General features: G+C 38.4%; 3 protein-coding genes across 3 annotated transcripts; 2 read left to right on the forward strand and 1 right to left on the reverse strand.

Annotated features, from left to right (window-relative positions):
- The first annotated feature begins 1,654 nt into the window (after nt 1–1,654).
- Nucleotides 1,655–67,148, forward strand: arid5b (AT-rich interaction domain 5B). Its single transcript, XM_066692825.1, has 10 exons — nt 1,655–1,951; nt 2,307–2,561; nt 9,300–9,534; nt 23,654–23,884; nt 43,304–43,425; nt 44,258–44,459; nt 46,258–46,310; nt 48,532–48,629; nt 59,615–59,816; nt 62,271–67,148. The coding sequence occupies exons 1-10, from the start codon at nt 1,931–1,933 to the stop codon at nt 64,542–64,544; spliced, it is 3,693 nt and encodes a 1,230-aa protein (XP_066548922.1). The 5' UTR covers nt 1,655–1,930; the 3' UTR covers nt 64,545–67,148.
- Nucleotides 67,149–70,727: 3,579 nt separating this feature from the next.
- On the reverse strand, nt 70,728–80,162 carry rtkn2 (rhotekin 2). Its single transcript, XM_066693363.1, has 12 exons — nt 79,779–80,162; nt 77,726–77,925; nt 77,377–77,435; nt 76,915–76,968; nt 76,410–76,527; nt 76,049–76,249; nt 75,443–75,537; nt 74,437–74,543; nt 73,495–73,626; nt 72,845–73,010; nt 72,462–72,569; nt 70,728–72,285 (listed from the first exon to the last, which is right to left on the reverse strand). Exons 1-12 carry the CDS (start codon nt 79,920–79,922, stop codon nt 71,756–71,758), a joined length of 1,914 nt encoding a protein of 637 aa, XP_066549460.1. The 5' UTR covers nt 79,923–80,162; the 3' UTR covers nt 70,728–71,755.
- A 485-nt stretch (nt 80,163–80,647) lies between these two features.
- On the forward strand, nt 80,648–87,115 carry znf365 (zinc finger protein 365). The gene is made up of 5 exons (XM_066693609.1): nt 80,648–80,776; nt 81,821–82,533; nt 83,159–83,330; nt 83,969–84,015; nt 84,475–87,115. Exons 1-5 carry the CDS (start codon nt 80,753–80,755, stop codon nt 84,665–84,667), a joined length of 1,149 nt encoding a protein of 382 aa, XP_066549706.1. The 5' UTR covers nt 80,648–80,752; the 3' UTR covers nt 84,668–87,115.
- Nucleotides 87,116–103,187: the final 16,072 nt, after the last annotated feature.

Here is a 103,187-nt window from a genome sequence, read left to right on the forward strand (position 1 = left end):
TATAATGCATGAGCGGCTCGAAATAATGAGTGTCTTATACATTATTTGGACTCCATTATAACTTCATATTGCTTCACTACAGCATAAAAACCGACTTATTTCTTTGTCTAACCTCTTTCATTTTGTCGTTACGCCTACTCAACTCAATTATAACATTTTAGTCACATTCTCTGCCTGAGCAAAGCATGCTACATCTTGCCGGACTCCCCCCCAGCCCCCTCCCGCTTCCCTCATAAAATCCCCTTTAATCTATATATAATTAATGGCACTCTTATGTTTTGAATGTATACACACTGTTTTAAATGTCACATGACGCTATCATTGATTTCACGGTGAATAAAAACAACACTGGTGTGCCATATTTCCCCTTTCAGGATTTAATCAATTTCTTTGAAACACACTTATTTAATTGAGCACTCAGCACTCCGCGTGACTTCAGATCAAACATTGCATAAGGCATTAAAAATAGCTGGCATCAATGCGCCGCCCTGTCATTTATTAAACATGTTCCAACTTTCATATTGTAAAACACCATTGCAGTTCCTTTAAATGATGGGGGGGAAACAGCCCCCGGGCCACGGCTGGAGTGGCTACACTGTAATCAAATACTAGCTTAACACAAAGACTTTATTAAAACATTATATTTAATTCTCCTCCAGCCTGGGTAGTGTTTACCTCTGTCATTTAACTTTCTTCTCGACACTGATCGCGGTTGGCTTGTTCCTTGTTCTGTAGCTCAGTTTCTAGATGTTTGCATAATCTTGCTTGCCAAACCGTAAAATGCCAGAAGGCTTGGGAACAATAAACACGCATTTAGATAGCGTTATTATCGGCGCATTTTAATATCCATTGATCCCCTCTCTGCGTTCACAAGTTATTCACGGGCTGGGTGCGTTAATTGCGAAAAAAGCAAGCGGCGTGCTTTCAGGCTTATGCAATGAAGAACACGACAACAAATGCATATACATGTTTTAATCATGTGGAATCCGGCGACCCGTCATTCTAGAATGTAGAATGTAGATCGACAGGGTTGATTGGCAGCGTCCTCTGTATGTAATCCTATAGAGACATGTGTTGATCTATTACAGTGTTCATAAACATAATGGCAGCAAATCCAGCGATGTCTGTTGTTTCCATATCCCGTGACGCCTGCCTGTGTGTGTGTGTGTGTATTGCTGAGCCACCCCCCCCCCCCACACGAAACGATGTAGCTATTAATATATATAGCAATCGCTAAACAAACAAACACATACATCTATTATCGATCAACCGTAGACAAAATCAGCTTACTCTGATTTGGTAAACACTTAACACCCCCCCGGCTCGAAAATGCACGCATCCAAACTATTGCACAAAAGTCCAACTCTAATCTAATACAGTAAAAATTGGAAGAAGACAAGAGCGCCCCTGAATCTCTGCAGGAAATGTTCTTTCTATTATACATATACAGACGTCCTCGCCGCAGGTCCTGGAAGGGACATATCTCCACCAGCCCGGCATGAGCAGGGGTAAAGTTCCCCTTTCGCAGCAGATAATAATCACCGAGGCTCACGCTGCTTTACACTCACACACCTCTCCATCAAGAGCAAAAGCGCTTCAGTTGAGACATATTTGGATTTTTAAAAAGCAGCCATCGGTGGGAACACGGCCACCTCGCCGGCGCTGCCTCTGCTGTTTATAATTCACTCGGCGCGACTGTAGGGTCAGCGCACAAAAAAATGACGGTTTTGCCAAATTGACGCCCCCCGCAAATATTAGGACTGGTTTGCGTTCATTTTCAAGCCTCTCCCCCCGCCCGGGCCGCGTTTCATATTGGCCGTGGCGCCGACGCGGAGCCCCGATCTGCTCTCCCCTGCCAGGACCGTTAGCGATCCATTCAAGCCAACAAGTTTGGAGAGAATGTAGAGTTTAATCAATTCAGAGCGTCGAGATGGAGCCCAACTCACTCAAGGTATGATCAGCGACTCTGCTCAGGGCTCATTTTCCGATCATTTCAGCCCCGCAAATATACCCCCCTGTCCCGGGGATTGACGTGCGACTCATCCCCGCACGCCTGAGATGCAGATTGTAAACTTTTAATACAAAACTTTACGTGTAAAGGGATAATATGTGATTTGGAGAGCAAGAGAGGGAGGGAGAGAGAGAGAAATGGGTCAATATCATGTTCATTTTGAGATGTGTCATTTTTCCTTGAATGGGGCTGCGCTAATGTATCCACTTGCATGTGTTTGTGTTCCATGTATCTATTGATCAGCCCCGCGGGTTGCTTTTCGTGGTTGTTTGATGGGCGCTGCTTGTTTCCGCAGTGGGTCGGCTCACCTTGTGGTTTGCACGGACCTTACATCTTCTACAAGGCTTTTAAATTCAACCTTGAAGGCAGACCCCGGATCCTGTCCCTGGGCGACTTTTTCTTGGTGCGCTGCAAGCCGGAGGAGCCCATTTGCATAGCGGAGCTCCAGCTGTTGTGGGAAGAGAGGACGAGCAGGCAACTTTTATCCAGCTCCAAACTTTATTTTCTCCCTGAAGATACTCCCCAGGGACGGACTGTCAGTCACGGGGAGGTGAGTGCACGCTTTTCTGCTGCTAAAAGTTGGGTTCAAGCATTGGCACTAGCTAGATTGAACCCCCCCTACCCCCCCAGCTCGGGTGAATATGACCGATGTGTATCTGTTTTCTATGCGCAGTGACGCCAAGCCAGCATCTTCTCCTTCATTGATTTGGTTTAATTCACGTTTTCATAGACTGTGATCACATGCATTTCAGCCCGATTGTGTTTTTGCATGGGTGGGGGGGGTTGATCAGGACTGGAGGGGAGGGGGTTCAATTGATATTGCAAATGACACCTTTACCGAGCTGCCCCGGTTGTTGCGCTGCAAAGTTGTGGCACCGGGGTTGGTGTGTGTGTGTGTGTGTGTGTGTGTGTTTGCATACTTTAATATCTCTCTGGTGTGTAAAAATAGGGCGGAAATTACGAAATGGAGGCAAAAAGAGAGATCAAAAGCGATCGGGCTGCTGTAGTCGTGCTGAATAAGGTGATAAATGACACGTCGTGCAATAGAATAAATTCAAATCGCCGGCTCCTGTCTGCCAGGGCGTATTTTTACACAGACGTGTAGCTAACTAGCACAAACACGTCCGAGAGTGAGCACAACACTGGCTGCTAATCCATAAAATATGATGTGTCAGGTTTAATTCACAGCTCCGGCTGTGTTTGTGTGCCGTGCAATCATCAAGACAGAGATGACATATCGCCCCAGACAAGAGCTGGTGTAAGCGGACATTTTCTCTATAGGCGATCAACTGCTTTCAATTGATTAATAATAATAATAATAATAGCGAGCCGATCATAACGCAGCCAGATGCGATGCCTTAAAGGGACAGGGTGACATTTATGAAGGTTATTATGTCAAAGCGGTGCATTTTCGGTTTTGGATACTGCTGCTGTGCATGCTTATTTGGACTATAAAGGGGGAACTAAATGTTCATGTGTTGTGTGCATGAGTGGTTAACTCTTTAAGTGCCAGCTTGGGCAATGGATTTCTCTACAAAGCCTACATGGCGTTTTTTTTTTTTTTTTTTTACATTGATATTATTATTCATCCATATGGAGATTAGATAATAGCACAACTGTGGGTTACATATATTTTTAGGCTGAGCAGGTTTTATCTTGTACTGGCAGGGCAGACAGATTAAGCTGCCAGTTTTGTAGAGAAAAACTGCTCTTGTCTTCTGAACTTTTATTGTACTTTTTTTTTTCTTTTTCTGAGGAGTTAAGTATCACATTTCCTTTTCATAATATGCAACAGGTTTTCCATCAGGTAGGAATATCACATTATAAGTGCTTATGTGATGATTGATCTGTGGTTCATTCGAGTAAATACAATGTATCCAGTAAGGGGGGGGGCATTAAAGACCTGACCTCTCATTCTCTCAGATAATCTCTCAAACTTTTCATCTGTTGCCCTCAGGCCCCCCCCACACACACTCCTCCTCCCCCCACACCAGCATTGCGAATTATTTGCTTCTCAAATGTATTACGTTTACATGATTGGTGATGTGGAAAAGAGAGAGGATTGCTTATCCAAGGACAATGCTTAGCAATTATATATACTTAACCTAATTAAGGGGATGATAATTATTCCATGACTCTTTTTATTGATCAAGGTGGTGGGGAATTCTGGCAAAGAATCACATTAAGCTTGAGTCGCCTTACATAACTTATCACCAATTTTACATGGATACTTGTTTTTATGTGTTTGTTTGTTTGTTTGTGTGTTATAGCATGTGCTTCACATTTTGCGGCCCTGCAAATGTGTGGTCTTGATCTGAACTTGTTTTTTTTTTTAATGGTTCTGGAAAATTAGTGGCATATGGTAAATCTGAATAACCACGCGCAGGCCCAGTCGCAGTCCCTCACCTGTGGTAACTTGAAACCCCGAATGTGACTCCGGGCTTGTCGCAAGAGCACTCTGCAAATTGACAAATTGAATGACATTTGCATTAGGACTGAATAATCTAAGCCCTTCTCAACACGGTGAAAGACAATGACGTATGGGGAGGCCTGGCGTGGCAGTAGCATGAAGTTGACTTACCTAGCCCGCTGAATCTGTCTCGGATCAGATTAACCTGTGCGAGAGTCCACTTGCTGCCTACTGCAGTGTGGGGGCAATGTTCATTAGGAATAAAGATCAGTGACAGAAGAACGTTTTCTGAATTGTATTTTCTGACTCCTACTGCTTACGATAACATCTTGTCTTAGCTCTGGTCTTGAAGGACAAAGTTTTCTCTGTCATTTTTCTCTTATGTTAATTATTAGCTTACATTTTATACCTAGACATTCTTCGTCCTAGTATTCAAACAGAAATAAAAAATACAATCCTGTCATAAGGGAGTGTGTAAATCAGGGGAAACGTAACACGTCTTTAATTTGCTAATGTAATGCGCGCGCAATAAACAGTTATGATCACTGTGATAAAAGCAGGTAGTATGTTTCCAGATGCATTTTTTTTTTTTTTTTTTGTACACCCAGGTGATGTCATTTCCCCTCCGGCTTGACTTAGTCATTCATTAGCAGAATAGCAGCAACAGAAACAGCAACAAGTACTCAGTGATCTGGCTCTGGCAGGCAGCCTATAGAATCTAACACTTTGAGTTTGATCCTAGAGAGGGCAACATTACACTCTCATTAAGACATGTGCTGTTTTTACGTTGTTGGAGTGACTGTATCTTCTTTTTGAGGTCAGTGCCTGCCAAAACTCACAAGCATTAAACTACTTACCGCCTGACACAGAAAGCAAATAGACATATACCGTCTTCAAGTTGGCTGACTGCATCCACCTTCACTGTTACTAATATGGATTTATAGTACCAAACTAATACTATTACGTCTGTTGTTGTTGTTGTTGTAATAGTTGGCTAATGTTCTGAACTGATCTTATTGATTAAAAGCTTTACCGCCACAAATGTTTTTAATGGTCTGTAGTGTCTGAATTCAAGGTCAGCACAGAGAGGTTATCTTTAAGATAGGGGGTATTTATTTTATTCATTCTGCTCTAAAATAGGCATCTGTGTAAATAGCTGGAAATAGAAAACAGCTGCCATTAGCAATAATTAGCCAATTACATTTACCTTTCTTTCAAATAGCAAAAACTAAATCCTTTGACTTTTTTATATAACATCTCCAAGATAATTCAATTTATAAATGTCATGATACATTACTGGCATTTTATTTTGATTCAGAAATGACTAACTCTAACCTAAATATGATTAGCCATTTGGTGGATATCACAAGATGTACAAAAGCAAAGTATGTTAGTACTTTAATGATGGATACATTATATAATGAATTTGTGATGATTGGTTTCCATTAACCCTAGTGTATCCTTTATTGAGAGCCAAGAGAGAATGCACTAGGAAAAATAACCCTCATTTAATGTGCAAACCAAAACACTTAAAAGTGATTTGACAGATTATGTTTTCAATCTTGTTTAAGATAGTAATCCTTAAAATAGCTGGATGAAGAACAACACTTGAGCAGTGTCTAATTAGTTTTCTGTTCTCTATTATTTTGAATTACAAAACAGTATGGTTTGAGACTTGAACATTATTATTGCAGAAGAATTCAGTGGCATGGGTCCAGAGATCTGGGCTGTTTGGCAGACTTCCATGCTTGTGTTTTAAAGGTGCTTGGCATATATTTTTAGTTTAAATGAGATAACCTGTTTTTGTTTTTTTTAAAGGTAACATTATAAATGTAATACTCTCAGATCAAGCTGTTACAAACAACCTAAACATAGAGCGCAAGTGCCACATATTCCCGGACTTATCTATTACATATGGGCTATATACATCTCACCACATGACACATGTCTCGAACAATGGCAGGAATTCTAAGGGAAAACAAAACAAAACTGCTCCATGACTCCAGTAAAGCAGTGTGAAAATGGCCCCTAAGCAAATTTCCCTCTTGCAAGAGTGAATGTAAATTATTTACAGATTTTGGAATTTGCCCATATTATCATCACCACACACTTTCATAAGGCTGTTAAACACAATAAATAACAGAATACATATTATAGTTATTTCCTTGAGAATGAAGCAAGTTTCTGTTTTAAAGATACATTTATATAACTATATTAAGCAAAATCTTGGCTTGTGCTCCAAGGTTAAGGGCAATTAGCGTCACTAAAACAAGTGGAAACAAAACCGAAATGAAACATTATTGAGCTGAGAAATACAATGTTGCCTTATATTACGTTCTTTCTGTTTAAGAATATCATGAAGAGTGCCTTTATGTACAAACATATTTATTAGTTACATTTATAGCCATTGTATGTTTCTTCAATGCTAAAAGCAAGCAAACAAACAATTTTACGTCAATTTAGTAAGAGTTGACACGTTTTATGTTTCTAAGTCAATTAACTTAGCTATATGGTCAATTATAAGTTAAGAAAATTATTTATTTAAGTGTGCAACTTTATAAAAAGACTTCCTCTCTTTATGTCAGGCACATTTTTCATGTTACCAGGTCAATAATTCAATAGACATGCAAGCAGGTGTACAAATCTCTGCTGACCTAGGGAATTCTTGCAGTGACCTCTGGAAGCAATGAAGTGAAACATTCTCAGCATGACACAGTTTGTGGGATAGCTGCTTCACTGCAGAGCTTTAGTCAGCTAATACTTAAATTCCCCTTAATGTGTAATAATAAGTTGCAGAATGTTCCTTATAACCCAACTTATAACATTTAAACCTTCATGAATGGCTTCCATTGTCTCGGAAGCTTTTATGAACATCAACAACCCGTTGAACTGACAAGGAAAACACATTAGTGCTAACTGTGTTATAAAACAACAACCAAGACAAAAACAACATTACACATATTCAAATGATACAAGCATGTGGGGTGGGTTTTTAATAGCAGCACAGCACAGTTTACTGCATTGAAATTAGGATTAGCAGCTTTTGACCCACTTATACCAACATGAAAACAGAAGTCTGTGAATTCGATTCAGTGTTGCTTTGAGAGGATGCACTTACATTCACTTGTACATTTTGTTTTTAATGGTGCAAGCTCATGAAAGGGTGAAGGGGCATTCACCAGAATATCTTTCTACTAGCATTGTGGTTTCAGTGGAAAAGAAAAAAAGACTTGCTATAAACAAACGTGTATCTGTGATAAAAAGGATAACTGTTACAGATATGTCCTTTTAACTATGCATATATATCATTATGTAAACACTTATGAAATAACTCCCGTTCTATTCCAATAGTGGGAGTGCTTGTGGATTACAGCTATTTTCCCTAAAGGGCGGTTGCAGGGGTTTGGAGATCTCACTTAATGTTTGTAAATATGATCACCTTTCACTACTTTTCTTCTACCAAAAGGCAAGCAAATGGTTGGACTTTAGAGTCTTTAGTAGAGTTTTGATAACATTTCTCAATACATCAAAGGGGAATTGAAAATTGAAGTACAAAAGCATCTTAAATCTACATCACATATGTTTTGTGTATTAGATTTGCTGCTCTTGTAATTAGAAACACTGAGGGGAAAAAAATAAGGGTGGGGCATGGAACATTTTATTAACTCAGTCATTTCAAACACTGTTGTGAATACAAATGATCCAATCCAGTGATTTCACCTTTAAATGCAAATAATATATTTACAGCACACAATGCGATGTGTACAACGCTGCATTTTGTTAGCATAGGGATCATAAAACACATTTTCTTAATTATAAAATCATGTAACGCATAGTCAATTAATCTTATTGCCATTGTGCTAAAGCCTAAGAGTACTTTTTAATGAGGTAAAATCTTTACTAATGACTAGTAGCACAGTAGTTTTACAACTTTAATTGAGGTTAAGATTTCTGCTGTTGATGATTGCTAAACTGGAAACACACATTATTCAGACATTTCAAATGTAAAAAAAATAAAAATCATAGAGCACTTAAAATAATAAGTTTCAACATCTGTCATCTGTGGAATAGGTCTATTTAGTACCATGATAGCAGATTAAGTGTGAATGTAGTGCATGGTAAGTTTTACTGCATAGTATTTTCATTTTTTTAATATGACACAACAAATATAATAGGGATTATTAAGTGTTCTAAGCTGTACTATACAGAAATTGTGAGCCCGAGACCTGTAATTCTGGTCCTTTAGTTAAACCTTAAACTCTTACACAAACCTCCTTCAGAGTAATGTTAGTATAGGGGGTTATCCCCCATTGATGAAAAGCAAAGAAGGATTAGTATTCACATCAAAGCTGTTGATATGTATATCTGTCGCTCTTTTGACTACTGAAAATTGTATAGTTTGCCTTTAAACATCTGTTCTCCAGAAACATAAGCTTAGCAGGATTTTTTTGTGATTCTAATTTAGCTGACAACAGAGGTTTCTGATTATATCTGTGTTGTTTTGTAAGGAAGCTACTTCAATACTGAAAAAGAAGAGAGGAGAAAAGGATGTTTATGTTTGTGTCGAAAAGAATCTATGAACTATTTAGTAATCCTAAAGTTTTTTTTGTTTTTGAATATGAGACATTATTTATGATGCCATTGGGTGTATTAATTTTTTTCAATTATAATAAGTCATGTGTTCTTCTGAAGTAAGTTCAGGAACATTTGCATCATTCCTAGCCCATTAATCATCAAAATGAATCAACTAAAACCAGAATGCATGTGATTAAAAAGGAAACCAATGCAAGAGATGCTGTCAAACCCCAGTTAAATAAAACCACAGCACCTCCATACACACCTGGAACTAACATGTTTCATTCTGTCTGTTCCTCTTAGGATGAGATTATTGCTGTTTCAGAGAAAGTCATAGTGAAGTTGGACAATCTGGTGAAATGGGCCACTTTGGATTTCTCCGAGTGGACCTGTGGTCTCAAAGCGGTCCAGTTAAAGCCATCCACCCAGAAAGAGCTGGGGAAGAACGGACAGAGGGACGTCTTGCAGAAATACAGAGAGTCAACCCTCAACAGCGGCCTCAACTTCAAAGATGTATTGAAGGAGAAGGCGGAATTGGGTATTTATTTATTTATTCATCTATCTATCTTCTGTCTGTCTGTCTGTCTATCTATCTATTTGTGTGATCCTTGTCAGGCCTGCCAGTGTTTTGCCCTAGAGTTTGACTTTTAAATCAACTATAGGGCCGGATTAAATCAAAACTCTTACCCACCCACTAATAGAAAACTACAGAATTGTACTTAGTTGCGGCTTCATTTTTGACACTATGACACTTTCTTCTAATCTTAAATGTAACCGCTATGATGAACAGTTTGTAGTTTGCTATTAGCGGGTGGGTCAAAGTTTTGATTTAATCTCGCCCATAGTTGACTTGAAACACAGAAATCACTCATCTTTGGTGATTGCGTCTAAAGATGTTATTCCATCGCTTGCTTGAATTTAACTGCAACAAGAAAGCTATTGCAAAGAAATATTGTGTAACTACAGCACGCTTGGTATAGCAGGTGTAGATGCATAGAATTGCAAAACTGTATTGTGTTACCGTAGTTAATATTTAAATTTGTTACTCTCTCTTACAAATTACATTTTAGCATAGTGGTTTAGAGTTGGTAGAAAACAGAGAGGAATGGCGAAAAACCTATTTTAACTTTGATTGCTTATGTAGAAAGGCAAAATAAATGTCGCTGTGAAAGGTTATGGTTATATTTATTTTACTGCAGTTAAGGGTGTAGTTTAAAACTATATAACATGTATTTATACATCTCTTTAACATGCCACAGTTCTTGCAGAGTCCTTCATAGTTCATTATAAAAGCTGCAGTGTAAGTTTTATTGGCTTATAAATATGTCATTTTCTGGACTGCATTTCTGTACAGCAGATATCTGGTTGATGCCAAGAAAATGTTCCTCTACAGGTTGATGTTCAGAACCGTATAACTGTCATCCTGACATTATATCAGCGATGCACAATGAATTTTGTTTTTGGAGCAATGTACACAGTAAAAATGCAAGCGTTCGACTGGGCCCTTTCTTGAACACATATTTGCAATGCTGTGGGATTACGTTTTACACCACATTTAGTGTTTATCATTCGTCATTACCCAAACTATGATCTGTAAGGACAGAACATTATGAAAACATGTGATGTGTTAAGATTCTGAACACCGTGTTCCAATTTAAAGCACTTTGTTTAAGTTGAATGCACCAGAACACACAAACTGCTTTTGAATGCAGTCCAGTCTGAGCACCATAACATTTTATTGTCTTTATGGTTTTTGAATCGTGTGATGTTGGTATTTACAAGACATCTAGCCCTCTTCTATTAAAGAGTACATATGGGAAGACGCACACAAGCATTGCCTATCATATTACCCTCTGTGGATGTTTTTATAATGCTGTCATTGATTAGTCTTTTATTTTTCTTTCCCAGCCATAGCTATTTTGCATACTGCTTTGTTTGAGTTCATGGAACCAAATGTTATATTGCCCTTGAATCAGCTCTTTTATTAGATTCTTATATAGAGATTAGATTTAGAAATCAATAATGAATGTTTTGTCACTTACATAGAACTACAGCTGCATAAAGAATCAATAGCAGAAAAAAAGAGTGTGTTAATGGATTTATTTATTGTCAGACTTGTAACCTTATTATTTATGTATATAGGTTTTTGTAATGTTAATGAGTTGCTCTTTAATGACTATATCAGCCTGTTTGTGTTGTCAGGATACTAAATGCGGTTACTCAAAATGCCTCTGAATTCGCTTGGTAAGCTAAATATTCTGGCTGAGTACCAGAGGCCATCTCTAGCTTAAATTTGCACTTCTTTGTTATGCAGAGAAAGAAAGGGATAATTCAGCAGAGCATTATGCTTTCAATTGCAGAAAGCAGACTTTAAAAGCTGCGTTGCTGAATGAAATGAATCATTAATTGAACAGCTACATGAAATAACCACAGTAACTGTGTTCAGAGAGATGCCTCTTAGCATTGCAGTAAAAGCCAATTCATTATTAAGAGATGTATTAAATTATAATAATTACAAAGTTAAAAGCATACAAATAAACTAATTTGTCATTTAACTTGAATTTTATAACTTTATTTTAAATAATGGAGCATAATCATATAAAAACAACATCTTTTGAAAGTGAAATTGGCAAGTTTTAATATATAGAAGCCCCAACCCAATTTCTTTGGCTTGTGTTCCACTTTATCTGGTTAAATAGGTGCTTTAACAATTCCGTGGGGAAATCTGTTTAGTTGCATGAGAAAAATATCAGATCCCAGATGCTGATGTAAACAGAGTTCAATAATAATTGAGGCAGATTAGAAAAAAATAAAGGAAACGTTCACCTGATGAAATCCAGCATGTTTTAATAATGAAGGGAAACTGTTTTCAGTACATCATCATGTACAAATGCCATGGCCATATGCCAAGGAAAAGAGAAGTGGCGGTTAGCTTAGATGGCTATAAAACATGTTTTCTTCAATTTGTAAGAGCCTAGTGCGGAAGGCATTGTTTTTTTTTTTTTTAATATAAATACAATTTGTGACTCATTATTCGGCCTTAAAAATGTCAATCACACCCGTTGTCATGATCAGAGAGGGGTTGACCCTGAGCCTGTATCTAATCAAAGTTAATAGCCATAACTGTACAGCTTTTATGGTTTGATTCTTTTCTGAATCAGTCTTGTGTGTTTTTTTCCTTTCACTTCCTTGTGTTATATTGCTCTGGTGTTCTCATTCAGATAATATGTGCAGTAATTAGTGCAAGAATGGCCTATCTACCCCCTGTACCCAAGTGATTATTGCACTGAAGCATAGAAATGGTGTTATAATTTAAGCACATCTCAGGAGAGACGGCAGAGCTATAATGATTTTCACACACTAGACTTGGGTCATAATGGAGTGCAAGAGGTAATAATAATATTAAGGGTAACTTTACAGACAGATTTGAAGTTATGCCTTCCCGGCTAAGCACTTGAGCAGAATTTATATTTCTTTCAACACGCAAAACATACATTTGGAATAATTGAAATTAGGTTGGGAATGGCAGTCTATCTTAGGGTTGACTGCTTCTTGGGTCTTTAAAACGTTTGAATTTATGAATATCACAAAGACCTTTAAAATAAAAACATAGGAATCATTGGTTCACATAAATGCTCATATCCCGTGTATTCTGTTGTAAGTGTTCTGGGTCACATTTAATTGTTTTGCAATATAAGGCCAGTCTGTATATTATTTTTGGAAAAATACATTCTCCTTTTTTTTTAGTTTCATCAGATGGAAAATTACTTGAATTCAAAGAATGGAAGAAGTATATTTGAGTTCTGAATATTGGAACAGGAATACTAACTTAATCATCTGAATATGATCTACTTTGATAGGAACAAGGATATGAAACTCATGATTCATTCCTAAATGTAAAATGCCATCTCATTGAGTAGCCCTATTTTAGAGAGGTGATGACTAGGATTGCGCAAGGTTGTTTTTTTCTTGGCTGGAGAATGGTGATGTAATCAAAATTGGATTTTGGCATAAGAGAAAACATACATGCTCAATTGAAACACCAGCATCTCCACAACCGCCTGGAAACTAGAATGGTTAACAGTTTTATACTACAAGTACAGTTACTGTTCTGAACATAGAGGCATCCTCTTTACTAGAAGTCAGAAAAAGGAGATGAACAGCCATGGTTTGCATGCTTTAAAACCACATCGCAGGCCGTCTAGAATAGCATTGGCTTGATTATTTTGCTAATTGAAAGGTCTCTGAGGCACTACTGTTCACAGTGTATTAACATACTTGTGTGTTTGTTTAGTCATCCTGCGCAGTAACCATGAACAAGTGTCATTGTAGTAAACCAGAACGGGTAATTAAAGACGGGAACGGGGGAAAAACACAGGGACTCAGCAAGAAAAAGGAACAGAATCAATATAGAAAATACAGATGATGAATATTTTAGATGTACGAGCCTAGATGGGAAGGGAAACCTTTGAAGTCGTTAAGTGTTTACAAAACTGTGACGGAGAAAAAGGAAGTTTGCGGCCGCCACAATATATGCAAAATATGACAGCTTTAATAAACACAGTGCTTCTTTTAATTCGGTACATATGTTTCAATATGCGCCAAAGGGGGACAGAAATTCGGTGCTACTGAAGTGACAGTGTAAGGAAGGATATAAAATAGTGGACAGATTGAAGTGCAGTATTATGGCTAACTTGCTTGGTCAGGCGTGCACATCCCAGATTATAATGGACTCGAATCTTTTGCTTGAAAGAAACGGTTTCAAAACATGCTAACTCATCATACAATATCTGAGAGCATATATTGCCCATTCTGTTTCATGCCCATGGATTGATGTGATGTGTAGTGGGTGTCCTATTTGCTTGCAGCCAGTTTGTTGTCAAGCAGAAAAGAATGAACAGTGATTTATCTGTTAACTGCGTTTGGCGTGAAGCCCTTTTGGATTTCACTGTTCTAAAGGAACTGTGTTTGGCTCGCTCATTTACAGGCAATGTTCACTGACCCTTCTGTTTAAATGACATAATGCCTAAAATGCCATTGATATCAACGATTTAGAACAAAGATTAATGTGATTTTACTGATGTCTTGGCTTTTTTTTTCTTTTTTCCTCTGAATTGTGGCTTCTACTGAATGTATGTGCTGACACAGGCAAGTAGAGAAATGGAAAAGTAAAAACAGATGACATGTTCGCTGCTCACAGCCCAGGTAATTTATTCTGGTCTAAGTACAAATGATTTCATATTGCCGTGCCCTGATTGTGTGTAGGAAATTGTGTTCCGTTTAAAGGCAAACATAACAAAGGATATTCTTATGCAGATGCTATGAGTTTAAAAGAATATGCCTTAACCACAGCTCTGACACAAACGGTTATTCACTCCAATTTTCATTACTTGCAGATTGCGAAGTAGACCTTTTGCTGATGATCATTCCCCTGCCCAGTCAAATGATATAAACCATGTATTTCTGGAATGCACTTCCTTTAAACTAATTTGGAAGTCCAAACATTCTGAAGTAATTAAATTAATGTTTTATTTAACATTATATTCAGCTACATTCAGTTCAACAGAATTGAGTGGTTTAGTGTGCACTCTGAGCAATTTTTAGACTGCCTCTTTTATAGTCATCATGTCTTGATTATTTGCAGACCTGTTGGAAGTTTACATGAGCTTTTTTCTATTATAACACACTGATCTGCTCATATCATTAGTTCCCTTATGACTAAAGTCTGGATGGACGCCAAGAATTCAAAATCTGTAAGCAGTAAATTGTGTGCTGGAGTGGAATAAACTCTGTTAGTTGCTAAGAAAGTATGAGCAGATTTGAACACGGAGCAAAAAGAAGACGTATGTTTAATCATCTCTTGATTTGTAACATAAACTTTTTTCCCCCCTCTTGTTTTTGTTGCCGATTTACATTATGTTTCTGTAATTTCCAGCTGCTTGTGCTCTTTCGGTTCAATTTGCTGTGGGATAATAGCAATGCTAGTAGACTGTTAAACAATGAGCACGTCTCCAAGGGGTGACCTTTGAGGAAATGAATAGTTTTATTGTCTGTCCATTACTTGGCCTGAAACAACAGTGGAGTTATTAATTTGACTTTTTCCGTAACATGAAAGACCCCAAACAGCCAACAGCTGTGTGACAAAAGACTCACAGAAGTCGTAGTCAAATATTGTATAAACATTGTTGTTTATCTATTTTCTTTATATTCCAGAATGGCATTATGATTTCCTTTTACAAATTTAAACTAAATGTAATTCAGTGTGCTTTATGTAATACTCCCATCCCCCAAATCCCCCAGGCTGCGACACTACCATTATTAATTTTAACCTGAGGGGACATGCTGGGTTTGTGGAAATACAATGTGCCTTTTTGTGATTTCTGTAGCAAAGCTTCATTGACTCACAATGAGTAATGATCTGTTGTAAGTGTGAGCTAATCACTACAGATCAAGATGGGGGTTGGTGCAAATATCAGAAGCCTTTCTTAAATTTCAAACATGGAGGAATCAATAGACTGGCTAAATTTAGCATCTCCCCTATATGTAAGGGTAGAATGTGGAAAATGTCTATTTTGTTGACTTGGAAGAAAGTCAAAAATGTTTAATACCATACCAGCAGGTTTATTTTTTTTTGTAATGGTGCCATACATACAATAATTATATTTCAGTGAATGAATTCAGTTAATGATGAACTAATTCAGACCTAAATACATGCTCTCTTAAATACCGTTTGTCATTTTTAATTCCCTGGAAGATTAATTGTCCTTAAAGTCAACAGTAATAAATACACTGGCTTATCTTCAGGCTAGGCTTTAGTTACAAGTGAGTTGCATTTTCAGTTTGTAAAATAGATTGTTTACATGTTATCAATTTGATTTGTGCAGTTCAATTGCAGATAACTGAAATATGCTGCTAGGGATGAGTATCTGAGACTGGACAAAGCACGGCACGAATGCTTGTAAAATTAATACATTCTGTAAAATCTGTGTGTTGTTGTTTTTTTGTTTTCTGACAGGTCCTGGAATTATAAATGATTTATTCTTTGGACAGTAATTGAAAAAGCCTGTCTAGCAATGACTGCAAATAAAGAAATCAACACAATAGTGCATTGATAATGTACTATCTTGTTATCCCAGCCGCCATCTAATCCGTCCTTTGTGTTCGACTCTAAATACTCTTTAATTGGTTTCATTGAGCATTGCCATTATTCTCTGTCATTCTTCCTGTTCTCAGGCAAATTGTAATCATTTTACCCACTCAGCGGCTGAGGAAAAAAAAAATGGGTGTAACTATTGTTCAGAATGTCTTGTTAGAATTTAATTTTCATTTTAGGAAATAGGCTTATGTTAAGTGCTTTGACGTAAGGGTTTGGATATTGTTGCAGTTGCCATCTTTCTGACACCTACATTGGCGGTTGATAAATATTTAAATTGCTTATTAAAACAAGAAACAATACATATTTTTATTGAGGTGAATGATAAGTTTGTATAATAGGCTGTTCAGACAGACTGTGCTTTTTCTACTCAACAAATTCTGTTCTTGACTTTATGAACAGTACAAACTGGGGGTGCTTCTGTGAGGAACGGAGGGGGGGAAAACTCTGCGTTGCACTTTTAATAATGTCAGGACAGATAAATACTGGTAATTTAATATGAGCAGTGAGACGACTAGAAACGTCAACACTGTAGCAATGAATGGGGGAACTTGCCAGAGTACAAACATGGAAAGGCCTTTACAATGAAGACATTTGATTTATGATACATTTTGTATTGTCACAATATGTCAAATAAACAATAGCAGGGCTGTATTTATCTGGTCAGTAACTGATTAGTTGGTACTTTGTGTTTAAAATAGCTTGTAGTTAGTCTCTGATATGTTTTCAACTTTCTGTGATTAATAGAATGATCTAAAAAAACAACAACAACATGAATACTGCTTTTGTATTTAAACAAGAAAATTTGACCATTGTTTTAAGCTGAGCCACCAATCTGGTGATTTGAGATGTTGAAGGTATAATTACAGGCATATACAATGGAAGGCATTGACAGAGCACTTTATTCGTCTTTCTTATTTTATATTGGAAATTGGGCTGACTCTGGAGGCTTTTTGTTTCTTAATAACAAATATATATATATATATATATATATATATATATATATATGGTATTCTTTCTTTTATAGCAGGCTATGACTATTAAATTAGGTCCTCAGTAATTTCAAATAATTTGTCATTGTTTTTTGCTTGTTGTTGTTATTGTTGTTTTTAACACACAGACAAGGATGTTTAATCAAAAGTCAAATATAATTCCCTTGACCCACTTCTATAGCTTCCAGAATGACACTTTATTTTGTAGTATGCTTAACTGTAAAGTGCATTTTGCTTCTCATTCGATTTTTCTTGCAGATTTTTGTTTTTTCTCCAGCATTAAACATTCTGTGATCAAAATGACCCAGATAGGATTCTGTTTCATAAGACTTCATGACACATTGATGATAACAATATATATCTTTGAGTCTGACAAGATTTAATTTTTGGAATGACATATATCTTAGTTACAGAAATGTGTTTATTTGGAGGAGAGGTGGATCAGGAACCCACTTATGAGTGTCCAAATGCTCCCCACCTGGCTTTCATGTCTGAGGCACCTTCACAAAAACACATATCCTCCTGTGTGTAACCGCTGTCGAGCTGCATTTGAATTGGTTTTAATAGACAAACAATACTATCGGTGTCAGTCTAGGGGATTACACAAAGGAATGATATTAAGCTGTGCTTTGTATAGAGATCTTAGGTCAGCGTTTCTCTTCTGACTCTTGATAAATACCTTTTTTCTATTTTTGCTCACTGTTAGATTAGTTTAAAATAATAATATGTTTTCTGGTGCAGGCATTTACTCGCTCGTTTGGATGGAACAAAAATGCTTGATTGTATTTTAAGTAAAATATGCTTCGTCTAGCACAGCCTAATATATTGGTTCTGTTTTTAACAGCAATCTCTTTGTCAGGCGAATGAACAATTTGGCATGAGGAATTTTGTATAATTCTGTCATGTATTACAGAAGCTATTAAATGCAAACTTTGCAATCTACCAATCAATAACACAGACAGTTAAAACTGGAACGGCGCCAGCTATATAGAAATCAGCGCAGTGCTTTTGCTGGTTGCTAGGGAGCAGCTCTGAAAGCACAGAGCTTAGAGAAAGGAATGTCTAATGTAATAAAATAACACTAGGTAGCATAAATCATCAAGAAAGTGTTTTACATTGACATTTGGGTATATTTTGGAATATGTGGTTTAAGTCAATTTGGATTTTAACAAATAAAGACCCAAGTTATCGTGGCTTTGGGAGAAATACAGAGTGCACTCAGCAATGACTGTTTTCAGTAATTTGGAATACATTAAGCTTAAAGCTTCACATATTACTTTTGGCATCTAAAACACAATCACACAAATGTGATTAAGGTAAATAGCGGGCAAAATGTGGTACAGTTTACAGTTTAGGTAATTATCTGCAGGAACAAACTTGTACAGTATTTTTCCAGGCACATATTTTCAACAAAGTTTCCTTCAGGTTTTTGTAACCTCTGTGAAAATGCGATCCTCTTTGATGACTCTTATACACGCTGTGAAGGAAAAGCTGGTTAGACTCCTAATGGATCTTAATGAACAATTCTGAATTGAAGAGAAAAGTTCTTGTACTCTTGATATAGGGCTTGTGCGAGTCCCAGATACAGAAGGAGAAAGTATTTAAGTAGTGTTGGGAGCTTATTAAATTAATTTAAATATGAAAAGGGTTTATATCTTGTAGCAACGTGAAACTGTTACTGAAGATTGTACATCTTTACATTCTTTCCACATATTTTACTGGCAGCTCCTATTTTTAAAATAAAGACTAACAGCTTGAAGAGCTGCTTGCATGCTGCTAACTGTGTCATGTCTTTTGTTAAAAACTGTGGATGTTGCAGAAAAAAGCTCGATGCAGAGTTGTGTTATACATATGAAAGGGGTCTGGTTAAATGAAAACAGTGCAACCCTGAAATCAATACTAGTAGAACAGCAAATAGTGCCGTACCCTGAATACAAAACAGACTATTTCTGGTTAATTTTTTTCGCTGTATATTTTCTTTGTTTCATTTTCCATACTCTTGCGGTTGGTAACTAAGGTTCTTCTCTGATTTCTTATATGCATATACAAGATGGAAACAATCAATAATATTAATATATGAAATGGCAAGAAATACAATGTTTTTGTTGAATGAATGAGGTTAATTATGTTATTCAAAAAGGGGTTTTGTCGCTGTTGTTGAATAGTCACCTTTGTCTGCAGCTCTTTAAAATGAAAATAGTTTATAACAGACACCAGATAAAAGGCAGTTGTTATCATAATTGAATTTCACCTGTGTAAGATACAAGTTAAAATGGCTTAATTTAATTATCTAGTGCTTTAATTAAGGTAATTAGGTGAAGAAAAACAAACTACATGGGCAGTATCTTCTTAGCATCAGCATTACTACTTAGCTTTGTAACAGCAAGAAAAACAAGTCACAGTGTGCAATTTGTTTGTATTTCAAGTTTTTTTTATCCCACTAGCTAAAATAAACAGCTACTTACCAAGAATGAGGGAAGAGGTGGTTATTTAATATTGTTTTTAGATACTTAGCATAGTAACTTGAAAAAATAAAAAGTGTGCAACATGTCTTATTCTGGGTGTGGCTGAGAAGGAATCTTTATTTCAGGAGCAGTGTTTGTCTTTCAGGGAACAAATGTGTGATTTAGTGAGTATTTGAGGTTTATGCTAAGTCTACAGCAGCAGAGCAGCGACACATTGCAAAATGTTTGCACAAGAATCCAATCACTCAGCTCTGCTGTCCAGAAATATTTCAGGGCTGTTTTGGAACAATTTCTTTTGACTTTATCTCTTAAGATACTGACCAATTTCCTGTTAGTGTGATGGTTATTTTGCTGGAGAGCATTCAAATCTGAATGATACTTATTTAAGAATCTTTGACTTACTCAATTATTTATAAGTACATACAATACATTTCTGAAAGCATATGTATAGGAGCTTGTAAAGATTGTAAATATTGATCTGGTTATCTGGTGAAACTGTAGCTTTGTGGTTGAGAAATGTACAAAGTAGAGTCCACAAAACATTCATATTATCACTTTTATATGTGTAACATTAGACTAAATATTAGGATATGTGGAATAGTTTTCTTTTTAATCACATAAAGCATAACATTTAGCAGAGGACAGGAAAGTGTGCAGATTGTCTATTTTCATACCCATCCAAAGCAGACAGTCTGTGGTCACAGTTCTGTGAACTAATGATTTTCTCATTAAAATATTAACCATAAATATATTTGGACAAGATGTCTAGGCAAAGGATATTAATGTATTATTATAGTCTAAGTTTGCATAGTAAAATATTTTCCTTAGGTTTCCTTTTAACATGTAGACAGTATGTGTATATATATGTATATGTATATGTATATGTATATATATATATATATATATATATATATATATATATATATATATATATATATGTATGTGTATGTATGTATATATGTGTATATATATAATGTATATATATATATATATATATGTATATATGTATGTGTATGTATGTATATATATATATATATGTATGTGTATATATATATATATCTATATATATATAATGTATGTATGTATATATATCTATATATATATATATATAATGTATGTATGTATATATATATATGTATGTATGTGTATATATATCAATTCATCTAAATTTGTGCATATGTATATAACATATATTTTTTAAATTGGATCATTTAAGCAAGCTGAAAGCCATTATGTAAATATTCCCACAGTTGGCTAGACATTCTGCTTGACTACGTGAGCGCTGCGCTGGAGAACATTGACAAAGTTAAGAATCTGAGTCCAGTCTCACTGATCTGATAAGACATGTGAAGCTTAGTCAAGCAGATTTTAGGGTTGATTTTGCAACCAATCGGTGCTTACCTGGGTTCCTCACAAAGGCTTCTTGTCAAGAGTATTAAAAGAAAATTGCATAATGTGATTTTCCTTGCTCTCTAATGATAGTGCAGCCCTAACCAATTAAATTGCTTATATAAAGATAAGAATCCCTTTATTTAAAAGGGTTGATTTTAGGAACAAAAAGGTCTGTGGTTACTGCCTTCTCTGGGCTCATCTTTGCCTACAGGACAACTAATCAGCCAAATATAAGGAAATACATTTATGATTTGCAGTGCTATGCTGCTAGGGGGGAAAAAACTGGACAATTTAAAACAAAGGTTAACTATGTTAATTGCATGTGAAGGCAGAAATGATCTTGTCGTCAGGGGTTTTCGTAGTGAAGAGTTTACATTTCATTGAAGTATTAGTCAATGGAACATCGAACATATTCAAAAGAAATGGTCCCTGTTTTACCCCAGGGTATACAATGTGGAAACCACAATGCGTTGAGGAATCTCAAATGAATGGGTATATTCTCTGGCTTGTAAACAGAACACTTAATCAATGCCATTACAGAACAGCAACCATGTCTTCCACTCTCTTTTCCCTTGAACACTCATCATTCCTGGGAAAATTCGAGGACACACACACATATACACACACACACACACACACACATATATATAAATATACTTGCTGTCTGCAATTGGAAAAAAATACATCTGCTGCATTTGATTCATATATTTTACAGGAAGATTTGGAGGTACAGAGAACAGTGCAGTCGTTGTCAACAACACAATGATGTATAATGAAACATAATTCTTGCTTTTGCTATTCTATCCCACTAATGGAAAACTAGGAAGTTGAACACCGTTTGGTCATTAGCTAAGAATTTGTTAAGAATGCAATACCCGGCCACAGATCCAAGTTTTGAAAAGACTATCACAGTCTCATAACATTGACAGTGAATGAATGGGGAGCTTAGAATTCCTTTGCCAAGGCAAAAGAACCAGTGTTTTCCTGCTGTGCAGTTTTCAGATCTTCAAGGGGGTGCTGATGTATGGCTCTTAGGGGGATACAATACATGCATAAAAGACCAATAAAAGGATAACCACAATAAACAAAAAAAATCATCTTTGCTTTATTCCTCCATCAGATTCAAATTGGAAGTCTTGAAATCCATTTAAATGCATTGTTGTGACAGTCATGCACCATAATGCATAATTGCCTGTGTTATGTAACTGAGCGATTTTGTTTTCTCTTCTTGGAAAGATTTGATGAAGATAATTCAATGGTGTGTATAAAAATATAAAAAACATGACTTCTGCTCTGCTAAATATATATCTTATGATATTGCGGAAAACCACTAACGACCAGTATCCTCTCACTAATGTTCCCAAACATTAAGTATCCTTTTCTCATGAAATTCTAAGTATCCAGCAATGGGAATTTCGCAGATTATTATTTGTTGGATTGTCTCTCTCTCTGTGGAATGCAGTTTGCAATGTAGAGTATTGGCCGAAGTTTTACGAGGGGGATAAGGTTTGACTGTGGACAACAGATGTAAACTTGTTCTGGCTGTATCTGGTGGATTATTTTATGATTCCTTGGCTCCGGTTTTATGCGCGCGAGTGGCCAAAAAAGTGGAGAATGTCATTAAAATCTGAAAGCCCTTACACTGCAGTGTATGGAAATATGAAACCACTTGGTTGCGATACTGTATCTACTTGATGTATATTAACCGAGTGAGTTTTATGTTACTGTTTAATGATGATTCCGTATAAAGCAGGAGGATCTCAATGACTTCACAGCGTATGCCGTTCGACAGCAAATGCCCGTGTCTGTCGCTCCTGTTTGACTATTGAACAACGTGGCCTGTTTCCTGGAAGGTCTTGGACAGACAAACAGGGCACAACGGAGACCTAATTCGAGCAGCTAATTTGTCAGCCAATAAGAACGTGTTACCAAATATCCTAAAAACCTCCACCTGCCACGGGATACACTTGGTCTATTACGCTGATTAGGATGACTCTTTCTGCCTTTCGCCTGGGTTGTTATTCAAGTTTATGTATTGAGATTGGCAGCACACCATTCACTAGTGCCCAGGGGCCAACTTCACAAAAGCCTTCAGGGTGGCAGCCTGCTACAGCCAGTTTAATAGTATTGAAGAAAATCAAACAAGAGGAAAGGTAATACCACACTTCCATCTGTCAACCACTTGAATAGCCAAGCTGATTTCTGAAATAAAAACAAAAACATACACCAGTGGGTCTTGAAATATTGTTGGTGAAATGAAGCCAGTGTTGATATTCCTGCAGGCTCGAGTCCTGCAAGGGCTGCTCTTACACTCTATGGTGAAAGCCAGCGCTGAAGAAAATACTGCCAGGTGAGAAGTGTGCGTTGTGGGCCTCTTTAGCTCATTTAAAGCTCGTCCCACAGCAGCTTGTTGACAATTTAGGAATTGGGCTCCATAATTGGCTCAAATTACACCAGATCCACGACGCACAGACATCTGAAATATGTGGGTCATTGCTCTAATAATTCGCAAAGTTCTGGAACTTGTTTTATTCTCATTACATCTCTATCTATCTATCTAGCTATCGGCAAGCAAACGTCAATGTGTAGGCCTACATGCCTTTGTGTATACAGACACAAAGCTAAAGATGCCCTGTGTTGTGTGTTTGTGTGCAGGTGAGGATGACGAGGAGAGGAAGGTGCTGGTGCTGAGCTACCCTCAGTACTGTCGGTATCGCTCCATGGTGGCGCGGCTGCGGGAGAGACCCTCGGCCCTGCTGACCGACCACGTGGTCCTGGCTCTGGGCGGCATCGCCTCCCTCAACAACAACACCCAGATCCTCTACTGCAGGGACACCTTCGACCACCCCACGCTCATCCGCAACGAGAGCATCTGCGACGAGTTCGGTAAGTCAGTCGCCGGTTAAAATGTTCAGAGCTTTCCGTTTTGGTTTTTTTGTTGCTGTTGCTGTTATTTTTAATTTTGAATAATTTAATAATTTAAATATTGAATAGACTTTAATAATGATCCAGTCCAAGCCGTAGTATAGTTATCTCCTCATGGCCCATCTTCTTGGAGCTCCTTAGACTGTGATCGCTCTGTGGCACTAGAAGCCATGAACCAAAGAAAACATTTAGTTGAAAGTGGTGCAAAAAGCACACATTTCGCACAACCAAATGGAATCTGGGGAAAAACCAAAATTGCTAAGTAAACTAATAGCTTAACATTCATTTACCAGCCTTCATTTTTCCAGTGAATACATTAATTCAGCTTGGAAGTTTGTACAAACCACTGCACTGTCAATAGGGGGTGTAAAAAGGCACTTTCTGTTTTGTGCATCTACATAAATTGTTATAAACTACTGCAACACCTGGTAGCAGAAACCAATACTAGCCGAAGTCATTTGTTTTTTGGAAGATGTTGCTTATTAAGGCCAGGTTTAGAGCAATGATTTCCACATACTGTGTTTATTAGAGAGAGAGATTTTATTTTGGAAGTGAAACCTATGTGAGACGGAAAATACCTTAATGCATTAGTGAAATGACATGTATTTGGCTTCATATTGTAAAAGTAGCCCTGGGTGTTAAATATCCAACTCTTTTGCATTGTACAACACGGCCTCACACTCCCATACCACTGGTGAAAGACATCAGGAGCCGCTGAAGGAAGGCCAGATAGATTATCGAATTTTTCACTTTGGAACATTTAAAAAAAATTGCAAGTCATAGCCTGGCCTTCTTACAAGTGTTTTGAATAATCCTGTGGCGGCCGGCTGCTCGCAGTTAACCAAGGTTTTCTTAGCCTGACGGGAAGTTCTGTGCGGTACTCACTAGGTACTTTGAGCATATTTTCTTTAAAGGAAACAGTCAGTTGTAAAATCCACACTTTAATGGGCGCGCTGCCAGAGTACTAGTAATCGCAATCAGTTATTGGCAAGAAAGGGTACTGTTTACAGTGTTTAGAAGTTCTAACCCTGACCTTTGGAATTCTCCGAGCTCCTTACAAGAGCTCCTGTTATTCGGCTTCATTCCCCTTGGCTTCCACAGATCTCCACTACATTTCCCTTATTAACACCCAGCATTGAACAAACATCGCTGAGATTTGTGCTCTTGCACTCAAGCACAAAACAGTCAATAATTCCCATTCAGAATATTGCAGCAACTGGCTATCTAAAGTAGATGAGAAAAGACTACAAAATGAAGTGAATGGTTATTGCTGCAGTGTAAAGACAGGTTAATCATTGATCTCTCTTTTTTTTATATATATAAACCTAATCTTCACTATCCTTGTTTACACATTCTTCTCGAGTTATTGTTTGTTTCTCCACCGTACAAGCCCCAAATGTTTGTAGATAAAGAAGTCTTTCTTGAGAGGAGTCTGGAGTCAAAATGAATATATATATATATATATATATATATACAAAAATTGAAATGTTAATTTATTGTAGAGTAGGTTTATCCAGTCCAAGGTTCCCTTTACTATTTAAATGTTTTTAGCCTGTGAGTTTATTTTAAGTAGCACTGAAGTATCCTGTTGTCCTTCAGAATTCAGAGATAGGGTGGATAGAAATTGATTATTTTCTATATCATTATGTTTAACCTTGGGTGGGGATGATACTGTACATATTATTCTAATTTAAATTCCACATAACAATACAATATAAATGAATGATTTTGTGTTGCTTAAGGAGAAATTATGCAAAAAGGAAAAAAAAGGCACCAATTGATATTTCAAATAAAGAGGCCTTCAGTTTAAGCTTTTACTTTGAGCAGGGTTAGTAATTTGAATTATTCTAAATCAAATGATATTCAAATCATATTCAGTTTTGCCTTCAACAGTGACTGCTGCTGGAAAAGATCAGAAGGAGCATTTTAGTATGCATTTATTTTTTTAGCTCTTATTATCAAGGCCCTGCAAACTCCCTTTTTTATAGCATAAAACATGGTTATGAAAATGAATGCTCTTCTTTTTTGAGACCTGGACACAAAAAAAAAAAACAGTATTTGTATTAATCATTTCTTAATTATGAGTAGTACTATTGTATTGTGTTGTAATCACAAAGGCTTTCTGTTCCTGTTTTAATGAAGCAGTATGTGCTTACCATAGTAAAATATTTTGAGTACTGCAATCATAGTCTTTAGGGAATTATTCTGCATAATACTAATATCTCCAGGCTGGATCAAAAATATGTTGTGCCGCACAGAAAAAGGCAATATGAATGCTCTTGGACTCTGGGAAGCTATAAGGAAGTGGGCGAGCTATTTTGCAGAGAACATGTGCTTCAAGGAACATTTGAATAATTAGACAATGGGCAAAGATGTATCATTCAGCGTGCGTAAGCATGTGTTTAGAATATTGTGAAACACCAGGCACTTTAATTTACATTGTAGCTCTTTATTTGCAGTGCACTAAATAACAATCTTTCAGAACCTTTTACCCAGTTCCTCTTGCAATCTGATACAATGCAGGCATGTTTCTTAAATAAACAGTGTATTTTTAAATCTGATGGAGTATATAGTTCTGTACATATTTGTAACAGATCTCATATTGATTTCTATTTATAGTGTGCATTTTATGTTGACCACATAGAAACTGTAATTGCCCCAGTTTTCTGTTGATTATTATGGTTTTTTTTTAAAATAGAAGCAGTTTGTTTGTTTGAAACCCTGTTGTTTGTATTTCACAAAACATACGCAGTTACTGAAGTGGGAACATTTTCCAAATTCCGACTGAGACCTTTCTCTTATTTGGCGAGCGCAGATTTAATGCAGGTTATTAATGATATCCAGATGTTCCCGAACAGATCTATTTCTGCCGTGTTGTGAGACTGAGGACATTCCAGAATATGAACGATATAATCATTTAATACACTCAAGAAGGGATTGTATGAGCAGTAAAGTAAACAGAATTTAAAATAATTACTGTTTTCGGTGAGCACACCATGTAATTAGAACTGTGAAAGAATACTATAGACTGATAATTTGCATTATTCTCCAAAATTGAGACAGAGGATTAAGTCCTGGCTTTTTACTGCAGTCACTGGGAAAAGCTGCCCAAATCTGAGATCATATGTATGTTTTCATATACTGTTCTCAGCAGTATGTTGGACGATTTGTGATGTTCAGTTTCTTCCCTTACATCACAATCTGGATTGCATTAACTGCAGATCATACATATTTTAATAGCCATATGCCTTACCCTTATGTTAGATGAAGAATTTGACTAGAGGATAAAATACATATATGATTTTTCAATAACAATACTTTTTGTGGGTAGTTTGACAAAATATGTTTTTATCATTTATTTTGATTTCAGATGTAAATGTTTTTATTGTGGGATTAGAATTTACACAATGATTCATGGAAGTACAACATTACCATAACTGTAAATTGAAACATTTTAATATTTCAGGATCTCAAGCAAACAGCCTTAACATATGACAGTTGGACATGTATGGTATGTTGGCTGGGTCACTGTTTACTCATGTTCACAATAATCAGCTGTAAACCTGTAAGGTTAAATTATGTTCATCTATTAATATGTACAGTTCCTCCAGGTATATATAGGGTTGCAGTGACGAATGCATTAAAATCTACTTTGTTTCAAAATTGACATACCTTGCCAGCCTAGACATAAAGGGAAAAAAAGTTTGTTGCTAGGAACTTGTAAAGACAATAGTTTGTTGATTTAGGGATCAGATTTACTGTAGCCTCCTCCTCCTCCTTTTAGCTCACAGACATGTACACTTTAAGGGATTCAAATTAAGGTTTCTCAGATTTCCAAGTCATTTCAGGACCACCATGTGTGCAATATCTTTAGCCTTGAAAGGGTTTTAAAATCCATCAGCATTTGAACGTTTAAATTCCCACAATCCCTTAGGTGTTCCTTCATTGGTATCCAGAAATTACTGTGAATGTGTACTGTATAGAAATTCAGCCCCGACATTAGCAGCCAGCATTCCTGAGAACAGCACAATGGAAAGAGAATGAGTTTGTGTTAGAACAGGGTCACATAGTTATGAATACATTGGCTTTTGAGAAAAAAAAAAAAAAAAAAATTGCAGCCATGTAATATTTTCCAGTAACTGTTTATCATGCATTACGTCAAATTAAAACCAAATTGCTATTATTTCCCCTAATGCTGCTTGGGGCCTCTGTAGTTCACTGCACTGACAGCTATGAGTTATATGAAATAAGATATAAAAACTGATTGAAACAGTTGTGTAGGAGGAACCGTGTTGTTGAGTACAAAGTCAGAAATTATTTACTTAGTATAGCCTAACCATTTTTCTCTACAGTTTTAAGGTTAAAGTCTCTCTCTCTCTCTCTCTCTCTCTCTCTCTCTCTCTCTCTCTTTACTGCATAGCAATAAGATAAACATCTGTTGGACTGTTTGACTTCATTAAATATAAGCACTGGAAAAAGCCAGATTTCTCAAATTCTCGACATTGATTCTGCCATGTACTTTAATTAGATGAATTCTTGGAAACTATAGCATATTTCTCTTATGTTTTTATGCAGTAACAATAAAACCATTTGCTTGTGGGAAAGCACTATCTGCAAGGTCTGACATTTGAGATTGTGCTGTTATTTTTAGTGTGCTCCTTTGTGATTTGCACTAATTACGCTCCTGGCTAGCTCTTTAGTCAAAAAGCTCATTCTTAGCAATAAATCCTCCAGAGATGGTAAGTCAACGCTTCTTGTTCAAAAGTATTGCTTTACTTTCAGGAAAGAAAACTGCATGTCAACACTTGAATTCCTTTTTTGGTATTATTAAGTAACTTTAGTAATGTACCCGTCATGTGCATTGATTTGGAGTACTGTGCAGAAAAATAAAATATTGAGCTTGATTTTTTAGTCTGTCCTATCCCCAGCTGACTACTTACAGTGCAGATAAATAATTCATGACACAAAAATGGAATCTCACTTCCAGGCCCAGGAATAATTTTTATACCACCAATAAAAACTTCAGGGCTATAGACTTGAGTAAGGAAAAACATGTCACTTAAAGCCTAGTACTGTATGTAATTTTATCTGATCTAACCCTTTGTGAGGTCATACATTAGTTCTGTCTCTGGCATTATTTGCGGCATTCTAGCAGCTAGAGAGCCTCAGTGATTTATTAGCATGCTGACATCCATGTGCGTTTCCCCATCCAAATTTAATGAATGAGTCTAAATATGTGGAGGAAAATTTGTCTTTAAAATCTAAGAATAGGTTTTAGCCATATTGTTTGGAAACAAATAGTGTGTCACTGTGCAAACACGACTTCCCTTTCACGAGTCGGGAGTCTGTTATTTTCCTTCTGTATTTTATTTGTATTTTCTCTCGGCGCCCTGCTATTCATGACTCTGCTCACTGAGGCTTTTAGCAATGTGAGTTTACAATGAAACGGCTCCCCATGCTGCCCCAGGAAGAAGGTGCCTTATTTAGCATGTTCTGGTGGAGGGTTAATAGATGGTGTCATGTTTAAAGAACGGCCAGATACAGTCCATGTGAAATCAGTTGAAATTGTAATTTTATGTAATCTTTGGGGAAGTTAATCCTTTTAGTATGGGCTGTGTGCGCTCTGTAAAAAAATCTCCTGTACAAATTAGTTCCACACCAGCTCCACCCCCTTATAATGATGTGCCAGGAAAAATATTTACCTGTAATATCAGTCTGGTAGCTGGATTTTTGTACTTCTGTACGTGCAGTTACACAAGTGTTGTGTAACAGTTATTAACCTCTAATGAAGAACATACATCAGCGCTGTGCACAGCCACGCCCCCCGGCTGGACACTCAGTTGGACAGAGCTGGAGGGCACTACACAACAATTGAAACGCATGCCAGTGATTTGCTAGAGATAGTATTGGAATTCTCTTATCTAGAAATGTCTACACATTGGAAAAATGACATATTTTCATTGCCTGAAAGATTACTCTTTGATTTTATAATAATATAATAATAATAAATATCTGTTGGTCTGTCAATCGGTCTGTAAGTCTGTCTGTGCAGTATATAAACACAAGGCTTGGTTTAAAGGTGACTGGCTGGCACTCCTGAGCTTTGTTCTTGTGTGAAGCACATTCATAGCCATGTTTATGCTATGTACACTGGGATGTTTGAAGTATTGTAGTTTGATTCCTGTATTATGTAACATTTTTTAATGGAACACAAAGTGCTATATTTAGTGCAACCAAGTGCATTTAACATCAGATTCATCCATAAAAGGCTTTTTTTTTTTACAGTCTAAACAATTGCCAATAAGCATAGGAGCTCTAGCAAATCTGCTTTAAGAAGAGCTCTAACAGCATGTGAAATGCTCAGATGTGTATTTTTAGAGCTGGATACTGATTAATCTTTCTTTCCTCTCCAGAACACCAGAGCTGTAAAACATTTTACTATGGCGGGGGTGGGGTGGGGTTTGGGGGGTGATATGACTAAAAACACAATGGGATTCGGGATTTAAATGAAGGTTGAAGTTATTAGTTTAGAGGTCAAAGTTGTATTAGCAGAACTTCACAATCTGGCAGTGTTTCAAAGCTGCAAGCATTGACTCTGACTGTGATGTGCATTAATGAGTAGTTGTGACACTGAGCAGAGATCATGGGTTCGTCACATGGGTATCCATGCTTCTTAGGTCTGAAGCATTATTACTTTTTTTAGTTGGGCAGTTATAAAATAATGTTATCAAAGTAAATAAATAAATACAGTGCACAAGATATTACATTTGAAATCTTTGACTTCAGTGTTGTTTGGACTTTGAGATATGTTGTCAGTGTCCTTTCTCTTCCATATAAACTGATGTATACACAAAGATCTGAGCCGAATCCTCATTATTACACACCATGTTTTAATTTATAGACAGTCAGACATGTGCCACGGTCTGATCCAGGATTGAGAAATCTGCCAGTCTTTAAATTCAAGTGACTTCTTACATTTAGTATTTAGGTATTATCGAGTGTGTAAACCCTAAATACATTCGGACACCCCTGAACTGCTCTGAGCAGTGGAGTGGCTGCGAGTGTGTGATGCACAGTTCTGCTGCGGACGTGAGGCGGGTACCAACTGTACTGAAGAGAGAGGCTGCAACTCTCTTGGACCCTGAAACAAATAAGGGGATCCAAGGTTTTTTTTATAACACAGGCCTTTGTTGAATGTCCTCTTCTGGGTAAATTCCGCTGGGTTACAAATAGCCTGATGCATTAAATACCTGAAGGTTGTAAAGTCGAACCAGTAAATATATCCCTAATTGTCTGTGTGTACCGTACAGCCTCAAAAATGTGCCTATTGGTTTTAGTAATGGAGCTCAACACCTTAGCATAACAGACAGAGCTGCAGGGCACTCCGGCCTTCAAAGGTTCAAATCTCATTTCTCAACATTGCTTTGAACCACGGATAGTAATTTGCATAAATTGTGGCTCTCTTTGTTTTAATAACTGTATGCATTTGACTTACAGGTGGTCTCTCTAGTATGAATCATTTGCATGGCCTTTCAAAATACTTTATATAGTCATAATCGTGTCCTTTTAGTTCAAATAAAATAAATGTTGTTTCTGTGCGTTTGTTTATGTATTCTGATAACAGCTCTCTTACGGTAATGTCTTATCCACCGGTACACACCTGTATTTTATGGCAGTGACACTGCCCCAGTGCCCTCTGGCATAATTATTTAGTTAATGATGATAAGCACCTTGTAGTTGGACTTGCATGTAACAATTAGAAAATGTATTTTAATGCTACAGCTTTTAAATCAAAATCATTATACAAATCAATATATTACATTTTTGCATGTGAATCACAACATGTGATTGATAGGGTTGTCCTGAATTTAATATCTGTTATCAGTCTCTGCACTTTTTTAGCTTTTATACTAGAATATGATTAAATTATCTCAATTGTTCGCTTACATCATGGTTAAGGTGCAAATTCAGCAGTTGCTGCAGTTGAGGTCTAGGTTCATTTGCATATGATGCATGTGGAAGTTAACATATTGGAAATTCAGGAAACATTTGGCTTGTTTAAACATTGCAAAATACACATAAAAATTCAAACAGTTTCTGTTCCAAGTATCAACACTTCAGCTGTAAATCTCGCTTTATATTGAAATGCCAATCTGCTTTAGTACAACAAACAAAGAAATGATCAATCATGTCATTTTCGAAGGCTTAGAAAAACATTTTCCTGAGAACAAGCAAATCAGCAAGAAAAAAAGCAAATGAGTGAAGTAAACATTTTAACTGCTAGTGACTAAACAAATTAATAATCCTGTTTACAAGAATATGAATGTCTTTTCAACATTTGCTTACTTATATGTGTACATTTATTAGAAAGTTGAGCTTGGCAAACCTAAGCTGTGTGCCCCTGGGGTCGAGCTCCTTTTGGCATCAGATCCCACTGGCTTCAATTGAAACCCTCAGGAGAATTGAGTTGCGCTCCCTCCCCCATTTAAATAAGCAAGTCAACAGGCTACAGCGTATTAAAGCTGGACTACCTGTTGTGCAAAACAGGTTTACCTTGAAAAGACCTATAATTAACAAAAGAAAATGAAAGAGAAAAAATATTAGAAGCAGTAAAGCGATACGCGTAATCGAGTAACAAATAATTTGATACATGACACCTTCATTTTTCAATTTGCATGTTTCATGTATAATATTTTGTTGTTGATTCAATTACATTCAACACATGGAATCGTCAACCGCCCACGTCTGCTTAAAGTGGATATCACACCAAGTGAGTGCAGTATTTTTTTGCATACTGTTTCCACAGAGCTATATTCTTCGGGAAACATTTGCTTAGTTTAGTATTTCACTGTAATTAACTGCCATTTTTAATAGAGCTGTAGGGGCTGCTTAGAAATTCAAATGGCTCTGGGCTGAAGAACATCATAATTTCCCTTTATTTAAAATAATAACAATATCCCTCTATTTATTGTATACATTTCATATTTATAAGAATAACTCATTTAAAGGCTTCTTTTGACCAGGGAGCTGCAATCCATTATGAGTTTGCATAACACAATTGCATTCATGCAGAAATAATAGACTACCATTTTGAAGAGCCGTGCGATGGAAGTCTTAATAGCCCCTTCAGTTCAGTTCAACAATTAGTCCCTGCCTCGTTGTTCCTGGGCCTTTGAAAGCACAAGAATACACGGCCAAATCACACAAAATGAGTGTAGGCATACATATATAAAGAGAAGTACATAAACAATGTCATTAGAGAGCATAATATGTATAATTATGTATGTGGACATGTACAAAATATATATATAGGCCCCTATATATTGTATATATATATATATAATCATACCTCCAATTTAAATGTGGCCTTGGCGCTGGTGCTGGTGTTTGGTGTGACTTGCAGTTTTACATTTGAGCCATTTTTCTGTTCTCTCATTTCTACTTGACACACAGTGTGTTTTTGTATTTTTCTAACTCCTGGCAGCTGGTATGCAATCAGCAGCCAGGAAACATTTGGTAGTATTGTAAAATTGCAAGGCTACATACCTCAAAGGGTCACATATCACAACACACATACTTCTACAAGACTGACAGCAGGTTGTCCTTCTGGGGCATGAAAGCAAACAATGAGAGCTAAGCATTTACTTATTTCTCCTTCCAGAGACAACTGAAAACGAACCGGAGTGATAATCAGTTCTCCATTAGGACAGTGTTATTCTTGGGAAATAAGATTGTGATGTTTTTGCAGGATTTGGCTTGTGTAATGATTGTGCTCTTTTGGAATGCTTGTACGGTGTGCAAGCCTCCTGTATTATGTCTCTTACAAACTATTATTTTACAGCTACGCATACTTAGCCCGTTTGTAAAGGTCAGCAGCATGTTGCGGAATTGTGCAAAGACCTTGTGACATTTCCAGACGCAGGGCTCAGTAAGACACTACACTTTACGTGCAGGTGATCAGGTTTAGTACAACACGACTACATTACAGTGAAGGTATGAAAAACAGGGCCGGATTTTGATTTGTAAGCAGATATAAGTTAAAACATAAATTCTCAACTTGTGTTATGATGATTGTGATTATTGATAAGACTAAAGAGTGGTTGCTTTTTTCATATTCTCCTGCAGTTAATTTCCATTATGAACAAGAGTGCGTAAGAGACTAGTTCATTGTTCTTGATATACTCATCAAACACTGTGTGTCACTTAATTCAGTGACCTAAAGAATTAAATTGAGTGCAGTGGAAAATCTTACTCTCACCATTTTAACTCTACATATTTCAAACGTTATGTCAGTGCTTGACATAAATATTAGCATAACTGCTTTCATGTCATTGGTTTAATAAAATAACTGTTTAATGACACTACAACCGCTGTAGTCTGCGTGCAAGTCAAAAGCTAATTTGTTTGTGAGCAGAAATTGTTTATAAAATAAAGAATAAAGATCTCCGAACAGCAGTTCAATGGCTTCTTCCTGAAGTTTATAACAAATATTTTAGAAAAATAAAGCGCATCTTCTCTTTATTCTGCTTTTTATTACAGTTATTAAAAAAAAATACTGTTACAGCTGGATCGCTTCAGCCATTTCTATTCTTAAATAGCATTCCCATTTATATTGCATTGACTTTAAATTAGGCCATTAAGCTTAATAGGAAGAACATTTTAATCAGAACACTTTCATATTCTGCATTTGCGCTGAAGTGTGAATGGAACGGCAGACAGACGTGTGGCTGGCTCTTACAGGAAGAAAGCCTGTTGAAAATCTGTACCGTTTCTGTGGGTTCCCGGCGTTGACCCCATTTGGAAGGCAAGCACAACTTTGCGATTCAGGCATTAGTAGAGATATTCAGAAGAAATTACAGACTGGCGTGGATGTATATCCTTGCATTGTGAAGGAGAGAGGATGGGTGGGGGGATGAAACAGATTGGTAATTATCCGATTTCCCGCGAGATAAAGATTTGTCATTCCATTTGTTTCTGTGTGTCCATCTGTACTGGTGTCCATGGGCAGACACGGATCTGCCTTCCACCTGTACCTTCGAAGACAGACCGTAACTACAAATGGTTTTAACGAGAAAAACAACTTTTCTGTGAGTGCACTTTTGTCGGTGTGCGCCGGCAACGGGGGTGATGTATGAATCTTTTAAACCACGGTGTTCAGGACAGGGGCTGTGTTTAGCATCGGTGATGAGTGTGGCAGGGACTCTGTCATGCATCCCGGCAGGCTGACGAAATGATTCAGTCTACAATCTTTCTTTTGAAGTGGGACGTGGAAAACGGAAAACAAAAGGGAGAAGGGAAAAAAAAAGACGCGGAAGAAGGATAGGGTTTTGTTTCGTGACCTAATCCTCCGCTCAGATAGAAGCACCTGATCAGATACTGCATGATGTCATCATTTATAAGGCTGATGTTGACGTGTTATGTTATCTGGGGGCCTGTGGGCTGTAGTTTTATCTCCACTAAAAAATAATAGGAGGTGTGAGTGAACATCCACTCGGTGTGCTGTTAATGGATCAGGTAAATCTATCGAGCGAATGGTAACGGCGCACCTCTGGACAGGAGACTCAGATCAAAGATATATTAAGTTTCTTGTAAATATAAGTGCAGTAATCATTGACTGTGGTTTTCCAATCCAGTGATAAAGTCATGGGGTGTCGTGTTACAGGGCCTGCTGTTCGCCATGTAATAGTGATCACCACATAGCCCATGGCCTCGAGTCGAAAATAATACATTAAGATAACAGCAGCTTTATCCTGTTAAAGGCCATCAATCATTCAGATGGTGGATTCTTTGAATTAGTAATACTGACTAAACGCGTTTCAAAGTTCAGGATTAGTGGATTTCAAAAATGTAATTTCTGTGAGTACATGATTATTCATACCCAAGCTCACATGCAGGACATACATAAGATGCATGTACACAACATATGGGCAGACTCGAATGTGCTTTCACTGTTTGGAAAATAATTAGTGGCAAAATGTATAATGAAATGAGGCGCTGTGATGTGGGAAGAGGGCTTATTTATTAAAGCCGAAACAGAGCTGGTCCTCAACTTGATAAAAGACATATGACGCACGGTAATTATATGCACTGGAAATCAAAGTTTGGGAACCAGTAGGAAAGATCTTTAATCTGCTGCTCCATCTTCCTACTAATCCTTCCCAGTGTGGAATTCGCATTATTCTTCGGAGATGTACAAATACGGCCGGTCGTGATGTCAAAGTTTAATTACGATGGCATTTCCCTCTCAAAAGGGCAATACAAAAATACATGTTCAGTCGTTCGCTTCAATCGTTTGAAAATGAAACGGAAAGGACAACACCACAATCTGCTTTATTTATTTATAGTTCATATTTGCATAGGCACAGAGCTTCACGGATGGTTTATATATCAAACTCATCAGCTTTGAAGTTCATCAACTTAAACAGCTTAAAGCCTGAAGATTTAACACATTATAGAAAATGTATTTATAATGGGTCTTGTAGTTGGATGGCGGTAATGTATTACCTTTTTTCTTTCTAACTTGTGTCCAATTGTGTTGAAATGTATGCACCATCACTCTATGACTTTTTTTTCTCTTCTGTATGCAATCACAGATGACTGAGCAAGGCAATCTAAAGGAGTTCATATATTCTGCACTTAGCCTGAATACCATATTGTAAGTTGTTAAAAAAAAAAAAAAACGCACACAAAAAAACAACCACCTCAGAAATCATTACTCCATAAATAAATACTAACATGATGAGCATGTGAAGATAAAAACTGGTCTCTGGTCCAAAAATGCTTAATAAAAGATGTTCTACTCTAATAGAAACAGGAAATACTATTTTTTGTTTTGTCAGTAAACACTGCATAACTGAGCTGATGTTAAAATATCACATGCAGTGTCATCACTAACCTTCTCTTCGGCTGACTGCCTGAAGCTTATTCCTAAACAAGTTTGTCATAGCACAAAGTTAAGATGGAAGAGAGGCCCGGGGAGATGCACAGAGCTGTGTTATATAAGGTCTGAAAGCACATGCATTAGTGAGAACACAAGTACATAGTTTTAATAGCTGTCTGCTGTGCATGCCCCCCTTTTAACATGATTGCATCTATCAGCCTAATTGCACTTGCGCTGCTGTGGCAATAATAGTTGCATCAGCTATTCTGATGTAACTTCTCAATATGTATGACAGTTTCTCCCAATGGATATGTATATCATGCAATTCAAATTAACGAATAAATTATGAATCGCGTGATTATTATCCTGCGTATCTCAGCGCGTGGTGGATTTTAGTATTTGGAGCCGTCCTCGCGGTATATGAAATTCATTTTGTGATTAATGAAGCCATACCTGGGGTTGAAGTGCGTTAATATCTACATTTTGGATCTCCCTAAATCCTTGTTATGTGACATGTCTAAATGAGGTGCATGGAAGACGTACTAAGTAATCGTCTAGTGCGGATATTTAGTTACATGGCATCTGTTGTTCAGTAGAGATGGTTAATTTGTATGTCTATAAATCATCCTTGTAGTGTCCTGTTGCAGGGTTACTGAACCTTGGTCCTGCCAAGACTGACCCCTTTGCCAAGTACTTTCCAAACGTGCATGCTCAGTGCCTGTGAAAGTGCCGGTGCTGTAAACTGAAATAGGATTAATAGAGACCTCAAAGGAGGGTCAGTCTCATTCGTTTTTTTTTTTTTTGTTTGTAGCTGTTAAAGCTGGTTTCCCTTTGCCTTTATTCCTTAAAAATGGGTGTGAGCTGGGAGATAATGCAAGTAAAGAAGAAAGGATCTTTATGCTAATCCTGCTCTGTGGCAGTCAAACAGGCAGAACAATAAGGCACAGAGATCCACCCATGCCCCACATTGCTGGAGTTTGCAATATATACTTCATAATGTGATCAGGGTGAATGCCTACTTAATCACAATCTGAAAGCCTTATGTTGTTTCCCTTCATTATTATATTTATTGATTTATAATCATCTTCATAATCATATTTTTTGCTAGCGTCTTTAAACAGCTTTACATTTTAAACCGTGTGTAATTGGAACAGAGTTTTCCATTTTTTTATGCAAAAAAATTAAAAATACAGAGGGCAAAAAAATAATGCATTGCTATTCTTTGTTCTTATTATTCTGCCATGAAGATGCTCAAGGGAACAAGCAGCTGAAAATTATGTTAAAGGAAATATTTTTTATAGGAAAAGCTGTTTAAATTTGCTTTAAATTACTAGCATTCAAAACAGTAGAAATATATATTGTTTCCTCTGCCCTGCTTTACAGTTACTAAACAGTTAATTAATTTGAAAATATGCAGCTGTTCTTTTTATTCTTAGTTCATTTTTTTTTTTTTCGCAAGAACATCAGATATAATTTATTTATTTTCCATATGTGTATGAGGTCATTGTTGCTTCAATACTTAGCAATACTGTGTGTTGACACTAGAGGGCAACTGATTGTCAATGTACAGAGGTTTCTACCAAGAAGGATATAAATAATTCAGAGAAGTTTTCCAGCTAGCCTGCATTTATTTTCCTGTCATCTTTATATATATATATATATATATATATATATATATATATATATATATATAATTCTACCTCCAAGCTTATAAAATTAAAAATACATTTGCAAGAAGGGTAGTCACAAAGGAAAATACAGTCATCATGAGATTGAAAAGGCATTTTTAACCAAATAAGGATCTCTGTTCGTGTGTGTGTGTGTGTGTGTGTGTGTGTGTGTGTGTAAGAGAGAGAGAGAGAGACAGTAAAGCCTTTTTGCGTTAGATAATGATCAAATGACAGTTGGTCATGAGTTAATAATGCTGGTTGCTGAAATATGCTGCTCACCATGTGGTACAAAGCACTTCTGTGAATAAAGAAAACCACAGGCTAGAATCAGACGTTCATATAATTGGACGAGTCATATTTTTCATTTATTTGAAAATTTAGCACTCTTTGTTCTGCTGTAATTTCCCTCCTTATTATATTTCACAGTTTTACACCTCTCTGAGTTTGTTACCGATGATGCCGGATGACAGATTGCATTGTCTGAGATGCTACGCTGCACCCTGACGGACAAAGCGCTCCATCTTGATAATTAATGTGCCTTTAAGAAAATCCTCGGCTGGAAAACCTCTTATCCTCTTCGCTAGCACTCTGACATCCTGAGACCATGGTGGCAGCAGTTCAGTTCAGAGAAAAGTTTTAATTGATATTAAATTAGATCATGAATGTATCAGTCTAAATATTAGAATACTCCATAAAATATCAAACTTAAGTCAAAGATTTATATTAATGCATGCACATATAATTATATCATATTAATTTGATTTATGGACATATATAAAAGCATTTCAATTAATTCACCTTTGAACCCACTTACAATAAAAATGTAAAAAAGCCAGGAACTAAAAAAAGCTACACGAATCCCCACAAGGTGACACGTTTTACATACCTGCATTGTACTATGACAACATGCTCGCCCTGCTGTGACAGGGGTAACAGATTGACGATGCTGTCAGTTTTTCAGTGCGGTGTTTATTTGTGTGAATACCAGAGCCCTGTTCACGGCTTCTCTATCCCTGCTTCCATCTCTTGTGAATGGAAACACAGCCTTTGAATCGTTTAGCCCGGACTGTTATCTCACTTGTAAAATGTAATCATTTAAACCCCTATTCATTTATACTGTAACATCGTGACAGAGTACAAATGTACCCAGCTTACAGAATAACATTTCTCAGATTGCAAAATGCAGGTCTCTTGATTTAGAGGACACTACATAATTATACATGATTTCTTAAAAAAAAAAAAAAAAAAAAAAAAAAAAATAGAACAGTTGCTATTTTTAATGGGGATTTAGAGGCGTACGGCATTATTTTAATGATGAACGTATCCTTTATTCATCCTGTATGTTTTCTTCCTTCTGTGCTTTGCAGTGCCATCTGCTGTATCCAGCCGTATTAAATCACCAAGTGAGAAAATACAGAGGGATTGATGTTACTTATTCCTATTACAGATGGTGCAGTTTGTACTGTTTAGCCAGACCTGAAAAGACAGGAGTTCTTAAGTAATCGTATCATTAGATCAATATTTATTTTGCTATTTTTCATGAATGTTTTCTATCCTACATATAATAATAATAATAATAATAATAATAATAATAATAATAATAATATTATTATTATTATTATTATTATTATTATTATTATTAATAGGAAGAAGACGACGGTGAAACACGTGGATGTTTTTTCCTTGTTTTTTGCTGATCCTGCTATAGTGGCTGAGCTGTGTGATGGGGTGAAATTGTGCCAGTTGGGGTAATTTAACAGTTGAATTGAAAAACAGCTGCTGGAAGTTGACTGATTGCCCTGTGCAGACATTGTCAGTGCATCATATTTGTTCTGTAAATGTGTTAAATGCAAAGTAAAACAAGCAATTTAGAGAGAAAAAAATCTATATTATTTTATTTGAGACTGTATATGAAACTGTTAAGAACGTACCAAAAAGTGCCTTTTGATACAGGGACGAAACTGACCTCTTATTTTGCACTGGTGTGGAGGTAGTATTATTGCTCAATCTGAAGGCATTGTTGTGAGTATTACAAAATGAGTTGTGAATGTAATCCTGTATGGTTCTTGACTTTTACGCTCTTATCACTAATGAAACAGAAAGGAATGATGTGAAGGGGATAAGCAAGCTTTTCAAACCTTTGAGTGTGAGTTATGTATGTCACTACTATTTCAACATATTTGTTTTCCCCCCTTCATTGTTCAGTATCTGAAAGGCAGTTTGAATTTTTCTCCCAGTGCAGATTACATTTGTGAGATTGTCTATGATTCTGCTTTTTTATTTCAAGTAGAAATATATATATATTTTACATAAGGAAGATGATGGCAAAAAGGAAGCAGGAAATAAAATCAAATTCTTCACATACTGTGTATGACCTGTAAAGCTTTTTCATTTAATTTGATTTCCTTGAGAAACGTTCCTTCCCGGATTCTGGCAGTGTCCGGTGATCCGCTTTAAATACAAGGTATTTCCTCAACAAAACCAGCAAAGGGTAGTGAAAATATTTGTATATGCATTGAGCTGCAGTAATACAGTAATCATTCTTAATAAAGTTCCACAGGCTTGGATACGTAAAGTGCTGTATTGTCTTTAAAATAATATGCCGGCTATCAGGAATGGTGGCATAACTCTGTGGAGCTTTAAGGAGAAAAATCTGAGAAACAATAACTCAGTCATTCTTTACAAAAGCAACAGCAGAGCCAAACAAACTTCATTCAGCTGTTTACATGACTTGGGGCATTATCTCGTAAGTGATTACATTTCCAGTTTGTATTCTTAGAAGGGTTTCAAAACTCTCTAAAAAATGTTCCAGTGCCTAATGTCCCTTTGTTCCCTTTCAGTAGTACAGTGGCATAACTAGGGTATGATTGTGTTTGTTAAACTGTTTCACTGCTCTTATCTGGAGCAAGCTCAATAAGCAGTCCTAGCTAAAGTCAATGAAGTGAAGAAGTGGGGCAGAGGGACCATTGGCAGCCTGGTCGCTAAATTCAGCTGTCTCCCCTCCAAGCCCTTCATCCTTCTATTATTTGCCAGTCACTAATCTGTTTATGTGTGAGTAATGGAGTGCCGAGGAGGGCTAAAAAAAATCATGAACTGGGAGCAAAAAGCCAAAGTGTTCACACAGTTTGAGGCGCCAAGCGCATCAAAAGTTCAGGGCTGCGGGATTGTCACAAGCTGTAACGCCCATATTAGAAAATACAAGTGGACAGCTGATTAATGAAAAGAATGGGTAACATTTTTAATTGTTCTTTAAATAGACTTTGATGTTTTTCTTTTTGCCATATTCAGGGAGGTCAGCCATGTTACACAATGTTGGCAGATGTTTGGTGTCATGTAATCGGTTGTGTTTGTATTATGTCTTTTCAGTCCTTTTTTTTGTTAGCATGTGCTTGTTTATAATGTTGTTGTAAACAGGATACTGGCCTTTGGTATATTTGAGTGATTTTTAAGGTCTGTTTCATAATGTGGAAACTATCTCCTCACATTTATTGCATAGTAAAACAACAATAAAGCTGAATAGAAGTTAATGTATTTCAGTTATCATGACTAATTCATTAGTCATAGGTTTGGAATTTAAATCATTGTAAGACTTTGTGGTGTTTGGGGGGGGGGGGGGGTGGCGACTAGAAAAGTATATTAATCTTTTGGACAAAGAGAACTGATATTTGAGAAAGAAGCTTTTTATTTCCAAATACGTCTTTTTAGCCTTTGTGAGGTCTGCGGTTTTATCTGAGGCCTGAACCAACATGTTTGTTACAGTTCTGTCTGAAAAAATAACCTTGTGGTTGCCAAGGTGATAACATGTAGTAAATGTTTTCTTGGTGAAACTGTTTAATTTTATTTGCCCTTTCTTGCTTCTGGCATGAAAGATCATGGAGTAAAATGTCATTCTGTCACAGTACATTTTACTTTCGGTAATTACTTCATCTCTTATTGTATAAGATGATTATATTTTGATTCAGACTACAATAGAAATATGATTTGCCAATAAAGATATTACCCCGTCGGCTTGCTATAACCTTGCCTGTGATTTAATTGTGGTGTGTTACTTTGAATCTCCCTACTGACGTTATTCGATTTGATTTCTGCCATCCAGGTTTTTGTAAATAGTTTATCTAACTTTCTCTCACGTGGCAAGGCCGTTTGCACAGGTGGCAATTAGTAATTACTCTTCCAAAAAACGTGATTTTACAGATTGTTAAATAACACACGGTGGGCACATAAGTTACTTTACAGACCAATTGCCTCTCCATTTAAGTGGTCTGACAAGTGATTTGTTAGGGATGCATTTCCCTTTTGTTTGAACAAACACATTCAGCTTTGGCAGGCCAACATTTTTTTTTTAAGAAGCTTAAGATCTTATCAGATAATTCAACAAGGGAACATTGTATTGCAGAGTAGGGTGTAACTTTATAATGTGCAATAGCATTTGCTTTAATTGTAATATAATACCAGTGTTAATAGCTCACATTTGTGTTTTAATCACTAATTCATTATACCACAGACAGAATGCACTTTGTTCTCCTTTTTTTACAACCAGAGCAATTACATTTCCAGTGATCAACCTGATGAAGAATCAAAAGCTCTCTCTGGCAGTTGTTGTTGCTGTGTATATGTGGAAGACAGATTTCTCTCCATGTATTCCTTTCTTTACAAACCAAAAAAAACGTGTTTGTGCGCGTTGGGGTGATTCAGAGTTACGGCCCATGTTGTTGTTTTATGTGCCACCGCGAATCGAACCGCGGTATATTGTGCTTGAAAACCTGCTCGGCAGTGAGTAAGTGTTCCCGAGCCTCCCTCGCCTGACCCGGGCCGCTGTTTGTTTTCCAGCGCCGAACCTTAAAGGCCGGCCCCGGAAGAAGAAGCTCTCCACCTCCCAGCGGCGGGACTCACAGGCCCAGAACGGTGTGAAGGAGCCCAACAACACAGGCGACGGCAAGGCTGCTGCCAAGGTACAATATTAATTAGCCTTACATTTCCCTACATGCCTTTTCAAAACCTGTTTGGCGGTGGCTTCGTTCCAGCTGTACTGTTTCTAATTTTGGCACGGGTATTAAGTTTTTCCTTGAGTACTAAAAAATATTTAATGTTCACACCAAATATTTAAAGTATTTCTTGTTATTTGAATGGCTTTTATCCCCCATACTATATTATCTATCCATTACCTGATAGGGTAGAGCTTATAATCTTTTTTTTTTTTTTTTTTTTTTTTCCAAGAAGGAAAGTATTCTTTCTTTGCTTTGCAGTTTAATCTTTTCCAGATTTCCTTACGAGAGCACTGTAACTCTGTGCTTGCCCTTCTCAGGGTTTAGGTGTGACTAAGTGGGAGTATGAGAAATGTTATGAGTGTGGCTCAGATGACTTAGCAATAGAAATCTCCGTAATTGAACACCAGGAAGAGTGAGAAAGTCTGTCCAGTGCAGAATACTAACAAGTGCCCAAAATACTCCGGGGCACTTTTTTTAAACGGCATTACAGATACCTATCCAAACGGGCTTTGGAAAAAAAAAGAAAAAAAAGAGCTACAGAGTTACACCTGTAAATGGTCGAACACAATTTTGAGGGCCAACTGCCACTGATGTCTAGTACAGGTGTAGAGCAGCTGATACCCGGCCCAGGTGCGAGCATTATCCCAGGCCTTCAATACAATCTCAGGTATCCGCTTAAAGCTCTCGGCTGGAAATGTACCCCGTCACCTTTCTTTTCATCAGCTGTCAGAAACTGTATGTCTAATGCCCTGCCATGGCCTCTGTTCTCATCTCCTCCAACGGTCTTTAATTCCAGGTAAAATCTGAATCTAAGGTGGTCGTGGCCAAATCCAAAAATAGCAGTAACTGTAAAAAGGTGTCAGCTGAGGAAAAGCCTAAGGTGGAGGCAGGGGAGGAGTGCAAAGCCGAGGAGCAGGCTTTCCTAGTAGCGCTGTACAAGTACATGAAAGAAAGGAAAACGCCCATTGAGCGGATCCCATACCTCGGGTTCAAACAGAGTAAGTAGAAGCTACTTTTACATTTTACACGTACCAGCATCCAGACCAAGTCTGCGGGGGGTGATGTCTGTGAATTCGGCCTCCAGCTCTGGGCTCTGAGGAGGCCAATGGCGAATAAGCCAAATAAAGTCAACTAAAACAGATTTTCATTTTTAAATAACTAGACGATTGTTAAACTCTCTGATCATTGAGGTAAGCATAACCATCATAGCCATCCAAACTGTGTAATCCGTTGTCAGAATTTGTTTCACAATGGCCTATGTATTGGCGTTCTTTATAAGTACCTTGTTATGCTTCAGACGTACTATTTTTCGTGAAACATTATTTTTTTTAAGTAGGTTACTTTTGAGCCTAATGAGATGAAAGAGAGAGATACCTGGTAGGACCTGTAACCGCACACAACTTGAATAAAATGAATAAAACTACTTCAGCCGACATCTTAGGAAAACAAGAGAGGAAGGATTTTTCATTTATGTGACTTCAAGTAAAGTTGTCCCAGCCATGCTTTTTTCAAATGAACACTGGAAATAGAAATGTGTAGAACATCAAAAAGTGATTCCCATCCCAGATTTTATTCACGTCTTTTGTTCTTTTGCCTACCACAACTCTTCTGAAGGCACTGTGAACACTACTGCATATCGCGACACAAGTTGAATTAAATCAGCGCTTTGTATTTTTTATTCCGCGACCCTAATTTAACCATTTGTGCCTTAATATTACGGCTGACTTGTATATCGCCACATCCTCAGTTCAGAGTTGAGAGTGGCTCTTCTGCGTCCTGGTGGTCATACTGTCTGCTCACTTACATTTCCCATCCCACTGAGAGCTTTAAAACGCCATAGCACAATCTGAGCTTGTCAGAAGTACAAATAAAATCAAGACTTACAGCTAAAATGGACAGGAACATCAGTGCCTCTTAGGATGTCTGGGATGTTTTTTTCTAGTAATCTTTCCCCTGCGGTAAAACAGCATGGAGTTCTCATAAGCCCTTGGTTAGGAATATTATAAAGAATAATTGGAAAACATAACATGAAAAAGGGGCAAATTATTTTTCATTCAGTTCGATAAACAGAAACTCCCATAGTTAGGCGTTCGTTTTCAATAGCGTCCTTGGGCAGGGGTGAGGGGAAATGGAAATTACGATAGGCATCTTTCACTGGCTGCCTTCTCTGAGGTAGATATCAAGAAAACCTTAATTGGTCTTGTTGGATGTGTGCTGATCAGATGTGTGCATCTCTGTGATAATACTTCTGTAGAACAAAAAGTTGGGCCCAGGGAATAAAAGCAGAGAAGGTATTTTTATTATGCTGGTATAGTAATTATTGCTGAAGCATAACAACCGTATAAATGGACAGAGCTAAGCTAAATGGTTTAGCTGAAAACCTAAAGTCATCCGCCGTAGTAAAAATAACTCTTTATTATCCCTGTAGTGCATTTGTAACAACAGCAAAAGAAAATCAATACAGGCAGATATGTGGATGGGAAAATGTCATTTTGACAAATACAAGCCTTTTGTCTGAGAGGTGATTGAATCTTGACTGATGCCTTTTCCTTGGACCCTGAATAATTTATTGGTGACCATTTGAAAACAACCATACTTCATTACAAAATACACCTGTGTATACGTTTATGTTTTGCTTTTAAAATGAAATTCATCTCTAAAATTAAATACATTAAATAAAAGTATGATTTTTATCCATCATGAAGTAATCTTAAATCAGAATACAGTAATGTTGTGATTGTGATTTGTATGTCCTACTGTAATTGTTGATCTAAATACTTATTATCCTTCTAACAGTAAACCTTTGGACTATGTTTCAAGCTGCTCAGAAACTAGGAGGGTACGAACTGGTGAGTGTTTACTGTTATTCACCGTAACTTACATTTGTATTTTTCCTCTAGGTTTGTGATATTTCAGAAAAGAGAAAAAAATAAAAATCTGAACCATTTTAGGCTTTCTGTCAGCAGTGTGTTTACTAGACAGGGCTTGGATGAGACTTAGATCTGCATTTGGCAAAATCATGCAGTTGTTGTAAAATCTACAAGTGGAAAACATATGTAACTCTTTTCTGTCAAGGAAATTAGTAGGGTCTGTAATTTTTTCCCATGTTGAGACTCAGAAGGGACTATTATTGTACAACAAGCCAACAGCACAATAAAGAAATTTCACTTGGCAGCTTACCTGGCATCTGTTCATTTCTAATATGGGAAAAGTATTTAAGACTTTCAGCATAATCAGTTAAAGCCATTAAGATGCTGTAAACTACTCTGCCTTTGTGAATTAGTAGTGTAAAAAAAAAGAGAGAAATAGAGAGAGACAGCCAAATTGTTTATGCTCTCAATAAACAGGAAGTTATTAATGTAATTTCAAAGGCTTCTTTCAAGCTTTCTATCTGCTTGTTTTATCGCATAGTTTAGCCTACTTCTTTGTGTACAGGAAGCAAAGTGGTTTGCGTACGTACTGTATTGAAATTATTCAAAATACAGTTATGAGTCGCAAGTTGCCATTAAAATCATTCAGTTTGCTCTGCCCACCTTAAATGAGTTAGAAGCAGATGACATCTGTAATAAAAATCAGTTTACACAGGATGATGATGTCATTGGAAATATTTACATTGCACACAATGATCAGATTAAACTCCATAGCTGGTGTAGTAGCTGATCTAAAAACATTTTATATTCCAGCCAAAAGTCAACTTTAAACCTGTTTTACTGATAAAAGCAAAGTGAAAACAAACTGCAGTCAAGACAAATGAAAGCCTGTGAAATAGGGTTTGTGCAATGAGCCAGAGAAAATTAATTCTATGCATATGGGTTCACATAGTGACAAAAACCAAATGCAGATTGTTGAAACGTACGTAATAAAGTGAAAGCTTACTCTATAAACAAAGTATCAAGTGATTTTATACAACTATGTGAAAGTTATCTTCAAATATTTGAAATCTCAAAGTGACACTAATCATTTCATTTGCAAAAGGCAAAGAATCTGTTTAGAGTCTTTTTTTCTCTTGTTAGTCTTCCAGTGATTGCATGTTACCAATCTCCTACTTAAATTTCTGTTTATATATACATTGGTAATTTAAGTCAGACCTCTATGTTAATAACATATACTTTTTTTTTTTAAGTTTAATTTTACTATAAGCAATCACCCAGAGCACATACAAGAACACCACTCCCTATCTAAATAAATATTACATTACACATAGTTATGTGTTCGTCACAAGTTTATTATTATTTAGGTTGCTTAAGGGTTTAGTGTGGTAACCTGTAGCCTTTAAGGGGTGGCTCATTGTTGGGAAAGGAAACCATCAATTAAAATAGGAGAACATTCCTCCATTAATTTGTTTCAGTTGGAGCTCTCCTGCAAGCTTATCAGGGGATTAACTCTTTCTGTGCTGATTGGGTGGAATTCAACAAATGTTTTCCTGCAAAGCTCCACAAAGCAACATTTAAATTGTTACAGCCTGAAGGGGGTTTCAGTTTTGTCTAGCATAAATTGTTAAATAAGTAACGGCTATTTTTGTATTATTATTATTGACATTGGGTTCTTTGTAATTCCCTGTGCCTAATTCAATTCATGTAGTATAACATTTGGTCCACTTTGATGAGACTTAATATTATACAGGTGTAACTGTATTAATTTAGTATTTTAGTTGTTATCATTATGTTGTAAGTATGTGTTTATTTTAATACACATTAGTATTAAAATATCCTTTGTTTTTCATTGTTTATAGTGTTGGTCACTTTTCTCTAAGCAAGTGTGGAGTATACATAGCACAATGCAGATACTTTAAGCATATCATCACAACACAGAGGAAAAATGAATCGCCAAATAGCTTCCGCTGATAAAGGTAGCCTCTGTATCTCATGTGGATGTTGATGAGATGTTCAAGAAATGGTCCAGCTGTGTCTACAGAGACATAGTATTTACGCAATGAATAGCCAAATTCTACTTAATAATGTGAGCCTTGAGTTCCAGCACACAGGCGTAGAATGGGACCAACGCTATAGCACTGTGACCTTTATTTTATTACGCCTCCATACCCAAAACGCTGTCTTGCTTTCTGCCCAGATCACAGCCCGCCGACAGTGGAAGAATGTGTACGACGAGCTGGGCGGCAATCCTGGAAGCACGAGCGCGGCAACTTGCACTCGGAGGCATTACGAAAGGTACAGCCCCCGTCACCGGAAATTAAACGTGCACTGAATGGAGTAGCATCCACAGCAACAACAAACTGTATTTTCCACAATCCGCCGCACAAAACGATGCATTTACATGGCTATAGCTCAAAGGAGCACGTGTTGTGTAGGCCACAGGAGCCTGGCCTGGCTGGGGCCCTCCCACATCAGCAAGCTCGGACCTTATACTAAATTGTTTACTTTAAAGTTGATGCACAAACTAATATCCTGCAAAAATAAAATTGGAAACGTCTGTACCCTGAGGGGTGGATTGCGGATGTTTTCTGTTCAGCAGGCGAAAGTGTAATTATTGAACTTAATCTGTCCAGTAAATGATGCTGTTCTTTGCTTTGGTGGAGGATGACAGTCCATGCTGCCTGGGGTGTTTTATATGTTATATATGTTTTGTCCAATGGTGGATTCCTAACTTCCACTCTGGGAAGAGCAATGGCTGTGTGTTAGGGGCACAGTTTGGCTGTTATCTTCCTCTCCTGTCGCTGCCAAGAAAAGACTCCATCACAAGTAGACGTTTCAGTTCTCGTGATTATTTTAATCCTTCAAAAGCAATATTATTTCTTAAAAGGGCCAACATCCAGGCTTACATTTTTTCTCCTGGAAAATTCTCAGCAAACAATGTAACTCAACCTAGCAGAAATTGAATAAATCCATAAGAAATATGTTTTCAACTCCTGTCGTCCCTCTTAGTCTTTGAAGGTACCCATTATGGTAAGACAGAGTTTCCTTTCCGAGTATTTATTTTTTAAATAAAATGTCTAAGCGGTTTCCATTCTTTACAGGATTGCTATAAAACTCCTCGGCATGGGTTATTTCAATTTTCGGTTTATTACCAGCATCGGAAAGGTGAATTTTGGAATTGGCAATTAAAGAAAACGATTGAATTCCCCATATATTGCTCTTGGGAACACCACAGTGCATTAGTGTAGATAAGACAGAGTTTGGATTAATTTAATTCATTTTCTATGATTGTGCTGCCTAAAGCAATGTAAATGTCTTTGCTTTCTCTAAAGAGTGAGAATCAATATCTAACATCCAGGAAGTTACTAACGCCATACTAAAAGGGCTTATTAAGGTATGTATTTAACTGGTTGCTAAGATTAGCTATCAGCACTGTAACACTTGGATTAAAAAAATTAGGTCATAAAAAATTTGATTAATAACCTTGAAAGAGACTGCAGTATTCTTTCTCTTCTATTTCACGCTGCTTTTTAATTATATAGGTCAATGCCATTGATCAATTATGACCCTGTTATTTATTTAATCTTCTCGTTGATAGAGAGCGTTTTGTTCCAGAAATGTTCTGTGTAAAATACTGTTGTGCAGATAACAGTCCACAGACCTCATAATCTACTTCATATCAATTTAAAAAATATTTTCTCTTACTCGTTGTGTTTTTTACGAACATAATTACATGACAGATCCATGGCAACAGTGTGATTTATAACAATTTCCATTCTGTGTAGGGAGCATTTTTCCCATAGTATGTCACAGAAGCTAGTAAATCCCACAGACTTCAATTAAAATCCACTTTAATTTGCTATCATATATATATATATATATATATATATATTAATATATAGTGTTTATTTTAAACCTTTGAAAGGATGACTTTATTTAGCTTCTGTCTGATAAAACAGAAAAAAACATGTACTCTGGAAGACAAATACGGAGAATTGCATTTCAGAAAAATACAGGCACGTCAATTCTTCATAGTGCTTTATTGATTTTTTTTATTCCCTTTTGAATTAATGTTTGCCCTAAATTCATACAAGGCATGGTTCAGAGAATGCATCTCTTAACCTGTAGTGAATATGACAGATTTTAATGTAGGGCTTCTGAGTAAATTTTAATGATATAGCATAGAACCAATGCTCCTAAACAGCATATTAAATCAGCTGTTCCTTTCCCCTTGAGAGAATGATTCTTTATTTAACATCGCAATGGCAGTAAAAACAAAGGGAAAAGATTATTGTTTATAATGCTTTATGAGATTAAACACTGGAGTTATTTAGATCCAGAGCGTTTCATATCATTTAAAGTCTACAAATAATATCTTAATATTTTAAAATTAATGTAGCTTTAGTATAATTAATGATAAATATGTTTTCATTATTCTTTTTTAATACATGATCACAGCCAGTTTTCTGTGTAGACAAAGGTACCTGATTGCATCTCTGATTTATTAATGTGTGTATCAACGTGATTTTCATTAAACAATTTGAGCCTCATTTCCACTCTTTTGCTGTCACCGTTTCCTTCTTTGACAGCAGAAAAGTGCCTGTGCCAGTAGCTTGAGTCGGAGATGATTAACACTACACGAATCTCAGTGTTTTCCAATTAGGAATCTGCTGTGAGGTATTTTGTCTGTGGTGTCTGCAGTTTGCTTTGCCAATCACTCTCAATAGTGTAGTCCAGCTCTTAGCGTCGATCAATATGCTAAATCAGTTAGTCTTCCCACTGCAGAGTGGATAGTTCGAACAACAGCCAATAATGTGTAACTGACCTGTGTTAAACATTTACAAAGGTTAGACTTTGCTTTCTTGGGTTTGCTTCCAGTTCTGTCTTCTGCTCACATTCCCCACTTTTCCTAATTTGCAGATTAACAGTCTTTTTTTTTGTCAAGACTTAGTTTTGGAACACAGATTTTTGCTGTTAGCAACCACAGTATTGATGTAGTTTCATATTCACAGAAGGCTTATTTATGGTTTATGGCATTCGAGTGTCTTGAGGAAAATCACGCCTGTGTTTGTATTGCAAAAAAATCTTCCTAGGGACTTGGCAGGAAGATAGAAGCTTTTCATTTTATATGTTTAAAATCATTATTAAGAGATTGGCTCCAATGGAAACTAAATCAAAGAGTCAAACAGCAAAATGTGCCTATAAAAGAGTGAAGCAAGCATTACAGGACATTATTATACACAAGAATGCAGCACTTTCAGCATATTATTCAACGCTTTTAATAATTAAAGTTTCCTGTTCAAACGTTAATGGCTTTTAGCCTTTGGGGATCGGTGAGGTAATTTTAGGTCTAAAAGCCAGGCATGACAAAAGGCATATTTTGGCATTCCTTAACAGCCCTGTTCAACTGTGTGAATCCGGATTAGTTCAAGGGTCAACTTCTTAACAAATCATCTGAGTGAGTTACCAAAGCCTAAGAGTGAAGGAGGTGATATTGTGGTTGTTTGTTTTTCTTTTTTCTTGTTGTTTGTTTTTTTTTATTCAGCAGTTGGCAGTTGCAAGGACAGAGTCCAACGTTTAAAGGACTCCAAACGATCTTAATTATAACCATGCCAGTTCAATCATGGCTTTCCAGAAGTGATAATTAAAATCTTGTTTTGGTTTTCAATATAAGCTGAAGCAGATCGCCTCGGGCCCTAGCTCTGCCGCTGCCTTCATCGTGTTCAGTAACAGGCATCCAGTTGTTTGTTTAACATTCATTTAGCATCAGAAACCTGCTGAACTGCAATCTAGACGTGCTCCAGCCCTGCTGCCCCCCATTGTCTCCTCTCTTTACTGCGGCTCGGCAGTAATTTAAACTGTCAGAAACCGACATTTTAGAAACCACTCATTAACCGTTCACCTAAATTGAAAAATGGCTGTGATCTGGGATAAGAGGCTGCTCTAGGAATCTCCTCTCGGAAGTATTTGTTGGATTTTAAATTTTTACTTTTTGATTTAATTTAATTTGTATTTTGGGGGAGGGACAGTTTTTTAATTGAAAAAATGTTAACCTGACCACATTTTAACAATCGTATAGTGTAAAGAAATTAGAATTAGATTAGGAGAATAATAATCATCATCGTCTTCATCATAATCATAATAATAACAAAATGTGAGCTATAAATACACATAGCATAGAGAATCAATAAAAGGACAACCTGCTAAAGTTAGTTATCTGTAAATGACGCACAGTGAAGGAGTAGTATGGCTTAGGAAATTCAATAATATTGTTTGACTTAATCGACCGGAATAATTTGTCTGAAACCACTTCCTATTTAAGGGGGTTTTGTTTACCTCCCTCCAGTGGGCAGTGTGCCATCTGCTGATCAAGAAGCAGAATGACAGTACTGGAATTATTATTATTATTATTATTATTATTATTATTATGGCTTTTGTTGTTGTTATTGGTGTTGTTTGTAGTGGTATTGGAGAGTTTTCTTTTGGAAGAACTGTCATTTGTAATTTTGTCCCTGAAATGTTGTGTCACTGAAAGGTGATTCTCTGGCAGTGAAAGCTCATTCCAGAGAGTGAAAGCGTCCTACTCCGCAGTGGGGATTGTTTCAGTGTGTATTCCTGTCAGCTTCAGAGCAAGCTGCGATAACCAGGCCCATATCACTCGATTCGAGCAGGATCCCAGGCCTGGTGTTCAGAGGTGAGAACACAGGGGGAATTCAGAGGACTGAGCAAGAGAAGTGAAAGGCATGTTTTATTCTCAAGTCTGAGCCTTTTCTTGGTTCCTTTATTTTACAGCATTGAATATATTGATATCAGTCGTGTTTATGTGCACATTTTGGGTGTATGTTTTGATTTTGTAATGTATAGGTCTAATCTACATCCATAATTCTGTGGTTAACATGCCCAGGTGCAATTATTTTTGAGAGGATGGGTGTGTTTGTGTTTGTTGAATAGGAGCACATCATCTGTTTATTGTAAGACGTGTACTGTGTCAGGGAAACTGTCTATCAGCACCCCATATGATTTCATGTGTAAGTGTCCATACAGTAGTACAGAGATGAATGTTTGTGTGCAGATGCACTCTGGGGTGTATTTATAGAGTTTGCAGTTCTCCCCACTTCCACCGCGGTGGTGCAGTTGCGGTTAAAACAAGATGTTAATAAAGAATCACAGGCTCAGGAGCGCAGCCGTTGCTTTGTTTCTATGATGAGGCTCTGCAAACAGAGAGCTTAATCTACCTCAACGAGAATTGGCTTCCTATGTGCAGCAGCACCGATGGCATTTCAGGATATTGCGAAATGTTATATTTGTGAGGTTACCTGGAATTTACGCAGCAGGACCTGAAGTGAATTGCTCTTCAAGGAAATGCTTATAATAAGTGTTAATATTGTCATACGTGGTCTTGCTTTAGCAAATAATACTAAAAATAAATGATTATTTCTCTGTCATTTTACAGTCATTATCCTGATATTACTTTGCTATTTCTGTTCAGGTTTGATGTGGTTTTTCTTTCCTGAGCTGCAGCACTGCGCATGCTCAGTACTGATGCTGAGAATAACTGCTGCACTTTGTATAATTATTATGTTCTTTGAGTAAGATTATATAAAGAGCTGTGTTCTGAATACTTATTATGGAAATGAATGTTATATAAGATTAGGCTTAGAAGCTCTGTGGAAGTCGACTCTGCCACAGAATCTTATTACGCACTCAGCAGCACTCCCTGTGGAATAACTTCGCATAGACCTTAATACAGATAAAGGATGTACACAGAAGAATTTCAATTTACCTCCATTTTTATCCATGCATCTTTCTCTGTCGCACCAACCTTATCTGTCTGGGGTGAAAAAAACAACAACAGAAAATGTGCTAGGTGTGCACATGTTTTTATTAATGATGGCGTTTATTTCTCATTCCTGTGTCGTTCTTTCTCCTCCTGTTGTTTAATATTTTAACCGTAAAGTATAATAAATCAATCTTAAAAAAGAAGCACTTGCAGAAGTCTACAGTAGCAGCAGTTTGCACACGGTTTGTGGGTTACTAACAGGAAGAGGTGGGTTAATATTTCGTTTGGCTTTTAATGAATGAGAGGTTAAGCGTCTGTCCACACACTCCACTATTATGTGAACACTTTGTGTGCTGTGTATATTTCAAAATCAAACTAGAAAACATCCGAAGACCTCATCCAACTTAATGTTAATAATGTCAGTCTTGCTGCCTTGAACAGTTTCTTTGTGAAGTATTACTAAAACTATATGTGTGTATATATTTATATATACACACACACACTGGATTGTACAGTGTATATGACTAAAGGGCAAAGAGTGGGCATTTAACCAAAAGTAGGCCATAGTCATTGACTCAGACAGGGCTACTGTTGTTGTAGTGTTATTCATAGTAGGTAGATGGATTCAATTTACAGTTGAAGTTAATACAATTCTAAGGTAGAGCAGATTACTGTCAAACACTGAGCAATCACAAACAGTTTACATAATTTAAGAAATCGTCAAATACAGTATACCGCAGGAATTGATTTAACTGCCGAAACATCCACAGGGTAAAATGTCCAGTGTATCACCATTTCATTTTGTTTCAGCGAAGGAAACGACATTAAAGCTGAGCTACCCAGTGGGGCAAAAACAAAAATGGGAAGTGAACTTATTTACATACAAACTATCAACACAGAGCCGTGGCATTCCCCTCAGGCACTAGTGCATGCATGTTGTTGAAAAGAGGAAATTAAAATATGACTTTCAGTTTAGTAATGAAATTAAGGACATTGGATTCCCCTTCTCTTTGGCTATTAAGGAATTTTAGTTTGACATTACATTTGATTTAAATGTCTGAAGACAGTAGATTTATAATAATTAACATATCGTTTGTAATCATAATGTTGCATTCGAGCAGCTAAAATAAGATGTTAACGTTTTGTTTCTTTTAATCTGGTAACAATAAGCTTACTCTGTTAATAGGCACTGTGGAATAAAAACTATAAACACAGAACCGCAAGACATCCCCTTGTGTACCCTGTGAATGTGGTTATTTCTATCCGGAAATAAACGTAGGGTGGAAGATGGCAGATATAGATATGGCTATAGATACAGATATAGATATATATTTATAAATGGATGAAATCACATATGGGCCATTTTACTGTTTAAGCTTGCGAAAAAGACAGTTTCTATATGTTTCCAAGAATGATTTATTACCCCGAATGTTAATGAAATTACCACATACAATGCTTTGATCTCTACAGATTGTCACATGGTCACTGATGATCTTTGACCAGCTGGTCATCTGTGATTCTGACCCTGCTGGCATTCATCCAGGCGACGCATAGCCAGCTTGAATTAAGTTGGTATGCAGTATTTCTATCAAGTCCACTGCATGACGGCTTTCTGAATTTCAATATTTATGTTTGCCTTTTTAGGAACTACATTTTTTCAAAAGCTGTGAATATCTAACCTTGAGATCTCAGCCTATAAAAAAATGTGTGTGTGTGTACATGTGCTGAGGTTATTTTTAAGTGATGTTGTAATTGTCTGTTCACAGTTTGATTTCAGTAGTATTACGGGCAGCCTAGTTACATTTTATAGCTGCAGCTGTGCCTATAGATAGTGGGCATGGTTCAATGCAGATCCTAGTGGTTAGAGAGACACTGCTGTAAATAAGGCGATGCAAAATGCAAAGTTCAAATGTTATGTAATCAAGACGTGCTATGTAATAATGCGTTAGCCGGCACATCAAAAAGTGGGGCTAGTAAGAGCACCTAAAATTGGCCCCAAGACACAATATGATGCTTTATATATTTTACTTTGTATATGTCAGCTAAAGTGTCATTCGGTTTATCAGTCAAACTCTATTTTTGTTGTCGTTGTTGTATGTTTGATGTCTTTCTACTACCTGTTGGGCCTGCTTCGAATTCACCCATCATTTTCATAACATTGGGCGCAGATGCACGTTCCCTTTAATTCTCATTTAATTTCCTTTGTTTCAATCAGACGATAAAGCAAACAAAGATCACACCTGAGCCCGTGACTTCCCCACAAAGTGACTATATATTTGTTTGTCTGAATGTTTATGCAGACCCTTTAAATAGCTTTCTAAGCTGATAATTACAGCCAACTTCTCTGCTGTGGTGGAGCTATTTGGAAGGAAGGAATTTCATATTAAGGGTTCCATTTACCAGAACTTCTTCAGCTGCATTATGTTATGTACTTTTCTGTTTGAAAGAGGACATAATTATACTGCTTCCTCTGAAAACATTGAGTGAATAATTTTTAGCACATCCTGCGTCCCCAGAGACTGTGTTTATTTTCATATCTGAAATAACCACAACGATTATTGAAGAAAATGTTCTACGTTAACATTAAAGTTCATAGTGGCCATATATTATCATAAAACTTGTCGTACATGTTTGAACAGCACACGATTAGGGTTTTGTAGTTTCATTGGGGCATATAATCTGTGATTGTTCTATATATATATATTGTATATTTTGTTAAGCTTTTTGTATTTTGTAGCTGCTGAACTGAGCTTTACATGGTGGTACCAGTAACATAACATAACGAATGATTCATAGTGTACCATTAGGTATGCATGTTAGTTTAAACTTGTGTTGAGAGATAAAATCGGTTACTTCAGACTTGGTGTCAAATGTTGAAAGAAAAGTCACATCCTGTGGGTAATTCTTGGCTTTGCTGTTTTTGCTGCTCAAACCCTGTGAGTGAGCACACAGTAAATGGATCTCAGAGTATGGGCACTTAAAATATGTTTTTGTACCTCAGAGCAAATTCAAGATTATCTTGTTTGTGGTTCATTTCTCAGTGACATGTGTTATAACCCTTTGCCAAAGGTGCAATATTCCTGACAATGGAAAAACACACAGTCACTCTCTCTCTCCCTCTCCCTCCCTCTCTTGCTCTCTCACTCACACACACACACACACACATACTCACATGAATGTAACACCTTGTTTTAAAAACAGCAAAACAGCTGATGACTGTTCTTTCCAGCCCACTCCCCCCATCCTCTCTCCCATATTATTTTATCTTTTCCCCCTTTTCTCTTTCCCTATCTCACTTTCTAGTTCTTTATTCCCCCCCTCTCTCTCCCTCTCTCCCTCTCTCCCTCTCTCTCTCATAAAGGAACATTTAATTGCAGATTTCCTGCTCTTGGCACTGGGCCTTTGACCAGCTGTGTGAAATGTAGTTTTACTGCTGTCTTACTGCCAGCTGCTGAGCTCAGTGAAAAATAACAAAAAATAAAATCTTGCAGACCCACTTGAACTCTTAAAAGCATTTTTTTTCTCTCGGAAAGGAAATAAGCTACTCTACCTAATTTGCAAAGAAATGAATTATTTTTGCCACAGTGTTTTTTTTTTTTTTTTTTATAAAGCAAAAGAGGAAAGGGGCAGTTATGAGAAATGTCCATAGAAGGGAATGTGGAAAGAATGATGTTGCTTTTTCATCTTGTTCTGTTCTCTGACTTCTCACCTTGCTGAGCAGCCATTTCCACTTTTGTTTAAACAGTCCAAAAAAAAGAAAAGGGGCATAAAAAAACAACACTAATGTAAATTACTTTGTAAATCTTGCAAAGGGAAACCACAAGGTCAAAAGGTAACATGTGCCATTTAATACAAGTTAAAGGGGCCAATGGTGAGACCCGGGTACACAACATGAGGCTGGGCGCGGGTTTTAAAACACACTTTAAGTTCAGATTTTCAGATTTCACAGGATTAGTTGTGAACAGGATAAGTCTTTGTGTGCATTATTATGCTTTCATTATATAAACATTAACTGAAACATTACAGTGGGAATCAGGTATTTGGCAGCTGTGTGCTATTTTGATTTGTCTGCATAGAGAGAGCGTTTTCCAGTTTTAGCAGCTGTAACATGTTTAAACTCTTTTGGTAATGGGATCTGAAGATGAATGTTCCCTCTGGGCTCCTGCTTAGCTTCATTGCTGGCTCGCCGCCAAATTGTAGCCAGCATAGTTTTTATTCATGGTTCTTTGCACACATCATGCCTGAGCATGCTCATTTGAAAAGTGTTTTCTGGTGAAACTGTGTTTGGCGTCTGTGTTTGTGATCTCGGTATTGGGCTAAACAATAGAGAGAATCGCACAGGATGTGAACTCGTTTCAAGGTGCAGTCTTAACATCATCATGATTGTAAAAATGCATGTTGTGTTTAATGCAGCAGCTTTTTTTTTTTTTTTTTTTTTTTTTCCCCTTCCAACTCATTTGTGTTATTTATATTCTAACAGCATTCCCTAACTCAATGCTGCAAAATGTGTTTTGACTATGTCTCCTCTAGCAGAGTTAATATTTATAATTCTCCATGCCTTGAATTATTCCCACTGTGACTCATTAATCACACAAAGCACATTATAAAAACTTAAAACCACTGGAGCAGAAACTGCGATTACAACGCAATATATCCCTTCCAATTACGAAATCTGTATCAGGTTTTCCTATCAAGAATGTGGAACAAAACAGATTAAAACAAAAATATCTCCAAAGTGTGTTTAATCAGGTTTGAAAAACATTACATAACCCTTAAAATATACCATATTCTCCGTTCGCATTGTCCTTGGCTGGCAGGCGTTTCTCCGGATGGCTGAAGGAGCTGCACGGCAGATATTTGATTAGGATGCAGCCATTGTGGGATTGAGAATTATAGTATCCTTATATCTTCAGTTTCTATAACCAAAAAGGCTTTTAATTAGGATCAAGTGCATTATCCCCCATCTGTTCACGGTTCAGCGATGCACAGGCATTTGTGTGGTGACATATAAAGCATCCTGCCTTAATAACAATATATCACTAAATACTTGCCTTTGATCAGAGTAGTTTCCCTTTTAGTTAAAAATACAGCCACCCAGAAAGTGCCCTTATTTTTTATTTATTTAAAACATTTGTTATGGTGATACATTTTGCAAGTTATGCAGATTTACACTGGCATGAATTACTATTGTCATCCCAATTTCAGTTTTAGCAAAACGTAGGCTGCACAGCGATTGCCAGTTTGCTGGTACTGATGTCTGGCAACTATGTAAATACAGATAGAAAAGTATGGCTTGAAATTATGCCCTGCTTACTTCAAAGGGGTCGTTGTGAAATTGATCTGGACAAAAGTGGTCTGTCTGGAAATCTAAAGTGATAGCCTACATAAGACACCCCCCCCCCCTGAAAATGACATCAATTTGATTCTATACCTGTGGTGGGACAGAGTTTTGGGCGGCCGAATTTCTTCACCTGTTACCTTTGCCTTTCTCCTCCTCCAGGCTCATCCTCCCGTATGAGAGACACATTAAAGGGGAGGAAGACAAGCCACTGCCCCCCGTGAAACCTCGCAAGCAGGAGAGCTGCTCCCAGGAGGGGGCCAGTAAAACAAAAGCGTCTGCGGCGAAGCGCGTCAAAGGCGAACAAAACCAAAAGCTGAAGAATGAGAAGGAGGTCTTTTTGAAAGGCCTGGAACCCTCGGGGGTCAGTTACTGATGCTCTCATTTACTACATCACAGCCGAGGAATACTTTCAGCTCTCCAAGAAACAGAAATGACAGAAATGTATTTTAGAGGAGACGCTGTCTTTATTTCATAAAAAAGCTGTCAAAGTCTTTAAGAAATAGTGCTGTCAGGAACAGCTGGTTTTAACATAATTATTTTAGCTTGACTAGGTTTTCTAACCACTCCACTACAGCATGTTAAATATAATGGAAGACTGAATATTTTTTTTTGCTTCAGCAGCTCCAAACAATTTGCACTATTTGTCTGTTTTTCTTTTCATTCTTTATTTTGTGCCTTTCATTCATTATGGCCGAAGTAAAGCATGTTCTTTTGCTTTGGTTGTATAATGGGTGTGGATGCCATTAAGCTTCCCTCAAAGCAAGTGAAAATATGATGCCAGATTTATTATTATCAACAATATTTATTCTTTGCAGAACGGGACAAACTCGTGGTTGCTGTGGAAATGCTTTATATCAAATCTGATCAGCTATTATGTGGAAAGTGAAGTGATGCCATATGTTGGTGTTACATAAACCACATACGCTATTTTTATCCCAAAAAGCCAATAAATCCATGGTGATTTGCAAATGTCTTTCCAGTTAAGTACAAATAGAAACAAAAAATGCACAGGCACTGAAAAGGAATGAAAAGGGGTTATTATTTTCATAAAAATATCTAAATGATTACAAAAGGAATGAAAGTGCTTTCAAATTTTGTATTGAAGTTCTGAAGTGTTACATCTAGTTTCATTTACCAGCAGCTACACAGCTTATATTAATTCAGCAATCCATGCAATGAATGATTGACTGTGCAGAAACAAAGACAGCCCTTATAAAAGCTAAATAGTTGTCCTGCGCTATGCTTTGCTCATCAGTCTGGTATGTTCTGTAATTTTAAAAGCTCTTGAGATCATTGATAGTGCATTGTAGGAAAAAAAAACTAAAAAGGGATTCTGGGAGAGAAAAGTAAACAAATGCAGGCCATAAAAGTGGAAAAAGTCAAATGTAATAGAGTATAACTCATGTAGTGCAGATCTTTGAAATTGCACCGCCAGGAACTCCAGTCTTGGGTAAATAACTGTCAAACTCATACTGGACTCACTCCTAATGGAAAGGGGTTTTTTTAGATGTAAATTTAGTAAACATGGAAATACCACACCACCAAAATGTCAAAGTACATAAGCAGGATGTTGCAATCTAAAAAATAATAATAATGAAGAAATACACTCAAATTAATTAAACCAAAATGCAAATGAATCAAAAATAATTAATACACATATATCCATATCTCTGTGATTGGGTCTTATATGTTACAGGCTTGAATTGAATAATTGATGCGCTTGTTATAACTAGACAGTGTTTCTGGAATCGTGACCAGATTTACAACAGCCAATCACGCCTCCTTGATGGGTCTCGAATCCTGACAGTTTAAAGGATCCAGACAATGTATTGCTGCGTGTTGCGCTAGAGTGACAACAGTCTTGAAAAGGACTGTCACTCAGCTGAGCCGAGAGCAGAAATCTGCGCTGACCCCCGGGGTCAGAGTGCGCGGCCCACACAATGGCCCGAATAGCAGGAAATGAGCACACAAGCCTGATTACTATAGAAACCTGCACAAAACGTGACCGTTTGATTTTTACACTTACACGTGAACAAAATATATAATATTGGAGTACTATAACGTATATAGTTAGTGGCTTGATTCCGGTATTTGACAAATAAAGAAAAACATCTGAAAGATTATAATATATATGAGGTTTGCTTGCACAACATCTGTTCTCATTACTATTGTCAATGTGAATAGATTAATAGGGTGGGGGGGGCTATTTCAAATGAAAAAGATTGCAATGTCTTGTTTATATTAAATACATCTGAAGTTTGACTTTAACTTATAACAGCAGTATTAAATTAGTTCAAAGGATACGCAGATGACTTTTCTATCCTTTAAGGGTTTTGCAACTTCTAATATATAAATAAATAAGTAGACCTAAAATGAATTCAGCTAACTTAACAATGCAAGAACCAGTTTGGCAAGAACTAATACAACCACATCATTTATCTGAGGCATTCTTTTACTAAGGGCACAAAACTCACATTTTTATTGCCGTCCCCGATGTCAAGCTACTAATTTACTTTCGGGGTATTTTACTGAGTGCACGAGTCATATTTTTACCATTGTTGCTTTATATAACCTAGATTTATTCCAGTGTTTACTTTGATGTTTGCCATGTCAATAATGCTCCCAGTTTGTTTCTCATTAGATTACTTCACTCTCTGGGTTAAGTTTCAGTTAAACACATCCATCTTACATTATTTAGCTGATGGATTATTTACTTTAAATGTGAAGATCAAATAACTGTATTTGCTTGAGATCGGCACACACAAATAAAGCTGGATCTCTGCAGTGCCTAACTAAAACTCGTGTCTTGTTACAGGTGTTTGACACTAAAGAGAAGAGTGAGGAGGCAGGAGACCTGGAGCCTCCGGTTGAGCCGCACAGTTTGGTGAAGGAGGACACAAAGAAAGAAGAGCAAGAAGAAGAAGAAGAAGAAGAAGAGGAGGAGGAGGAAGAAGAAGATGAAGATGATGATGAAGAACAAGAAGAAGAAGAAGAAATAAGGCTCCCAGTGAAAGAGGAGAGTTTGGACAACGGTGAAATAGAGGAAACCCCACTGCTGAACACACCTCCGAACCTGTCCGTACCATCAGAAGAAGACCCCTCAGAAATGGCCCACATCGACACTCCACTCCAGCCTCTGCCCGAGGTCATCACAGCCGCCGCTGCCGCCGCCGCCCCCAAGCCGCGGCTGCACAGCTTCATCGACCAGCTCAGCTGTGAACTTCAGGAGAAAGCCGCCAATGGTTTGGCCGCGGCCGCTCCTCCGTTATCTCATCACTCCCGCCCCCCGCAGGAGCAGAGGCACAACCACGTGTCTGAATATATCGGCCCCTGTGCTACTGGCAAGGTGGATCCATCGGTTCACAAAGAAACTCCCAGCCACGTTGGCATGGTGCTGCCCACCTTAAAACAGCAGCCTCCCGTAGCCCCGGCAGCTCCTGAGAGCATCACAGAGAAAGACATTGATCTGCCGGCCAAGGAAGAATCTCGTTTTAGTTACACGCCAATCTTGTATCCGAGGGGCAACCCTGGCATTATGTCTCCCTTGGCCAAGAAGAAGTTGTTATCGCAGGTCAGTGGGACAACCTTGCCTAATTATTCATTTGGCCCACCCCCGCCACTAGTAACTAGAAAGTGCATGAATAGTAATGCTGACGATTTAGCCGGTCTGCAAAATTTGCCGGTTTCGAGCGCAGAGACTGTTGTGATCAACAGACCGTCCGTCATCCAACACGTGCAGAGTTTTAAAATACGGAGCACGGAGGAGAGGAGGCCATCGTGTGAATCTTTGAAGCATGAACTGTCTGGGAAATCGGAGACCTTCCCCTGCGATTTCTCGAAAGCCCAGCTCAACTCTGGGGGGGAAAGCTATGTTGGGAGAACTGACGCTCACGATAGCATGGATATGACCTCCGATAAAAGGACAGTGCACCCCTCACAGGTACCGAATTTCCTGACTGAGTTTTATTCCTCACCTCACCTGCACAGTCTTTACCGACATACAGAGCACCACCTGAACAAAGAACAGTTGTCCAAATATCTGAGTAGAGACATGCTGTTCACTAGAGAACATGAGAACGCATCTAGTTTTACAAACACACACCCTGATAACATTGGTTTAAGTTACCGTTCTCCTTTGAGTCAAAAAGAGAAAAAATCCTCTGGTGAAATGACTTCTGATGACCAACCAACAGACTTAAGTCTTCCTAAGTCCTCTGTTCACAAACTGCCTTCATCCAAGCCCTCGGTGTGTGGTATCTCTCAGACGTTGATGCAGCAGGATGGCAAAACCCCACCACTCTTTCAAGTTGCCAGTAGCCAGGCTTCCAGTCTTGACTGCAACCCTAAGGCATGCCGGGTACCGCCAATGACCATGTCAACTCCCAAACAAGCCACTGAGCCTCCTCAGAGAGCTGTGGGGAAAACACAGAACGGGCGCGGAGAGGACACCTTGGTGCACAAGATGGACGAAATGGTGCGACCCATTCTGAGCACAAAAAGCAGTCCACAGAACATTGGAGCTGCTAGGCCTCTCAAGAGAAATCTGGAGGAGCTAGAGAGCGGTCCTCCTGAGAAAAAGATCAGAGCTGTGACACCCATGCATTCGGTGAAGGAGGCGACGGGGAAAGCGAAAACTCCCGAGCCCGAGGTGGGGGTAAACAAACCGACGGAGCCCATGCATGCTGTGCATGCCAGTAGCTTCTTGGATAGCCATAAGTTCCCCCTGCATTCGCCCATCTTCCCGGGATTGTACCCTGGAGCGTTCGTATCTCAGGTACAGGACATGTGCGACAGCCTGGGCTCCCACTTCCCCGCGGGTTACTCCCACTCTCTGCAGTACTTGAAAAACCAGGCTGTCATCTCTCCGCTCATGCCCCCCTTTGCCATCCATTCCTTCATGATGCAGAGGCAGCTCCTGGCCTCCTCTGCCAACCCCCCTCAGATATACCGACACTTGGCCGCGGCCCCCGTAGGAGCCGCTTACGGGGACCTCCTGCATCACAGCTTATACCCTTTATCTGCTCTGAACCCACAGCCGGCCTTCAGCCCCTCCCAGCTGTCCTCTGTGCACCCCAGTACCAAACTGTGATGAGACGTCACAGGAGCGCAGCGCAGGACAGCAGCAATAGCTTGACCTTACCTTGGCAGAGACATATACAGCTCCACTCATACGAACAGTGTTTTTCCAGTAAGCATGGCTACGTTATCGTATTTACAGGCAGCAGATTAACTGAAGATGCTTGAATCTGGGAACAATCCCTTTTTGCACCAGATTTTGCCACTTAATACAAGTTTATTGATTTGCACATTGTTTTGAATATGGGCCAATAGGCTGAGTATGTTTCATTCCTGCAATTTCATAATAGGTTTCATTTGCTGTTAATTTATAAAGGTGTAAAGGCGACGAGCAATAATGCAATGGAGATTTTGGCCCGGGTGACAGATGAGCATTATGATCAATAGGGCTGGATATCCAAAGGATGAAAAGCAAAGTGGTTCAACAAATCAATGCAATGTACAGAGCAATTTCAATAGATTCTGGGTTTTGTTGTTTTGAAACACTATGAAAAATTACAGAACACTGTTAAAGGCTCGCTGTCAGGAAAGTTCAATGTTCATTTTAATACTCGCGATGGTGCATTTCTTCTTATTTAATTTGCAGAGCTGCAGTGTGATGAAAAGTCGTTCATTTCAAGGAGACACCCATGCAGGGGGTTTGACATCATTAAGGATTTATAATGCCGTTGATTACAATCACATTGATATGAGAGGGTTGCAGGATATTTAATCAAATCTCTTCTAAGTAAAAGCAGTTTTTCTCCGTTGTTGTTGTTTGTTTGTTTTGTTAAAGAAACGATTGCACCGTCAATGTAACAAACATAATGTGAAGAAAAGATTCGCTCACCATTTGCTTTTTTATGCCATACACCACCCTACCTATAAATGACACTTTGCTCCGCTGATTTGAGTTTACCAGAATGCTGTAAAATACTTTTATTAAATATAGGATTAAGGTATCTGTATAATCAACAGAATTATTCCAACATTTCTTTAAATACTATTCACCGGCTACTGTAGTGTCTGACTGCTTTACACCACAGGTAACTATATAGTCATTTGTCATGGGGAAAGCAGTGCGTTGTCCAGGACTAGTTGAAGAATTAAAAACCCACGGCTCTCTCTCCTGAAGCTCATTCTTTTCTGATGTCTAGAATTGCAGATTCGGGTGCGAGTTGATAGCCGCAGATTTAAATGGGCAAATGTTTGGAAAGCTATTAGGATTCTTTTTAGGAGCACTTAGCTAAGCACACAACTCACAACCTTCACATTTTTAGGGCCATTGTCAGAAGGAGAAGAGAATCTATAATAGATATAATGGGGGGGAAATATGGCTTGATGACAGCAATCAATGAAAAGGTTATGTACAGTAATGATACATAATGTAATTTGAAAAAAGGGTGTATGTGATGACAAATAATAGAGGCTTATGTAATTATTTTTTGCACAAAGGATTTTAAAGGATAAATGTACCATTAGAGGAAATCCGATGTCAGAAATAATCCATTTTAAATGTGTTCGTAATAAAGACTAAATATTAGTTGAAAGAAATGTATTAGCTCCAGAATTATTTGGAGTAACACTCAAGGTTGCTATGTAACATTTTTAACAAGTAATAAAATGTTTTATAAGCATTAAAAGGCTACAGTTTATCAATTTGCACTGCTTTTGCTTTGGGTGCACATGACTTTACCATCAGCGTGTTACCTTGGAGTTAGTGTGCGTACACTTCTGTCATATTTAACCATGAATATTAAATATGAAAAGTGTGTTTCAGTCCTTTTTTTGCTTTGCAAGTATTTGTGCCTTTTATATTTGGCAAAAAAAAAAAAGAGCATCTTAAAGTACGTTTGCAAAAAGGTGGTCTAGTTTTGTCCTGTCTAGAACCCGGTGTAATTTATCTGTATTAGATCTCCAAACTGTGTGCAACACTGGGACCGATTTAAAAACACACAATGGGCCTGCGTTACTGGAAAGGAGTTTCACACTGTGTCCGCTCACACAGAACGATTCCTCCCGGCTCGGGTACTGTACGAGAGCACAGGTTCAGAGGAGATCGGAGTCGAGCACATCTGGCCCGCTTTCACAATGATCATTATAAGTGTAATGAGTCCTGGGAATTTCGAGGCCCCCGTGATTACAATGTTTGTCATGAGCACTTACAGGACCTCTTTCAGAGTCAGGCTGTCACATGCCGTGGTGTGTTGGTTTAAAGTTTCGCTCATGCTGTTCAGGCTTTCAAAACAAATGTTTATATAGTGTTTTTCTTTGCTGTCTTTGTTGTAAATAATGTATACTTTTGTCAGTCATCTTTTAGCTTTTGTTATTATGTGTATGGTGATTGTTTGTATATAGTAAAAGTAGAGCTGGTAACACTAAATAGTTCTGTCCTTGTTTTGAAGGTTATTGAGTGACCTTATCATTTAGGTTAAACACTACAGTTATGAATGCTGAGCCAACTATACACACTCAGTTTCTGTCCGTTTGTTTGTTTTGTATTGTTGGTTTCTAAATTGTACTTCTTGAAATGCTTTTGATACTATGTGCCATTAGTTTCCCAATCACATAGCTGGCAAAAAAATATTTTGTACTTTATGATCCACTGTATATTTAATTAAAAATATTTTACTACCTACTTCAATGTGTTTTTACTCAGCAGTGGTATTTTGCCCTATTGGACTCGAACTTAATTACTGTTTATTGGATTTTTTTTCTCTCAGCAGTGGAATAACATTTCTTAATTAGAGCCGTGTTTGAAATCATGCCGATAGCAAGGCCACAATGAATATTTTTCCCGTATGTGTATTACTGTGAAACCACTCTACCCACACTGAGTAATAAATAGTACACTTTTATGTAGTACTAGTAGCTACCTATGAGAGCCACATTGCTCATCTAAATATAAACTAGCAGTTTAAGGGGTTTGCAACCTAGCTTACATACTCCCTCTAGTGTTACAATGTAGTTTCACGTCTTTGTTGCACCAATAAAAGATTGATGACACAGGTAGTAAGTCTGTGACTCATCCCAGCAAAGTTACAGGAGAATAATTATTATAACCTAGTTTCAAAACATTTAGGATGGAAGAATTGAAAGAACTGCCAAGAACGTCACGTCTTTACGGAAATACTTGCTGCAATTTTATGTGGGCCGAATATTGTGTATTTTCCACACAAGAAATATATTACATTACATATATAACTTCTACTGTAAAATGTGTGTGTGTGTGTATATATATATATATATAAGAATTATTTTTGTGCTTTTTAATTCTTATGAAAGAAATCAAAACTATTCAGATTTTCTTTTTCTTTTAATAAAGGTACATTCTGGCACAGAGCTACTCCTTTGGCTAATACAGCAGTGAGCCACTGCCAGCAAACAGGATTCACAAGAATAGCTGATAGTATATGATGCATAAGAAATGTTCCACTCAGTCATTATCGTGGTATTTAGTCTTACAGCCAAAACAGTCATGGCATTCATTTGAAGCAATGCGATTTGGTGATTCATTTTTTTAAATAAATGTAGTTCGTGAAATTTCACAATATAACTATACATTTGATTTAAGAAAATGAGCTTAGAAAGACTTTCATTGATTTCTATGTAGGGCAAGTTAAAATACACCCCTTGGTTCAGACCAATCACCTCTTTCATTTTTAGTTTTCTCCTAAAGAATATGTGTTAAGAAAATTGTGTTAATTGATAGTTTAGTGGACAATATAAATAAAATCACAGAATAAATGCAAAGGTGTGTAAATTAAGGATTTAAAGGTGATAGTAATATCCATATGCAGAGTCCTTTTCTAATAAAGGAAACCATGAACTCATAATGTGAAATGCAAAGTTCCTGCAGCGGGAGTGCAGCTAAATCATCTTTTTTGACGTCTGTATTGAAGTTTCACAACCTTACATATACACATGCTTAGGCAATCCACATTAGGGAATTACCAGAAATTTAACACCAGTTTTGTGGGTTGAGTTTTTTTTTTTTTTTTTTTTAAAGAGGCCGTGGATGCTGTAATTCAGGTTGTGATGAGGATTATTTTGATTGTGCACTATGCCAAAGCTCTATGCAGTAATCATCTTGACATGCATTATAAAGTCAAAATGAATACAAGATGCATGTAGAATGGAACAAAAGTAAACCGAAGAATGGAACCATTATCAGACAAACCTAGAAACTCTTTGTGGTTAATGTGTTATCTGGTGGTTTCAGAAAAAGAAGGTCACTCAGTGCTATGAGCATTTAAAAAGCAAAAGGAAGCTGTATTTTGATGTCATCGATACTTCTCGTAAGTTTAATATGTACATTTCCTTAAAGAAATATGCCAGTTTGCATGGGCTGGGGTTGTGAAATTCTCTTGTAATTAAACTTCAAGAGGTGTTTTTCTTTCCCCCTTGTTCCAGGAAGACAGATTGCACATTCTTAAAACATTTGTCTGAATGTCTGTGAAACATGTCTCACTCCAAAAGCTGCTCCACACATTATCCCCGGGGACCGATTTGACATCTCTTTCGTTTCTAAAGCACCGCTAGAATTCAAGTTTCATATCTATTGTCACAACTACTTGTCGGATTCATTGTCGTAGTTCAAGTTGAATTTATGTTACTGGCGGACTTGCTGTAGAATAGAGCAGCTCATTATAGGCACACATACTTTTCTATATCTTCTGGATGACTGTCTGCTTCCAGTTCTCTGGGAATGTGTCCTATCTAGTTAACTGTACAGAGTGTGGGTGTGTTAAATAACTCCATTAAACAAAGCTGATATCTGCAGTTTGTGAGTTGAAAAGAACTAGGTGTTGTTATTCCACGTTTTTGTGTCGCCTCCCCTAGGAGCTGTAACAATGTGCACCTGTGTGAGAATTTGCTTCAGTTGTGATGTGTATTAAATCACCCGAAACATACTAAATGCATTAACTGTTAGTGATCCTGTTGTTTGCTGCAGAAGCGCGTCTCAGTTCAGGCAGGTATAGCACAGCCATGTTAACCTCTATCACAAAAATGGAAGTGCGCTATATTTAACCACGGTGTGTCTGAAGATACAAACGTTTTGGCTTGTTTTTCTTGCACCTTTGAAGACGAAAGTATGCACGTTTTCACCTTCTTCTCCCCTTGTTCAAAAATATAAATGTGTTCGTGTAGCCAGGTGCTTTGAGACCGAGCTGGGAGCTGCGGTTCATCCGAGTGGAAAGCTGAACCAGGAGAATAATCTGCATGGATTTCTGGTCATCCAACCTAAGGACTGCTCTCAGCGTGGCTCCATCTGCTGGTGTTGCACCGGCATCATCTCCACGATCGCGCTCCTGGCAGGGGAACCATCCCAGCGGGCCAAGACTGTATAAATAAAGTGTTGCATTCAAAACAGGATATATTTAGACTCTGATGTCACTCATTCAGTAAGACAGACTGTAACAAAAGTACAAAAAGGGAACTGACTAAATCAATACTGTCCTTTGTAATCTGATCCAAATGGCACGACAACCTGAGTGGATCACTGGAACCTCGGGAAATAAGTGCTGCAGTCGGGAGTAAAATGCTTTTGTTGTTTCTAAACAATGATGGTATATTAAGGGTTTTATTAAAAAAAATACCACCCTCCAGCTATGTCTTGTTGGATGAATTTAATATGCTTTCCTCTCTTCTCACTCTGAAGGGGGAAGATTCACCTGCTCCTTTCAACCCGACCGTTCCTGTTCCTCAGGGGATACCATTAGTGAAGCCAGCGAGTCCTGACCACCATCTCTCCGAGTCGGGATCCCTCGGCTCAGCGCGGGGAACTGACATACTTCCCCACATCGCACAGCCTGGGAAGATGGGCCTTGTATTGGTCTTGGTAAATCACTGTATTAAAGGGTTCACACTTGTGGGGGGTGGAAAAAAGCACGGTTCGAATTCTTCCACAGCCAGGCCTGGGAGTTCAAATGGTAAGGTGGGGTGTGGCAATATTTACATTTCTATATAAACTGTTCAAACGTGCAACCTGTGCTTTCACTGAGGAATATTCATCACACGAGGAGCTTGCACAACAGGCACGACAACGTCAAATATTTGCGAAAATTTTATATGGTTTCTTTGCTATCCTTTTCGAGACCCTTCTGTGTTTGCATGTTACTGTTGACTCTAGGACATATGACCTGGTTAAATGCGAACGGAGGCCAGATAAGGGTGACTTCCATCCTCAGACACAAAATCAACTGTAGCTCATTAATGCATTATGAATTATGGGCAGTTTATTCATATAAGACCAATTAAATTATAAAAAGCATAGAAAATTAATGTTTTTACGTCCAAATAAGGTGAACACAGCATGCATGGATTGTTTCCAGTACATTTTTATATAGATAGGGCACAGTGACATGTTTTGCAGTATGGAGTCCTGCATTGTGAAGTGTCCACCTCCCCAAAAACAAATAAAAACTTACACTCTCCCCGAACACCAATTAAAAATATACGTGAACACATGCCACAAGAAAACAGATGCACTTTGTATTTCATGTGGTACCGGCTTGTTTTTAATCCTTTTTTTTTCCTTGTCACATCAGGTACAGCTTATAAAGTGGTCATCATGATAAACGATGATTAGTCCTGCTGAAAGTGGCCAGTCGCTTCCAATGCACGGGCTCATTTGTAAGGGAGGCATACTTAAAGTATTTATTCTGGAGGACCGCAGGAAAACCACGGCACTGCAGGGCCAGCAAAAACAGTTCCAGGGGAAGTACCAGATGTACGATGAAAAAGAAAAATTAAGCAGGTTAAATGCGCAAAGGAAACGTTTAAATTAAAGTTGATTTGCACATCACGCCTTTACACGTTCGCCAGTGATTTGTACTTTTCCTCACATTCATGGTTTTCTTCTAAGTATGAAAAGGCTAGTTTAATTAATTTAGCTTATACTAACAGTTCAATGTAAAGCAGCTCTAGTCAAGACAAGCTCTTCATGATATTATTAATGCTAAATAATACATAAGTTTCCCTGCTACATAATACAGGAAGTAAAAGTTATTAAGACTTCATAGTATTTTATAACCCCTAACATAAGATTTGAAGGAAGTAAAGCATTTTAAATCTTAAAAACAACCACCAAACCCGCACACATAAAAATAGTAGTGTGTAAAGTGACATGTACAAAAAGTGACCAAAACAACCTAAAACGTACCCTGATCAGTACAGTAAGTTATTTTTGAGCAAGTTAGTCCGAGACATGAACACCGCTATGAAGGAAGGAGGTCACAGACATCACAGGTCTAAGTCTTGAGATGGTTTCCAGTTCTTCGGAGTCATCTTCTCCCTGAAGGACCTGAGTCTCTGGCGAGGGGCCGGGACCGGTCTGCCGCTCCCCTCGGGTGCTCGGCTCTCCGGCTCGGGGTCCTCCTGGCCGGCCCGGGTCTTGCGGCTCTGCAGCTGCTGGATGATGGCTGAGAACTTGCTGTCCAGGGAGGGCCTCCCGGAGCGAGTGCCTGACTTCCTCCAGCTGTTCTCCTTGCCGTGCTGAAGAGCGCCGCTCCAGGGCTGTGTGTAGGGCACCTGGCCCGGGGGGGGTGGGGGGGCGCGGCGCTTCTTGGGGGCCGCGGTGCCGGGGCCCCCGCCCCCCCCAGGAGACAACACAGTCTTCTGGACCACCATGGGGCAGGACCCCTCGAACAGGGCGGCCCAATGCGGTGCCTCCGCCTCCTCCTCCTGTCCGATGAGGAAGCGGCCTCCCGTCTCCTCGATTTTATTGTGGATGATGTCGGTCAGGCTCTCGGGCTTCTGCGGGGAATCAATACCTGCAATGACAAGGAACAACCGACTGTCGTCAAAAGACGCCCCTTCTCAACGCGCAGTGGATTAATCTACACACCCTGGCCTTGGAAGTGAACTTGACTGTGAAGCCGTTGCATTTAGTGTCTCTCAGGGGGGAGATCTGCGGTTTCTGTGTGCAGTGAAAATGAAACGCACTCACTTAGATCGTGGTAGACAGAGGTGGCCTGTTTTGTCAGGAATAAAGGGGGCCTCCTGGGGGACGTGACCTCAATCTTCATGAGCTCGGTGCAGCAATGCTTCCACTGACCTGAAAAGAAAATTGCCGTAAATAAGTAATGTGATTTCCCCCTCAGCGAGATTAACGAGACGTCATTATACCACATTACCACCATGGAAAACAGGTACTGAAGCTGCTCTACAAAAGGTCAAACTAGGACACTTACAGGCATTATATATATATATAAAAACCTAAAACTATTTATTAGTATTCATTTGGGGAGACACTCAGTCAGGTTTCTGGCATCCCACTAAATATGCCAAGCTTTCTTTCCTTTACGCTGATTTTGCACAAACTCGACTCACTCAGATCATACAAGTGCTGCCGGAAAGCCTCCGTCCAGTCTTGGAGCTCCTCGCTGCAGTCTGCCACAAAGACGTGAGTCATGGCTTCACCAGCTATGAGGTTGATAATTGTGAAGCTGTTGGATCTTTTCTTGGGGTCCTTATCGACTGCTCGAATCCTCGTTTCCTGTGTGCAATACAGATCAAAGCGATGTGCCACTTCCTGTCCTTTAAAACCCCCCCATTGTGCTTCGAACTCTATAATATAAATGACAGGACCAGTTCATAACCAGAAATGCGTGCTCAGCCTCAGAGATCGGGCATGATAGTATATCCCAGCCACTCATACTGAGCACCATAGAGTAACTGAAAAAGTCCAAACAGATCTAAGATATAAAGTCCACACCAGAGTGATTACATCTGATGAATGGAAGCGAATTAAACAACATGCTGCCATTACAGATCCCACATATCCCCTTGTGCAATATGCATTATCACTGCAAATGGTCTGATTGAACATTTAAAGCCAGTAACATCTAGGCTTTGGGGTTCCTCAGACATTACAGTCCTGTAGACATTTTGTTGTAAAAATAACAATTCCATTAAATACCAGCTCCTAGGACATGAGGTTGCAAGGGGAATACACAGTGTACACTTTCACAATTGCCTACCTTGTTGACAGGAATGACAATGGCAGCTTCCAGTTTAGCTTCAATCTCCTCTGGGGTGTAGTAGCAAGATATGCTGCCGGCCCTGAGAACACAATACAGCCGATTCCAGCTCAGGACGCCTCCGATGTTTTGCTGCATGGAGAGAGAACGGGTTTATTTATCGATATAGATTGATACCCAAGTGAGTTTCATAAAGTGGGCAGCAGCACATAGCTTCAATACCTCATTAAAAGCATTACTGATGAAACTCACTTCAAAGAATAATTTATATGTATATAAAAAAACATAATATATACAACAATCCCCCAAATTACCAGTACTCAACTTAAAGTCTCACATGTCATTAATGTATTCATCCAAAACCCAGTTACTAGACTTTCCCAGTGGTTTACAACCAGATTTGTGAGGCGTCTCAGAATAGTGACAGTCAGCAGAGAGCATTGGGGTCCATTGGGGAAAGACTATTTAAGTGAATTATTCTTCAAAGCTACAACAGTAGGTTTAACATAACTAGTGGCGTATGTCTTGAAACACTTCATGCCTTTTCTGTTGAAAAAGAGAAGTATAAAATGCATACAGAGACAGAACAGTCAGCAGAGTTATCCAAAAATATGACTTGCCTCAAGCGGACTGATAGAAGAATGAAACAGAAATGTCAAGCAACCAAAAAGGTTATTAAAATGGTTCTAGAGGGATATTGTACCACGCTAGCACAAGACACTACAGGGAGATGAAGCGCCGAATCGGCTGTCAAAATAAGGACGCAAATAAATGACAGACAAAACCAAACAAAAAGCAGGTTTCTTGTAACTGGAGATAAAAACAAGCACTGTAAAGAGATCAAAATCAGTTTTGCGATGCATAGATGTTAGCGAATCTTTCCTCCACTGAAAACGAACTGGTGTCTGAATTAATCACTTGCTCGGGCGGCTTGTAGATTACCTGCTGATTCAAGAATCCCCTCATCATGTCTTGTGTCATGCACTCCGGTTGTGCAATCAAGCGACAGCACATATTGCCATAGAGGGGCAGCCAGGAGGCGGCGTGCTCTGGTGCAGTGGACACAACGCAAAGAAAGATTTAAACACATTCATTATGCAGGCCTGCGAATCCTAAAAGTATTATTGGAACTTTATCAGCACCATCTGAAGTGAAGATTTGCATGATGCTGGTAAATCATTTAGTGCATAACCCAAGGGAGAGAGGGGAAAATATATAGATCTATAAATTTGCAATACCGAAGAACTTTTAAACATCATTAGCCTATGAACACAAAAAGCTCAATTACATAATATGTTGAAAGGCTTTGATCTATCTGCTTTAATGCAGCAGCAGCCACAGGAGCCGAATTTCTGTTATTAAGCTCCGTCGGTTTCAAGAAAGACATTCGTTATCCCTCTGTGGGTCCTGTTTCTACAGAGATCTTTGTCCTCTAAAATGAAATCTGTTCTTCGCCGTGCATTCAGAGAAACCAGTTTTAGTAAAAGCAGCTCATTTGCATAAAATATTCAGACATTAAAGAACTTGTCAGTGCATAATACATCAAAGATTTCAAAATGCAAGTAATTAATTGCCATGCATAGTGATTGCTGTGCTACTAATGTCATATGTAATACATTCCTCCTTTTTAAGCCATGGGGAGATTTAATGTTATTACAGGCATTCAGCCAAGAGCCCCCGAGTGCAAAAGAGCCTTTAGGTCTCCTAATGAGTCTGCTTTATTCCTTACACTTCTTTATTTACAGTATTTGCTTGGGTGTACTTTATATGCCATATGAATACTTAAGTCATACATTGGCTACAGCACACTTTCACCTTCCAATGGTCAAACTAACCAGGCCATTTCAAAGCCTGCTTATCATAAATAATGAATACAAGGCATGAAAAATCATGGGATTCTCGCAGACTGATGCCATGCGTCTTTTCTCCTAGTCTCGGGGGGGTTTACCGTTCTGTGTGATGAAGAGAGAAAGGGACTGGAAGGTGCCCTCAGCCTCCGCCAGGCTCAGGGTCGTTTGTGCCAGCAGGTTGTACTTTGAACCACTGGAAAGCAAACAAGGAAACATGTAAGCCAGGCTGACACAATCACTTTACAATCACTTAATTAGCCTACAAGTATCACTATGCTTCAGCACAAGAAATCAAACTGATCTGACTTTTTTCCCCCCCTCGTCCAGGCGGTGACGCAGGCTGCTCTTTCCATCACACGCTGTTCAACTGGCAGAGGACTAATTAGCTAATAAGAAACAAAGGGCAGCAGGTCGCTGATAATTGGTGGAGGGGAGCATTGACTCAGATTGAGTCAGGGAGCAGATACTGAGGTACTGACAGAGCCTGGAAACCTGCGCCTTCAGCCGAGGAACACAGAAACTTCTCCGGTCAGCATTTCTGAGAAAGTATTTGTAAACTATCTTCATTATTACAATAAAAATGACTTCAGTAGTCTCTTGCTCCCCACGCACAGCTCTCAAATGAATGGGAAACACAGAGTCCAGCTCTATAATAATCAAATGACTGTAGGGGTGGGGGGGGTGAGAAGTAGTGGTTGACGTACGCAGCGATGGGGTGGGACTGGAAGAATGACTCTGCATCTCCTCCCTCCTGCAGGGGGCAGAGTTTCCTCCCAGAGGCCTTGCTGAATGAGTTCCCCAGCTTCCTGGCCAGTTTCTTGGGGGTGTTGACCAACGACATTTCGTCCTCCATGGCACAGCTGTAGATCTCCAGCTTTAGCTCAAACTCCGGACCTGCCCGTTTGCTGGGAAAGTGACGAGAAGAATCGCGAGTCACTGATGAGCCCGAGAATGCAGATTCCAGTTTTCACATTTTAAAACGACGCATTGAATTAACATTTCATGATATTCTGCTGCAATCACAATAAACTTCTATACATATAGTCTTGAAGTCAATATACTTACAAAATTGTTACATTGTCAAAACAAATGTCTGTCATAGATCTATCCACGACCACCATCTCTGTGTCAAAGACCTCAGTTCCTATTTTCATTAGGCAGAACACTGCAACACGGCGCGAACCTGCCAAAAAGGTAGAAAAGAAAGGATTGAAACAAAACAGAAAAAGTTCCAAAGTTAATTTGTGTGGTGATTAAATCTAGATTAGAACTGAAGACATGTCAGATCCAAAGTATATAGTTTACTCATCAGATTTGATTATCTCAGAAATGTCCCACCGGGCTTGTCTAAATGTCATAATTCTGCCAAAAATCTGAAATCTCGTGTCCGTTACAAACAATTGCTTTTTATCTTCGCATAGTATGACGCAAGCAAACTATCATCTACTGCACAATATCACAGCAGACGTACAGTCAAGTCCTGTATTATTCAAATTGAAACCAGCTTTTTCTGCGGAGATCCCATCTGTTTTTTAGCAAGCATGCAAATGAATCTATATAAAACACCTACTTCCTCTGTTGTTGAAGTGATCAGAATCTTTCCACATTAATGGTATTCGGAGACCTAAAGAAGAAAACAGAATAAGTGATCTCTCTATCAAAAGGTTGGGGTTGGGATGACGCACAACTCACTCTAATGTTTCTACACGATTTCTTCAAACAAGAAATATATAAAGACGTTCACTGGAAAGCATTCTGATGGAAGCCAATCCATCCAGACGGTGTTTCAAGCTCAAAATAAAAAGTTGAAGGAATCAAATGCTGTCCAGAGAGATACTAAACAGAAGCCGTGCAGTCCTTATCGCTCAGCATAATATTCCACCATCTGTTTTCACTTTTATTTTAAATAATAATAATAAAGAATGAGAATGCAAGTATTGTTCTCGTTCGCAGAATGCTCTTCTCCCCGCTGACCAGAAAGATGGTTTTAATACAACTTCAAAGCTTATACTGAGACATGCACTTCTTTTACCTGATATGGCAACTTTTCCCTGGCATGCAATACGATCCTTTGGACCCTTATCCGAAGATCTGCAAAACAAAATATTTCACATTCAGAGTTTTCCATTAATTTGTTTGTCCTACTTGGATTGTATTCAACATGCAGCCTCTAGTGAAAAATCTTTTTTTGGCCCTGCTTAGCCAGTGGTCTTGAAAAACAAGACCACTGGCCTTGCACGACTAGGAGATGATGTTATCTCAGGGCTGCTTTATTAATACAGATTGGCTGGAGGTATCATTTAAAACTGGGCAAGAGGAGCCCACCTGCACAGTACGTGGATCATCCTGGCTTGTAGAGCGACTCCAGACGAAAGCCTCACCTTCGGGAATGTCTTTTCATGTTATGTTCCTCTTTCTTCTTCTGTACCTCCGTCATGTAGCCCAGGATACGCGTGTGGCAGGTCATCAGGTTCTTCGAAGCACTTAAAATCTGGTCTCTCTGTGTGCTGGCCACAAGCAGCTTGTACGCTCCTTCTCGCATACGAACCTCAAAGTCGATTTTCTCTTGAATATTCGTGTCCTACAGGAGAACAGGATAAAAAAATATACATATATATTGCTACACTTTCTAGTACCAAATTGAGGTGTTGTATTATTACACTGACAAACTAGACAAGATGACTAGGACACTTATTACTGAAAGACCATTTTCAGATGGGGGTGAGAGGGAGGAGGGGAGGGCAAACCACTTACACAGATTTACAAAAATACAGAATTGATGGTAAATGACTGAAGGCAATTTTGTTCAAAATATATATTTATATATAACCTAACAGTGTGGAAAGAAATGCTGTCTTGTCACTGGTTCAAAATAAAGGCAAAATGTAATGATTGCAACAAGAAAAAAATAAAAATAAAAATACCAATACCATTCTCTTCCAACAGCAGTGTTTATGTGAATATGATGAATATAGAATAGCGTAGGAAAAACAGCTGTACAGGAAAGACAGCACTGAATGTGCCTTTCTGGAAATATTAACTTATTTGGATGATAGGGAAAAGTTAAGACTTCAAAAATGTTAAACATGGCAAAGCATGGTTGCGGGTTGTTTTTAGGACTTCTGTCTGCAATGACTGAGATGGTATGTAAACACAATGCCAATAGGAAGCAATCTTCACTGCTTTTCCAGTCTAACCACTAAAAATAAGTTTCTGCTTTGAAACTGAAAAATAAGTGAGGCCCTCCTCAAGCATTTCATTTTGTTTCATTAGAACTACTTCTACAAGACAAATAGTGAAATGTATCGATACCTTGTTTACCCTGTTAAGCCATTTTAACATTGAACATATGTATATGTTTTCTGTAATGAAACAGTTCTGCATGCACAAAATTGCCTTCAAATCCCTAATGATGATGTACTACATCTGTGACACTAAAACAAAATTGCACTGGGGAAAACTATCTACTGAACCAGACAAGTGTAAAACATGTTGATGATGCTTATTAGATGAATGACTTATATCCCAATATTGCTCATGTTATATTGCTTGATTGTAAATGACAGTGCATTTAATTCAATGAGCATCACACGCATTGAGTCTCTTTTGCACAATGCAGATTTTCTTTTTCATCTGATTTCTTAATTGAATGTGAAAAAAGTAGACCTGTAAATTCAGCTGCTTACAAATCATACAGAGCTTAACATTTTAACATACAGCAGAAATGCATTATTGTAGAATACATTTAGGTCTTAAGTGTAGTATTTTAATTCATTGTTTCAAATCAATGTATTCTTCTGGGAAATTATCAAACCGATCTGTTTGGTACTGAATCTGAACCTGATGTGCAGAGGGAATCTAATCTGTCTGTCAATAATAAAAGTCATCATCGTCATAATCCATGTTTTACACACATTGCTACCTTCAGTTTCCTAGTAATCTGCCGTATGTACAATAAATTCATGTCGTCTATCATTTGAAGAGTGTCATTCAGACTTGCACAGCGTTGCATGCATTTTTCCTGTAGAGAACAGTGTGTTTAAAAGGTTAGTACAGGAAAGACACAAAATGCAATAGCTGTGTGCTGGAAGAGATGTAGCGATTCATACAAAAACGAGCCAGAATTCAACTCTTGTATTCTGTTGTGACAAAAGCCTTTGTTCATTCAAAAAAACTGACGTAGGGATTCATTTGCAAATGAATGGACGAGTGGACTAGCTAACCGTCTGTAACTTAATATCCCCATACTTGAAATATGCATGCACATTATTGTGAGTATTAGCAAAAAATAGAAGAAAACAATCTAACAATTTATTATAGGCAGCTTAATTTGATCATCAACTGGCTAACGACATTGCAAGTCTGCTTTCTAGTAGTATCTCTTTGCATGCAGCCTCATCAAGACGTTAATTAAAAATCCCCCTAAATCTTCACCTGTTCCTGCAAGAAGACGGCGCTCTCCCTGATTTTCTTCCTTTTGATCTCCATCCCAAGCGAAGAGCAGGACGACACCGTCGATCTGGCCCTTTCATTTCTGCAGAAAGTTTGAATATCCCGCTGCTGCTCCATACTCGCCATTCATACGCGGAACTGCGGCAGAGCCTCGCTGCGTCCCCTGCGTCACTGGCCACCGGCCGGGTCAAAGGTCGACAGAGCGTAAACAACAATGGGGCTGGACCATGTTTCAAATTTAAACAATGCAAGTTACAATGAGAAGCGTATTTTGCCGTCGGACTGAAATCAGACTAACAACCATTTAATACACCGACGCGTGTGCGGGGGGGGATATGCGGAACTGAGTCACGCATGTAACGTGTTCGCGCACCCCTCTGTCTGCGGCGTAATGGTTTCGTCCCCTTGTCTGTCTGAGGACGACGTTGCAAGATGCCAATAGCAGAGCGCTTGTGAGTGTCCTTAGTGTTTCTGTCTATAGCTTTTGCATTGATCTCAGAGTGACAATGTCATGTTTTTATTAATTGAGATTTAGCCACAATAATGAGTCACAAGACACCTTGCAAATGCAAATGTGTTGCAATTGGTGCGTGCATAGAATTGAATATCGTCTGATGCTGGGATGAATGGAAACAATAATAATTCATGTTTACATTGATGCTGAACCAGCCCCAGTGCTCAGATACACACACACACACACACACACACACACACACACACATATATATATACACATTTTAAGGTTACCAGTGTGCTAAATTGGCATTTGAATGAATGAAACAGCGATACTTCAATATATGTAATTAAATGTAGCTGCTGAATATTCTTTAAAGGGGCGTGTCTTCCAAAGTAGGGTTAGTGTGACGCAGTTCCAGCCCGCTGATTGGCTGTTTTAATTATCAGGCTGGTGGAAGCAGGGGAAATACCTGGCAGGAAAGACACATTGACAAGTGCACATGTATGACGTCCCCAGCGTGCAGGTAAACATGTCTGAAATACTCTGTGCAAGGATAGACGTGCATTGGTGTGTGTGTTTTCTGGTGCTGGCACAGAACTGAGCATCTTGCTATTTCAGACGGAGATGAAAAGACTAGCATCCAGCTGTTCTTAAAGTAGTACACCAGCATCGTTGTAGACTCTTGTTTGATTTATTTTATTCTCAGCAAATAGTATATCAATGCATGTTTACGGATTAATTTATTCCTGTTTATCTCTTATGGCGGGGGGTCCTGACCTGTTATGTGTTATCTGATAAGGTGTATTACTAGTCGGTGTGAATAAGCATACTAGTCACTGATAAATATAACTGAGGTGTCCAAGCGTGCGAAAATGTATTGTATATAACATGTTTTAGAGTTCAGTCAGTGAAGGATATCTTCAGTCTCCTTGAATTATAAAAGATGCTGATTCAGTAGACTGCGGATTAGCTGCAGATACATCTGAAATGTGGAGGAATATATTGAGGACAGTTGCAGGCGGGGGAAGGGGTTACCACAGTGTGAAAATGATACGTTTTCTGCCTACTTTCACTTGCGTTCTTTATATGTATTTTTCCACCATAAAACAAGTCATGACTGTAAATTATGAAATGTGTTTGTCATTTGTTAGTGTGTTCCTTAACTTTGTCTTTTCATTATTATTTGTATTCCCAAGAAGTGACCTGAACTTTGAGGTATCTTTAGTCATCTGCATATCCTGAAGATTAGTCTAGGGGTGTAAGCATCCTACAAGAAATACATTAGTGTTTTGTGTGATTTTCTCTCTCTTGGTTTCTCCTGAATTGGACATTTGAGATTTCTGAAAACCTGTGGCCTGGTCTTCTAGACAAATACACTTTTCTCCATTCCTTCTATTGCATGGGAGATGGTTGTTGACACCCTACAGTGGGTAGAAAGAAGGTCTTTGGAATTCTCTCCTACATTTCTATGCTCTGTAAGATTCATTCAACTAAAGACCAAATCATCATTGTTCAGTCCACTTGGGGCATGCTAAATGCTGTGTTTTTGATTTCCTTTTCGCTTCAGGCCTTCAGTGAAATGCAGCAAAAGTTATACGAAGGAAAGAACCCCCTTTGCAAAGAGGCCCCAGAGCCACGCAGTGCCCCATCACAGCTGCCTTTCCGGTGCCCGCGGTGTGGTGAACACGAGAGGTTCAGAAGCCTGTACTCGCTGAGGGCTCACCTGGAGTATGGGCACAGCTACCAGACCATGCACAACACCAGCTCAGCCTCTCCAGGGTCCACCGAGAACGTCCTGCTGGACAACAAGGAGTCCACAGACACAGGCTGCGGGGAGAAATGCAAAGGCTCAGCGGTGGACAATGCTGGAAAAAGGAATGTCAGGTTTAAGGACGGCAGAGAGACGGCCAACTCCCCCAGCCCCTGCGAGGAGTCGAACCCAGAGCCCCACGGCAGCGGGGGCAGCTCCGAGGGCCAGAGCAGCGGCCCGGCGTCCACGGTGTCCATCGAGGCCCACGTGCGGCGCCGGCTGGAGGAGATGCTGCAGGCGGCGGACAGCAGCATGGAGAGGCGTCTGCGCAGGGTGAGCAGCGAGCTGGCGCACACGGACTCGGAGCTGCTGCGCACGCAGGCCCAGTCCCGGCACCTGGCCCAGGAGCGGCAGGAGCTGTTCGAGCGGGAGAGGGCCCTGAGCCGCCAGGTGGACGCGGCCGTCACAGTCATTGCAGCCCTCCGGCAGCAGCTGACCGAGTCTGAGCAGGAGCTGGAGAGGAAGGAGCAGTGAGTTCACTTACCTCAGAGCTGTGTGAAGCCAGGGTGGGCAACTCCGAGGCCTGTGGGTGTTGATCCATCCTAAATCTGAATTAGTCAATTGGATTCACTATTTGGATATTTAAACCAAATCACCTATTATTTCCTGGTACTAGTAAGTTTTCTAATTGGAAGGTTCATTTAAAACTTGCAAGGCACCGTCCCTCTACTGCAGGAGTTGCCTATCCCTATAAGTTCTCTGTTTGGAGGTTTTCCCAGAAATGGTGACATTGCTGCTTGAACCTCCTGTTGTGGTTTCAGAAAGGTCACCTGCATGCAGTCCCATCCCATGAACAAACTGGATTCTCCTGTTTCCCAGACTCCATTGCATCTCTGTAGCTGATAAATGCATCTCTGTCTAAGAATCCTGGCAGAGCACGACTGGGATTGAGAAATGACGGCTTTAGTAGAAAATGTCATGTCTTAGTGAGCGTGCTTATTGTTTTCTCTCGTTTAACACTGGCAGTTGAACTTACGACTCCTAAAACTGACAGAGGCCACCTTTATTTTGGCTGCCTTTTCTGTCGATGAGTCAGGAGGCAATAAGCGGTTTCACGTCTCCTTGACACATCTTCATATTGTTAATTGTTTCCAGGGAAGTAATCAGCATTCATCACTTTCTGGAAGCGGCCGTTCATCATGAAGTCTGTGGGAAAGTTCGACTCCAGCACTTCATAGAGAATCTCTTGCGACGGATAGCCCTGGCAGAGAAGCTCTTGGAGTATTATCAATGTGCTTCCAGTCGGCCCAACTGCAGAACACACACTGTAAGTTACAGAAGATTAACGTTTATATACATGGGATAGTCAACACTATTTCTACATTACACATGCATTACTTTCTAACTGGAGATGTGAATCTGAGTTCTACAGGTCTATTCATTACAGTGTTGAGGTTTTGTTCCCCTGAAACATGTCTCCTTTTTCTCTCCTATAACAAGTAGTCCTTACGGAGTTATTTCAGAAGGCCTGCATTTTATGGCTTAATTTTAACAACGTTTCGAGTATAATTAATTTGATATTATGTGCTTGGTCTTGCCATTGCTCTCTAAAGTCGTCCCCTTTGGGAACTCGTTACAAACACAGCTGAACAAAGTGCAAGTCTTATTCATTTGGACAAGGGAAGCGGAAGATACTTTAAGTCTTGAGAAACACTGCCTTAAACACTGCACTATCTTAACCTTCTAACGTCTACTTAACCTTTGAACTGTGCAGCACTCCATATTTCTGTGCCACACCTGGTTCACACCTCATGACACACTGGTTACTATCCAGCAATAAAGTAATCTGTGTCAGACAATGTACCCCTGCCTTTTAAATGATGTTCTGAATATAGTTTGCTACCTTTTTAATGTTGTTTTAATCTGAAATATTGGGGCCTAATAAATCATCTTACTGGTTTCTAGACTTCCCAGACGGTTGAAAATGGTCCTCACAGAATTTCCAAAGCCAGGTGAGTGTGGTAAGCTGCCATTTCACCCCCTATATACATTAATTCAACACTGAGCTTCATTCATAATAATGTGTTGTCACTTATCTGTTTTTAATGATTTGGATATATTTTATAACACTATACAGTCAGTGTTATAGGTCATATTGTGATTTCATGCTATTTCAGATCATGTTTCTTATTCAATGCAGTGGTTGGTTACTGGGCTCTGGGAACGTATCTGTACAGCCACATTTCCTTCCAGAATCCCACATTTATTATGTGTTATGAATTATGCATGACAAGGAAAGCATGCAGTCCATACACTGCACAGAAACATTCTTCTATGTAAGCTCTCCGAATACAAAAGCAACTCTTTGAGACATTGATCTCAGTTGACCTCCAGCATGTTTTGTTTCTTGCTTGTCTGGCATTTTATAATATTAGTATGCTAAAGCTGGGAACCTGGATTTGTAATTACAGGTCACCAGGGGGGGCACCAGCAATCATCCCAGAGACGAGAGTGCAGTCTGTTCAGGAAGGCAGAGCTTTTCCAAACCCCCCCAGGGAGAGACTCGGTTCCAAGCAGAGCTACAATTATTCAGGTCTCTGTAAACCTGATTATGCAGGTAATATGTGGAATCAGCGGAGAAGATTAGCTGGATATGAAGCTTAAATATCTCTATTCGGGTCACATTAAAGGTAAATAGACTCCTACAGCTGCCCTGGAAATCTGTACAGCCTCCTGTATGATATTCTACTGATAGCAAGTTGGCGATTTGTAATGCTTGATAATCCAAGAGTGAATTCCCTGCGATCGGCGGAAAGTGAGTTTAGTATTCAGAGCCTGTTTCCATGTGTTCTGCACAGCGCCGGTGGCTACAGCTTTCAATTGGCCGCTCTTTCTCAGCCAGGCGTGATGCCTGTGCATTTTTTCCCTTCTTCCTTTCATGTGTGCACACACTGGGGATTAATGAAGCAAGCTAGCAGAAGCAGTTTTTTTTCTTTCTCTCTTTTGACACCGGATATTGAAGCACTAGCAAACAGGTTGAATCTCATGTGAGGATCCAAAGCAAGGAGCCATCCAAATGGATTTGTTTCTTGACCTTTAAGAGAATTTTCTACTGCAGAAAACTGTGTCACACCCACACATTTCAATGAAGTTTTTAATATCCTAACCATTTGTGAAGTAAAAGTTGCAAAGTATAAAGTGTACTGTGACTATGTTTACTGTGACCCTTAGAAGCTGGACTTATTGTGTTGTTGATCACTTCTGGTTACAGGGTTTCAATTAAGTATTGGCAGTTTTCCTAAAAACAGCTCTACTGAAGATTCTAATCTACTCTCCATTATTATATTATATTTATTCTTAATATTGATGTATTTGGCTGATGCATTTATCTAAGGTACCTGAAAAGCATTACAGTTATCAAATACAATGCATTAAATGCACAAGGAAACCATTGAGTGGTTCAGCAATACTCTGCATTAACATTAACACTAGTACTGTAGATAAAGTGGTTCAAAACAAGAGTTTACATAGGATAGCAGATACAGTTATGCTACTCTGCCTTCAGCCGTACTGTGGTTGCGGTTGGTATGTGTGATCACTTTGCTTCACAGCTTAAAGGTTAAACAAACACTATTATGAATGACAAATGTTTGCATACTAGTGTGGGGACTTCAAAGCAAAAGATCAGTTCTTAATGTTCATTGGTCTCCTTTAATTCCTGCCTTATTGGTCTACTGACTGACTGGTATTTAAAGCAAAATTGAACCAAGCCGATGGCATTTAAGCACCGAGTGCCCGGCAGCCGTTGATATGTTGTCAAGTACCTGTTTTGCTGAATGTCAAATTTAGTATTTTAATCAATAGTTTAAATCACAAAGTTGTTGTTTTTTCCTCCCTTTTGGAAACTGCAGTTATTAACCTCTTCAGCAGAGCAATGAGCTGGAATAGCTGAAAAGCCATGGCTAGACTGCTGTTTGGCACGCAGTGGGAGGACGTAGGGATTTGGACTTTCAACACAGAAAACTGGAGAAACCTTCAGTTGGACTTAAGATTAAGATTTGTACTAAGTGTTTGTGTTGAAAAGAAACAGCTTCAGAAAATAACACATTCTCTGCCCTAATATTGTTTTAAACAAAGAGTTAATGCCATGTGTGGTAAAACTATTGACAAGTGAATATCATCAGATACTGTGAATTAATATATCTAATAGTGCAGGTGTTACAGTGTCAGCACTGACCAAATGGAATAAAAGTAGAAAATACAAGGTCTGGTATAAAATCTTTGTTAAAAACATATGTGTACATCTATTATTTTCTAAAATATAATACTTAATATGTTTAAGTATTCTTCATTCTTATTCAATTAAAAATAAATCAATGCCCGAATCGTTGTCATGCACACTAATTCCCACTCAACAACCAAATGTAAAGATACTGCTGGTTTCACAGACATCGTTTAGCCCTGGTCTTTGACTGTTCTACTTACAAATAACATTGGGTAGACCAAGATGAATGCTGATCAGTGTTAAAGTAGTGCAATTAATGCAACACGATAGTAAATATTTATAAATACTGTAATATTAGGTTTGATTGTGTCTGTCTAATGTATGGTGTTAAGAAATCTGTTTTAAAGTGTATTTAAACAAATGTTGCCTGTTAAAAATGCATGACATTTAAATGTCATTGTGCATGCACTGCTTTTTCATAGTTTATCCTGTGTTAGGTTATGAATAATTTGCACGTAATGTGTAGTATTTTCTCACGTGAAAACTCGCGTACAAAATCCTTTTTGCACTAAAAAAGGGACATGGGTTTGGATATAAAAAACACCTGACAATCATCCAGCTGAAGGAAACGTCATGGCTTCCGCTTGTCTTAAACACACAGACGCTCGCATTGTTATTCTGCAGAATGTATATATTGAATTATTTGGTATATTAGATGTAAATTAAGTTTAAACTAGGTATTTTGCAAGACTAAGACGTGGGTGCCTTCTTGAGAAATGCTGTAGTTTGTAAAACACTGTGCTAAATGCAATACTGTGAATGTTTTCACTTCGAAATCATCTGTGCTGCTATGTGATACTTCATATACAAATAAAGTATGAATGTGACAGTGAAACTGGAGTGTTACTATGGATCTTTAGTTGTTTACCAATTGGGTGTCTTTGTCATTTACCTCAGTACTGACAAAAAAACAGCACCAAATCTTGGGTATGTTTTCCACAGTATCAATCTAAGGGGTTAAATCTTTTTCAAAAGTGGTGTTGTTTAAATTTCTGTTGAATGACGTGCTTTCCTAATTCAAGCAGCTCAGAGGTTTGTCTTTGACCGTTCCCCAAGAGAAGGTTAAACTGGATCACAGAGCCCACTCTCACTGTTGGTTCAAATCAAATAATGTGAGTTAATATGCAATCAGGGCATGTGTAGATATGAAATTGGAAGAATTTGCAATGATCTTTCAGTATCTCAGCTTGGCAGGTGCAGTGGATACCTGGGACAAATTGGCAAAATATGATTTTTTTTCAGTTCGAAGCAGATGTGAAGACAGTTACCCAGCATGCATTTCTTAAACTGATAGGAACTGTGGCATAGTTACGCTTTTAGACTCAGTAGGCATTTGTGCACTCTTGAAATGCCTGGCGATACTTCAAAGCATCGCCCTAGTATTCACATCAGCCCTTTCTTATCGTCAAAAGGAGGTAAGTCCCAGGAATCCCTTCTCGTTTTTTCTTTGTCAAACTTCCTCAGCATGAAGAGCCAAAGCTAGATGTTCCCTATAGCATATAAGTGTGGACTTTGCATGACACGAAATTTACCCCAGTTTCAACTTTAATAATCATGTGATGGTTTCTTTACTCCTTTGCATGTGTCTGAGTGGAATCCTGCCGTTCTGCGTCACGAAGGCTTGCTCTCGCGTCAGTCTTTGTTGATTACTCGTGTACATCCTGTCTGAAGTGGCTCTAGTAGACTATTTTTGTGTTTTATGCACATGCAGGAGGTTTAAGGAACAGACAGCTTTCCTGAGCAAAACTCGCTGTGCACCTAATTAATCCTGCTTATGACATCGGCAAAATGCCTGTTCAGATTCCTCTCTTACCTAGCGTTTTTAAAAGACTCACTGGATACTTGTTTTACCTACTTTTTTAATCCTTTATTATACTTATTATTTTATAATTTGGATAATATGATAACATTCACAATGACACCGAGACATTCCATCTGGGCCTTGGTAGTAAAATACCATCTCTGCTGCATGTAATTACTGTCTGATGCATATATATTATATTTTCTAGTCTTTAATTCTTTTTCCTTGACACTTTCTGTATTTGCTGTTGATTTTGGCAAAGTAAATATTGATTTGTTCTGTAGAATAAAAAGAAAAAAAAAGGTATAAAATACAGGTGCATAAATATTTGGACAGTGACACAATTGTCATCATTTTGGCTCTGTACGCCACCACAATGGATTTGAAAGGAAGATGTGCTGTCTTTAGTTCCTGCTTGTTCTTGGGGCTGGGAAATAATTATTCTGTCATCCACCACAGTTGTTGTCCGTGGTCTTCCAGGCCTTTTGGTGTTCCTGAGCTCACCAGTGCGTTCTTTCTTTTTAAGAATGTACCAAATAGTTGATTTGGCCACACCTAATGTTTTTGCTCTCTCTCTGATTGGTTTGTTTTGATTTCTAAGGCAAAACTGAAGGCAAAACACCCCAGGAACAAGCAGGAACTAAAGACAGCTGCAGTGCAGGCCTGGCAGAGCATCACCAGGGAAGAAACCCAGCATCTGCTGATGTCTATGGGCTCCACACTTCAGGCAGACATTGACTGCAAAGGATTTGCAACCAAGTATTGAAACTCACACTTATGTTAGTTTGTCCAAATACTTTGGAGCCACTAAAATTGGGGGGACCACATATAAAAATGTGTGTAATTCCTACACCGTTAACCCAGTTTGGATGTAACTACCCTCAAATTAAAAATGAAAGTCTACACTTAAAGAACACCTTGATTCCTTTCAAATCTATCGTGGTGGTGTACAGAGACACAATGATGAAAATTGTGTCCTTGTCCAAATATTTATGGACCTACCTGTATGTGTTAAAATTGTAAGTGTTTGGGAAAAGTAGGACATCTACCCCAAGGATTTAGTTCAATGAGAATGTAGTATTTAACAAGCGTGCGGCTGAGCACAGCCAGAATCACAATTATATCTTATCATAGCTGGAAAATGGGTAATTATTTTAATGGCTAGAGAAATGGTTTATGCAATTAGCTTTTAATAACTACTTGTATCCATTTATTCCCCTGCATTGACATTTACAAACTAAGCATGGGTTTAAAAATAAAGGTCGTGCTTGGAAGTAAACAGGAAACTATCACCTAATGTAGGTGTTCTGAGAAATTACACATGGATTACAGAGGAGATAGAAAACAATATCCTGCTCAGAAACTACTCTCACTCAATGTTCTTGTATGAAGTGACACAAAGGAGTAATTATTGATGTCACCCGTTCAAGGTGGTAGAAGGATCCTGGAACAAGCTCTGAAATTATGATTTCTAAAGAAGTGTAAAAATAGCCTGGGCAAGTCATACTTCTTAAGTAGGAGGGGGAGGCAGCCAGAATGAGTTTAGAGCCGGAGATAACCATCTTGTCATTAGCTGATATGCAAGGTAGCGGTAGTTTGGTGAGAGGATTGAGGCTGTAAGTGCAGGGGGAAAACTACGGTGATGAAAATCTTATGGGTTTTACTGCAATTATCTAGTTGTCATTCTTATTTATTGCAAAGCTCTTGTTCAGCAGTGCAAGGCTAATTCAGTTTTCTCAGAAAAAATTAAATAAAAGCTGTAATAATCATAAAGCCCACGTGGTGTCAGTAGTGTGACATGTACACAACGTTTAAAGTAATTGTTGGATACGTATCCTATGTAATGCCTTTTCTGTTCATAGCTGAAATATCCCAAATTCAGTTTGGTCCAAGAAGTTGTGGTTTTTGTAAATGCAGATATTAGCAATCTAAAGTACATTCATTATTTGGATAGATACAAAGAATATATGTACTGAATATGTAACTAATGCTTAAATGCTAAATGTTGGTCATATTGTTTGTATCCACAAATTACAGTATATTTTTACAGATACACTTACTGTGGATTTGTAATTCAGATCTTATTAAATGTAGATTTAGAAACAAGTTGTGTATTTATTTTGGGATAGATGGCTTAGTTTATCATCTAAATGATCTACTGAAATTGTAGTTAATGTTCATCATTTCTGCTTAGCGTGTTTTTTCCTGCACCAGAGTAGCTTAATATAGATTTTGTACAGCTTTCTAACATTTAACAAGGACATAATCAAACCCAGGAGATGGAAATCAATCGTGTGGTTTATGTCTAGAGAATATATCAAGATGTCAGTGTCAGTCTCTGATGTGAATTTTGACTGATTACCATCAACTGTAAAAACAGACTTTTCCTCTTGATAAATGGTAAGAACGGGCTTATGGTTTAAATGCCACCCGTTGACTCGTGATTAAATGCGTATGAGGGGTACGTGTGATTGAAATAGTAGTAATGAAAAACAAAAAAGCAGAAGGTCTACCATCACGGCCCTTTGTGTTGAGTCAGAACCTATAATTGAATCGCACACCTAGTCGTACCTCACAATGGGGCGAAAGCAAGTGCACAAGTATCTTTAGCAGACTTGTTGGTAATGCACATTTTTTTTAATTAATCATTTACATATATATATATATATATATATATATATAGAAATATATATATCACAATATCTATAAATCAATAGATGGGTAGATATAAGTATAGATATAGATTGACTTTACTACTTTAGCAGACCTTGTACATGTGTGGGTGGTTCTGAAGTAGATCATGTTTTCATCGGTACAAAGGAGTACAAAAGAGGAAGCCCGGAAGTTAGGAGGTGTGTGGGGGGGTATCCACACTCACACAAAAATAACCTTAATTTCACCTCAGCTGAAAGGAAAAATCAAACCCTGTTTTTCTGGTCTTTCTTTGTAATCGAACACCGCTTTCATGTGGTGGTGAAAGAACCTCTGCATTTCCTCTGCATGTTTATCATCATCATTATTATAATAATAATTATTATTATTGTACCTGTGTTCAGGTAGACTTTTTAATTTGCTGTGCTTCAATTAATTAATGCATAAAGGCACTATACAAGAATGGTTGTGTCTTTTATGATCTGTCTGTAAGTAGGCATAGCTTTTGCTTTCATTATAAAATGTCTTTTCAGTGACAAACCTGACATTCAGAAATCTTAAGAAAAACATCCGGCCTTATTTTTTCCAGTGACACAACAGGCAAATATTTCATACAATACTGTCCTAAAAACACTTATCAAAAACATTGGTTTCCTGGCTCTGTGCAGCTGTCATACTGTCAGACTTTGGGTCTACTTTCCCGCCAGCAATTTTCCTTTTCTAACACTACTCTCAATACCTCCCAACAGGGTCAAATAAAAAAGAAACATTAGAAAGAAAGTATTATTGATATTACACCAAAACATCAGGTCAGATAGGTTGTGGGCCACGATTTCACAGTAATGCACGGGCTACTGATGGAAAACCATGACTCACCACTACTTCCATGGGTAGTTGTAATGCTGAGAAAATGTTCCTCGACTTCTATGGGGACCCCTGGACTGTAAGGCTCCCCAGATCCCAGTTTGAGAGCCACTGCTTCAGTTCTGAGTTCAGTGAGCAGATTTGTCCTCTTGGTGGAGCCAAAGGATAGCATAACAGCAAGTGTAAAAGAAAAGGACAAATCTGACATTCGATGCATTTGTTCCAACAGGTTGTAGTTTATGCTGTGAAAAACATGAGATTATGTAGGAAATCAGATTATTGATGTTTTTTATCTGTATGGGGCTGTCGGCTTGTGTGTGTTACATGTGTGTGTGTTTTATGAAGAGGGGCGGGGGGGATATGGGCAGCAGTTGCTTCTTTACCAAGCAAATCTAATGGGGTTTTATGCCAACGCAGAAAAAAAACACTTTACAAGCTTAACATTTTAAGGCTGGCTTGCTTGTAATTAGCATTTCAATGGGTGTGTTTTCAAGGAAACAGCAACAAATATTTTAAAACATATTAGACGCCTAGTGTGCGGAAAACCAAAACACATTCCTGTTTCTCGCTATAATATATTTTGGGGATTTTAACTTGGTAATACTAATTCATTTCGAGTTGCATTCATTATCTATGTTTAGTTATCTATATCTACTTTTGCCTGTAATTAAACTTCCATGTGGGCGACTGTCTATAACAGTTAAATGATTACACCTGCAAAACAGTTTTGCAATAAATATCCCAAGAACCATTAGTTTTGCTTTTACCTGAAAGAGAGTATTTTTAAAGCGTTGTTCTGTCTAACAGTGGTAGGTAGCTGAGAGGAATATTTAGAAATGTTAATTACTTTGTGTATTGCCTCTGGAATCATACATCCTAACACTGGCGGCCTCTGTTAAGCTCCTACATGTATTTCTGCCCATCATATGACCATCATGCACTGGGGATCCATTAGTGGCAGCCAAGGACAGGATACTGCAAGGAATTCAGGTCAAGACTGAGGTGCTTTATAGAGCAGAGAAGTTCATCACACTTGCCAGCACCATATTTATTGCTTTGCTACCATGTAAAAGGAATTCATAGAATGAGTGCATGTATTCAAACTACAGCCATACATGGATTTGACAATAATCTCTGAGAGATATGTAGCAGGATTTCACCCATTAATAGCCAGTGCAGTGGAAGTTTCGTTCATCTATAATATTAAACATGGCTCGAAACCATATAACCAGTTTCCATTCTTCTTATTTGAGGAATCTTCCAATGAAGAAGTACCCACTGAAAATGGCTTTGTTTTAAAATGTAACAACTGGCAAACTTCACAAAACTGTTTCATGGAATTGTCATGCATTCAGGAGGAAGGGACATTTTCATCTAGGAAATAATACAAGGCTAAATACAACACTGGCTAAAATCCATGGTAGGATACAAGCGCCATCATTTATTGTAATATGTTTATTTTCAGGTAAATATTGTTAATTAATGTCATTGTCAAAATATTCAAATATTTTGAATACCGATTGAAGTGCATATGAGCCCTAATTTTGTCATGAAAAGGAGAAAGTTCGGTTGGTACAAGGAGCGCAGTCTGAGTAGAAACAAAGCGAACGAGGGTGAGTCATCAGTCTCGTAATTGGGTTCAAGGAAGATACAGCCACTTATGCGCACTGGCTGAATGAATCTTTCTTCCCTTTAAAAGAACAGTGCGCACTCCATTAGTTTTGATGCGCTTCAGTTTAAAGCTGCAGTATCTGTCTAATGTCTAATATCTTCAGATTAATGTTGAAATATTCTGCTAAGTGTGGCTTTACTGTATTGTCGTGTGGTTTGTGCAGCTAAAGGGGAACTAGTTCAGTCCCTAAAGTGATTGGCTCATATGCACTCGAGGGTTAGTAGGAGTGTATTAGTAAAGTGTCAGTGATTCTAAGTAACTTTTAAAACTTTTAAAAGTATACATTTCATCGCAGTCACGGCTACAGGAAATACCCCAAACGAGAGCAAGGGGCAGGCAGGGGGAAGACAAACCCCATGCTGTTGTAGCTGTAGTTGTTTCTGCTATACAGTAAGTATTGAAACATCACATCCTGAAACACTGAAGAGCTCTCCTTTGGGGTATTTATAGAAGACATAATTGTGATTAACGTTACCCTTTTAAGTTTAAAAGGTGAATCAAATGTCAGTGGAACAGAAATCCCAGGTGCTGTTACTGATGCACTGCAACTAACACATAAGGACATCCCATTAGAGACCAATCCTATTCGGGACTGGGCTAGTTCCCCTTTAACTGCAGTGTGTTGGTGAAATGTATGCTTTTTTATTTGTCATGTTAGGCCTTCAGTGAAAGGCCTTCTGCCCGGCACCATGCTTTCCTCTGTGACCATTCATTACCGCTGACATCACGGCGCTGTCTTCCGCGCTTTGTCTTGCCATTACAGGTTGCTGTCATACCGTCACAGGTCCTGAATTAGCACTCGGTGCAGCTTTGATGTAAAAAAAGAAATAAAGAAGAAACATCTTCACAACAGACACAAGTGCGCTGCCCGAATGAGTGTTAACATGTGCTAACTGAGCCAAGTGTATGATAATTAAAGCAGGGGGAGATGCATATTCATAATACATTGTTGGTGCAATTTTAAAATTCTCAGTATGTCGTGAATAGATCTGCTTTTCATGTGAGGACACTTATCTGCATTTGGCAGATAAATCAAGTCACCTGCTAGGTCTGTGCTGTAAGCATTGGTTTTTCGAGGCAGTGAACTTGTGTGATGGGTGTTTTCATGGCAGGAGTGGAATAGGACGCCTTTTCATCATAGGATCGAGGCCTGGGGGAACGTGGTTGAGGCTAAGAGACAAAGGTATAGATTATTATTATTATTATTATTATTATTTTTTTTTTTATTTTTTTTATTATTATTTTTTTTTATTTCTTGGCAGACGTCCTTATCCAGGGCGACTTACAACATAAGTGCAAATATACAGTTAAGGCATCAATCATTACAAATTCAATTTAACTAAAACACAGCAATTCAAAATAATACATTTAACAAATTCCAATTTACAATTTACACAAGTACAGTAAGTGAGGTCCTACATCCAGGACGGTGAAAGCTAAGTGCTGTCAAGATGTAGGTCACAGTCAAGGGCTACGGGAAAGGGAGCAAGGAGGAAAACAATCAAGAACGCGAGAAGCATAATGAAAACTGTGAAAGAAGCATAATAAAAACTGTCAATAGATCTATTGATCAGGAGTGTGAGCCTCTCAGTACATTCAGGAGCAGATCACTGATGATTTTCAGGATCATCTGAAGACTCGTTATGAAAAGTAACCTGTTTCAGGAAAGTTGGAAGCACAACTGCATTGAACTATATGACGGTCCGTACCTTCACACTGTCTAATAAACTGGCAGCTCACTGGTCAGGAGGACAGGTGGAGTGTGGGATGTCTTTGGCAGATCACAGACATTGTAGGACATTATAGCACAGAAGGAGGAGAGAGGGAAGAGAGGGGAAACAAGCAGCTCAAAGGAGCAATGCTGCTGGAGAGTCTGTGGACAGTGTGTTGTGTAGAACGTGACGCCGTGCTGGGCGACGCGGTGAGGGACTGCCCCGAGCCCCCCTGCACTACCCGGGGGAGGAAAATCACCAGGGGAATTACCTCGGACATCTCGGTGTTGCACTTCCCTACTGGTCCTGGGGATGAAATCGGGAATCCACTGGTGCCCCTGGTTTCTGTGGTGAGGGTCGGGGGTTGTGTGACGCAGTGCTGGGTGTTGTGGTGAGGGATAGCAATGGAAAGGCTTTTTTTTTGTTAATGGCCTTATTAAAATAATTATTCCCATGAATCCTTCCAAAAAATTATACAAATTACATGTGAACGATTGAGAAACTGTCAACAGGTTACCGCTGTTGTATCCTGGTATTTGTCTTGTGTGCGTCTCTGTTAACTCTGTGTGCAGGATTTGCGTACATCCTTTTTACACTGACCTATGAAGTGCTGCAATTTTCCTTTGTACTTTGAAGCGAACAAAATGGTCGTCAGTGCTGCGAGTGAAACACAGTTTCCAAGAGGGGAGTGCCTTGTGTCCCTGGTCACGTTTTGGTGAATCAATTCTCTGTTTCTCCCGTTTCCCAGCAAAGACTGAGTGGTTCACAATGCACAAATGAATGAGCATGTTGTGGAGGGAACAAATGGACAGAAAAGTCAAGATTTTTAGAGGCAGGGAGTTTGCCCTGGGTAAAATGTGATCTTTTGAAATTTATAGCAGTGGCAATAGAAATTAATGAATGAATGACATCATGCTTGGGCCCTGAAACTAGAGAACTACTATCACGACGCTAGAAGATACAGCTGATTTGATACAATAGACAATGGGAAGTTGAGATCATATTCAGATAGAAAAAGTCCTCATTTTAAGGTCTTAATAGGGAACATCACAAAAAAATTAGTCTGGGATGACGTTGATGGGAAACTTTCCTACTGAATTGATAATTGAAGCCAGAATGTTCAAATAATATTAAATAGAAACAATAGCAGTAGCAGGAGCAGGATATTATCAGCTACACTGCTGCATTGTCAAACGGGGGCATGCAGAGAGTTGAGGAGGCTGATGATTTCTGTGTGTGAAGATTAATGCATGGCCTAAGTGCGTTAGTAGATCCTGATACTAGGAGAGTGCAGCACTTACACAAAGGGCGTAACACCAGGCTATAACTGCACGATGTTGTCATGAGATGGGTGACACAAGTGGCGGCTGCTTTCCGAAAGCTGCGGAGTCTATTCTAATGATTAGGAGCGGCCAACCCCAGCGCTGTCCCTGTGAAAACGGCCGCAAACTGCCGAAACGTCAACCGAAACCATGTGTTTGATCTCCGTGGCCCAGGGAGAAGACACTAGTCCTCATCTCACCGGCAGAGCAGGGATCTATGTGAAGGGCTGTGAGGACAGGAGGTGCTGTGGGCTGGCGGATTAGTAAGCAGCAATTGAAAAGCTCCACTCCTGATGTAAATACGCCCGGCTCTGTGCCATTCACTGCCGCTTCTGACTCCTACTGAGGGTGGTAACTACCCTCCTACAAGGTGCATTGTTTGTTTAAATGTCAAAAGGAATGTGAAACAGTTTGCTTCCTCTCACACAGACTGAAGAGGTTCTCTGCTAATAAATGCTAATAGGCCTGGCAGGACAATGAGCAGAACACAGCGAGCGGAGTCCACAATGAGTACCACTAACCATTTAAGCTGTTTCCACTGAGTACTGCCGGGCCCCATATAGATATGAGTAATCATGCGCTGCCTTATGTTACCTCGATATCCTGCCTGTAGTGGGAGGTGCTGGTACTGCAGCCGGCATCTGCACTCAGAATTGGCTGTAGCATTGAGTCTGTTTGTTAGGATAAAAGCATAGTTTACTAAAGGCGCATATACAAAAATTAAGCGGGTCTGGGCAGTGGCTGGCTGACTAGTCTTTTAATTATTTTAATTTCATGATTTTAGCCCATTTTATACTTTTAATACTTGCACTCTCTCCGCCATTTTTATTTCCTGATCTTTGAATAAATGCATTCGTATTTTTAATCTCAACTTCCATTGTTTCACCGATTTGCAAATCCAGTGCCAAAGTAAACGGACCCAAGTCTTAACCTAATCGGAAGGTGGTGCCTTCAGTGTCGTTGTTGGCTGCGAACCCAATTGACATCCCTTAGCCCCCGCCATGCAAGTGCAGAAAACATCAATGAAACCGTTTCTCTTTTCTTCACTCTCACTCAGCAGTGGTTCCAAGGAATAAACAATTCTTCATTGTTTATGAGTACAGTCGTTAATACCAGACTGCTGTCTGGAGAGAAGGGGACATCAAAGGGGTGAGAGAAAGGGATAAAGCAAACATCTGGCATGCATGTATGTTGTAATATAAAAGAAATCTGTTTGCTGCCGAAACATTGAGTAATTAATATAATCTGACACTTGTCTGAGTTTCTTTTTTATATATATAATAATAATAATGCAGTTAATTAATTAATTCTGTAAAATAATGTTGTTGTGGACAAAACATCTTCTAATATAAAATGTGAATTGACAGAAAGTCTAGACAACAAAGTGATAAAGGCACCGATTTTGACAGAGCCTGCAGGTGATTTTAAAGTCATTCAAATAGTGAGTTCAACTTTTCTGTGGCACATTTTTAATGATCAGACAGACTCAACCAATTCAGACAATCTGTTACAGTAAGTCAGCACCACAGATGGGGGGAGGGACACACACACATAAGCCACAAACATATTTACATCCGACCTAATTCAAACATAGTTTTGCACATGCAGCTTTATTAACAAGGCAAGATGGTTGAACAACAAGCATCCAGCGATCTTCCCTGTTAATTTAATGAAACCTCATCAGCGAATAATTATATTCGCTCAGTTGCACGGTCTCTGCCTGGTGCTCAGTACTTTCTCTGTGGAAACACACTATGTAGCAGTCAACAGTGAGCGCATCACTTTTAGAAACACTCAAACGCTAACCACTGACCACAAGGGGGAATAACTGACTCTACCTGAGGAGTACATTAACGCAAGCTGACATATCTTGAAATGTTTTTCCAACACCCATGCTGTTATAACTACGACTTAAACGCTCACAAGTATCTTTCTGTGGTGGCGTTTTATTTTCCCAGTTGTCTGAATAGAACGAGTGTTGAAAAATAAACTCGGATAAAGCGGTTCAGATGTTCCTCTCGTCGGCCTTGAAATCTGCAATATAATAGCAGCCAATTTTGACATGACAGACATTATTTTGCTACTTGTGATAGTGTAGATAGTAGGTGCATAAATAAATAAATTGCGCCAGCACATGCTTAGATAGAGAGATCAGTGGAAATTCTCAGTGCGTTAAGAAAACAAGCATGAAGCCAGAGCTCCAAAGAGCAGCTGTTTGTTACTAATATGAGCCTATAAAACATCATGTGCCTCTCAAATCAGGGCATAACCTCAGTTAATCCTGAACCCACCTCAAAAATGTGTGTATATCATTATATGATACTCTAATTACATCATGGTAATGCCAAAAATGAGATCCTTGAGGTTTTTGGGTTTTACAGGAAGAATTCTAGACATTATATTAATTAGTGTGAAAGCCTGTTGGCAATAAAGCGAAGACAGCAAAACAGACAGAGCAAAACAAACGCAAAGTATCGCTATTAAAGTCAGTTTGAGTTGCTAGCAGAATCTCTATGGTAAATAAAGAGAATTAACGACTGAAATACGCCATACACCCAGAATTAATTAACTCTTAGGTCTTAAAAACACACTTTATACACCGCCCAGCCTTAATAAAGCACAACATGTTGCTCGAGGTTGTGAAATTGTACCAAGGTATCGAACAAGACTGTAATGGCCTGTCGTTCAAATTCCAAATCATATTTAAAAGGGTTTCCAGGAATGTCCAGCAGGAGACTTCTTCAAGTCCCATGTCCACCTGACCTGTATTCCGGTCTAACAACAGGGAAGTCAAATGTTAATGGACTGAGGTCTCACTGGGCAATGTGAAATGCTGGTTTGAGTGGGAACGCTCATTATTTGTTAACAGTAAAGCCAAGGCATCTCTATTATTGCATGAGTCATCAGACAGTCATCTCGGTCATCTTGGAAGAGGAACAGATAGGCCATCGGGCAATTCTGGTCAGAAGTTTTAGAACACCTCCATTTTTCCAGTTTGTATTGACATTTAAACAGTTCCAGTGAATAACCTGAAATGGTACAAAGGTAAGCGGTAAACTGCCAGAGCTTAAAAAATGTTATATACAGAGTTATATACTGTTTTACTACACACTGTTTGACAGTGTTATGCGCAGCTCCTGTGCATAGAAGTCACACTGTATTCCTACAATGCGCACATCGTTTGAAAGCTTATTCTCTTGGCTACCAGTGTATTTCATTCTTAAACACATCCGATTTTACAGTGTCGCCCGCCGTCATTCAGAGCCCAGGGAGTAAACGTGCATCTGCTGGGGGGTCTCACTCAGACGGTCACAGATCACTCCGTTTCAATCAGATTTCTTTGCAAATAGGCTTGTGTTGTTCAGAACAACTTAACGATGAATCCAGTATATATTGTGTGATGTTCTTTCAAACACAGAGAACTTCAGATCCAATGATGTAAAATCGTTGTGTATTAGTGCACTGTAAACAGTGTTTTCCAACTTGACATGTTGAGCTCTCTACAGGTGTGTGTTGCTTCTACCAAAACGTGGATGGTCTTGTTTTGATCAGTAGACTGTCTGGTTCCATAATATGTCAACTTGTCAATATTTTCTGAGATTTTGTATTCCTAATCAGACCAAGTATCCCCCCCACTCCCCCATTTCAGAATGCATAGCGGGCGGTTCACATCAGAGAATGCTTCACATCGTTAGAAAGCTGAGAGTCTCAGCTTTCATGGATACCAAACACTTGGCAAACAAAAACACAACAGTGACAAGTACACATGGGATTAAAGAGAAGCACATGGATATGGTGCCCTTTTAAGGGTACCAGAGGGGTTTGTCAGTTTAAGGGGTTACATTTTGTTAAACAAAACGATTCCATGATTTATTTTTTATCTCCAATTGTTTATTTGTTCTATGCTTTAATTTCAGAGTACATTGAGATGAGAAAAATGTAGGTGTTCTAACACTTTTGACCGGTAGTGTATATGCTGGCTTTTGACATCCACCATTATTTAGTACGTTTTCCATTTTTAAGTTTTAAAAGTTGCTAATATGATAGAATCGATCTGGAAGAGTGCTATACATCTTACTTATACACTTTAGCAACACGTAAAGACACCCTTCGAGTGTAGCATAAGTATAGACGATTACATTATACATACATTCTTGCTGTTTACAACTATACTATCAAACTGCAGGCTGCATAGTTGCAATTGTCATAAATGGTAGGCCTACAGCTTCTGTGTGCTGTATTGCCTAATTATTTATCCACAACGCCCACAGCATGCAGTGTAGTAAAATGGTATTTTGCAACCACGACTTCGCACTAAGTTATTATCACCATGCCTGGAAAAATAATAGATTTGTCATTTTCTTTGCAACATCAGGAAATGGCCGGGAAATTATCGTTGCATATTTTCAATATGTGCTACATGGGTTGATGGGTGTGCATACAGTAGTGACAGTGATTGAATATGCACTGCTGTGGATTCATACAGCTGTACAAGAGCAAAGGTCAGCATTCACTTCCCATGAATTTACAAAACAAAAGGAAGGAAATCTGACACTGTCTATATAGGCATGTATCAGAGGGCCTCATAGGGCTTGAAAACAGAGAGTTACATCTGGGAATTACCCATAAACACATTCATAATTATTAAACATAACATTACATCCGAATAAATGTTGTACATCGGGGAAAAAAAAGCAATTTCTAATAAATACAATAAAAAAACAGCCTTTTGAGTTGTCCCTTGTCCAAAAGCTGTAAAGGGGGTATGGAAATCAGGGATCGTACTTGTTTGTTTTGGGACATTTTTTCTTAACCTCAGAGTCATAAATCAGTGTTTGTATTTTTGCAGCCTTCGTTGTGATGAGAAAAATGTAGATCGTGGAGGGATCTGTTTTTCATTAATTGTCATTTCTGTTTTAGAAAACCATAAATGCTTCATTAAGAAATGTGCATATGTTTATAATACCAAATGAGGGCCTTTTGGGGAGAATATGTGTTTCTTATTGATGATGTCTAAGCACTGTGCAGCATTCACAATTAAATAACAGGGATTCTGGATCAGATAAATGATGTAAACACATATTGAAGCATTATTTCTCAACATGTGTAAAGTCTGGCCGTGTGAAACTATAATTAACATCAAATCAGGGACGCTCTTGAATTAGCCAATGGATTCCATTCTCAATGCAGTGTGTCTGAAAAAACAAAAACATCCCAAATCAAAATGAAGTTACCGCAGGAATTAGATGTAGAAGTGAATGTATGCCTTTAAAGATCATTACAAGCTTTCAATTTCGTTTTTTTCAACTGCCAGCAGGGCGAGTGAGAGCGGAGTGCGTGTTGTTTTCGTGCCTTGGCAGGTTGTGTGAAGGTGGAAGCGGGGGGAAGTGGAGAAATTCGTTTTTTAGGCTTTCATCCAATGGCAGAACGAGACAGTGTGGTCAGAATCAGGAGCATTTCATAACAAATTTGACTGTGCTACCGAAATCAGACATGTAGGCTGTAAAAGAGCTAGACTGTACGTTTCAGGGAACAGCAGGGCCTCATCGGGATAATCCATGCAAGATGTCTGCGTCTCAGTGCATTTGTATTGCTTAATTGGTAACTGAGTGAATACATTCGAATCCAGTAAAAGGTGTCCTATATGGAGTGTTCCTCAATTGATTGGTATTGGTTAAGGTTATGGGAGAAATCATGGTGGGTGTGACAGTTCTTTCTAGGAACAAGTGAAGATGAGTCAATATACACATGCAATTCCGCCTTAAAAGACATTTATTCTTACTATGTTTGTTTTTGTCAGTTTAATTTATTTAAAAAAACGTACTTTGATATGAGTTTACTGATATTTCTAACAGACATCTCCACGGTCTGAGTGAAACTTTGCTTTATAGAGTATTCATTCCTATTAAATCAGTGAAAAAACAATACATCTTTTCCATTTCAGTTCAGTAGCTGGGGAAACAAACCACAAAGTAATTGTGATTCATGTGCATTCCATACAAGAGTATTTATAATAAATTGCATTATTTATTTTTAATTGGTATTTAGGGGCTGAAATAACGGAAGGATAGGAATAACTGAGTGCTTTCCAATTTCTCCAGATAGCAGTGATGTGTTGTTTGATATGCTGCAGACTTAGTAAACACACTCTCTGAGACTCCATTGAACAAGTCGGTTAGCAGAAGTGTAAATGTGTTACAAATGTGTATTTCCTGGATCAAAATGGTGTAAAAAAATTTACTATTTATAAGTCTTTTGGGACTTGAGTCGTCTAAATGCAATTACCACATGGTGTAATCAGTGTATTCCCTTTTCTGTTGATGTATTTGTGCCTTGTGTATTTCACCTTTTATACAGAAATTGTTTTTATATTAACCATTACAGTTCTGAAAGATGTGTAAGAAAAACACAGGACACTAGTGTGTGTTTATCTTTGCTTGAGAGAATAAACCCATTCACTTCATTCTCTATTGGATTACAAGCATGCAATGTTTGTACTTTATCTTTCAATATGTCTTTGTTGTCTAGTTTTAGCTTCAGGGTACTTCAGATCTCAGCACCGGAACTCGGTGTGTAAGGGCTTAGCTTTCCACACACATAAAAGCATGAAACTGCAGATTTTTTTTTTCTTCTTTACTCCATCAAACAACGCTGGAAACAGGCTTTTTGAATTAAAGTTTGTTTTTTTAAGCTTTGGAAAAGAAGCCAAACAGACAGTTCAGAAAGACTTCTGCCAGCACAAATAAACTCTCCAAATAGGAAACGCGCATTACAACAAACCCCAGTCACTGTTCAGAGATCCCAGACTGGACAACATTCAGAATCAGACCAGACCATCACCTACCAGCCACTGATCACTGCGTAATAAACTCAATC

Source organism: Amia ocellicauda, chromosome 20 (assembly GCF_036373705.1).
Source record: "Amia ocellicauda isolate fAmiCal2 chromosome 20, fAmiCal2.hap1, whole genome shotgun sequence".
Classification (NCBI taxonomy): domain Eukaryota; kingdom Metazoa; phylum Chordata; class Actinopteri; order Amiiformes; family Amiidae; genus Amia; species Amia ocellicauda.

What these genes read in the sequence shown, in the direction of transcription:
- arid5b (XM_066692825.1), top strand. Translation starts at nt 1,931, where the DNA reads ATGGAGCCCAACTCACTCAAG. An exon ending in GAAGGAGAAGGCGGAATTGG is followed by an intron (nt 9,535 to 23,653) that starts GTATTTATTTAT and finishes GTTTGTGTGCAG; the next exon opens with GTGAGGATGACGAGGAGAGG. An exon ending in AAGGCCTGGAACCCTCGGGG is followed by an intron (nt 59,817 to 62,270) that starts GTCAGTTACTGA and finishes GTCTTGTTACAG; the next exon opens with GTGTTTGACACTAAAGAGAA.
- rtkn2 (XM_066693363.1), bottom strand. Translation starts at nt 79,922, where the DNA reads ATGGCGAGTATGGAGCAGCAGCGGGATATTCAAACTTTCTGCAGAAAT. An exon ending in TTTGACAATGTAACAATTTT is followed by an intron (nt 76,250 to 76,409) that starts GTAAGTATATTG and finishes TCACTTTCCCAG; the next exon opens with CAAACGGGCAGGTCCGGAGT. An exon ending in TTGTCATTCCTGTCAACAAG is followed by an intron (nt 73,011 to 73,494) that starts GTAGGCAATTGT and finishes TATTGCACACAG; the next exon opens with GAAACGAGGATTCGAGCAGT.
- znf365 (XM_066693609.1), top strand. Translation starts at nt 80,753, where the DNA reads ATGTATGACGTCCCCAGCGTGCAG. An exon ending in GAGCTGGAGAGGAAGGAGCA is followed by an intron (nt 82,534 to 83,158) that starts GTGAGTTCACTT and finishes AATTGTTTCCAG; the next exon opens with GGAAGTAATCAGCATTCATC. An exon ending in CCAACTGCAGAACACACACT is followed by an intron (nt 83,331 to 83,968) that starts GTAAGTTACAGA and finishes ACTGGTTTCTAG; the next exon opens with ACTTCCCAGACGGTTGAAAA.